Source organism: Musca autumnalis, unplaced genomic scaffold (genome assembly GCF_047663935.1).
Source record: "Musca autumnalis isolate F117 unplaced genomic scaffold, ASM4766393v1 scaffold_5, whole genome shotgun sequence".
In the NCBI taxonomy this organism is placed as follows: domain Eukaryota; kingdom Metazoa; phylum Arthropoda; class Insecta; order Diptera; family Muscidae; genus Musca; species Musca autumnalis.
In genome coordinates, this window is record NW_027412088.1 from 23,195,979 (window position 1) to 23,340,157 (window position 144,179).

Sequence of the window (144,179 nt, forward strand, 5' to 3'; positions counted from 1 at the left end):
TAAAAAAATAAAACTAGGTATATATTAATATTAAATAATAAATTTTTAATGTTTTTATTTTATTTTGAATGTCCCCAAAATTTTTTAATAAATACCAAAAATTTCCCGAGGTTGTAAAGTTTTGCTGTGAACATTTATGCGACATTCAGCAATTTTTATAAACAAAAAATTATTAAATTTTTATATAAATTTAATTAAATTATTTTATGAAAGGAAATATTTTTAAAAATTTAAATAAATTTATTGAGCTTATTTATTTTAAAAATTCATTTATTTTTTGAATTTTTTTTAATTTTTTAGAAAAATTTTGATTTTGTAGAAATGTTTAACTTCCATAAAAAATAAATGTTTTTATTAATATTAAATATTTAATATATTTTTTAATTTTTGATTTGAAATAAAACTATTTATTGATATTAAATAATACTTTTCTAATGTTTTTTTATTTTATAAATATTAACTAACAATTTCAATATTTTTTTTTTCTTTTTTCCAGCAAAACCACTCCACCCAAGAAAAACTTCTAATTTACAAACAAATGTTTTGAAACAAAACTACCTCAATATATACAAGATAATAATAACAGAGTTTTACAACAAACAAAAAATATAAATTTATAAAAAAAGCTAACTAATATTTTATAAAAAAAAAGAAAAACATCTGCGCCCCACAATTGTCCAACAGCAGCAGCCAGTCGTAGCAAAGAAAATTCAAACCTTGTAAAACAGCAACCTCACCTATGATTTGATTTGATTATTGTTGTTATGACGATGATGATGATTTGTTGGCTTGCTGCAAAAACAGCTGAACTCGACGACAACAACAACAACTAAAACAACAACAGCAACATCAGAGCAACATTGGCCCACAGAAAACCAGCTGATAAAGAAACCAAAACAAACCCACACAAACACACACCGAGACCCACTCGTGTCGACAGCGGCGGCGGTACACACCTCTCTGCTCTACCTAACAAACATATGATTTGAATTTCATGTGCTGAAATTGAAATACAAAATAACAACAACACCAACAACAAATCAAGTCACACAAATAATTGTTACAACATTTTGTGAGAAAAAGAAGAAGCAGAAGAAAAAAATTGCAGCAGAACGTGAGGTTTTTTTGCTATTAACAACTGACTGCCTCTTAAGTTTATATAAAACAAATAACAAAAAATACAGCAACAACAAATTCTGAGCAGCAACAAGTTTTGCCATGCCAATAGTTTCCTATTTGAAAAAAAAACTACATTTTTAACAAATCAAGTAAAACAACGACGACTGTAACACAGCAAATTTGAAATATAATTATGTGTGAATAAAGTATAGAGCAAAAAAGCAAGAAAAAAATAGTAGCAACATTTAGATTCACCTTGAAATCGCTTTTAATTTTTTTCTGTTTCGTATTCTGCTGTGTTCATTTCAAACCCCAGCAGCAGACGCAACGACCAAACAACAATCTGCCAGTCAGCCAGCCAACTAGCAAATGTGCGAGCTTAGAAAAATAATTATAAAATATAATAGCAACAACAACAACAACAGCAAAGGCATCAAAGCCAAGCCAGCAACCATTATTATAAACACCAACAAAGTAACAAGCCAGCAATTAAAGCCCAGAAATCCAGCTGTGGTAGGTAGGTAAGACCACAGAACGCCAACAATCAGTTACAAAATCCATCCAATTTTAACTGCTAAATCAACAACAACAAAAACAACAAGCTGAGATACTAGCCCTGTCTTAAAGGATATTGGTTATTTTAAACAAACTGTCCTTGGAACCAGGCCAAGAAAGGATCAGCCATTATTCCTTGCTTCCTTCTTTTGATATAAATATTAAAATAAGTAACCATAGAGAAAAACTGTAGATTTTTTTAATGTTAACAACAACAACAAGCAAACCAACTACCTCAGGAACAAAACAACAACAACAACTATAGATAGTTTTTTATAACATTAAAAAATTTTAAACTGCAACGAAAAAATATAGAAAAACAAAACCACCAACAAAAAAGAAACCAGGAAAACAACACAAATCTACATTTAAAACTAAATAACAACAACAACTTATATACCTAATAACAAAAACAACAACAACAACAACAGCATATAATACAACTCCTCTGGGTCTGACTCAACTTTGAGAAAGAAGCAAAAAAAAACCAATTGGAAAACGAAACGTATGAAAAACAACAACAACAGCAACAGAAATTATTACTCATTCACTACAACCCCAACAAAAACAAAAAATTGGAGGTAGCAGCAGCAACAGCACCACATTAACAAATGTTCAACATCAACACCACCGTCAATAGTTTTGTTTTGTAAAGGTTTCAAACCTCAACAGTAAAGACCAAACACTGCCCAAGGAGACTCATTTTGGCTACAGCAAAAACAAGCAAGAAAAACCATAACCAAGCAGAGAAGAATCAAGGGACTCAAGCAAAAAAAAAACGGAGACCCCCTGATAGCAAACAGAGCTAAGCCAAACATTCAACCAGCCAGACCTCAATTTTGTTTTTAGCTAAATCAGCAAAAAATAAATAAAATATTTACAACAACAAAAACCTTATCAAGTTACAACAACAACATCAATCTGCAATTAAAGATAAGGCAAAAAAAAATTAATTTTTATTTTTGCAAAAAATTTGAATTTCACTCAAACTTTGAAATTTCACTCAATACAAAAATCTTTAAAAATTGTGTTAAAATTAAAGAAAACTAAGTTTTGTGATAAAAATATTTTTTTGCGGAAAATTTAATGAAGTTTTGAATTTCGCTCAAACTTCGAGTTTTCACTCAATACAAAAATCTATGAAAATTGTGTTAAAATTAAAGAAAACTAAGTTTTGTGATAAAAATTTAAAGAAAAATCAACAAAAAACCCAAAACGCTCAATTTGCAAGAAACCACTCAATATAAAAATTGAGGAAATTTTACAAAAATCACATGAAAACAGTGGCTAATTGAAAGATTTTGCGGTGAAAAACATAAAAACCCAGATTTTTATAAACAAAATCAAGAATTTCCAAAATCACTCAAGTGTGTTGGGAAAAAAACTCAAGTAAAAAAATTTAATAAAAAAAGTGACAAAAACTAAAATCAAAATAAAAAACATAAAAACCCTGATTTTGATAAACAAAATCAAGAATTTTCAAAATCACTCAAGTGTGCTGGGAAAAAACTCAAGTGAAAATTGCCCGAAAATTTAATAAAAAAGTGACAAAAACTAAAATCAAAATAAATTCAATTAAAAATCACTCAAAGCAAAAATTCTAAAAACCAAAACAAAAATTGAAGTTAAAAGTGAAACTTTAAGAATTCTAACTCTACAGCCCACAAAAATCAATAAAATTGATTTCACTCAAAAAAATCGAAAAAAGTAAAAAATCACTCAATTCTTTCTAACCCCTAAAAAAGTGTAAATCTTATCAAAATTTAAAAAAAAGTGTGGAAAATACCTGTAAATGCAATTTCACTCATACACTGGAAAAAGAACTCAAAGTAATATTGTTGAAAATTGAATGAAAAATTAACCAATCTGCAAGAAATTGACAAAAAAATTTAAATAATTTACAAAAAAGTGCTAAAAATAACAAGAAATTTAATTTCACTCAAAGTTTCAAAACCACTCAATTGGAAATTAATGGAAACTTGGATTTCTTAGGACTTTTTTGGTGGAAATTAAAAGGCAATTTACCCAAACCTCAAGAAATTCCCAAGAATTTGTAACAATTTACAAAAAAAGTGCTAAAATTAACAACAAATTCAATTTCACTCAATTAAAAGAAAAACCACTCAATTTAATTTGCAGTGAAATTAAAAGAAAACGTTGCTAAAAATTTGAAATTTTGGCTAAACATCAACAAATTAAAGAAAAACGAGTAAAATAACGCAATATCTCCAAGTCACTCAAGTAAAATTGCAAAAACACTCAATTGTAAATTACAGGAAACTTAAGTTTCTTTGGACTTTTTGGCCGCAAAACCAATAAGAACGTGAAAAGTGAATCGAAATTGTTGTAAATACTAAAACACTCAATTTTGAAAAAAAAAAACACTCAAATAAAAAATTGGAAAATTTTGTGGAAATTTTTACTAAAATCACAAAAACGCCGAAAAAACAATAATAACGTGAAAAAGTGAACCCTAACCCCCGGGAAAGGTAAAACACTCAATTGGACAAAAATCACTCAATTGAAAAAAAATTGCGGAAATTTCTAAGGAAATCATAAAAACGTTACAAAACGTCAAAAAATTATTGGAAATTGGCGAAAACTTAAAAACACTCAAATTTGAGAAAAATCACTCAAATTTAAAAAATTAAGGAAATTTTCTAAAATCGTCAAAAACAACAAAAAACGCCAAGAAACTGCTGGAAAAAAATCAAAAGCCAACAAATTTGACAACTTACAACAATTGAGAAAATTTCAAAAAATCTCAAAAATATTAAAAACAAAAACAAAACATTTTCTTCAAGCAAATTGAATGCCAAAATCACTACCATTTCTGTACAGTATTAGAAAATAAAATTTGCACTTACAAACTGAAATTGAAAATCTAACTGCAACTTCAAGGATCTCCAAACATTCTCACTTCTACTCAACCAAAGTGATTAACAACAAAAAGTATTTTCTTTAAATTTCTTAAAAAAACACAAACATTTATGAGTGAAAATTTTACAACAACATCACAAAAAAGTATTTAAAATTGGCAAAACAACAACATCACCAAACCAACTTCTATTGAAGCCTTAAATTTGCAAATGGTGCATCCTGAAAACCAACGAAACCATTTGCTATTGAAACCCCATAAAGGCCAACAACAACAAAGATGAATGTTGCAACAAAAATACAAATACAACAACAGCAACCCAACAACTTTAAGACTACAACTACAACAACTTTGAAAAGTTAAATAAACTGCAACAACAAAAGACTACAAAACAAACAAAAAAAGAAATCAACGAAACTTCCATTTGTGATCTCCAAAGAAATCTATTTTTTATAAAAAAACAAACCGAAAGGAACCCTCCTTCCTTCCTTTATCAACCAAGTTTTTTTGGATCAAGAAACCTCACCCCCTTCTACTGAAAACCAACAAAAATGATTTGTGAATCAAATCCATTGAATGATTTTCAAGACGAAGAAGATTCCATACTACAGCAACAACAACAGCAGCAGCAACAGCTACATCCGCTGCACAGCCTAACCTATGCCAGTTCCCCACATGAAATTACCCTAAATCCAATAGATTTGGAACAGGTCTCAATTGAGGATCTCATTGAGGAGGATATGAATGACTTCATTGAGGAAGTCGAAGAGAAACAACAAGAACAGCAACAGCGCGAACAAGAACAAGATAAATTTAGTCGCAACTTTTATAAATTCCAAGAGGATGATGGTGATGTTCTACTGAGAGATGATGATGATTTTCTGGTAGAAACAACAAAAGAAGTGATCACAGAAGACGAACACCAGCACTACGCTGAAACTGTCTTAGCCGAAGTAGAAGAAGAAGAGGAAGACGAAGACGGAGAGGTATTTTTAAGTCACAGAATAGGACAGCAGGCTGTCAATAAGGAAACAGTAACAGAAACAACGGTAGCATTGAAACAGCAACAACCACAACAAAAACGCAAAGGCAAAGTTACGGCAACGTTGACAGCAACGTCAACGCCAAATATTACTCATGCAAAAGTTGGAGCAACAAAGGCAAGGCAACAACAACAACAACAGCAATCATTAACAGCTGCTAACATATGTAAAAAATCCAACAACAACAATAACAACAATATATTTTTGATTAACAACAACATTCACAACAGCAACAGTAACAGCAGTATCATAAGCTCCCACAGCACGAGCAGTAGTATTGTCAGCTTAAGCAACACCCACAACAACAACATAAGGACCTCAAATAGCAGCAACAACAACAACAATCAGAAAAATCAACAACTAAATTTTTCCTTGAATAGCAGCAGTGCTTCAGCTAGTCCTTTAAGCAGCAACAGCAGTTGTGCCGGCGGTGATGATAGTGGCAGTGTTAGCAATAAAATAAACATTAATTTTGAAAATAATTTAAATATTTTAAATTATAAAACGGGACAAAATTCGGAAGAATATTTAAATATCACATCACCAACAGCAATGAACAGTAATAACAATAACAACAACAATAACAACAGCTTTAAAATGGAACATCAAACAAATATGCAGCATTTACAACAGCAACCAACACAACAGCAACAGCTGCAGGGCCATGTTATCTTTGGCTCACAAAGGGTTAACATGAACTCAAGTACCCCATATTCGGATGCAACTCAAGTAAGTACCCACAAAAGAAAAAAAAACAACACCCACATTCAATAATATTTAATAAGCATAAAGCTTGGGGGGATATTACAAAAAAATATATATACATAAAAAAAGAATTATATACATACATATATAAATAAATATATACATACATATATAGTTGTTTATATTCAGTATTCAATTCAACTCAACTCGAAAAAAATTAATAAACATTTGTGCATTTTTTTTTGATCACACAAACACATTTATATAATTATACATACATACATATATTTACATACGAAGCCAACCATCAAGCCACTTCTATATGTTTGTACGTGTGTATTTGTGTGTGTATGCTGGAATACATGTCAAGCATATGTATATCCCCATAGATATTTATTAGATACTTTTATTTATTTTGCTCCTCCACTCCCTTAAAAAAATTTCGTTGCCTTCGTCGTCATATGCATTTATTGTCGTCGTCGCCACTTTCCTCCGAAACAAAAAATCCACCACATGATTCGTCGTCGCCACCAAACAGCCATCCATCCACTCAACTCTATTCCAATCATTTGGCTGCCTAAGCTATTTCAACCATTTAAGCAGAATTGAAGTTTTATATTTTTAAAAAAAGTTTTCGAACTTTAAGAATTTGGCACAGTGGGTGGTGGCAAGCAATAATTTTGTAAATGAACTAAAATAACAATAAAGGTGGATTTTTTAAAGATTTTCAGCCACCTTCAAAGGCCACAAGTAAAGTTGATTTTTTAAAGATTTGTAGGAGGACAACAAAGGCCACAAGAAACATGAATTTTTTAAAATTTGTAGGAGGACAACACAAGCCACAATAAATGTGGGTTTTAAAAGATTTTTAGGAAGACAACAAAGGCCACAAGAAACGTGGATTTTTTAAAGATTTTTAGGTGGGCAACAAAGGCCACAAGAAACGTGCATTTTTTAAAGATTTTAGAAGGACAACATAAGCCACAAGAAATGTGGATTTTTGAAAGACTTTTAGGAGGCCATTAAATGCCACAATAAACGTGGATTTAAAAAAAAATTAAAAGCACAACAAAAGCCACAAGAAACGTAAGGTTTAAAGATTTTTAGCAGGACAACAAAGGCCAAAAGAAACGTGTTCTTTTAAAGATTTTTAGGAAGAAGCAAAGGCCCCATGAAACGTGGATTTTTTTTAAGATTTTTAGGAAGAAGCAAAGGCCACAAGAAACGTGCATTTTTTAAAGATTTTAGAAGGACAACAAAGGTCACAAGGAGTGTGGATTTTTAAAGATTTTTAGCCACCCTCAAAGGCCACAAGAAACGGTAATTTTTTAAAGATTTTTAGCCACCCCAAAGGCCACAAGAAACGAGAATTTTTAAAAGATTTTTAGGAGGAGAAAGAAGAGAAGTTTTTAAAAAAATTTTAGGAGAAATGTGGATTTTTTTAAAGATTTTTAGCCACCCTCAAAGGCCACAAGAAACGTGGATTTTTTTAAAGATTTTTAGCCACCCTCAAAGGCCACAAGGAACGTGGATTTTTTAAAGATTTTTAGCCACCCTCAAAGGCCACAAGAAACGTGGATTTTTAAAAGATTTTTAGCCACCCTCAAAGGCCACAAGAAACGTGGATTTTTTAAAGATTTTTAGCCACCATCAAAGGCCACAAGAAACGTGGATTTTTTAAAGATTTTTAGCCACCATCAAAGGCCACAAGAAACGTGGATTTTTAAAAGATTTTTAGCCACCCTCAAAGGCCACAAGAAACGTAGATTTGTTAAAGATTTTTAGCCACCATCAAAGGCCAAAAGAAAAGTGGATTTTTAAAAGATTTTTAGCCACCCTCAAAGGCCACAAGAAACGTAGATTTGTTAAAGATTTTTAGCCACCATCAAAGGCCAAAAGAAAAGTGGATTTTTAAAAGATTTTTAGCCACCCTCAAAGGCCAAAAGAAACGTGGATTTTTAGCCACCCTCAAAGGCCACAAGAAACGTGGATTTTTAAAAGATTTTTAGCCACCCTCAAAGGCCACAAGAAACGTGGATTATTTAAAGACTTTTAGCCACCCTCAAAGGCCACAAGAAACGGTAATGTTTTAAAGATTTTTAGCCATCCCAAAGACCACAAGAAACGTGATTTTTTAAAAAAAAATTTAGCCACACTCAAAGGCCACAGGAAACGTGAATTTTTTAAATATTTTTAGAAGGACAACAAAGGCCACAATAAATGAAGATTTTTTAAAGATTTTTAGAAGGACAACAAAGGCCACAAGAAACGTGGATTTTTAGGACGACAACAAAGGCCAAGGGAAACGTTAATTTTTTCAAGATTTTTAGGAGGACAACAAAGGCCACAAGAAAAGTGGATTTTTTAAATATTTTTAGGGGGAAAATAAATGCCAAAAACGTGTATTTTTATAGATTTTTAGAAAAACAACAAAGGCCATAAAAACGTGGATTTTTTTAAAGATTCTTAGGAAGAAGAAAAGGATTCATGAAATTTGTATTTTTTTATGAGAAGATCAACTGATCTTCTATGAGAAGATCAACTGATCTTCTATGAGAAGATCAACCGATCTTCAATGAGAAGGTCAACTGATCTTCTACGAGAAGATCAACCGATTTTCTATGAGAAGATCAACCGATCTTCTATGAGCAGATCAACTTATCTTCTACGAGAAGATCAACCGATTTTCTATGAGAAGATCAACCGATTTTCTAGGAGAAGATCAACTGATCTTCTAGGAGAGGATCAACTGATCTTCCATGAGAAGATCGACCGATCTTCTATGAGAACACCAATAGAGCTTTAATGAGCTTTAATTCACTTCTATGAGAAGATCAACTGATCTTCTAGGAGAAGATCAACTGATATTCTATAAAGAGATCAACTGATATTCTAAGAAAAAATCAAATTATATTATATAAGAAGACCAACTGATCTTCTCTGAGAAAATCACCTGATCTTCTATGAGAAGATCAACCGATCTTCTATGAGAAGATCAACCGATCTTCTATGAGAAGATCAACTGATCTTCTGAGAGAAGGTCAACTGATCTTCTACGGGAAGATCAACTGATATTCTATGAAGAGATCAACCGATCTTCAATGAGAGGATCAACCGATCTTCAACGAGAAGATCAACCGATCTTCAATGAAGAGATCAACTGATCTTCTGTGAGAAAATCAACTGATCTTCTGTGAGAAGGTCAACTGATCTTCTACGGGAAGATCAACTGATCTTCTATGAGAAGATCAACTGAACTTCCATGAGAATATCAACTGATCTTCTACAAGAAGGTCAACTGATCTTCTACGGGAAGATCAACTGATCTTCTATGAGAAGATCAACTGATATTCTATGAAGAAATCAACCGATCTTCTATGAGAAGACCAATAGAGCTCTAATTCACTTCTATGAGAAGATCAACTGATCTTCTATGAGAAGATCAACAGATCTTCTAGGAGAAGATCAACCGATCTTCAATGAGAAGATCAACCGATCTTCAATGAGAGGATCGACCGATCTTCAACGAGAAGATCAACCGATCTTCAATGAAGAGATCAACTGATCTTCTGTGAGAAAATCAACTGATCTTTTATGAGAAGATCAACTGATCTTCTATGAGAAGATCAACTGATCTTCTATGAGAAGTTAACCCGATCTTCTAGGAGAAGATCAACCGATCTTCTATGAGAAGGTCAAACGATCTTCTATGAGATCAACCAATTTTTTATGAGAAGATCAACTGATCTTCTATGAGAAAATCAACTGATCTTCTATGAAAAGATCAACAGATCTTCAGTGAGAATATCAATAGATCTTCTATGAGAAGATCAAACGATCTTCTATGAGATCATTCAATCTTCTATGAGAAGATCATTCAATCTTCTATGAGAAGATCATTCAATCTTCTATGAGAAGATCAACTGATCTTCTAGGAGAAGTTCAACTGATCTTCTAGGAGAAGATCTTCTACGAGATGGTTCTATTAGAAGATCAAATGATCTTCTAGGAGAAGATCATTCAATCTTCTATGAGAAGATCAACTGATCTTCTAGAAGAAGTTCAACTGATCTTCTAGGAGAAGATCTTCTACGAGATGGTTCTATTAGAAGATCAAATGATCTTCTAGGAGAAGATCAACTGATCTTCTGCGAGAGGATCAACCGATATTCAATGAGAAGATCAACCGATCTTCTATGGGAATATCAACTGATCTTCTCACATCTGATCTTCTGTGAGAAAATTACCTGATCTTCTATGAGAATATCAACTGATCTTCTGTAAGAAAATCAACTGATCTTCTACGAGAAGATCAACTGATCTTTTATGAGAATATCAACCGATCTTCTATGAGAAGATCAACCGATCTTCTATGAGAAGATCAACCGATCTTCAATGAGAAGATTAAAATATCTATGAGAAAATCAACTGATCTTCTATGAGAGGATCATCTGAACTTCTATGAGAATATCATCTGAACTTCTATGAGAATATCATCTGAACTTCTATGAGAAGATCAACTGATTTTCTATGAGAAGATCAACTGATCTTCTATGAGAAGATCAACTGAACTTCCATGAGAATATCAACTGATCTTCAATGAGAAGATCGACTGATTTTATATGAGAAGATTGGCTGATCTTCTATGAAAATATCAACTGATGCTCATTGAGAAGTTCGATTTATCTTCTATGCGAAGTTCGTGTGCTCTTCTATGAGAAAATCAAGTGATCTTCTACGAAAAGATCAAGAAAGAAGAGCAGATATTCTATAAGAAGATGAACCGATTTTTTAATTAGAAGATCAGCCTGATCTTCTTCGGAAAAATTGTCTGTTCTTCTATGAGAAGATTTTCGATTAGAAGACCAACTGATCTTCTAAGAGAAGATGAATTGATCTTTTTGAGAGATCAACTGATATTCTACACGAAATTTACCTGATCTTTCATGAGAAGATTAACTGACCTTCTACGAGAAGATCAACTGATCTTCTACGAGAAAATTAACTGATATTCTATGAAGAGATCAACTGATATTCTAAGAAAAAATTATATTATATTAGAAGACAACTGATCTTCAAAGATCAACCGATTTTCTATGAGAAGATTAAAGGATCTTCTATGAAAAGATCAACTGATCTTCTGCGAGAAGGTCAACTGATATTCTAAAAAAAATAACATTATTTTATATGAGAAGACCAACTGATCTTCTGTGAGAAGACCAATAGAGCTTTAATGAGATTTAATTCACTTCTATGAGAAGATCAACTGATCTTATTGGATCAAATGATCTTATTTTAGAAGATCAACTGATATTCCATTCGAAGATCGACTTATCTTTTATGAAAATATCAACTGATCCTCATTGAAAAGTTCGACAGATATGCTATGAGAAGATAGATTGATATCCCAAGAGAAGTTCAACTTATCTTCTATGAGAAGATAAACTGATCTTCTATGGGAAGATCAACTAATCTTCTGTGAGAAGATCAACTGATCTTTTATGAGAAGATCAACTGATCTTCTATAAGGAGATCAACTAATTTTCTATAAGAAGATCAACCGACCTTCTATGAGAAGGTCGACTGATCTTCTATGAGAAGATTTTCTATTAGAATATCAACTGATCTTCTATGTTCTTCTTATACTGGACAAAAAGGTCGTCTTAGAAAAGAGCAAAATGTCTTCTTAGAGAGACCAAAAATTGTTCTAATTCTTCTTATTCTAACTTCTAACAAAACTGTTTTCTAAGGGAAGACCATAAAGTTTTGTTATAGAAAGCCATAAGAAGTTCTTATTAAAGAAGATTAGAAGACCAACTAATAGAAGATTAAAAGTGTTCGAGTAAATTAGCAAAAGGTCTTCTTATAGAAGACCAAAAGGCCATAAAAAGGTCTTCTGAAAGAAGAGCAAAAGGTATTTTTATAGAAGAACAAATGGCTTCTTATAGAAGATGAAAAAGTCTTCCTTTAAAAGGCCAAACGATTTTCTATGGAGGGGTGTAGGAAGGTCTTCCCAAAGAAGACCAAAAGTCTTCCCATAGAAGACCAAAGGTCTTCCCATAGAATATCAAGAGGTTTTTTTATAGAATACCAAAATTCCTTCTTATAGGAGATCAAAAGCTTTTCTTTTTAGAAGACCAATTGATCTTCCCACAGATGACCAAAATTGTGTCCTATAGAAGATTAAAAGCTAGTCTTAGAGGAGAACAAAAGATCTTCTTAGAGAAGACAAAAGTTTTTTTTACAGAAGACCCAAAGATATTCTAAGAGAAGTACGAAAGCTCTTTTTTATTGAAGACCAAAAGGTGTTGTTATAGAATACCAAAAGTTCTCCCTTTTGAAGACCAAATATTCTCATTTTTAACCTTTCCAAACACTGTGTCACATTAAACTTTATCTACAATTTCCTTCTAAAAAAACTCCAAAGCAAATTAAGCAGCAGCAACGACGACGAAAAAAAAATTATGGGGAACACCAATAACAACAACAACTAACCAAACTATACATTATAAAATTAAAGAAAACAAAACGACGAAATAGTCGAAGAAGAAGGAGAAGAGGCAGCAGAAACAACCATAACAAGGAGAATACTAAAAATCGTCTGATTATAGACGGACAGACATTTTGTGTCTGTGAACTTTTTTTTTTTGTGTAGCTTCTTCCTTTGAACGTAGTTTACGCTGCTTTTTTACTCTGTTGCTTCTTCAACGTAAGGCAAAGGCAATGGGGACAACACTTTGATGGGTTTGTAACTATTGTAACAATGCATTATAATGTACATTGTGTCTGTCCTTTTGTCCGTCTGCCTGGCTGCAACGATACGTCGCCACCTTCCATGACAGTTTTTACTCACGGTTTTCCCTTACATACGCATTTTTATCCGGACATTGTGTCCGCAACTATATGCACACATATACACAGACAGAGCTATTAACCATGAATCATAAACACAAGTTTCTGGTGTTAGCCATGGACATTGAAGATTTGTTTACTGTTGTTGTTAGTGTTTTATTTTTTATGAGTCCCATAAAGAAAAGAAGTGTGAAATAGTCATCATCCTCTAAATGAAGTGGAAGAAGAGGCAGTCAGCACTAGTCTCAATTGTGTGCTGTTAATCCAGTCAAATACAGTGGATGGACACGTTTGGAGTATTGGTTTGGATATTAATGTCAATGATATTTATAATGGTCTACGACAAGGTTGAGGGGTGGTTGGATGGTTGGTCGGTTAGTTGTTGGGTATGCGGAATTACTTGTAACTCGCAGCACTTCCCATGTGGCTGGCTGGCTATTCATTTGTTAATCTTTCGTGGGTAATAATGTGCTTTAAAACGAACAAAAAAGTACGGAGTTATAATAACACCCGACTCAAGCCCAATTAGCCACGTTTTGTTGCTAGTCAGCCAACAGCAAACTTTTCATTTAGTTTGGGTTTTCAGGTGACTCATGGCACATCTATGCACTTTAACAGCAGAACCCGACAGAACTAAAACAAAATATTACATACCAAAAAAAAAACCACACACACAGCAAAAATGTGTGGTGCACAGCAGTGCAGCGAGGATAAATGGGGAGGTCTTTTTGTTATAAATTGTTGTTGTTGCTGTTGTTGCTTATGGCGACCATCAGAATGAAAAAAATGCAACAACCTCGTCGCATTTATTGCCTGTAGTTTTTGTTGTTTTTAGTTTTTGCCAGCCACTATAGGAAATCCAAACATCCACAATTTGCTCACCCCATCAACAGCCAACCCGCCAACCAGCCAGCCACATCTTGTAAGTGAATCAATGATGACCTTCACAACATGACCTTCCTTTGCTATAGTTTTTTGTCGTTTACAAATGCGCTAGAAGGAAGAAACAAAATAGAATTGAAGTTTGAAAATTATGAAAAAAAACGTTTGAATTTTGATTTGCCACATCGGATTGAATCGTATCGTATCGCATCACCGTATCATGCATGTCATTGAAATGATTCATTCAAATTGGTGTAACGACCGTTTGTGTGCGATTTGTATTAGTTTCGTGTTACAGCAACCAGACATATCGAATCGGTAATAATTGCTGAAGATCATTATGGGGGTATTTTTCCATCAAAAATGAAAACGTAACACAGAAATAAAAGGCATATATTGGACCTGAGGTTACATTGTAAGGTCACATACCATCACAATGAAATAAAAAATTAAAAATTAAGTTTTAAAATTCACAAATGAAGTTTGGAATCTCTTGACTAGTTGATACGTATAATCTTAGCAGTGTGTTGCCTGCGGTATGGTATATTCAGTCTGCATAATGTTGTTTCAAGGGTCCACATTACAGTGTAAATTTTTCACGCTTTGGTAAAATTTTTGTAATTTCGACACCTTTATTGTTGGCTACAAATGTTCTCCTTTGCTTCGATACCGCTCACTCCTGGTCATACGCAGAGGCCTCTCATATTTTACGGTTACTTGCATAGACTTGGAAATACTTTCCCACTGCCCTGTTATGGAGGACCAGAAAGTCCACATTTGGAAGGCTAGAAGGTCTTATTATTGAAAACTACACCATTTTCAAAAGTAATTCGAATCATTTTAATAGTAATTCGCGAATTACATTTTAAATCACAACATTCCAATTGTGGTTCGAAAATTCTATTTGTAATTCGAAACATTTCAATTTTAATTCGAAAATTCTATTTGTAATTCGAAACATTTTAATTGTAATTCCAGAATTCCACGCGTAATTCGAAGCATTTCAATTGTTATTTGAAAATTCCAATTGTAATTCGAATTATTCCATTTGTATTTCGAACTATTCCACTTGACATGCGAATTATTCCTTTTGTAATTCGAACTATTCCACTTGAAAGACGAATTTTTCCATTTATAATTCAAATTATTCCATATGAAATTCGAAATAAAAAAATACAATTTTTTAGTTGCATTGAGTTTGTATTTGGTTTTTACAATTACAAATAAAATGTCTCAAATTACCCATGAAATCAATAATTCGAATTTCAAATGAAATAATTCGAATTACAAAAGAAATGATTCGAATTACAAATGAAATAATTCGAATTACAATTAAAATGCTTCGAATTACACATGGAATTTTTGAAATGCTTCGAATTACAAATGGAATTTTTGAATTACAAATAAAATGTTACAAATTGAATCTAAAATAATTCGAATTACTTCTGAAAATGGTGTACAAGTTGAAGCAGAAAGATTTCGTATAAACGACTCTAAGATCCTCCTACAGAAGACGAGAAGAAAAAGACCATAATCTCTTCCTTTAGTAGAGCAAAAGTTCTTCTCTTGGAAGAGCATCAACTCTTCTTATAGAAGTGCAGAAAGTCTTCCCTTAGCAGAGCAGACGACCAAGATTGTCTCATAGAAGAACATGTGGAGAACTTTTCTTATGGAAGACCTGAAAGTCTTCTCACAGAAGCAGAAGCTCTTCTCTTAGAAAAACTCTTCTCATATAGAGCAGATGCTCTTCTCATAGAAGAAAAGCAGAATGTCTTCTCATGAAAAATCCTAATGCTTTCTCATGGAAGACCTGAAAGTCTTCTCACAGAAGCAGAAGCTCTTCTCTTAGAAAAACTCTTCTCATATAGAGCAGATGCTCTTCTTGTAGAAGAAAAGCAGAAGGTCTTCTCATGAAAAATCCTAATGCTTTCTCATGGAAGACCTGAAAGTCTTCCCACAGAAGCAGAAGCTCTTCTCTTAGAAAAACTCTTCTCATATAGAGCAGATGCTCTTCTCATAGGAGAAAAGCAGAAGGTCTTCTCATGAAAAATCCTAATGCCTTCTCATGGAAGACCTGAAAGTCTTCTCACAGAAGCAGAAGCTTTTCTCTTAGACAAACTCTTCTCATATAGAGCAGATGCTCTTCTCATAGAAGAAAAGCAGAAGGTCTTCTCATGAAAAATCCTAATGCCTTCTCATGGAAGACCTGAAAGTCTTCTCACAGAAGCAGAAGCTCTTCTCTTAGAAAAACTCTTCTCATATAGAGCAGATGCTCTTCTCATAGAAGAAAAGCAGAAGGTCTTCTCATGAAAAATCCTAATGCCTTCTCATGGAAGACCTGAAAGTCTTCTCACAGCAGCAGAAGCTCTTCTCTTAGAAAAACTCTTCTCATATAGAGCAGATGTTCTTCTCATAGAAGAAAAGCAGAAGGTCTTCTCATGAAAAATCCTAATGAATTCTCATGGAAGACCAGAAGCTCTTCTCTTAGAAAAACTCATATCATATAGAGCAGATGCTCTTCTCATAGAAGAAAAGCAGAAGATCTTCTCATGAAAGATCCTAATGCTTTCTCATGGAAGACTTGAAAGTCTTCTCACAGAAGCAGAAGCTCTTCTTATAGAAAAACTCTTCTCATATAGAGCAGATGCTCTTCTCATAGAAGAAAAGCAGAAGCTCTTATCATAGAAGAGAAAGAATCTTCTCATAGAAGAAGAAAAGCTTCTTTTGAGGAACAGTGGAAGCTCTTCTTATAGAAGAAGAGAAAGTCTTCTCATATCAAAGTAAATGGTCTTAGCTTAGCAGAGTAGAAGTTCTTCTCATAGAAGAGCAGGCGCTCTTCTAATAGAAGAGCTTAAGCTCTTGTCATGGAATAACATAAGCTCTTCTCATGGAAAAGTAAAAGCTCTTCTCATGGAATAGTAAAAGCTCTTCTCATGGAATAGTAAAAGCTCTTCAAATGAAAGAGTAAAAGTTCCTCTCAAAGAAAAGCCGAAGCTCTTCTCATGGAAAAGCTGAAGCTCTTCCCATTAAAATGCAGCACCTCTTCCCATAAAAGGGCAGGATCAATAGGTCTTATAGGAGAGCAGAATATCTTCTCATAGAAGAGCATAAGTTTCTCTCTAATAAGGACAGGTGATCCGTCCGTGGAAGAGCTGGTGGTGTTTTCGTAGAAAGCAAAAGCTCTTCTAATTAAAGAATAAATGCTCTCTTCTCATAAAAGAACACATGCTTTTCTCTTAGAAGATCAGAGGCTCTGTTTTTATATAAGCGTACAAGCTCTCTCACAGAGGAGCTTAACGTTTTCTCATAGAAAACCTGAAGGTATCTTTTCATAGAAGAGCAAAAGCTCTTACCATAGAAGTGCAAAAGCTCTTACCATAGAAGAACAAAAGCTCTTCTTATTGTTTTTAATTTCGCCTATTGTCCTCTTACCATTATTCCCCACCATGGCGGTGTATATCAAATGATTTCCATACTCTTTGTGAAATTAACATTTCTTCACACTCTCTGCTGAGGCTAATTTCGAAATCAAAATCCATATATGTAGGCATTTATTTAAAAAAACGAAGAAATTAAATGAAATAAAATAATAAAAATATTGAAACAACGTAATTGTAAAAGTTTTGTTTTCAGTCAATCTGGCTTGGCTGGCTGGTTGTCTGTCTGTCCATGTCTTTGGTGGTCTTATCAAACCAGGAAGTGATTTGCAAATGCGATTTCCATTACATTGTTGGGGAATAGCTAGATAGGCAGACAGCCAGCCGTGCAGAGGGACAGATGTGTGGCTGGCTGGAGAGGTGGTGTTACGTGTGTTGTATTGATAGATGCAACTGAATTGATGATTTGTTAATCACCAGCACCCTATTACGACCCGTTAATTAAATAAAAATGGGGACAAAAATTGTTAAAGTTTGCAAATTTATTTAAAAAAAAAAATAAATAAACAAATGCCTTCATTATTTTTTAAATGTCAATAGAAAATTTATGATGACACACGCATTTTGACGACAATCAGCCTACAGACGAATGATGGAAGATAAGCCAACTCAAAATCAATTATTTGAAAATTAAAAACAAATATGAGACACAATTTCCAATATTCCGCAAAGATGTTATAATTCTTTTACACTTATTATGTAATCTGAATTTTAATATTTTTAAATCCTTTTAAAATAAAATGTTGTTCCATTTCATTTACTTTGTTGCTAATTTATTGTTTAAACAAATTTGTCAAAGACATTTGGCATTTCACTCAATGTGTCCAAAATTTATTGCTTATTTAAACCAAAATTAAAGTAACGGTCATTTCGAAACAAAAAACAACCATGTATATACATATATGTACATATATATTTCACACCAATTAGTATGCATTAGATGTGACATGGGAAATATCAAAAAAATGACATTTAAAAAAAATAAAATTAAAATTAGAAAAAATCGTTTAACGTTTTTTTTGTATTTTTAAATTTTTTTTAACAAGGAACTGGATAAACAACTTACGTCTATTTTCTTTCAAAATGAATTTTGTATAATTAATTTATAATAATTATCTATTATTTAACACTTCTTGGTGCTTGGCCAGATGAATGACCATAGATTAGCATTTATTTAAAAAAAAGAAAGAAGAATTTAATTATTAACAAAATTTAAATGTTAAAAAAAACTACAACAACAGATGTTAGTTGGCTATCACTACTTTTATTTATTTAATTAGACAACCTAAATACATACATTGTTATATGTATGTAAATGTGTTCATCCCCGACTATCTTTGTATAATTACTTTTGCATGATGACGCTGATGATTAAATGTTTAATTTGTGACCATTCAAACAGACCGTGTGTGTGAAAATATGATTGTGATTTTTTTTTTGGTTTATTTGCGGTTTTTTTGTCGGTTATTTGGTGACTGGCAGTCTGTTCTGTCACCATGATCATCAACGCCGCCGCCATTAACCCAACAAATATTCCCCCAAATTATTATTCATATTCAGAGAGCAGCAGCTCAGTGGTGGTCGCCTGGCTGAATGCCCCCAAAAAAGCAGCAGCGCAACAACAACAAATAACACGATAAGCCATTAACATCATCATATTTATTAACAGAAACCTTATGTTTTTTGCTGGTTGTGAAATTTTACGTTTGGATTTCTAAGAATGAAATTGCGTTGTTGATAAATCCGTCGAAATTTTTGTCATTTCCCTTTTTAGAAGAAATAGCATTACTTATTTCGGTTTATGGAAAAATTTTAATAGGTTTCCTATGAAATAAAAATTATAATAAACATAAGAAATTTCCAAAAACTAGGAGAGACTTATTATCAATTGATTAAAGGAAAAACCTGTAAGGAAAGGATCATAGTCGGGCGGGGCCGACTACATGATACACTACATCACTGTGAATATATAAAATATAGGATATATGTATATGTATATAAATTTAAACTGAGTTCTATATATAATATAGTACACTTATTACTAGACAAAATGCTGTCACACATTCCAAAGTTCATCAGAATTGGCAGATATTGGGTGTTTGGTTTTGGTGAAATCGGGCGAAAATATATATATCCAAATTTGATATATATAATATGATATAATTTGGCACATTTATTTTTAGACCGAATTTAGTCACACAAATCAAATTTCATCAAATTCGGTCGAATATAGGGTGTTTGGTGCAGCCAATACCTCAAATCGGACGAAAATATATATGGGAGCTATATCCAAATCTGAACCGATTTCGTTGTAATTTGGCATATTTATTTTTAGACCGAATTCAGTCACACAAACCAAATTTCATCAAATTCGGACGTATATAGGGTGTTTGGTGCAGCAAATACCTCAAATCGGCCGAAAATATATATGGGAGCTATATCCAAATCTAAACCGATTTCGTTGTAATTTGGCTTATTTATTTTTAGACCGAATTCAGTCACACAAACCAAATTTCATCAAATTCGGTCGTATATAGGGTGTTTGGTGCAGCAAATACGTCAAATCGGCCGAAAATATATATGGGAGCTATATCCAAATCCGAACCGATTTCGTTGTAATTTGGCATATTTATTTTTAGACCGAATTCAGTCACACAATCCAAATTTCATCAAATTCGGTGGTATATAGCCTGTTTGGTGCTGCAAATACCTCAAATCGGCCGAAAATATATATAGGAGCTATATCCAAATCTGAACCGATTTCGTTGTAATTTGGCATATTTATTTTTAAACTGAATTCAGTCACACAATCCAAATTCCATCAAATTCGGTCGTATATAGCGTATTTGGTGCAGCAAATACGTCAAATCGGCCGAAAATATATATGGGAGCTATATCCAAATCTGAACCGATTTCGTTGTAATTTGGCATATTTATTTTCAGACCGAATTCAGTCACACAATCCAAATTTCATCAAATTCGGTCGTACATAGGGTGTTTGGTGCAGCAAATACGTGAAATCGGCCGAAAATATATATGGGAGCTATATCCAAATCTGAACCGATTTCAATGTAATTTGGCACATTTATTTTTAGATCGAATTCCGTCACGCATTTCAAATTTCATTAAAATCGGGCAGATAAGGCGTGGTTGGTGCTGCAAATACGTCAAATCGGCCGAAAATATATATGGGAGCTATATCCAAATCTGAAGCGATTTCGATATTATTTGGCACATTTATTTCTAGACCAAATTCAGTCACACAAACCAAATTTCATCAAATTCGGTCGTATATAGGGTGTTTGGTGCAGTAAATACGTCAAATCGGCCTAAAATATATATGGGAGCTATATCCAAATCTGAACCGATTTCGATATAATTTGGCACATTTATTTTTAGACCAAATTCAGTCACACAAACCAAATTTCATCAAATTCGGTGGTATATAGTGTATTTGGTGCTGCAAATACCTCAAATCGGCCGAAAATATATATGGGAGCTATATCCAAATCTAAACCGATTTCGATATAATTTTGCACATTTATTTATAGGCCTAATTCCATCATAAATTCCAAATTTCATAAAAATTGGACGGATATAGCGTGTTTGGTGCATCAAATACCTCAAATCGGACGAAAATATATATGGGAGCTATATCCAAATCTGAACCGATTTTCACCAAAAGCAACAGCGTTCTTCCGACGGCTAAAAAAATTATCTTGCCTAATTTTCAGCCAAATCGGACAACAAATGCGACCTGTACGTTACGAACGGACGTACGGACGGACATGCATAAATCGACTCAGAAAGTGATTCTATGCATATCCCTAGAAGGAACTATGGGTCTATATCTTTTCCTTATGCATGTTACATACAAATGCACTAACACATAATACCCTTTACCACAGTGTGGTGTAGGGTATAATGAGTCGCTTTGAAATGGGAGTTTTAGACCCCACATACCACAAAAAAATTTTATTAAAAATTGACGCTTAGTTGGAATTTAGATTCTTAATTCTTAAAAATCGGCTCTAAGATTCCTCAAAAAATATTCTTAAAAATCCACGCTAGATGGCCATAAGATTCCCCAAAAAATATTCTTAAAAATCCGGTCTAAGTTGGCTTTAAGAGTCCTCAAAAAGTATTCTTCAAATTTCACGCTTTGTTGGCTTTAAAATTCCCCAAAAAATATTCTTAAAAATCCACGCTAGATGGCCTTAAGATTCCTCAAAAAATATTCTTAAAAATCCACGCTTTGTTGGCTTTAAAATTCCCCGAAAAATATTCTTAAAAATCCACGCTTTGTTAGCTGTAAAATTCCCCAAAAAATATTCTTAAAAATCCGCTCTAAGTTGGCTTTAAGAGTCCTCAAAAAATATTCTTAAAAATCCACGCTAGATGGCCTTAAGATTCTTCAAAAATATTCTTAAAAATCCACGCTAAGTTAGCCTTAAGATTCCTGAAAAACCACGCTTAGTTGGCCTTAAGATTCCTCAAAAAATATTCTTAAAAATCCACGCTTTGTTGACCTTAAGATTCCTCAAAAATTATTCTTAAAAATCCACTCTTAGTTGGCCTTAAGATTCGTCAAAAGTATTCTTAAAAATTCACTCTTAGTTGGCCTTAAGATTCGCAAAAGTATTCTTAAAAATCCACGCAGTTGGCCATAAGATTCCCCAAAAAATATTCTTAAAAATCCACGCTAGATGGCCATAAGATTCCCCAAAAAATATTCTTAAAAAATCCACGCTTAGTTGGCTTTAAGATTCCTCAAAAAATATTCTTAAAAATCCACGCAGTTGGCCTTAAGATTCCCCAAAAAATATTCTTAAAAATCCGTTCTATGTTGGCTTTAAGAGTCCTCAAAAAATATTCTTAAAAATCCACGCTAGATGGCCTTAAGATTCCCCAAAAAATATTCTTAAAAATCCGATCTAAGTTGGCTTTAAGAGTCCACAAAAATATTCTTAAAAATCCGCTCTAAGTTGGCTTTAAGAGTCCTCAAAAAATATTCTTAAAAATCCACGCAGTTGGCCATAAGATTCCCCAAAAAATATTCTTAAAAATCCACGCTAGATGGCCATAAGATTCCCCAAAAAATATTCTTAAAAATCCACGCTAGATGGCCATAAGATTCCCCAAAAAATATTCTTAAAAAATCCACGCTTAGTTGGCCTTAAGATTCCTCAAAAAATGTTCTTAAAAATCCACGCAGTTGGTCTTAAGATTCCTCAAAAAATATTCCTAAAAATCCATGCTTAGTTTGCCTTAAGATTCCTTAAAAAATATTTTTAATTGGCCTTAAGATTCCTCACGTCATGCTTAAGTGTTCTCACATGCTCCTTCTGAATTTTTGGTCGGGTTATTCGATGCAAAAGCTTAAGTTTTTCTCAGGTATGGTATTTCAAAAATCAGAGCATTAATATTATATTTAGATGCTTTGAATTTATTGAAGCAAAGATGAAAATTTTTTTAGTCACTTTGTTCCATGTGATTTATAAGAGACGTATTTTGTCACCTACAGTAATGATATATACTTTTAAAAATATATACATATATGTTCATAGGCCTAAGCTTAAAATCGACTAAAGACGCTCGTTGGGCGCCACAAAAAATTGGAAATATTCCTATATAAAATCTCTGGAAAATCTAAGTTGCCATTTATATTAGTCTTTATAGAGTTTAACACAATTTCCAACAGAATTGCTGTGGAACCTGATTGGGAGCCAAAAATCAATAACTTTGGAAATATTCCAACCAAAAAGTTGTAATTGCTCTAACATGGCACTCTCACTGATTTCCAATAAAACATAAATCGATTTATAGCATATTTTATTTATATAAATCAAAACCTACGTTGGGCGCCACATAGTCACAACAGAAATATCCTGTTATATGATTTCGTAAAGTGTTATTCTTTATATTTTATAATATTAACAATTCACACTGGGATCTCTATAGATTGCCATTGGATGCCATTGCGGAACATTCGAAATTTTCTTATAAAAATATTCCTATTTTTCTAAAAAAAAATCATTACCTTTTTTGCGTATATTTCTCTCGAAATAGGATTTTAGTGATCATATTGCACTTCTTTCTGTTTTTTTTTTTTTTTTTTTTTTTGTTTTCCCAATTAGTATTAGAGCTGCCAATCAAAACATTCAAAATTTTAATTACTTCAAGTTTAATTTCAAACAATTCAAAATTTTGTTATAAAATTGTACCCCCCGCAAAAAATTTTTTCTCCATCCGTCATTAAAAGCTAAACAATTTTCCAAGTTTGATGAACCCTATGTAAACTGATATACTGTCACAGTTTAAATTAGTTTTACCTAAAAACCAATTAAAACTAATTTGCAACTCATTTAATATTCCTCGGAAAAAAGTGTTAATTAAAATGCAGATATTTGATAGGTATGTTTTGTTGCTTTTTTGCCAACTTCCAAAGATTCCATTGACCTTTTACATTTCAGCATCTAATAAGACACCCACACGCACGAAGACATTCATATATTTCGTGTACCTAAGGTTAAAGGTTATTGCCTAAAGAAAACATTTTATTGTACAACTGGAGAAATGGAATATTGCCACTGTCAGCCGCCACCGGGCAAGCAGGCACATGGCAGCAATGACAAGGCATTGAACTGCAAAAGTTCGGTGTTTTTTTTTTTTTTTTTTGGTTGCCGAAATACTACGTAATTGAAAAATGTCACTGGCCTCCTTAAATCGCACAAAAAAAGCCGACGCATGCACACAAGAAATTACTTGGCTGGATCTCTCTGGCCGCTCTCATATTCGATAATAAAATTAAAGTGGTTGAAATTTTATTTTGTATTTCATATTAATATTTATTACAAGATGTGGGTGTGTGTGTGCGTTTGTACATATTTTTTTGGATACAGAGTGGAGCATTATAGAGATTTTTCAATGGAAAAATGTATAGAGGCTTTCCTGATTTCTAGAAGGATAGATATCTTCAGAAACCTACAAATGACTGACTTCAAAGAAAAAGATCTATATAAGATATTTAAGTCCGTAGGCCTACCAGGGAGCCTATTCAGCAACACTTTTCAAAACTTCACTCATTGTTAATTTTTTATCAATTTTATTTGTTTGTTTTATTGTTGTTACAAAAACTACCGAATAAAAGTTACACTAAAATTTTCATGGGAAAGTATTTGCAATTATATTTTTATAATAAATTATAAATTATAATAATAACAAAAGACAACAATGAAAATATTAATAATTATTATTTTTAATTTTTTTATTAATATTTATTATTAATTTTATTGCATTCTTTATAAGTTTCTAATTTTAATTATGATTATTAAAATTTATTATTTTTATTGTTATAATTTGTATTAAAATTATTACTTTTATTATTTTTATTGTAACCATATTATTTCACCGTGAAAAATTACCTATATGATCATAGGTAATTTTTCATTTACTCAAGAGTGTCCTAAGGCAAAAAAAATCGATTTTGCAGAAAATGTGCTTAGAATTTGCAAACGTATTTTTAAATCTCTCTAGATGAGTCATAACTCGGTTAATTCTTAAGATATGGACATGAAATTTTGACACAAAATGAATTTAATTTTTAGCTCGATATGACCTATCTGGAATATTCTATTAAGATAAATATGTGTTTTGATATTCCCCAGCATATACACCACCCACTATTCTTTATCCATTTTAATTCTCGAAAACAAGTCATCACCACTTTCTATTTCTTCTAGAGTCAATACCCTTTTGAAAATATTTTTAAACATTTTGCATCGCATTCCGACCTAGGTCAATGTATCGTTACAACCTTTATATTGCACAGAATATTCCCGCTGCCAGTTATCTTTTCATTTCCCACATAAGTAACCCAGTTCAATAATCCATCACAGCGAAAAACAGACTAATAACCTCTCAGCCAGTAGTCATGCCGAAAAACGAAAAAAATAAATAATAACTAAAAACATTCATTACCGAACACTTGTCGTGATGATATAGCAAAAAAATGCCCAAAAACAGCTGTTTTTCGTAATATTTAAAAATACACATTTTTTCAAAATAAAACAAAAACAAATTACATTTTCAAAACCTTTAAATCCTTATATTCTATAACAAAAAAAAAAATAAATAAACCTCTCAAAAAGCCAATGACAACAATGGCAAATTACAAAACAACAAAAGCAACAACAACAACAAAATGTCAACAGCTATTAATGAGGTAATTGAAAAAAAGAGGCATCAAACCCAACAACAGCAACAACAAAAAATTCGTAACAATAACGACAACCTTTACAGTGTCAATAGCATCGCCTCGCTGATAGCTAGCTATGAATGAGAATGTTTCACCGCTTTGTAGCGTATGTGTGGGTGTAGAGGTGGTGTTTTGGCCTGACGTAAAAACAAAAAGCCTACCCTACTATTACAGCCTGCCGCAAAGATTTTTTGCCCTCACTCATTGGGTTTGGGAAATATTAAAACAATGTACGTTATTTAGTACGATGAAATGAAGAAGGCATTCCTGCGACAATGAAAGGACAAATTAATTCGTTTTTTATTAATTTCTAAAAAATGGTTTAGATTTTTTGTCTATCTACATAACTTTTTCGTAAAAACCCCACGTTGGGCGCCATATTGTGGCACCAAAGTATATTATCTTAATGTAAAATATTTCAGAGATATATAAATATTGTTTTTTTTTTAAGTCACCTCAAAAAATATGGTAAATTATGGTCATCCCACAGCAAAGCCCCACGTTGGGCGCCACATTGTGGCACCAAAGTATATTACCTTAATGTAAAATATCTCAGAAAAATAGAAATATTTATTTTTATACAGTCAACTCAAAAAAGATTGTTAATTATGCTCATCTCACAGAAAAGCCCCACGTTGGGCGCCATATTGTGGCACCAAAGTATATTATCTTAATTTAAAATAACACAGGGAAATAGAAATATTAATTTTTATACAGTCAACTCAAAGAAAGATGGTCAATTATGTTTATGCCACCGCAAAGCCCCACGTCGGGCGCCACATTGTGGCACCAAAGTACATTATCTTAATGTAAAATATTTCAGAGAAATATAAATATTGATTTTTTTTAAAGTCAACTCACAGAAAGATGGTCAATTATGTTCATCCCACAGCAAAGCCCCACGTTGGGCGCCACATTGTGGCACCAAAGTGTATTACTTAATTTATATATCTCAGAGAAATATAAATATTAATTTTTATACAGTCAACTCAAAATAGGACGGTCAATTCTTTTCATCCCACCGCACAGCCCCACATTGGGCGCCATATTGTGGCACCAAAGTATAGTATCTTAATGTAAAATATCTCAGAGAAATAAAAATATTGATTTTTATACAGTCAACTCAAAAAAATTGGTTAATTATGTTCATCCCACAGCATAGCCCCACGTTGGGCGCCACATTGTGACACCAAAGTATATTATCTTAATGTAAAATATTTCAGAGAAATATAAATATTGATTTTTTTAAAGTTAACTCAAAAAAATTGGTTAATTATGTTCATCCCACAGCATAGCCCCACGTTGGGCGCCACATTGTGACACCAAAGTATATTATCTTAATGTAAAATATCTCAGAGAAATTAAATATTGGTTTTTATGCGGTCAACTCAAAAAAGATTGTCAATTATGCTCATCTCACAGAAAAGCCCCACGTTGGGCGCCACATTGTGGCACCAAAGTATATTATCATAACGTGAAATATTTCAGAGAAATAGAAATATTGATTTTTATGCAGTCAACTCAAAAAAAGATTGTCAATTATGTTCCACTCACCGCAAAGCCCCTATACTTTGGTGCCACAATATGGCGCCCAACGTAAATGTAAAATATTTCAAAGAAATATAAAAAATATTGATATTTTAAAGTCAACTCAACAAAATATGGTGAAATATGTTCATCCCACAGAAAAGCCCCACGTTGGGCGCCATATACACACAATAAAAATAACGTTGAGTAAGAATTCATAATCCATAGAATGAACAAATGTTCAATTACCTTAAGATATGAGTTTACTTCAATTGCCTTATACATTACGCTTCCGAAACGACTTGATATTCCACGCCACGCTGTTGATATTCCCATTTTAAGTTAATCGTTAATCATTGATTCATGTGTCAAGCTTAGGTTCGTTGGAGGGTCCAAACGATTACCATTTCTAAATAAAAACCAGTAAGGAAAGGATCAAAGTCGGGCGGGGCCGACCATATGATACCCCACACCACTGTGAATATGTAAAATATAAATCGGAGCTATATCCAAATCTGAACCGATTTCGATATAATTTGGCACATTTATTTCCAGACCGAATTCAGTCACACATTCCAAATATCATTGAAATCGGACTTATATAGCGTGTTTGGAGCAGCAAATACGCGAAATCAGCCGAAATTATATATGGGAGCTATATCCAAATCTGAACCGATTGCGATATAATTTGGGACATTAATATCTAGACCGAATTCAGTCACACATTCCAAATTTCATCGAAATCGGACATATATAGCGTGTGTGGTACAGAAAATACGTGAAATCGGGCGAAAATATATATGGGAGCTATATCCAAATCTAAACCGATTTTCACCAAATGCAATAGCGTTCTTCCTATGGCTAAAAAAATTGTAGTCCCCTATTTTCAGCTGCATCGGACAAAAAATGCGACCTGTACGTTGCGAACAAAAATACATGGACAGACAGACAGACGGACGGACATGCATAAATCGACTCAGAAAGTGATAATATGTATATCCCCAAAAGGAACTATGGGTCTATTTCGTTTCCTTTTGTATGTTACCACAGTTTGGTGTAGGGTATAAATATGAAATTCTCAGCATACTCAACTGAATGAAAGTGTGGGATTGCGTGAACGTCACTCTGAAACGAATGTTTTACAAAACTAATTGCCCGGTTTATGGTAATTTTAATTTAAAAATAAAAAAAATCCATATATGTAGGGATCTCTCTTTTTTGGGGTAGAAAACCTCTGCGATAACTAGCGAAATCATTGTCAATGCCCTGGCGAAAAAAATAAAGGTCAAAATCCCCCAAAAGGTTAATATGTATTAACCCCCTAAGAGAAGACTGAACTGCAAACAATGTTTTTTTTTCATTTTTTGTATTCACGCCCCTCCCTCACAAAAACAAACAAACGTAACAGCAACAAAAAATAAGAGCGGCGACAGCGACCCCGTACAATGCCATTTTGCACAGCCAGACTTTAAAATTACTGTGGATTGCTTGTTGTACGCGAATGAATGAATGAAACATGAATGAATGAGTGAATGACTGACTGAACCCATCTTAACTTTTTTTGGATTTCTTGAATTTTTGTTTGTTTAGTTGTTGCTGTTGTTTTCATTGGACCGGAAGGACAGACAAAAAACTATAACAAACTACAAATGTCATTTAGCTTTTTCGCGTTATGTATTTGGAGTAGACAGAGTAGAGGGACGCCGCTATTGGGGAGGTAGCCAAGCTGGCAGACAAACGAAAGTAGTAAATGTTTTGTATGTAGACAAATAAATATTTTTGTTAACACATACATACATATGTATGTATGTATAAATGTATATGAATACTATGTAGTATCCTATCCTATACAGACACTTTTACTATATACACACACACAAAAATAACAAGTAAATACTTGCAGCTCCAAAGTTGTTGAAATTTTTGCCATAACAGACACTGTGGAAAAGTGTAATAGGAACGCAAGTTTAAACATCTTTTAATTTTTTCTCGAAGAATAGGACACCAGGAAAATAAGTATTTCACTAAGGGACTACGAAATTTCCTCATCAATAACAAGAAATTAATACACCTTTTTAGTGCCATTAAATCAGAAACGCATTTGACTTATTCTAAGTATTTCACTTAAGGTCTATGAAATATCCCCTTAATAATCTGCAAAAATCATATACCTAACCCTGACCCATCCTAATAATATTTTTATTGCTTTCTGTGCTTTTTTGTATTCTTCCATTGTTCAACGCATACGCAAGTGACAGTTGATTACAAAAAAAAAAAATAGACTATTGTGGTTTCATGAAAAAATAAGTTTTATTTATTTTCCGCTGTGGTTTTAATTGTTTCTTCAGATTAACGGATACAACCAAGAATAATGGAAATTTAAGTTCATTGAGGATGAATGGTTCCTCAGGGGGTAAAAAAATCTGGACCTAGGTCAATGAGGGGATGTTGAGCACATATAAAATGTTGTTTACAACAAATGTCTTATTTATTTTTTACAAGAACTGTCACATTTCCCCTTATTTGTCCCCTATGCAAATACTCAACAGTGTATTTTAATGTGGTATATGTAGCATTTCTCTTTAGATATCCTGCTAGTATGTATCCCAAAGAACGTGAAGTGAACACAAAAAATAATAACACAGACATTTACAATAATAACAACACCAACTACAACTTCAGTACGAAGAAAAAACTGCAACGCAATATGCCAGGGATGTTGGGTTAACAAAATGGGAAGTACAAGTAGGGAGAGAAAGAATGGTAATATAAACAAAATTATTGTTGTTCTTTATGCACGCACGAATTTCTGTCATTTCAGTTTTTATTTTATTATTTTTTTTTTTTTTTTTTGGCGAACTTTCTTAGAAATTTAATCACAATATTACCAAGAAAATGAGTTAAAGGTCTTCCATAGGAAATTACCTTCTCCTGTTCTAACCCCGGAAAAATGTCATTGCACCTCACAGGGATTTTTGATAAAAAGAACACTACCCAAAAGGTCTCAATTGACATAAAAACTTCACAAAATATTCTAAAGAAAGGATACTTCCTGATCTTCTATAGCAAGAAAACCTTAAACTGGTCTACCAAAGGCAAACGAAATCCCAACGGTCTTCCATATACAAGAGGTCTCATAGAGGTCTTCAATAAACAGAAGATGATCAAAAGTCTTTTTGGAGATAAGACCTGCCCGAGGGCTACTATATAAATATGGCCTTCTTCTTTTCTTCTATGGACAAAAACCCCATAAAAGTCTTCCATAGGTCTTCTAGTGCAAAAATACCCCGAAGTTTTCTATAGAAAGAAAACTTCCTTCTGGTTTTCCATGGACAGAAGATCACTCAGAGTTCTTCTTTATACAAAGCACCTCACAAAGATCAACCATAGAAAGAAAACCACCCAAAAGGTCGTCTAGGAGACCTTCCAGCAGATCTTTATGGGCAAAAGTCCGCACAGAGTTCTTCTTCTATGTTCAGAAAACCTCCCAGAAGTCTTCTATAGAAAAAAGGCCTCACAACAGCCTTCCATAGACAGATCTTCCGAAGACATTTGGATCGAACGAAAGAAGACCTCATCGAAGGCTTTTATCAAAAATGCCATCTAAAGGTCTTCTAAAGGTCTATTAAAGCCAGCAAACCATTCAAATATGTCATATGATCCGGCTTTAGAAGACCTTTAATAGCTCTTCAGTGTAAAGAACACCTTTAGAAAATGCGCTTTTTATAGAACAACTTTAGAAATCCGTCTATATATAAAATATCTTAAGCAGGTTCTCTTTGTATATAAGACCTGTAGATAGTCTACTTTCTATAGTAGACCTTAAGAAGAAGGTCCTCTTTGTATATAAGACCTTTAGATAGCCTTCTTTCTATAGTACCCCTTTAGAAAGTCTATAGGAGACCTTTGGATGCTCTTTAGAAGGCATTTAGAAGGTATTCGGTCTTTAGAAGTCCCATAGAAGGTCTATAGAAGGCCTTTAAATGGCCAGCTATCTTTAGAAGAGCATCAGAAGGTTGTTGGAAGACTTTAGAAGGGGCGTTTAGAAGACCTTCATAAAGACTGTAGATGACCTTCAGAAGATCCTTAGAACCTTTGGAAGGTCTTCTTTAGACGACCTTTAGAAAGTTGTTGGAAGACTTTAGAAGGGGTTTAGAAGACCTGAATAATGACTTTAGAAGACTTTAAAAAGATCTTTAGAAACTTTAGAAGGTCTTCCAAAATCCTTCTGAAGGTCTTTTCAAGACCTTCTACAGTCTTCCAAAGGCTTGTAAAGGTCTTCTACAGACAACAGACCATCCAAAAGATTTTCTGTAGACCTTCGATGTGACTTCTGAAGAAAGAATAGCTTCTAAAAGCCTTTTAATGGCATTCAAAAAATTTCCACACTCAGAAGATCTTTAGAAGATATTTAGAAAGTATATATAAGACCTGTTGCCTATAGAAAAACTCTTATCTATAGAAAACTTAGAAGGTCTACAGGAGACCTTTGAAATGTCTGCTGTCCACAGAAGACCTTTGGAAGGTCTTTTGTCCATAGAAGACCTTGCGAAGCTCTTTTGTCCATAGAAGGTTTTTGTCCATAGAAGGCCTCTAAAATATCATTTGTACATAGAAGACCTGGGTGCCACCGTGGTACAATGGTATGCACACCCGCCTTGCACGCTGGAGGTCGTGGGTTCGATTCCCTGGCCAGTCAACGTCAAATTTTCAACGGTGGCAAAATACCCCTCAGTAATGTTGGCGACATTTCCTGAGTATTTCAGCCATGTAAAACTTCTCTACAAGTGGTGTCGGACTCGGCGATAAACAGAAGGTCCCATATCATTGAGCTCAATATGAATCGGGGTGCACTCATTGATATGAGAGAGGTTTCCCTTGTCCCGTATGGGATGTTTGTGGAACAATTAAAACATAGAAGACCTTTAGAATGTCCTCCGTCCATAGAGACCTTTAGGAGGTCTTCTTTCGATAGAAGACCTTTAGAAGGTCTTCTGTCCATAGATGACCTTTAGAAGATCCTCTGTCCATAGAAGAATTGTATAAGATCTTCCGTCCATAGAAGACCTTTAGGAGGTCCTCTGCCCACAGAAGGTCTTCCGAAGGTCATTTTTCCCTACAAGACCTTTAGATGTTCTTCTGTCTGTAGTAAACCTTTATAAGGTTTTCTCTCCATAGAGGACCTTTTGACGGTTTTCTGGCCATAAAATTCCCTCTTAAATGTCGTCCTTTTTAAAGAAAGGACTTCGGTTTATAGATAATCTTTAGATGTTCCTTCATTTTCAGATACATATATAGCATCCTGTCTATGGAGGACCTTTAAAAGGTCTATAGAAGTACTTTAGACTGTCTAACGAAGACCTTTGGTAGGTCTATCGAAAATAATTGGAAGGTCTATTGTCTATAGAAAATCCTCAAAAGGTCTATTGTAGACCTTTCAAAGGTATGCTGTCTATAGAAGACTTTTAGGACTTCTGTGAAAGACCTGAGGACCTGTCGAAGTCTTTTGGATGGTAGGCTGTCTAAAGCAAAGATTTATAAGTTTTAAGAAATACTTTGGAAGGTATGTTGTCAACAGAAGACCTTTAGAATGTCTATTGAAGTCCTTTGAAAGGTCGGCTGTTTACAGAGGAATTTTAGGAAGACTATAGTAGACCTAAGGAAAGTCGGCTACCTATAGAGGACTTTCAGGAGGTCTATAGAAGACCTTTGCGAGGTCTTTTAGGAAGGAGGACTTTTAGGAAGCCTATAGAAGACCTAAGGAAGGTCGGATGCCTTCATAGGACTTTTAGGAGATCTATAGAAGACCTTTGGCAGATCCTTTTGAATACTTTTCGAAGACTTTTGGAAGTCGTCTCTCTATAGAAGGTCTATCGAAGATCGTTGGTAGGCCTGGAGTCTTTAAGAGATTTTTAGAAGGCCTATCGAAGACCTTTGAAATGTCAGCTGTTAACAGAGGACTTTTACGAGGTCTATAGAAGACCTAAGGAACGTTAGCTTTCTATGAAGGAGGTCCATAGAAGACTGTTGGGAGGTCCGATGTCTAGAGAATGCCGTGGAATACTTTTCGAAGACCTGTGGATGATACGTTGTCTATAGAAGACCTTTAGAAGGCCTTTCAGCTGTTTACAGTGGACTTTTAGGTAGACTATATAAGATCTAATGAAGGTTGGCTGCCTATGTTGGACTTTTAGGAGGTCTATAGAAGACCTTTGGGAGTTCCGATGTCTATAGAATACCTTTTGAATACCGTTCGAAAGCCTGTGGATGGTCGGCTGTCTAGAAGGTACTTCAGCTGCTTTAGAAGGTATATCGAAGAACGTTGCTGGGCCTGCAGTCTTTAGAAGATTTTTAGAAAGTCTATCGAAGACCTTTGTATGGTCAGCGGTTTACAGAGGACTTTTAGGAAGTCTTTAGATGACCTAAGGAAGGTCGAATGCCTATATAGGACTTTTAGGAGGTCCATAGAATAACTTTGAGAGGTCCGAAGTCTATAGAATACCTTTGGAATACTTTTCGAAGACCTTTGGAAGGTCGGCTGTCTATAGCAAAGATTTATGTGTTTAAAAAACTTTGGAAGGTCCGATGTCTATAAAAGGCCTTTGGAAGGTCTATCGAAGACCTTTGAAAGGTCGGCTGTTTACAGAGGACTTTTAGGAAGTCTATAGAAGACCTAAGGAAGGTCGGATGCCTATAGAGGACTTTTAGGAGGTTCATAGAAGATCTTTGGGAGTTCCGATGTCTATAGAATACATTTTAAGTACCTTTCGAAAACCTGTGGATGGTCGACTGTCTAGAAGGTGCTTTAGAAGGTCTATCGAAGAACGTTGGTAGGCCTGCAGTCTTAAAGAGATTTTTAGAAGGTCTATCGAAGACCTTTGTAAGGTCAGCGGTTTACAGAGGCCTTTTAGGAAGTCTATAGAAGACCTAAGGAAGGTCGAATCCCTATAGAGGACTTTTAGGAGGTCCATAGAAGACCTTTGGGAGTTCCGATGTCTATAGAATACCTTTGGAAAGCCTGTGAATGGTCGGCTGTCTAGAAGGTGCTTTAGCAGCTTTAGAATATCTATCGAAGAACGTTTGTAGGCCTGCAGTCTTTAGAAGACTTTTAAAAGGTCTATCGAAGAACGTTAGTAAGCCTGCAGTCTTTAGGTGATTTGAAAAGATCTATCGGATACCTTTGAAAGGCCGTTTATAGAAGACCTTTAGACGGTGTATCGGAGGCCGTTGGTAGGACTGCTTTCTTTAGGAGACCTTTAGAAAACTTTTGGAAAGTCTTTAGAAGACCTTTAGATCACCTTTAGAAGACCTTTATAAGGTCTTCAGTCTATAAAAGACCTTAAGAGTTCTCCTGTCTAAAAAGGTCCTCAGTTTATAGAAGACCTTGAGAACTTCAACCATCTATATGAGACCTTTAAAGGTCCCCTGTCTACGGAAAACCTATAGAAGGTCTTGATCTAAAGAAGACTTTTGTCTAAATAAAATCTTCAAATTGTATTCTACCTACAGAAGATCACAGCCCTGACCTATCCCCTTGGAAATCCAAAAAAAAAAATTATTTTTTTATTGGGACGATAAACCCTCAAAACGTAAATGTTTGATGTGTTTACGAGTTTGTGTGCGTGTGTTTATTTAGATAGTTTGTATCCCAACATACCAACTACAGCTGACTACGACAAGAATAAGAAGAAGAAACAAACGAAAACAAATGAAGTGTACCTAAAATTACCTTCTGCTTCTACTGTTGCGAATGCTTCTTCTTCTTCATCATCATGTTCGTAATGTTTAATAGTATGACGAAGAACGTAACAGAACGTACATACGGATACAACGCTCATATGTTTTTTTGTTATTTTATTTTGTTGTGTGCACCGCGCGCACAGATGCCGTTCACAGTAATAAGTTAACGACCCTTTGCAAGGCCGTAGAAGTGTTTTTTTCGTAATTTTATTTCGCTGTTATTATTACTGTTGTTGTTGTTGTCGTGTTGTTTATTTCTTTCCTTCTTTGGCATAGCCGTTCATTGGGGGGTTCGTGTGTGTGTCTGTGTTTGTGGTTTTATTTTGGAATCTCTCTGCTTCTTCTTCTTCTTTTTCTACTTTGATAAATTTAATCATGCGCCACTTCACCACCACTATACTACACCTCAAGTGTTTAAGTATTGGTAATTGGTTCTGTGGATAAAGGTGATGGGGATCTCTTGGATCCTGAGGAGTTTCTTATTTTACGTCTTAAAGTTGTTTTTTGTTTATTTTGTTGTTGTTTTGTGTGTGTGTATTGGTGTGTAGCTTATCTGATATTTTGTAGTGCATAATGTAGTGAGCATGACTATGACGCTGGACTGCCTGCGTATGACCGACCTGCCTGACTAAACTTGCATTTTGTAACAGCTTAAAGGATGATGTTGCCCAACAATGTCAGATGTTGTTGGGGCTGTTTGGGGCCTGGTGATGAGTTTTAAGACAGCGTTGATTGAATGCCATGCCTGACTCGCTGTTTTGTTTGCATGGATGGCTAGCCGGTTGACTGGCTGGCTGGCGGGATGAGTGTGTTTGTCGTTTTAGTTTGCTGATCTGTTGTTGCTGTCGTCGTCGTTTTTTTGTCAGTTTAGTTCAATGCCTGTATGGATGGATGGCTGAGTGATTTTGGCTGGTTGGCAGGGTAAATGACTTGGTGTGTCAGTGAACTCTGAACCTTGATTACCGTTACCTGCTACAACAAACACTTACTTGTACGTTCATGTCCATAATACTGTCTCGTTACTACGTCTGGGACCATACATACGCACACACACAGAGACGTGTGAGCACACCCAGAAATTCTATCTATAATTCCGTATTCATATCATGTCTTTGGTGTAGTTTTTTTCTTTTCTTTTCTGCATCTGTTTTGTTTTTTCGTTTTTATTCTGCCACCTTTTTTGGCTATAAGAATACAAAAAGGAAGCATTTTCAATACGAAATCCGTATACAGCTATTATTATTATTATTGTTGTTGTAATTTCTATTCTCGTATAACTTTAACAACACATAAATCTTTTCAGGTCCTTTTAAGGGGTTTGGTGTTAAGGTCGCTCTATTATTGTTGCCTACCTCCAAAGCCCGAGATGTTAAAAGGTAGAGAGATTAGGGATTAGACACACTTCATTGCCGGCTAGACAATGGCCTGGCCTTTCACTGTCTCTTTATGGTTTAGATTGAATGGAGGAAAATGATTGAATTGTTTTTTTTTTTTTGTTTTGTAATTGGTTCCTGGCCTGGGGGTTTTCAATGTCAGGTTGTGTGCGCGCGGTGAATCTTACGACAAGCACGTACAATTTTAATATGATTAATATTTTATTACCACTGCAGCAATAGCAACAACAACAAAAGGTTAACCAACCAACAACAACAACCTTAACAATGACAATGGTTAGGTAAAGATACATCAGCAGGTAATCGACAGCATAGAATGTCGGTTCCAGACACACACATAACCAAGCAATTTGATATGATTGACAGTGGTTTTAATGGTTTTCGAAACACTGCTGATTTCCTGGCAAGGTTTTTTTTCTGAATTGTAGTTTTGGGTTGGGCATCCATCTAAGTCTCATATATCACGGCAAGTAATTAGACAGCTGAAAAGGTATTGAGTTTAGGAAAATACGGCAGGTAGTTGCTAAACACAATTCAAAAACAATATTGAATTTTGTTTTATATCTTAATGTAGATCAAATTGAATAGATGAAATTGAAAAAAAGTTTTTTTCTTGAAAAAATCAAGGAAATTAATTACAAGACAAACTACACCACCTGCATGAATTTACAATAATTCTCAAGGAGAATTTGAAGTGAGCAGATTTTTTTTTTGTTTAAGAGGATAACTGAAGGAATGGTATTACTGTCTTCATCATTCATCGCCAATTCCTATCAATGGTAAAACCTCTAAATCAGAATTTGAGTTTGGTACACGAAAGCCATCATTCTAAAGCGAGATGTTGTAGTTTTATCTATAAGAGATATTTAATAGACCTTATTCTATGGAAGAAGGTCATCTGCCTATATGGCCCTTTTAAAAATATATTTGTTGAAAAAAAGCCTTTAAAAATCATCGATTTTTGAAAAAAATTAAATCTTCGATTTTTGAAAAAAAAAAAAATAAAAAAACGATTTAAAAAACTTTTAAAAAATTGAAGACCTAAAATCTCCTGTAAAGACCTGTAAATAGAATAATTTTCAAATATCGGTTTTCCTTAAAAGACCATTAAAAGGTCACCCTGCTCTTAGGACGGCTATTAAAAATCTATAATCCATGGCTTCAAATGTTTTTATTTACATATTTTTTTTTAATTTTCTAGGCGTAAAATTCCTTTTTTTATTTCCAATTAGCCTCATTTCTCATTTCTGTTTAAGTTTCTGAAATTAATTACAAGTGATTTTTTTTTTAACAACACCATCCGTTGTAAATTTTCTTCTCCACCGCAATGCTGATATGGAAACGCCACTCTCCTATAAATCAATGTCATCACACCCTGCTGTTGTAGGCGTCTGTCTATATTCTCAGTTACAACAAACTTTATTCATCCTATTTATCCGCCATGATCATCATCCATGCAACTGATTGATCAAGACATCAGATCATCGAACTAATGTTTCACAGCCCAAGCGGATTTTTGTCTCCGTTGTCCTTCTTTAGTGGAACACACAATCATTAATTGCTATAAAAATGGCTATAACAACAATTACAACAACAACAACCTCTAAATCATCACCACATATCTCACATCCTTTTGAGACATTTATCTTGCGTTGTCAGTTGCTGTAAAGCTTTGTTTGTTTTGTTGTTTTATTTCCTGGGGGAGAAGTTTTTTAATTTTTTTTTGTAACAACTACTAAAGGGAATTTCCTTTACAACGCACAATGAATGTATGTATGTACTTGTCATGGCGAAAGAAGGCAAAAAGAACAAGAAAAAACTGTGGATGTTTCTTTTAAATGATATTTTGTTTATTTTAACAGCCTGTTCATGTATGTCGATAAGAAAATGAATGTGCAAGAAAAACTACCAAATTTGAGTGTGTTTTTCAAATTTGTTTTTCGTTTTGAAGTAAAAGCAAAGGAAATAATATTTCAAAAACTAAAGTTTGGGTGTGTTTCATGCGCACACATTTTCGTTTCGAAATACATAAACTGGGGGTAAATATTTATAGCAAAATATGGATGGTGGAAACATATTTTAAAATAGGCCGTTCCGAAGTCTTCGGTCTATAGAACACCTTACAAAGGTCTGCTATCAATAGAAGACCAAAAATGGCCTTACAAAGTACTTCTGTTCACAAAAGACTTTTGTCCATTGAAGACCTTACAAAGGTCCTCATTATATTTAATACCTTATAAGGGTCTTCTATCTATGGAAGTCTTTTCCAATGTCTTCATTCTTCAGAGGACCTTTCACAAGTTTGCTGTCTACAGAAAACATAACAAAGGCCTTCTGTCTACCGAAGATTTTACCAAGGTTTTCAGTATATGGAAGATCTTATAAAGATCGTCTGTCTATGGAAGACATTATAAAGGACACCTTACAAGCAGATCGAAAGTCTTTTCTCTAAAGACGACATTACAAAAATTTACTGTCTACAGAAGACCTTATAAAGATAGAGGACATTAAAAAATGGTTCATGTCTATAGAAGACTTTACAAAGTCCTTCTGTCTATAGAAGACCTTACAAAGTTCTTCTGTCTATAGACGACCTTACAAAGGTCTTCTGTCTATAGACGACCTTACAAAGGTCTTCTGTCTATAGAAAACCTTATAAACGTCTTCTGTCTACAGTACAACGTACAAAGGTCTTCTATCTACAGAAGACTGTACACAGAACTTCTGCCCATAGAATACCCTTAAAATTACTTCAGCGTATAGAAGATCTTTCTATAGAAAACATTACAAAGGCCTTCTATCTATGGAAGACCTTATAAAGGCATTCTGTCTATGGAAGACTTTATTAAGTTCATCTGTCTATAGACGTTCTTAAAAAGGTGTTCTGTTCTGTCTAAAGAAGGCCATACAAAGGTTTTTTTGTCTATAGGATACCTCATCTAACTCCAGTGGATCTGTGGTTACATTCCATCGAAGCAGCCACTTTCCTGGAACTGGAGATAGACCCAGAGCCAGATTGAATAGAAGAACGAACATACAAACATAATAAGAAAGACCTTTGTAGGGTGCCCTGTTTATAGAAGACCTGTGTAGGGTTTTCTACCTAAACGAGCTTTGTAGCTCTACAAGGATCTCCTGTCCAGAAGAGCTTTGGAAGGCCTTTGGTATAGAAGACCCTTGTAGAATTTTCTGTCTGTAGTAGACCTTCTGTCTATAGAAGACTTATGTAGCTTCTTCTGTTTAAAGAAGTCCTTTGACGGGTCTTCTGACTAAAAGACATTAGAAAAGTCTTCTGTCTAGAAAACCTTTGTAGGATCTTCTGTATATCAAAGACCTTTGGAAGGTCTAATGTCTATAGCAGACCTTTTTAGGATCGTCTGCTTATAGAAGAGCTTCAGAAGGTCAAAAAAGACCGATAAGATTTTGAAAAAAAAATCTTTAAATAATCATCGATTTTTAGTTTTTTTTTCAATCGTCCAAAAAAATATTTAAAAAATTTAAAAAAAACAGGATTAAAAAATCTTAAAAAATCAAGGACTATTGAAAAAATGTTTAAAAACCAACGATTTGTAAAAGATTTTTTTAATTGTCGAGTTTTGAAAAAAAAACCTTAAAAACTCCACGATTTTTTTACAAAAAGATGTAAAAAATTACGATTTCTGAAAAAAAAAAAATTAAAAAAATCCAGGATTTTTGAAAGAAAAAATCTAAAAAAAATCCAGGATTATTAAAAAAATATTTAAAAATCAAAGATTTTTGAAAATATTTTTTTTAATTTTTGAAAACATTTTTTTACATTGTCCCGTTTTGAAAAAAAACCTTAAAAAATCTAGGAAAATCACGATTTTTGAAAAATAATTTAGTCATCCATTTTTGAAAAAAAAAAAAATAAAAAATCAACGATTTTTGAAAAATAAAAAAGTCAAAGATTTTTGTGAAAAAAATTAAGAAATCCAGGGTATTTAAAAAATTGCTTAAAAAATTCAACGATTTCACAAAAAAAAATGTTCTTGCGGGGTTTTCTGTCTATTCAAGACCTCTGTAGGGCCTTCTGTTTGTGGAAGTTCCTCGTAGGATCTTCTGTCTACCGAAGACTTTCGAATGATCTTTAAAAAATTATCGATTTTTCAAAAAAAAAAAAATTAGAAATTCAAGATTTAAAAAAAAAATCTTTAAAAAAACCCAGGATTTTTGAAAAAAAATCTTTTAAAAATTTTTTTAAAAAGTTTCGAAAAAAAAAATCTTTAAAAAATCCAATTTTTGGAAAATAATTATTTAAAAAACAGCAAATATTTATTTACAACTTCTTTTGAAAAAAAAAAAAAAAACAAAAAATCTTTAAAAAATTGACGATATTTTAAAAAACAACAATAATTCTTAAAAAAAAATACGAAAAACCTTTAAACAAAATGTAAGATTTAAAAAAAATATTTATAAAATAACCACGATTTTTGGAAAAAAAAGTTATTTAAAAATCCAGTATTTCTGGAAAAAAATCTGTAAAAAATTCACTTTTTTGAAAAAATAGATATTTAAAAAACGCCACTTAAAAATATCTTAAAAAAATATCTATTTTTGAAAACATTTTTTTAAAATCGTCGATTTTTAAAAATAAATATTAAAAAACGACTTAAAAAATCTTAAAAAAAGGCAGGATTTAAAAAAAATCTTAAAAAATACAGGATTATTGAAAAAATATGTTTAAAAAATCCAGGATTTTTGAAAAAAACAAATTTTTAACAATCCACGATTTAAAAAAAAACTTAAAAAATCCACGATATTTTCTAAGATCACGATTTTGAAAAAAAGTTAATCATCGATTTTTGAAAAAAAAAGAAAATCATTTTATTTTTGGAAAAAAAAAATTCATAAAAAAACAACGATTTAAAAAAATCTTAAAAAATTCAATTCAAGATTTTTTTAACAAAGATCTTAAAAAAATCACGATTTTTGAAAAAAAAATAAATTAACGATTTCTGAAAACAAAAATAAAAAATCAAGGTAGGGAAGGTAGGGTCTTCTGTCTATCGTAGACTTTTGAACGATATTCTGTCTGTTTCTCTAAAAAATCTAAATTTTTTTAAAAATCCAAGATATTTGAAAACAATATTTAAAAAATCCACGATCAATAAAAAATCTTAAAAATCCATGGTTTTTGAAAAAAAATCTTAAAAATTCAAGATTTTTGAAAAAAAAAATCTTAAAAAATCCACGATTTAAAAAAACAAAAAATTTAAAAAATCGACGATGTTTGGAAAAGAAATATTTTAAAAATCCACGATTTATGAAAAAGAATTCTTTAAAAAATCCACGATTTATGAAAAAGAATTCTTTAAAAAATCCACGATTTATGAAAAAGAATTCTTTAAAAAAATCCACGATTTTTGAAAACAATTCTTTAAAAAATATGATTTTTGAAAAACAGAATCTTTAAATAATCCACATTAAAAAAATCCTTCAAAAATCATTAATTTTTAATTTTTTTTTAAATCCGATGATTTAAAAAAATTTTAAAAGTCCACCATTTTTGAATAAAAAAAAATTTTAAAAAATCCATAATTTTTAAAAATAAAAAATTCTTTAAAAAACACAATTTTTGAAAAAATTAAAAATCATCAATTTTGAAAAAATAGAAAGTCATTTTATTTTTTGGAAAAAAAAATTCTTGAAATCAGCGATTTAAAAAAAATTCTTAAAAAATCAATTCACGATTTTTTTAAAAAAAGATCTTAAAAAATCCCGATTTTTGAAAAAAACTGAAATCAACGATTTTTGAAAAAAGAAAATCAACGATTTTTGGAAAAAAATTCTTATAAAATCAACGATTTTTGAAAAAGAAAACGTTTAAAAAATTCAACGATTTTTGGAAAAAAACATGTTCTTGAGGGGTTTTCTGTCTGAAGAAGATCTTTGTAGGGTTTTCTGTCTATAGAAGACAGGGAAGGTAGGGTCTTCTGTCTATCGTAGACTTTTGAATGATATTCTGTCTATTTCTCTAAAAAATCTAAATTTTTTAAAAAATCCAAGATATTTGAAAAAAATATTTAAAAACTCTACGATCATTAAAAAATCTTAAAAAATCCATGATTTTTGAAAAAAATTCTTAAAAATCCACGATTTTTGACAAAAAAAAATCTTAAAAAATCCACGATTTAAAAAACAAAAAATGTAAAAAATCCACGATGTTTGGAAAAAAATATTTTAAAAATCCACGATTTGTGAAAAAGAATTCTTTAAAAAAATCCACGATTTTTGAAAACAATTCTTTAAAAAATATGATTTTTGAAAATCAGAATCTTTAAATAATCCACATTTAAAGAAAATCCTTCAAAAATCATTGATTTTTAATTTTTTTTTTAAATCCGATGATTTAAAAAAAATTTCAAAGTCCACCATTTTTTAATAGAAAAATTTTTAAAAAATCCATAATTTTAAAAAATAAAAAATTCTTTAAAAAACACAATTTTTGAAAAAATTAAAAATCATCGATTTTCGAAAAAAATTGAAAATCATTTTATATTTGGAAAAAAAATTCTTGAAATCAACAATTAAAAAAAAAAATCTTAAAAAAATCAATTTACGATTTTTTTAAAAAAAGATCTTAAAAAATCACGATTTTTGAAAAAACTTAAATCAACGATTTTTGAAAAAAGAAAATCAACGATTTTTGGAAAAAAAATTCTTATAAAATCAACGATTTTTGAAAAAAAAAAACGTTTAAAAAATTCAACGATTTTTGGAAAAAACATGTTCTTGAGGGGTTTTCTGTCTGAAGAAGATCTTTGTAGGGTTTTCTGTCTATAGAAGACAGGGAAGGTAGGGTCTTCTGTCTATCGTAGACTTTTGAATGATATTCTGTCTATTTCTCTAAAAAATCTAATTTTTTTAAAAAATCTAAGATATTTGAAAAAAATATTTAAAAACTCTACGATCATTAAAAAATTTTAAAAAATCCATGATTTTTGAAAAAAATTCTTAAAAATCCACGATTTTTGACAAAAAAAAAAAAAAATCTTAAAAAATCCACGATTTAAAAAACAAAAAATTTAAAAAATCCACGATGTTTGGAAAAAAATATTTTAAAAATCCACGATTTGTGAAAAAGAATTCTTTAAAAAAATCCACGATTTTTGAAAACAATTCTTTAAAAAACATGATTTTTGAAAATCAGAATCTTTAAATAATCCACATTTAAAGAAAATCCTTCAAAAATCATTGATTTTTAATTTTTTTTAAATCCGATGATTTAAAAAAAATTTCAAAGTCCATCATAAAAAATTCTTTAAAAAACACAATTTTTGAAAAAATTAAAAATCATCGATTTTCGAAAAAAATTGAAAATCATTTTATATTTGGGAAAAAAATTCTTGAAATCAGCAATTTAAAAAAAATCTTAAAAAAATCAATTTACGATTTTTTTAAAAAAAGATCTTAAAAAATCGCGATTTTTGAAAAAACTTAAATCAACGATTTAAAAAAATAGAAAATCAAGGATTTTTGGAAAAAAAAATCTAAAAAAAATTAACGATTTTTGAAAGAAAAAACTTTTAAAAAAATTAACGATTTTTGAAAAAAATGATCTTGAGAGGTTTCCTGCCTGTATAAGATTTTTTAAGGGTCTTCAGTCTATAGAAGACCTCTGTAGGGCCTTCGGTTTTTGGAAAGTTCTTTGTAGGGTCTTCTGTCTATCGAAGACTCTTGTCTACTTCTCTAACAAATCTAAATTATTTAACAAATCCACGATTTTTGAAAAAAAAAAATCTCTAAATAATCCACGGTTTTTGAAAAAGAAAAATCTTTAAAAATCCACAATTTTTGAGAAAAAAAATTTTAAAAAATTCACGATTTTTGAAAAATTCAAAAAAAATCACGATTTTCGAAAAAAAAAATCTTTTGATTGTTTTTAAGTCTGGAGTGTTACCCCCAATGGCTTAAACTTCATCATTACTCTCTATTACAGAGTAATGATGAAGTTTAAGCCATTGGGGGTAACACTCCAGTCTTAAAAACAATCAAAAGAGATTGAAACTTCAACCAAAAACAAAACAAGCAAAAAAATCTTTAAAAAATCCACGATTATTGAAAAAATATCTTTAAAAATCCACGATTTTTGAAGAAAAACTCAAAAAAATCACCGATTTTTGTTTTTTTTTAAATTATCGATTTAAAAGAAATCTTAAAAAAATCCAAGATTTTGAAAAAAAAAGAATATACTATTAAAAAAACTTAAACAAACCACGATTTTTGAAAAAAAAATCTTAAAAAATCACGATTATTGAAAAAATATTTTTAAAAATCCACGATTTTTGAAAAAAAAAAATCAAAAACATCTCCGATTTTTGATTTTTTTAAATCATCGATTTAAAAGAAATCTTAAAAAAATCCAAGATTTTTGAAAAAAATCTACGATTAAAAAAACTTAAAAAAATCAACGATTTAAAAAAGTCTTAAAAATCCATCCGTTTTGAAATAAAAAATTTCAAAAATCCACGACTTTTGTAGGATCCTTGTAGGGGTTTCTGTCTATAGAAGATCTTTGTAGGATTTTCTGTCTATAGAAGACTTTTGAACGATTTTCTGTCTATAGAGGACCCTAGGAAGAGCTTTCGTCAAAAGAAGTTTTATGGTCTTGCGTTTGAGGATATATAAAAGAAATGGAAATGAATGGATCTTTTTTATTTTTGTAAATTTGTTAATTCTTCTTGTGATGTGCTGCTGCTGGTCTATATGGTGGGAAGAAAGGAAGGCAAAAAAAGGAAAAGAAGACAATAATGATTGGTTCGGTAAAGTGAGACAATCCCCCGTTTTATTTCATTTGACGTTGGGGCTGATGTTTTGACGGACTGACTGACTGTCTGACCGACTAGCTGGTTATTTGGCTAGTAGCTACCATATAAAATTGCTACCTCCCTCTGGCCTTCCTGCATTCCCCTTCCCTTCACTCCCTTTGTGATTGGACGATGATTATTTCATACTACAACTGCATGCTGCACTGCTACTACATCAATACCTTTTTTTTGTATCTTTCTATCTGTAGTAGGTACATATGTTCGTTCCTATAACGAATGTGAATATAGATTTTTTGTTCCGCTGCTGCTCTTGCTGCCTCGGCTTGTGCTGAGTTGTTGGCGTTGGTGATGGTTTGTGTTCTTGTTGTTGTTATTGTTGTTTTTGCTATTTTTTTATACTTTAAGGTATTTAAACTTTTTCAAGGCTATTTGATAATTTCATTTCTTATGAATATTGTTGCTGTTGTTGTTGCTGTTATATAGCTGATGTTGTTGTTTTTGACTGTTGACGTTTTTTTTGCATTATTTTGTATTTATTTTTTGCGATTTGTTTTGGTTTTTTTTGTTTTTATTTTTGTTTACTTTTTTATTTATATTTTGTTTCTAGTTGTTGTTTGCGCTGTGTATTTATCTTGAAGATCACACACAGAACGCAAACACTCGCACACACACACACGTAGGGTCCGTGCTATCTCTGACTGTTTGTTGCCATACTAGATAATAAGTGAGAGTGTTATGGCCATTTAGTACTTGTTACTAAGTTCCCCGCGGTTAATTTGTTACTGTTAAAGGGGGAGGGCCAAAAGCCTAAAGCTCATTGATCTCTGGATTGTTTTCAAACTATACTCTTTCTCTCTCATACTATAGCCCCACACAAGCTTGCTAGTGTTTGTTGGTGTGTGGTACTACAACAGTGCCTATTTTATTGTTATTATTATTAATTATTCCAACAACAGCAGCAACAACAACAAGTATAATAAAAAATAATCATATTATTAGGTTATTGACACTTTTTCGTTTATATTTCGCAATTTGTATTAATTCATCTTTTTTATTAATAATTTGTTGTTGTTTATTATTTGCAAAGTAACGCAACGCACCCCAGTCATGTTTTATTTAGCTGCCTTCAAAATATTCTGACTGTTTGTTGTTCGGCATAGAGGGAGGGGTGCACTTTTCTGTGTGCATTCCCTTACTCCGTTTCGTGTTTGCATATAACTTACCTACCTCCACTGTCGCCACCTCTTCTTGTTGCGGTTTCATTTGATTGCTGTGACGTCACTTCCTAAAGTCAATTACATGTTTCAGTGCTTCTCTTCTGGTTTTGTTTTTAAAACATCAATCATTCGCATTATCATCATCATTAACAAAAAATAAAAACCTCAAAAAGAAAATGTACAACAACGCACACAGCCAACAATAACAACAACCACAACAACATTTTTGCCTAACAAATTAAATTAAAGCCACATCATGTATGAAGGTTATGTTGAAGGAAGGGTTGAGGGTAAAAATGTGGCCAAAGGCAATTTTGCGGTATAAGAGAGAGAGAGAGAGGGAGGGGGAATGCTATAGCTTTTGTTGTAATGACTAACTCTGATAGGGAGGTCTTAGGGCGTAAATTAAACCATCTGTAGCTTCCGTTTCGGCCATAGTTGTGATAATTTTAACATATTTGCACTCTTTGACGCCCTGTTTGCCGGTTCATAGACACAGTGGGGGATTTGTGAGAAAAATGCGAATAGAATAAATAAAAAAATAATTATATAAAACTACTTAGCAAATTTCTTCAGCCTATAGATGATTTTTAAAGGTTTTCATTTTTACACGATTTTGGAAAAAATCTTCTGTCATCAGTCTTTGAAACACCGCTTATGGGTATTTCTATTTTTCTTTTAAACTTAAATCAACCTTTCGAAGGTGTTCTGTTCATAGACGTCTTTTGGAGGGCCTTCAGTCTATAGAATAGGGGTTTTCTCACTATTCTTAAAAATCCACGATTTACTAAATTTTATTTTTAAATTCACGATGTTTGAAAAGAAAAATTACTATAAATTCAAGACTTAAAAAATTAAAAAATCCACAATTTTTAATTTTTTTAAATCCACAATTAAAAAAAAATCTTTTAGCAAATCCACAATTTTTGGAAAAAGTAAAAGGAAGTGAATCTGAAAAATTCAGTTTCAAGATTTAAAAAACAATTTAAAAAAATGTTATCCAAAAATTATGGACTTTTTAAAGATATTTTTCCAATAATCGTGGATATGAATGAATTTTTTCCCAAAATCGAAGATTTTTTAAAGAAATTTTTTCCAAAAATTGACAGACTGAAGAAAACAGAATATGTTTTAAAAATCGTTTAAAAAACAAACATATCTTTAAAAATTTGTGGAAAAACAAATCTTTATTTTGGCAAAAACAAATCTACAACAAATGTTTGGAAAAAAATCTTTAAAAATCTAAGATTTTTTGAAAAAAGAATTTTAAAAATTTAAGATTTTTGGGAAACAAAAAAAAAACAAAATTTAAAAAATTTACGATTTTACAAAAAATATTTACAAATCTACTATATTTTTTTTTTTTTAAAAAAATTCAAAAAATTTGCGATTTTTATAAAAAATTCTTTAAAAAGCCCACGGTTTTTGGAAAATTTTTCTTTAAAAAATCTTTAAAAAATTCACAATTTTTGGAAATTTTTTCTTTAAAAAATCTTTAAAAAATCCACGATTTTTGGAAATTTTTTCTTTAAAAAATCCACGATTTTTGGAAAATTTTTCTTTTAAAAATCTTTAAAAAATCCACGATTTTTGGAAATTTTTTCTTTAAATAATAAATAATTTTTCTTTTAAAAATCATTAAAAAATCCATTATTTTTGGAAAATATTTCTTTAAAAAATTTATGATTTTTGGAAAATTCTTCTTTAAAAATCCACGATTTTTGGAAAATATTTCTTTAAAAAATCCACGATTTTTGGAAATTTTTTCTTTAAAAAATCCAAGATTTTTGGAAAATTTTTCTTTAAAAAATCCACGATTTTTGGAAAATTTTTCTTTAAAAAATCCACGATTTTTGGAAAATATTTCTTTAAAAAATCCACAATTTTTGAAAATTTTTCTTTAAAAAATCCACGATTTTTGGAAAATTTTTCTTTAAAAAATCCACGATTTTTGGAAAATATTTCTTTAAAAAATCCACAATTTTTGAAAATTTTTCTTTAAAAAATCCACGATTTTTGGAAAATATTTCTTTAAAAAATCCACAATTTTTGAAAATTTTTCTTTAAAAAATCTTTAAAAAATCCACGATTTTGAAAAATTTTTTTTAAAAAACCTTTAAAAAATCCACGATTTTTGGAAAATTTTTCTTTAAAAAATCCACGATTTTGATTTTTTTGTTTAAATCTTTAAAAAATCAATGATTTTTTGAAAATTGTTCTTTAGAAAATCTTGAAAAAATCCACGATTTTTGGAAAATATTTCTGTAAAAAATTTACGATTAAAAAAACTTTAAAAATCCACGAATTTTTGGAAAAAAAATCGACGATGAAAACAACTTTAAAAATCCACGATTTAAAAAAAAATCTTTAAAAAATCATCGATTTTTGAGAAAAATTTCTTAACAAATCCCCGATTCTTTGAGAAGAAAACCTTTAAAAAATCCAGGGTTTTTGGAAAATATTTCATTAAAAAATCCACCATTAAAAATTTAAAAATCCACAAATATAAGAACACAAAAATCTTTAAAAAGCCACGATTTTTGAAAAAAAAAATCTTTAAAGAACCATCGATTTTTGGGGAAAAATAGTTAAAAAATCATCAATTTTTGAAAAAAAAAATCTTTAAATAGTCCACGATTTTTGAAGAAAGATTCTTTAAATAGTCCACGATTTTTGAAGAAAAATTATTTAAAAAATCCACGATTTTTGCAAAGGAAAATCTTTAAAGGTCCGCGATTTTTGGATTTTTGAAAAAAATCTTGAAAATATCCACGATTTTTGAAGACGAATATCTTTAAGAAATCATAGATTTTTGGAAAATTTTTCTTTTAGAAAAAAAATCGTTAAAAATCCATGATGTTTGAAAAAAAATCTTTAAATATCATCGATTTAAAAAATTTTTAAAAAATCAAAGATTTTTGAAAAAAGAAATCTTTAAAATTTCCACGATTTTTGAAGAAAAATTTTTGAAATAAAATCCACGATTTTAGAAAAGGCAAATCTTTAAAAAACCCACGATTTTTGGAAAAGAAAATCTTAAAGAAGTCCACGATTTTTGGAAAATATTTCTTTAGAAAAGCCACGATTTAAATAAACTTTAAAAATCCACGATTTTTGGAAAATAAAATTTCTTTAAAAATCCACGATTTTTGGAAAATAAAATTTCTTTAAAAATCTACGATTTTTTGGAAAATAAAATTTCCTTAAAAATCCACGATTTTTTGGAAAATAAAATTTGTTTTAAAATCCACGATTTTTGAAAAAAAAATCTTTAAAAAGTCATCGATTTTCTTTAAAAAATCATCGATTTATGAATTATTTTTTAAAAAATTCACGATTTAAAAAAATATTTAAGAAAATCCTCCATTTTTGGAAAATTTTTTTAACAAATCCATCCTTTAGTGAAAAGAAAATTTTAAGAAACCTACGATTTTTGAAAAGTATTTTGGTTAAAAAATCCATGATTTAAAAAAAAAAATATTAAAAAAAATTTAAAAAATCATCGATTTTTGAAAAAAAAAATCCTTTAAAAAATCATCGATTTAAAAAAAATCCTTTAAAAAATCTACGATTTTTGAAGAAAAATTCTTTAAAAAATCCACGATTTTTGAAGAAAAATTTTTTAAAGAGTCCACGTATTTTGAAGAAAAATTCTTTAAAAATCCAAAATTTTTCGAAAAAATTTCTTTAACATACCAAAGATTTTTGATTTTTTTTTAACTCCATGATTTTTGGAAACATTTTTTTTTAAATCCACCACTTTGAAAAAAAAATTAAAAAATGTTTTTTCTTTAAATAATACACGAATTTGTTAAAAAATTCTTTAAATAATCCACGATTTTTGATAAAAAATTCTTTAAATAATCTCCGATTTTTGATAAAAAATTTCTTTAAATAATTCACGATTAAAAAAAAATATTAAAAAAGTCTATAGAAGACATAAAACGGCTGTAGAGGATTTTCTGTCTAAAGAAGACTTTTGAAAGATCTTCTGACAATAGAAGACCATAGAAAGATTTTCTGTCTATAGAATACGTATGTTCTGCCTATAGAAGACTTTTCTTCTTTCTATAGAACATCGTTCGTCTCTTTATTGAAGCCTTTTAAAGGTCTTCTGTCTATAGAAGATATTAAGAAAGTGTTCTACCTATATAAAAAATGGTTTTGTTTGATCTTCTTTTTACAGAAGATCTTCGGAAGATCTTCTGTGTAGAGAAATTTAAAATTATATAGAAATCCAAAAAAAAAAAACTTTAAAAAATCCACCATATTTGGGAAAACATTCTTTGAAAAGTCCGCGATTTTTGAAAAAATGTGTTTAAAAAATCCATGATTTCTAAAAAAAATTCTTTAAAGAATCCATGGAAAACAATTTCTTCAAAAAAATCCACTATTTTTGGAAAAAAAATCTTTAAAAAATTCACGATTTTTTAAACAAAATATTAAAATTTCCCTGATTTAAAAAAAAAATCGTTAAAAATCTACGATTTTTGGAAAAAAAATCCTTAAAAATCCCCGATGTCTAAAAATTTTAAAATTTTTCAAAAATCCGCGATTTTTGAAAAAAATCCACGATTCTTGAAAAAATATTTTTTAAAAAATCCACGATTTTTGAAAAAAAAAATCTTCCAAAAATTCAAGATTTTTCAAAAAACATCTTTAAAAAATCCACCGCTTAAAAAATATATAAAAATTTAAAATATTAAACAAATATATATAATCCACGATTTAAAAAAATTCCTTACAAAATCCACGATTTTCTTTAAAATCGGATAAACCACAAAAAATTCTTAAAGAAATCCACATTTTTTTGATAAAAAAAATCCACGATTTTCGTGAAAAAAATCTTTAAAAAATTCCACGATTTTTGAATAAAAATCTTAAAAAAATCCAAGAATAAAATCCATGAAAAAAAATCTTAAAAAAAATCTTTATGAAATCCACGATTTTTGGTAAAATTTTTTTTAAAAAATCCATGATTTTTGTGGAAAATTCTTTAAAAATTCCACACTTTTTGGGAAATTTCCTTAAAAATTCTACAAAAAAAGAAACTTTTCTAAACAATTCACGATGTTTTGAAAAAAAGTTGAGGATATCTCCGATTTTAGGAAAAACAATCTGTAAAAAAACAAGATTTTTGAAAAGTTTTGAAAAAATCTTCTTTTGCAAAAAAAAACTTTAAAAAATCCTCGATTATTGATAAAAATTTCTTTAAATAGCCCACGATTTTTGAAAAAAATCCGTGGTGAAATTGTATACACACCCGCCTTGCACGCTGAAGGTCGTGGGTTCGAGTCCTGAGTATTTCAGCAATGTAAAACTTTTTTACAAGTGGTGTCTTAAGACACGGCGTTCGGACTTGGCTATAAATAGTAGGTCCCATATCTTTGAACTAATATGAATCGGAGTGCACTCATTGATATGAGATATGTCTCCCTTGGCCCATCTGGGATGTTTGTGGAACAGTTATTATATATTATTTTCTACTTTTGGTTTCTTGGTTCGTTTTGGGAAGGGTTTCTGCCCATAAAATACCTTTGGGAAACCTTCTATATACTTTTGAACAATCTTCAGTCTATAGAAGACACTTATAATGTGTTCTGCATACGTATTTCCTTTTTTTTTTTTTTTTTGAGGCAATTATACTTGTCGGTAAAGCCATCTGATTCGTTTTTACTTGTTTAAAAAAGGAATTGATGCGCCACCCCAAGAAACCATTAATCATCGTTGACTGCGATAACTGTACCAAATATCCCCAACTTAAGTTAAAACTCTTGTTAAATACAAACGAATATGTCATTATAAATTATTGAAAGTTGCTTTTATTTATTCCTGCAACCAAAAAAAGGCAAAAAGAAGAATGACACAACCGCAAATTCAAAAGCAATGATATTGTTTTACGGTTAAAAAAGACTTAACGGTTTTTTAATTTTGTGTGATTTCTTTTAAAACACAACGAAGAAAAAAAACAAATACCGGAGAAGACAGTTTTAATATGCCCCGGTTAAAGGCACATAAATTTTACGGCATTGGAAAAGTGGTGATGGAGTGGTAGTGGTGCCAAGAGAATGTGTCATGTGAGCCAAAGGCTGTGGTGGCGGCGGCATACTTTGTATTGTTTTTTTTTATTAAAATTTGTTTAATTAAAAAAACACAGCAATTTACAATTTTTTAAACAATATAACTTACATATCTTATATTTGTAATAAGCCGCATGCATGCGTTTCATGCTTTGCGTTTTTTTTTTTTTTTTTGTTTTTCAATATTTAATATTATTAACAAGTTATTCTGGTATTGCCACCATTCCACGCTCACCCAACCCTTACCACTGTTTGAGGCCAAAACAAAATGTGGTAAAAATGCCAACTACAACAACAATTAAATATTGTGGTATTATTTTTAGCATTCCGCCTCTCTGTGACGTGCTATATATACGCGTGTCGGGCCTTTTGGTAGAAAATTACCTCCTGCAAAAATTACCATAATTTAAAATTAAATTTTAATTTACAACAGGACGGACGGCCACCGCATTATTGAACATATGAAACAGGCCATGCCTTCGTTAGTGAATTACCAAATGTGATGTAAATTACAGGCTGGAAAAAACACAGTGGGATTTTTTTAATGTTTGTAGAAATTTGGAGAAAGTCGACGTTGCTCAGATTTTTATTTTTAGTGTTTATTATTTTTTTTACGTTTTAAATACTAGGAAAATATAGGGGAAATTTTGGAATTTTTTTGGAAAAAAATAACTTTTACTTAATTTAATTGAAAAGTACCCTAAAAATATTTTAAAAAATCCACCATATTTTTAAAATATATTTAGGTGCCTTAAAATATTTTTAAAAATCCGCGAGCTTTGTAAGTGCCTTAGAAATATTTTTAAAAATCCGCAAGCATTTTAGGTGCCTTAGAAATATTTTAAAAATCCACAAGCCTTTTTTAGTTGCCGTAAAAATATTTTTAAAAATCCGCGAGCATTGTAGGTGCCTTAGAAACATTTTAAAAATCCACAAGCCTTTTTTAGTTGCCGTAAAAATATTTTGAAAAATCCACGAGCCTTTGTAGGTGCCTTAGAAATATTTTTAAAAATCCACGTGCCTTTGTAGTTGCCTTAGAAATATTTTTAAAAATCCACGAACCTTTGTATGTGCCTTAGATATACATATTTTTAAAAATCCACGAGCCTTTGTGGGTACCCTAAAAATATTTTTAAAAATCCACGAGAAGTTGTAGGTGCTGTAAAAATATTTTTAAAAAACCACGAGAAGTTGTAGTTGCGGTAAAAATATTTTTAAAAATCCACTATAAGTTGTAGGTGTGGTAAAAATATATTTAAAAATCCACGATAAGTTGTAGGTGCTGTAAAAATATTTTTAAAAATCCACGAAAAGTTGTAGGTGCTGTAAAAATATTTTTAAAAATCCACGAGGCTTTGTAGGTGCCTTAGAAATACGTTTAAAAATCCACGAACCTTTGTATTTGCCTTAGATATATTTTTAAAAATCCACGAGCCTTTGTAGGTGCCTTAGAAATATTTTTAAAAATCCACGTGCCTTTGTAGGTGCCTGAGAAATATTTGTCAAAATCCACGAACCTTTGTATTTGCCTTAGATATATTTTTAAAAATCCACGGGCCTTTGTGGGTACCCTAAAAATATTTTTAAAAATCCACCATCCTTTGTAGGTACCCTAAAATATTTTTAAAAATCCACGAGAAGTTGTAGGCGCTTTAAAAATATTTTTAAAAATCCACGAGCCTTTGTAGGTACCCTGAAAATATTTTTTTATAAATCCGCGAGCCTTTGTAGGTATCCTAAAATATTTTTAAAAATCCCCGAGCCTTTGTAGGTGCCTTAGAAATATTTTTAAAAATCCACGTGCCTTTGTTGGTGCCCTAGGAACATTTTTAAAAATCCACGAGCCTTTGTAGGCACCCTAAATTTAAAAAAAATACATGAATTCTTTCCTACCCCTCCCCCTCTTTATGTCCCCAAACTTAATCAATATTTGTTATTAAATAATATTTCATCATTTTTAATGGGTTTTTTTGTGTGATTTTTTTCATGTTTTTTTGTCTTGAAACTTTGAAATATTGGTATGCAGTACCAGGCTGTGACTTTGTATTTTTTTTTTGTTGTTTTTATTTTATTTTTCTGAGCTCCTCCTCCTCATCACTCAAAGGATTATAATAACAAAATACAAGAGAGTGTTCAATAATATTTTTGTTTAATTCCAAGAAATTTCGATTCAGACGAGACAAATTACAAGACAGCTTCTTCTTGCTGTTCTTCGTCTTCTTGTGTGACTTGGTTTTGACAGCTACAATGCTTGTCATTCCACTTTGAAGTGGGGTATGACTGACTCATTAAAGCAAGAATTTTTTTTTTAATTGGGGATGGTTTTAAATCTTGAAGCGAAAAAAAATTAAAAAAAAAAGATTCCACACACATATTTTGTTAGGTTATTTTGTCTTTAGCCCAGTTTTTTTTTTTTGATCATGTTATTTTTTTTTTGTTTTCTTTCGCTTAAAATTCCCTTGTAATCCTTAAGAATTATTTATCATTTTACATGATGTGGTGAAAATTTACAGCTTAGTGGTGAAATTGGGTGAGGTAAGAAAACAATAAATAAATTTTACTTTGATGGAATATCCCTTAAATCATTTTGCAGTTATATCTGGACATTGTTTTGCGGTTGGATTGTCACTTAAATAAAATGTGTATCAGTTGGTCGTTTCATCTTTAACATTTAATAAGTAATTGCCCTTAAATTATTTCACATCTAATTTGGGATTATGATTAAATTTTACCGCTTGAGTTCTGGTCTCTGGACATGTGTTTGAGTTTGGAGTTTTATAAATAACTTTACATTTACTTATTATGCAAATTTTGTGGTGTATGGCCTCATTTTTTTCAAAGATGTAAAATTCTGCAGTCCAACAATAAAAAACGCCAACAACAAAAATAACAAAACATTTTTAACATATCCGGCTATAGAAATTCTAATTCTTAACTTTAATTTAAAATTAAGATGAGTCGCCAATTTACGTCAATTGTGGTTAAGTTCAAAAAATAGTATGCATTTAAATAACCTAAGATAACTGTGGCTTAATGGTAAAAGAAAAAAACCAGATGCTTGATCGTTTCTGCTTTAAATATTTAGAAGATATATTATTTTTGTTAGATAAAAAAAATTATTATATATTAATGGATTTTTTCCTCATATCGACACCTCCAAATAATAGTATGCTAAGTCTAAAAAGTGAGTTTTGCAGGAGAAGCTCTCAAAGTGTGGAAATTTTTTTGAACTTCAGTACTATGCTAAGTCAATATTTGTTTATAACTTCTGTTCGGATTGACCGATCATTACCAAAATTAGACAGAATTTAAGTTAAAGGACGTTCGACACCTCCAAATAATAGTTTGCTAATTCTGAAAAGCGAGTTTTTGCAGGACAAGCTCTAAAAGTTTGGAAATTTCTTTGACCTTCAGTGCTATGCTAAGTAAATATTTGTTAATAACTTCTGTTCGGATTGTCCGATCATTACCAAAATTTGACAGAATTTAAGTTAAAGGACGTTAAATATAAAAATGTAAAGAACTTGAAAACATGCTAAGTCGACTTAGCATACTATTATTTGGAGGCGTCGATATGAGGACTCAAAAATTTATAAAGATATTCTAATGGATAGATCTTGGTTTTAGGCCTATATGGCGTATACATAAGGACAGTCATTATACGCCATAGCCATTTGTATGGAATTGGGATTGTTTACTTCTCTTTTCTCACAGTATTTCCCACAACTTTAGCGAAGATTGTAAAAGAAAATTTAAATAAGAATTTTCTTCAATATATCACCTTTTTATGGTATATATAAATAAATAAAGAAATAAATAGATAAATAAATAAATAAATAAATAAATAAATAAATAAATAAATAAATAAATAAATAAATAAATAAATAAATAAATAAATAAATAAATAAATAAATAAATAAATAAATAAATAAATAAATAAATAAATAAATAAATAAATAAATAAATAAATAAATAAATAAATAAATAAATAAATAAATAAATAAATAAATAAATAAATAAATAAATAAATAAATAAATAAATAAATAAATAAATAAATAAATAAATAAATAAATAAATAAATAAATAAATAAATAAATAAATAAATAAATAAATAAATAAATAAATAAAAAAATAAATAAATAAATAAATAATTAAATAAATAAATAAATAAATAAATAAAAAAATATATAAATAAATAACTAAATAAATAAGTAAATAAATAAATATTTTAGGAAAACTACAGACTTCTGACAAACTGACCATTTTCGTTTATACAGATTTCCGATGGTCTATAAATTCTTCTCTCATCTTATTTATAAACACACACACGTAGTTCAAGTCTCTAATAAACTCCCCTCTAGTCTTCTATAACGGCTCAGTTCGGGTCTTTCATATAGGCTTCATAGTCCATAAAGACCTAGAAATATACCAGAAATCTCCTATGGTTTGTCTACATAGAGTTTCCTATACTAGACTATAAGGTCCTCCTTCCTGCTCATTCTATATAGGTTCCCATCTAGACAAAAAAGCGCTAATTTTGTTCACTGAAAAGGAATGAACGACTCAATTATGGTCTGTTGGTATTATCCTTTTGTAGTTCATAAAAACTGCCTTCTAGTCGCCTATGTAAAATCGCTTGAAAATAGTTGTGTTTGCTACAACCTCTGTAGAACATTATAACCGTGTAAAAAACTTTAACCTGATTTGAATTACTACGAAGTCCTATATAACGTTTTATGGGTTTGCTTTAAGACTCATTAACTTAGCATCTTTCGCTTATATTTGACATATAACAGGCTGGCGAATGCATTATGACAACAGACATGCGCACTAACGTAATTTAAATTACTTTAGGTCTACATTTGCCGAGCATTTGTCAATTGTATTAAAATAACATATTACAGAAAAACATATGTATATCTAACAGGCTTCTCAGATTGGCCCAAATCCGTTTTTAATGTAGTTTTTAGTCTATTATTACGCCATATGAAAGTTTAAACTAATGTTTATGAACGCTCAATGGGTAGGAAGCTCTAAATCACGTTCTCCCTATCGAATTTTTCTAATATTTGACATATAATATGGTGTCGTATACATTACGACAACATTAATACGCACTGCTGTACCAATAGTGGGATTATGTTCACATTTGTTTATATGACATTTGATTTGACATAATTTATTTGGCTTATGACCGGTTTTTAAAATTGGTCCAACTTTGCCACTTTTCATTGGCAAAAATTTTGTAATTATGTTGCGTATTTGTGCTGTCATAACTTATCCGCACCCATGCAGCAAAAAACACATTGACATCTTCGACTTCAAAACTAGTGCCATAAAATCAATTATTTCTGGCAAATGATTTTATATAATTCTTCCTAACCAATAGCCTCGTATGTTACAGCTTGATTTGAATTATTCTGAAGGCATAACATAGATATTATATACTGGTTCTCAGCGATTTGGATATTTTAAGACTTATTTGTCAACACATTTTCGCTTTATTTATTATCATTAGAGGGGTGGCGAATACATAACGACCACAAGCATACGCCCTAATGTACCTTAAGCATATTTAAGTATTTCAGCTCGATTTGTATTATTCTGAAGGTTCAAGACGGATACTCTGGGGAATGGATTTTTTTAAGATTTATTTTCCAAACCATTTTCTATTACGTATGTGGCGTATAGGTAACGACGTAGCTTATACGCCCGTGGTTGCCAGCAAATACCACTTCCTTCGTAATTAGTTAAATGCATAAATCAGTAAATTTTGCAGGCTGTCAGTGCGTTTTGTAAACATTACTCTCTGTGATGGAAAGTAATGATGAACTTAAGCCAATGAGGGAATACTCCAGACTTAAGCAATAATATGATTGAATCTTCAACTATAACAAAACAAAATTCATAAAATTAGTTCGATTTATTCAATTAACTAATTAAAAAAATGCATAAACTTTTTTAAAAAAATCGTTTCTTTTCTGCTTCGGATCGGATCTTGCATATTTTTTAAAAAATTCAAGTGGGAAAATTCTGATATTCTTACTCGATTTCGAATATATATTATATGCAAATATGACAAAAATATGTATAATGTGACCCAAAAATATCAACATGTTTCTACTTAATATTTTTAAAAATATGCAAAATCCGATGTCTACTGATGACTATATTTTCCTACCATCAGAAAAAAATAATTCAATTTACTTAAAATATCTGAGCAAAAAACATTAATTATTACATCTTTTATAAACTTTTTAGTGACCAGTTAATCATGTGTGAAAAAAAAAAAATATTAAGCAACCAATTTCATGCCCCTAAGCCTTTTTTGACGAACTTATTTCAAAAAAGTTTATATTCTATGCCGTACTTAGATAGATAAAAAATATATTCACTGTGCTCTTGAAGCAACTTTAAATGGACGGTGCTTACACCTGGGATGTTTTTAGATGAGAAAAATAAAAAAAAAAACAAAAAAAAATCGCCGGGGTGCTTTTTAAACAAATCGCGTTTCAAGTCGGCATTTTAAAGAGTTTTATAGGTTTTTCACGATTTTGCTTTTAAACCACAAGTTGTATCGAAATAGGACAAAAGAAAATGTTGTAGCTATGAAAATTCTCTACAAGATTGACCTCCATGGTATATTCGTACGTTCTACCGTTTCTGAGATATAGAAGTTCCAATTGGGACAATGCATTGACTGTATCAACTTGCGGTTTTCAAGCAAAATCCTGAAGACCTGAGAAAAATATCTGAATGATTGATCTGAACTTCTATATCTGAAAAACGATAAAACCTATGAAAATATTATCCAGGTCAATCATGTACAGAATTTTTACTGCTACAACGTTTTCTTTAGTCCTATTTCGATAGGACTTGCGGTTTGCAAGCAAAATCGTGAAAACCCAGAAAACCTCTAAAAATGTCAACTTGAATCGCGATTTATTTAAAAAGCGATCCGGCGATTTTTTTTTTGTTTTTTTTTTTTTTTGATTTTTCTCTTTTATGAAGATTGTAGTTTCAGAATCCGCACAAGCATCCCAGATGTAAGCACATTCCATTTAAAGTTGCTTCAAGAGCACCGTGGTTCCCAACATATGTAGGTCTACATTAGGCCGGGCCGATTTGAAAACTGTAATAGGCCCTTCGCGTTTCTTATTCCTGGGATTGAACTGAGCAAAAAAGTCCACTAGACCATAGGTCTACAGCCAAAATCGAGCCTCCCGATTTTGACTTAAATTTTTTATCCACGTTTTTTGGACATTTTGGTATATGACAGCCAAACCACTGAGATCTCAATGGTTTGGATGTTATCTCAATGGTTTGGATGTTATATGCCAAAATGTCTAAAAACGTGTATAAAAAACTTAAAGTCAAAATCGGGAGGCTCGATTTTCACCGTAGACCTATGCTCTAGTGGACTTTTTTGCTCAGTTCAGTCCCAGGAATCAGAAACGCGAAGGGCCCATTAAGGTTTTTTTTTTCCTTCCATACAAATCGCCCCGGCCTAGTCTACATATTTGGTATAAGCTGTACGATACGACCTGATTAACGTCCTCCACGTGAAATGTGATGTCACATCCCTAACAAATTTAATATCTTTCTAAATGTATTGCGATTTTTATTAGGCAAATATAGAATTACATGTGTTTGGTCTCTAAAGCGTATACATAACAACCACACTTATACGCTCTATGAAACTACATCATTACAAATGTGAGTTATTGGTCATCAAATAGACTGCAAACAGTTCGTCGCATGATTTGAAATAATTTCTAAGTTAATTTATATTTTATTTATTTGTTTATTATTTATTTATTTTTTCATTAAAAAATAATTAATATTTTCTTGGTATTACCATATTTTATTTTTAATAAATTCACAACACCTGCTTGTAGGTGGTCTTGTAGAAATATGTTTAACAGGAGCTTTTGCAAAAAAACACGAATGTCTAATACTGACTGAACGACCCACGTGAAATTTCGTGTCACATAGCAACCAAATTGAATGCAAGAAGTGTTTTTATTAGGAAGATATAAACCGTGCGTATGCATTACAACAATACTTATACGCTATGTGAACCCAAACCATTTCAATTTTTGCAAAAAAAAAACACGAATGTGTTTTGGTCTAATACTGCCTAAACGACCTGATTAATGCCCTATGAGAAATTTAGGACTTCCACGTGAAATTTCATGTCACATCTATACCACATTTAAGGTCTTATTCTTGCATTAGTGTTTTTATTAGGAAGATAAAATCTTAAATCTGTTTGGTCTACCGTGCGTATGCATTACAACAATACTTATACGCAATATGAACCCAAACCATTTCAAGTGTGATTTATTCCCTTAGCAATAATTTCTTTGGAAATAACGTTCATCTCATAGACTTTAAAAAGTCCTTAGCATGATTTAAAATAATTTCTGAGTTAATTTATATTTTATTTAAATATTTACTTTTTTATTATTTCTTTCATAAAAAATCATTACTAATTTCATGGAATTACCATATCTTATTTTTCATAAATTCACATTACTTCCTGGTAGGTGGTCTTGTAGAAACACGATTAACAAGAATTTTTGCAAAAAAAAAAACACACGACTGTCTAATGGCGTTCTATTTAAGAGAAAATTGCGTTTTTATTATTCTGCTGAAATTTACAAAAAAATCGATTATTTTTCTGCTCCTATATTGCTTTCATCACGTGTTTATTTATTTATTTAAATTGCTAAACTCTTTAAGTGAAAAATAATATTTGATTGCATTAATGCAAAAGTCAATGGCCTTACATGAGGCCTTCATGCCACACCAAAGGACATCGACCTGCAGGTGTGAACGTCACAGCGAAAAAGAGCTATACAAAAATAGCTTCATAAAGGCGGAAAAAGGAAATGTATATGACAGTTAAAAATATTATCAGCAGATCAGTGATTTATTATTTTTAATGCAACGAATGCACAAATGCGAATGCGGCAAGTTTAAAGTCCTTAGCCTGAGGTTGTGCGATTTATTGATTTTTATCTATTAATTGTTGTGTGGGGGGAATGAGGCATATGATTCACACAAAGGCTTTGAGTTTGAAGTGTATTTCATCATCATCATATTTCTGACAAATTTCAAGACTTTTGATAATTTTCGTTTTTTTTTTATTGGAATAAATCTTCATCAACTCATGTCATTGCCGGTGACAGCTCACAATTGTACCTCCTCAGAGTAAACTGGGAGGTAGATCTTGTTTTCAATATTCTTTAGAAAAACAAATTATTTCACAGTTTTCTTCTTTTTTTATATTATACTCGTTTGTGGAAAATATATTTTCCTGGTTGAAGGTGATAAATTTCCATGGCATTACAAATTGACTAAAATGTCAGCGTACATAAAATTTCACATTCCTCTCTCTTTAGATGGAATGCATTTGCACCAACACTTATGTAGGCCTCGTTGCAACAGCCAACATTTCCTTACAGGTGCCATTTGTTTTATGGACCAGAGAACCTCAGCCGCCAATACGAACAACAAAAACATCTACACATGTCAACCACCCACTAAAAGTAATGACCATGTCTCGTTTTCTCAGAATGTAAAATATACACTGTGGCGCAAAAGTATAATGTCTTGACTGCACAGAAGAAAAAAAAACATTTTATTAATTGACAGATTTCTTATTACGTTTTTTGCTGCTGCTGTCGTTGTTGTTAAGCTGTCGCCACTGATGCTGTCAAGTTTTGTTGTCGTCGTATTGTGAACGAAACCAAGTGGGGTGGGGTATTAGTAGAACACATTGCCGCACGACAACGACAATGGCCTTTTAATTTGTAATAGAGGAAATACTTACACTTTACATACAAACACATGTTTTATTATAATACATTTTGATCGTGCCGGAGGGAGGGGTATGGATATCCAACGTTTGTATGTCTGTGTCCAAGCATGCACTGCAAATCGTGATGGGGTGAACAATCTTCCATCTATTCCCCTCTAGCCACAGGCTCTTACTGACAGTGCACTAGGTCTGGAGATGTTTTACGCTTACACATTATACTACAAGTCACAATACATTTGGTTATTGCGTATTTTCCTGTTGTGTCTTTAGGCACGCTTCATTAATTCCGTTAGTAGCTTGGATTAAGTGAAGCATGAGCTTCACATTAGGCAGTTATTTTGGAGAGAAAAAAAGGACACACCCATTTTGTTAGTGTGTGATAAGAGGAAGAATTAATTTTGTATAATTATTTTTTATTATCAAATTATTATATATTATATTTAATTTTTTCCTAAAAAAATAATAAATATTGTTGTTATGGGAAGCGTATACATTCCGACAGCAATCATACGCATTAAAGCATTATAATTTCCAGACCAATTATTTTCTATAATTCTTCCTGATGAAGAATCTGGTATGGGCGCCTTATAATGTCACAACTTGATTTGAATTATTATGGATGTTTGAAGAGCTATTTCCCAACCCATTTTCGCTAATTTTTTATTGCCATTATAAGGGTCACGTATACATTATTTCTCTGTTCCAGAAACTGCAAGAAGCTACTATTTTTTAATATGATAAACATTTTTCCTTTATGTAATCGAAAAAGTAGTAAATTTTATATAATTATTTATTATTATCAAATTATTATATATTATATTTAATTTTTTCCTAAAAAAAATAATAAATTTTGTTGTTATGGGCAGCGTATACATTCCGACAGCAATCATACGCATTAAAGCACCACAATTTCCAGACCAATGATTTTCTATAATTCTTCCTCATGAAGAATCTGGAATGGGCGCCTTATAATGTCACAGCTTGATTTGAATTATTATTAATGTTTATGGATGTTTGAAGAGCTATTTCCCAGCCCATTTTCGCTCATTTATATTGCCATTATAAGGATCACGTATACATTATTGCTATGTTCCAGAACCTGCAAGAAGCTACTATTTTTCACTACGATAAAATTTTTTCCTTTAGGTTATCAAAAAAAAAAAAAAAAAAAAAAACAAAAATAGTAAAAAGTAGTATATTCCTGCAGTTCTAGAACAGACCATATGACAACAGTCATAGGCACTTATGCACTTCAAGTGAATTTAATATTATAAATATTTTTAAGTTTTTTTTTAATTCTCCGTGAATAGTTTTTAAACTATATGACTTTGTCAGAGACATTATCGTACATTTTCATCACATATAGGCAACAGAAACAAGCTATGTTGGTACAGCTTCATATATATTTTATAGCTGTATTTTATAGGCACCATAGAATGCCACAGATTGGTTTAAGTTATACCTGGAGGTTTAAGGTATGAGTTCTCAGTGGATTGGAAGTTTTAAGACTTACATATTTTCCAAGCCATTTTCGCTCATTTATACTGTCATTAAAATGGTGACGTATACATTATGGCGGCAATTATACGCACCAATGTGATTCAAGTGGTATGTACTCTTTACACATATGTCACTTCTTTTAATTTTTGAGATATATATTGGATTCTCGGTGAATTGAATATTTTAAGATATTTTTATCAAGTCATATCCGCTCATTAAATTGTAGCCTCTACGTTAAGACAAAAGCCATACGCACGATTGGAATTCAAAATATCCTTACCCTGATTTTCTGAAGGTTTGTGACAGATTTATGTTCTCATCTCGGATTGAATATTTTAGGAATTATTATCCAAGAAATTTTCGTCCATTTATATTGCCATTATAAGGTAGCGTATGCACTATGACAACAGTTATACGCACTGATATTCATACCTTAAATGATTTTAAGATTATATTTTTCACAATTTCTTCACGAATTTCGTTTCGAAAATTCTGCAACCTGTGGTCTTAAATCTGTAAACAGAAGAGAAGAAAATATTTAAATATCTATATATATAAAATAGAAATTTGTTTGTACGTTTGTTTGTTTGTGCCTTATAGACTCAAAAACCGCTAAACAGATCTTCCTGAAAGTTTTAGGGTACATTGTTACATGGTCTGGAATGAAAATAGGCTATATAATTTTTTGAAATTTCGCGTTGATCTGGAGATATAGCATCAAAACCGGAGGTACCTCAAAAAATTTAGATTTTGTATGCTGATGTCTAACGAACGGTTACAGATACAGTCTCCAAATTTGGGATAAGTAACGGAATTCGGTCTAGAAATAAATTTGCCAAACTATATTTAAATCGGTTTAGATTTGGATATAGCTCCCATATATATTTTCGGCCGATTTCCAGATTTTTATGCACCAAACACTTCCAATTTCCATGAAATTTGGAATGTGTGACAGAATTTGGTCGAGAACTAAGTATGCCAAATTATATTGAAATCGGTTCAGATTTAGATATAGCTCCCATATCAATTTTTGACCGATTTCATGCACCATACACAGCACTAAACGGATAGAGTATTAAAAAGCGTAGCATTAAAAGTTAATATAATTATAGTTATACCTTTATATTTTATCTTAGTCGGGGTAGCGAAGCGCACCGGGTTCAGCTAGTAATAAATATTGTTTTACGAAAGGCGTATACATTGTGACAACAATCATACGCACCGAAGTACCAACAATTAATAAATACTGTAAGTGCTTACTATTATTCATACAAATGGTTGTTTATAATGAAATGTGGTTGAAAATACATTATTTTGAATCAGTTTCTTTAATTAGACCACTCCCCAATGTAGCAAAAATGATCAAAATATTATTCACTTGAAGAACTCTGAAAATATACCAAGGGCCATTATAATGTTTACCTTCTGCTATTTGTTAGATTTTAAAATGCAAAAAAATTGTCGGTGTTTTTTAAAAAAATAATATTCCAATTTAGTGATCACCTCGAAAAATCTATCAAATAAAGAGTAAGAACGGCGACAAATTTCATGTGGAACGTTTAATATCCCAAATGAAGACTAAATACCAAATTTTAGCCATTTCGGAGTAATATTGAGGCCACAACATCCAAAATACCGAAAATCGGGAGGTACCGTTCTATGGGGGCTATATGAAGGCGTGAACTTATACCGACAAAATTCTAGGGGAAAGTTTTATACTCCCAGCCAAGACTAAATACCAACTTTCAGCCATTTATGGGGCATATTGAGGCGTCAACCTTGAAAATTCCGAAAATCGGGAGGTGCCGTTGTATGGGGGCTATATGAAGGCATGGACCAATACCGACAAATTTCTAAGGGAAAGTTTTATATTTTATAAATACCCCCAACGAAGACTAAGTACCAAACTTTAGCCATTTCGGAGGAATATTGAGACCACAACCTTCAAAATACTATATGAAGGCATGGACCAATACCGACAAATTTATGGGGCAAAGTTTTATAACCCCGACGAAGACTAAGTACCAAATTTCAGCCATTTCGGTGTAATAATGAGGTTTAAACCTCCAAAATAACGAAAATCGGGTGGTACCGTTCTATGGGGGATATATGAAAACGTGGACCGATATAGCCCATTTGCAATACCAAACATCCTAGGAGTAATAGACACATCCACAGCAAATTACAAAGCTCTATCTTAAAAATTGCGAGCTGTAACTTGATTTCAACAGACGGGCGGACGGACAAATGGACATGGTAATATCGACTTAGAAATTTATCCTGATCAAGTATATATGTATATGCTTTATAGGGTCTCCGATGAATATTTCGATGTGTTACAAATGGAATGACCAATTTAATTATACCCTCCATATTATGGAGGAGGTTAAAAAGAAAGTAAACTGGCCAATTCAAATGACCAAATATTGGAGGCGTATGCATAACGACGACAATCATACGCATAACAGTACTCCACTTAAGGGTTTACCCCTACTTGTCACTTTCAAAAAATGGGGGAAAAAATTTATTAGCTTATTTTGAAGTAAAGGTATTATGGAGTATACCACAAAAAATTGAAGTAGATCGGAGCAAAATTGGCCGAGATATGACCGTTCAAATTGAAGAATCCGTTGAGTTTTGTGAGTTTTTAAAACGAGTTTTTCTCGAAACCTTTTTTTTTTTTGTAAAAGCGTTTTGCGGTGCCAACCAACGATAGCTCGAAAACGATTCGACCGATCTTCATATGGTTTGGTGAGCTTATTAAATACATAAAAAGATTGTCTTTAAGTGAGACAGATTTTTTTTAAAAAAAATGTTGGTCTATTTTTGGGCAAAAAATTGTCAATTTCTTTCTCTAAAATCGAAATTTTTATTTTGACAGCTCACAATTCTGTTTAAAAATGGATTTTTTAAAATTCTGTTTCGCTTAAAGACAAGATTATTAGGTTCTTAAAACGTCCACAAAAAGAAAATCGGCCCATCCGTTTTCGAGCTATCGTTGCACCGCAAAACGATTTTACAAAAAAAGGGTTTGGCAGGTAGCCATTTACCACAAAACTAAGCAATATTTTTCAACAACAAAAATTCCAGAAGTAGTTTAAGATGTGTTCTTTCAGGAAGGAAAAACATGAACATAAAAATATTTGTAGTTTCTTTGAAAAAAATTCATGAAAAAAAAATTTTTTTTGGTCTGCACAACTTGGGGTAACCCCTTAAGTACTCTAGTAATTCAGCCATGTATTAACTGAGTTTTGGAACTTTGAAAATCCTCTACAATACTTTCTTTAGTTTCAGTTCGACAGGACTTGCCGTTTCCAAACAAAATCCTGAAAACCTAAAATAAACCAAAAAATTTGGAACATTAAGGTAATCGCTGCAGGGATTTTTTAAAAAAATCGCGCTTAAAGTTCCCAATTTTTGGTTTATTTTAGATTTTCAGGATTTTGCTTGGAAATTGAAATTGGACTAAAGAAAATGTTGTAGCAGTGAAAATCCTCTACAATATTTTCTTTAGTCCCACTTCGACAAGTCTTGCCGTTTCCAAACAAAATCCTGAAAACCTAAAATAAACTAAAAATTGGGAACTTTAAGTTAATTAAAAAAAAAACGCTCTTAAAGTTCCAAATTTTTGGTTTATTTTAGATTTTTAGGATTTTGCTTGGAAACGGCAGGTCCTATTGAAATGGGACTAAAGAAAATGTTGTAGCAGTGAAAATCCTCTACAATATTTTCTTTAGTCCCGGCTCGACAGGACTTGCCTTTTCCAAACAAAATCCTGAAAACCTAAAATAAACCATAAATTGGGATCTTTAAGCGCGATTTTTTTTAAATCCCTCCAGCGAATTGTTTTTTTTTAGATTTTTCTTATCTATGATTGCTGTTTCAGAATCCGCAAAAAAAATTCTCGGGTGTAAGCGGTTTTCAAATAATTTAATTTCATTTGAAGTTAGTTAAGAGCACCGTACATGACCTTGTTTTACAAGAACACGACACAGTCAGGGAGGGCAATGTCCCAATTTGAACTTCTATATCTCTAAAATGGTAATACCTACAAAAATACCATTAAGCTGAATCTTGTAGAAAATTTTCACTGCTACAACATTTTCTTTAGACCCATTACGATAGGACTTGTGGTTTTCAAGTGAAACCGTGAAAACATTAAAGAAACCCTCAAAAATGAGAACTTTGAACGCGATTTTTTTTAAAAAATCTCTCCGGGGATTTTTTTTTTTTTTTTTGTTTTTTGATTTTTCTCGTCTGTGAACATTGTAGTTTCAGAATCCGCAACAACTTCCCATGGGGTAAGCAACTTTCTTTTTTTTATTTATTTATTATATATTTTTAGGACGAAGGTCATTATTAATGAAAGTTTTTTAATTAATTATTTGAATTAATCGAATTTGGATTGTATTGAATTTGTATTGAAAAATGAATTCTAGCGAAGTACCACACACTCAACCACTATGCTACGATCGTTTCACTGGTGGTTTAGGCCAGCTCATCAGGGATATTTTGAATGTAAATGGCTAGAAGACAAAGGCTGATTTTGATAACTTCTATTTATATAACCATTTTTACAAATTTGTAAATATGAAGTATTTTTTGAAGTCTTTATCTACATCAAGTCACCCTAGTGTCTTGTCTAGGAATCATTTTCTTTCATTTAATATTAGTTAAGGCGCACCGTGTCCTTTCAATGTTAGTCTTGTCGGGTCCAAATTTTCAATTTAAACCGATTTTAAATTTGTTTTTAGTCTGGTTTTCTACGTGCCAAATATAATACATTTCTTTCATTACATTTCACCCTCTCTCTCTCTCTTCATTAATATCAATTAATATATCACACAAATATTTTTACCTTATCACAAAATAAAAAAATCAACAATACTCTAAACATTTATCTCTCCCCTTATAAAAAAATATACTTTAATGCCAACAAAAAAAAAACAAACCCTTGCCCCTTGGTCCCTCTGCCTGGCCAGCCTAGTATTTTTAGTGCATCTATTTTGAACTTGAGTTCAAGGCCTTTGCTGGCTGGTGTTGTCTGGCGGCTGCAACTTGAAATCAAGGCCTTTTAGCTGGTGTCGGTCGGTTTGTTGTATTGTTTTTATTATTGTTGTTGTTGTTTTTGTTGCCTTTGCTGTAGATCGTTTGCAATTATCTCGCGCCTGATTATTTACAAAATTCATTTATAAATATTTAACAGGAAAATAATAAAGTGCGGTGTTGTTGTTGTTGTTGTGGTTGCTGGTGTTCCTGTTGCATGTGTGTGCGTTTTTTGCATTTCTATAAACAACATCATATACATATATGTACATATGTAAATATATTATTCATTTATTTATACTAGATATTTAAATGAATTAAATTTGTGTTTGGGTTTCTATATGGATATTTGCCATACTTGCCCAATCATCGTCCTCATCAATGGCGACCGCAGCCCGGCCCAGCAATCACCAATCATTACCATATCACAAAAATTGATAAAGTGCAAGCGGCACTCTTCAATATTCACTTTACTTGTCGCTGAGTTTTATTTGTATTTATCTAAGTTTAATGACTGATTAAGAGAGAGGGCGATAAAATGAAATTTCAAAAGTAGAAGCCTAAAGTGTTTGCCAATAAATTAAAGGCTCCCAAAATATGCACAAAATCAATGACCTAACATGGCCATCAATCACCTGGAAATAATTCAACACCAACACCGCCTTTACCGCCGTAATTTTGTAAATGTAAATTTCATCATAAGTTAATGACATTTTATTAATAATATTTATATATTTGTTGTTGTTGTAAATATACATTTTGTAAAAATGCATAACAACCAACTGTTTACCTAACATTCGAAGTTTAAAGACCCCTGGAGAATTCAATGAAATGCATTTTTCGTCAATGGTGGTGGTGGTGGTGGTGTGGTGTGCGCTTCAGTTTTAACATCTGGAAAACACAGATTGTAAATGACAGCAAAGGGGCTGGGGAAGGAAGGAGGCCAGCAGAAGTGTACATATTGAGTAACTTACCTCCAAATTATCTTTTACAATAAAACAAAAAAGTCATGTAAAGACTTTTATTGCTAACAACCTCCCCAAAAAAATGAGGCCAGCCTTATTTTATTTCATCGTTTTTTTTTTTTTTTGTTTTTTTGTGTAATTTCCATTGCGTCAATTGATAACCTAGATAATGCGAATTACATTAAGTATATCAGTTACCAGATGTTCGCAGTAAAAAAAAAGAAGACGGAAAAAAATTAAAACCAATTTAAATCAGTTTAATGAGATGCAGGCAGGCCGCAGCCCCTAAATTGCTGAATGTTAAAGAAAAAGCAATAAAAACAAATGTTATCATTTTTAAAATGCAATTTTTTATTATTATTATGGAGGTTATATTTTTGTAAAAGAAAAAAAGGGAAGGGAAATTCAAAAGTAGAGCAACTTCTGTATTTTGAGGTGTAATTGGGCGCGAAAAAAAAACATCTAATGACAACAAAGTCTCGATATTGGGCCAAACTGTTCCCATTAAATAAATAAATAAATAAATAAATAAATAAATAATTAAATAAATAAAAAAATTAAATAAATAAATATATAAATAAATAAATATATAAATAAATTAATTAATTAATAAATTAATAAATATTATTAAGACTATGTCCTAATGGGCCATAAGATCATTTTGTTCATCGATTTTTTTTTCTTCACTTTAAAATAAGGACAATCTTAAATGTTACGCATAGGTAGTGACAAGTATTATTCACGGTGATGTACCTTATAATTATTTCAACAAAATCATTCGTATGGGATGATGGAGAATATTAAGAATTTTAAATTCAAATTTCTAATCTTATAAAATCGCAGACAAAATAAACATATTTTCATTTTTTTGCTAAGTTATCAAGTCATTTTAAGGGTAGCGAATACATTGTGACAACAATCATACGCACAGATGTTCTTTAGGTTAGATGTTCTTTATTTGGAACATTTCTTTCTTTAACAAAAAGTAAAGGATTTCGTAAGATTTTGATCCACTATGGAATTATGTAAAATTACCGGTCCAAAATTAAAACACATAATTTCATCCCAAAATATATACATTTGTAATCATGTAATTTTCTCAAAGAAATAGTACACCTAGATATATGGTTTATTCTGAAACTCATAGTGAAATTTTGTGTAGAATTTTTCATCTTTTGACACTTTTCACCTAGAAGCAAGTTGTATATTACTTTCATGTATCAACTCGAAAAAAGAAGGAAAAAATTTTCATCAAAAAAAATTGGGAAATATTTTCATGTTTTTTTCAGCAAAATAAGTATCTATCAATTTTTATGATATATAATGTAAATAGGCATTTCATTTCTTTGATGACCCATAGTGAAATTTGACGAAGAATATTTTTGTCTTGACTACGTCCTAATGGGCTATAAGATTATTTTGTTTATCGATTTTTTGTTTACTTTAAAATAAGGACAATGTAAAATGTTATGTATAGGTAGTGACAAGTATTATTCACAGTGATGTACCTTATAATTATTTCAACAAAATCATTCGTAAGAATTTCAAATTCAAAATTCTAATCTCATCGCAGACAAAATAAACATATTTTCATTTTTTTGCAAAGTTATCAAGTCATTTTAAGGGTAGCGAATACATTGTGACAACAATCATACGCACAGATGTTCCTTAAGTTATTTTTATTTTATACTACCAGAGACTCATAATGAAATTGCATTTGAAACATTTCTTTCTTTAACAGTATTCGAAAAAAGTAAAGGATTTTGCTAGATTTTGATCCGCTATGGAATTATGTAAAATTACCGGTCCAAAATTAAAACACATAATTTCATCCCAAAATATATACATTTGTAATCTAATTTTTTATGGAAATAGTACACCTAGATATATGGTTTATTCTGAAACTTATAGTGAAATTTTGTGTAGAATTTTTCATCTTTTGACACTTTTCACCTAAAAGCAAGTTTCATATTACTTTCATGTATCAACTCGGAAAAAGAAGGAAAAAAATTTTTCATAAAAAAAAAATTGGGAAATATTTTCATGTTTTTTCAGCAAAATTGGTTCTTCTATTTTTCTGATATATAATATAAATAGACATTTCATTTCTTTGGCGACCCATAGTGAAATTTGACGAAGAATATTTTTGTCTTTGACGTCTTCTCTCTAAAAGTATGTTTTGTGGGACAATTTTGAATAAACTCAGTATAGAATTATGTAAAATTAACAGTCCAAAATTAAAACACATAATTTCATCCCAAAATATATACATTTGTAATCTAATTTTCTCAAAGAAATAGTATACCTAGACATATGGTTTACTCTGAAACTCATAGTGAAATTTTGTGTAGAGTTTTTCATATTTTGACACTTTTCATCTAGAAGCAAGTTTCATATTACATTCATGTACCAACTCGAAAAAGGAAAAAATTGTCATAAAAAAAATTGGGAAGTATTTTCATTTTTCAGCAAAATTGTTACTTCTATTTTTATGATATATAATATAAATAGACATTTCATTTCTTTGGTGACTCATTGTGAAATTTGACGAAGAATATTTCTTTCTTTAACAATATTCCCAAAAAGTAAAGAATTTTGCTAGATTTTGATCCACTATGGGATTGTGTAAAATGAACAGTCCAAAATTAAAACACATAATTTCATCCCAAAATATATACATTTGTAATTAAATTTTCTTAAGGAAATATTATACCTAAATATATGGTTTATTCTGAAACTCATAGTGAAATTTTGTGTAGAATTTTTCATCCTCTGACACTTTTTACCTAGAAGCAAGTTTCTTATTACTTTCATGTATCAACTCGAAAAAAGAAAGAAAAAAACTTTCATCAAAAAAACATGGGAAATATTTTCATGTTGTTGCAGCTAAATTGATACATTTATTTTTATGATATATAATATAAATAGACATTTCATTTCTAAGGTGACCCATAGTGAAATTTGATGAAGAATATTTTTGTCCTTGACGTCATCTCTCTAAAAGTATGTTTTGTGGTACAATTTTGAAGAAACAATTTTGAATTATGTAAAATTAACAGTCCAAAATTAAAACACATAATTTCATCCCAAAATATATACATTTGTAATCTAATTTTCTTAAGGAAATATTATACCTAGATATATGGTTTATTCCGAAACTCATAGTGAAATTTTGTGTAGAATTTTTCATCTTTTGACACTTTTCACCTAGAAGCAAGTTTCATATTACTTTCATGTATCAACTCGAAAAAAGAAGAAAAAAAGTCATCAAAAAAATTGGGAAATATTTTCATGTTTTTTCAGCAAAATTGTTACTTCTATTATTATGATATATAAATAGGCATTTCATTTCTTTGGTGACCCATAGTGAATTTTGACAAAGAATATTTTTGTCCTTGACGTCTTCTCTCTAAACTTATGTTTTGTGGGACAATTTTGAATAAACTCAGATGAAGTCCAACTTTAACCGTAAAATGAGTTTTTCATTTTTAGAGATTTCTGGCGATTAGATAAGATTTACAGATTTGGTGTACTCTGAGACCTATAGTAAAATTTTATGACAAACAATTTTGTAGAATATTTGAATTTGATATGATCACATTTTAAAGGAGTTTTTCGAAGATTTTTGAAAAAAGGACCAAAAAGACCCCTTTGATGAACCGCATGAGGGTTAAAATTTAAAGAAAAAATATTGAACACATCCTCCTCTATAAAGTTGCCAAAGACACTTTTCACCTTGAATCAAGTTTCATATTACTTTCATGTATCAACTCGAAAAAAGAAGGAAAAAAATGTCATCAAAAAAATTGGGAAATATTTTCATTTTTTTCAGCAAATTTGTTACTTCAATTTTTATGATATATAATGTAAATAGTCATTTAATTTGAAATTGTGACTTATTGAAATTGTGAAATTTGACAAAGAATATTTTTGTCTTTGACGTCATCTCTCTAAAAGTATGTGCTGTGGTACAATTTTAAAGAAACTCATATGAAGTCCAACTTTAAACCTAAAATGTGTTTTTTCATTTTTAGAGATTTCTGGCGATTAGATAAGATTTAGAGATTTGGTGTATTCTGACCCCTATAGTAATTTTTTATGAGGAATAATTTTGTAGAATATTTGGATTTGATATGATCACATTTTAAAGGAGTTTTTCGAAGATTTTTGAAAAAAGGACCAAAAAGACCCCTTTGATGAACCGCATGAGGGTTAAAATTCTTAACAAAAATATTGCCCACATCCTTCTCTGTAAAGTTGCTAAAGACACTATATACCTAAAATGCAGGGATTCCATGATATCTTAACTCAAATGCAAATGGGCGGAACTTACCCGGCCTACTTTGGTTACTTTCCGATGTAAACTGTAAAAAACCCGATCGGGAGGTACCGACAAATTTCATATGGAAAGTTGTACACCTCTAATGAGGACTATATACCAAATTTCTGCAATTTCGGAGGAATATTGAGGCCACAACCTTCAAAATAACGGAAATCGTGTGGTAGCGTTCTTTGGGGGCTATATGTAAGCGGCCATCCCTGTACATTCCCTGACAATTTCAGGAAAATCAGTTCAGTAGTTTTTGTAGAAAAGATTAAATTTGAAAATTAAAAGAAGTGGGCGTGGTTAAATTTACTTTAAATAAAATCCTAAGTCGGGTTATGGCGAACATTTCCCAAAAAAATTATCTAAATCGGTCCAGTCGTTCTCAACTGATTCCATTACCAACGAACGACATTTGGTCCATACTTTGCACCTCGTGAAATTTCTACCAGACTTAGGTGAGGTTCCAATATGGACTCAATCGGCCCACTCCTTCGGGTACCTCCCACACAAAATTTCGGAAAAGTTCAGTTTAGGACCTGCTCTCGAATCGCTGTGATTTTTGTTGTAATAACTTGTATACACTGTTCGCCATACGACGGTACAACTTTTATCAAGGGCAAGTCCATACTTCCTGAGTAAATAGCCTGAAAGGTGCAAAAAAAACCCTATGACACCGTGTGTAATTGGAGCGCAAGATAAATCTCGAACGGATCTGCCAATTCGGACCAAAATGTGGCCTTCGTAATATTTTGTCCAGACATAGTTTAAGTTCGAAGATGGGTTATATTGGTTCACTCCTTCCGGTACCTCCCCCACAAAAGTTCGAAAATGTTCGGAAAATTTGTGCGCACGATAACTCTTGAACGGAGTGACCGATGTTATCCATACTCTGCACATCCTATTATATCTACCAGACATAGATCAAGTTCAAATATGGACTATATTTGTCTATTCCTTCTGGTACCTCCCACACAAAATTTGGGATAAGTTTACTCTAAGACCTACTCTCGAATCGCTTTGATGTTTATATCCTCAGCATTTATGCTAACGAGTGTATATACACTTTCATACGGGCAAAATGTGCCTCATCGAAATAATGGTTTTAGACTCCAACAGGGACGTACGCAGGGGGGGGGCACTGGGGGCCCGGGCCCCCCCCGAAATGGTTTGGTCGACTACAATTTTTTGAGCTACTTTAACAAATTATTACGATTTTTTCTCTAAAATAATTTTTGTTTTTAAAATTTCAAATGAAAACTGATATTGTTCTGAAGGTTCTGTACTGAAAATGTACTTTGTCATCAAGTTCTCTAAGAAATATTCAATTTTTTTTTGTTTGAATACTCTTTTTAGAGAAACTTTCAGTAAAACTGAATTCCTTCTTTATGCCATGCCAGTGTTTTGGAATTCTGTAATGAATGTAAAACTTGTTGCTAAACAGTGAGATAAAATAATGGAGAAAAATGTATTGTTGTGCATTATGAAGTGATAATATATGCTACAAATAACGTGCCCATCTGAATTTTTTCCTATCAGTAACAAATTTGTAGATGAAAACAACCGTAAACGAAATTAATGCTCAAACTTTCGTTATATGGTATTGTATTAAAATCTGCTGTTATTTGTATTGTATATTACAGTGCTCTTGAACCAACTTTAAATGAAAGAAGCTTAGATGAGAAAATAAAAAAAAATAATTTTTAGGGTTTTTAGGTTTTGCTGGGAAACCACAAGCCCTATCAAAATGGAACCAAAGAAAATTTTGTAGCAGTGAAAATTCTCTACAATATTGTTTATAAATGATATTTTCGTAGTTTTTACCAATTCTGAGATATAGAAGTTCAAATTTGGACAATTCACTGACTGTATCGTCTCCTTATAAAACAATGTCAGGACTACAATTTCCTATCTTATACTTATATATCTCAAAAATGGTACAACCGAGTAAAAAAATTACGAATCCCAATCTTGTAAAGAATTTTCACCGCTATACGATTTTCTGAAGTCCCATTTCGACAAGATTTACTGTTTTGAAGCAAATCGTGAAAACTTAACAAAAAAAAAAAAAAAAAATAAAAATGTGACCTGAACTTCTATATCTCAAAAATGGTAAAACCTAGGAACAAATGAAACAAATTTTCAAAGTTACAACATTTTCTTTAGCCTCATTTCGATAGGACTTGTGGTTTCTAAGCAAAATTGCGAAAACCTAAAATAAACCTAAAAATGTGAACTTATTTAAAATTCCATCTTTTTTTTGGATTTTTCTAATCTATGAACATTGCTGTTTCAGAATCCACAAAAACTTCCCAGTTGTAAGCTCCATTCATTTAACGTTGGTTCAAGAGCACCGTGATATTGAACCCTCAGTCATTAGGCTAACGATAAAAATGTACCTTATCGAAATAATGTTCTTAGACTAATCATATGTTTTGACGAAACACGCGTCAAACAATTTGGAGTCGTGCCCATTATAACTCTCGGATAGATCAACAGATTTGGTCCAAATTTTGAATCTCGCAATATTTTGTCCAAACTTCCTTTGGACACCAGATTTCAAAATGTTTCCCTAAAATCTTGAGCAAAGTCCAATCCGATTTTTTCGAGACCTAGAGTAGGTTCGAATATGGATTACATCGATTCACTCCTTCAGATACCTTCAACACAAAATTTCAATTATCCGATTTGACCGAAACATCCTTAAATTACGTACATATCAAATTCTGAATCTTCTTGGCTATACAATTTATAGAAAAAAATTGGCTATGTAGCCCGTATTCGATCTGTATATATATAAAAGTCTCAACTCATACAGGCTGAGGATATATCACTGTAGGCAAACCCGACTGTTACTTTTTACTTGTTTTCCAGAAAACACAAATTATGAATTTTCATAAGTTTGTATCCGCTGTGCCGACAGAAGTGATTGGTCGTTGGAAAGTTTGTAAGGTCATCGAGTCCATTAACATCTAGTCGTACAATTAAGATAGAAATAAGGGGCAACAACAACCATTGATGTATCAGATGGATTTTTTTCGTCTTAAACTATTTTTTTCAGGATTTAGCTAAAATGTTGCTGAGCTTTTTTTTAGAGATATTTTTCGACCATGTGTTAGCGCAGTCTCAAACAGTACTGCGAGTTGGATTCGGAGTCTATGAGTCATAGATTGCATCGTCCGGATCCTGATATTTTTTTTTCTTTTTTTAATGTAATTTTTATTGGCTTTCACGGACTCTATCACTTCTTGTAAAATAGTAAAGTTTTGGTGTTTATATGCACTTAAGGAATATTTTTTTCTTACAATAACACAAAACTTTTTTAATGGCACTGAAGTTAGTGTGTGATAAAGAAGAAACGGCGTTATGTTCGGATCGAACTGTTTATATGCTCCAAACAATGTATATATCTATTCGACATATTCGCGAATGCAATCCCTGCGTTCGAACGTGGATTTATTTTCACCACTTTTTGCATGGATGTTCTCCCAACAAAATGATTTCCAAAATCCATATTACTGACGATATTTTTTAAAACGATATTTTTAAAACTTTATGCTAATAGCCTCGAATATAGAAAATGTTTCGAAAGCTATTCGCTGCGGGATTTAGAACCCAAAATGCCAAATAAGACGTAATGTGGTTGAAAATTCTGGGATACACCAAAACGTACATCTATATGGGTAATATTAATTTGAAAGATTTTTTAGTTATTGCTTCAGTTCTGTTGGAGAATTTGGTTAAAAACTTTTGTAAGGAGACTATGCCGAACGTGGTCTGATATGGTTCATCCAAGGACTGATATATTATAATCAGTTCCAAATTTCAATCTTGTATCTAAAATATTGCGATCTCTCTCTTTTGAATGTATATACTTTGTGGCAATATTGAATATACATAAAATTAATTAAAACCCCTTTAAAATAGCTTTACGTAACGATACACAACATTTTTAATTTTCATGATTTTTGGTCAAGTTGGGCCCCCCCCGAAATGAAATCCTGCGTACGTCCCTGGACTCCAAGTATGTTTGGACGAAATCCGTTTCAGACAATTTGGAGTTGATTTAGCCATGTCCGTCAGTCTGTCTGGCTGGTGCGCACGATAACTCTCGAATGGATCAACCGATTCGGTCCAAAATTTGGCTTTCGTAATATTTTGCCCAAACTTAGTTTAAGTTCGCAGATGGGCTATATCGGTCCACTACTTCCGGTACCTCCCCCGCAAAAGTTCGAAAATGTTCGGAAAATTTGTGCGCACGATAACTCTTGAAGGAAGTAACTGATTTGATCCATAATTTTCACATCGTGAAATTTCTACCAGACTTAGGTGAGCTTCCAATATGGACTCAATCGCTCCACACCTTCGGGTACCTCCCACACAAAATTTCGGATAAGTTCAGATTAGGACCTCCTCTCGAATCGCTTCGATTTTTGTTGCAGCAGCTTGTATTCACTGTCCGCCATATGATGGTACAAGTTTCATCAGGGGCAAGTTCATACTTCCTGAGAAAATGGTCGGAAAGGTGCAAAAAGCCCCTATGACACCTTGTGTAGTGGTTGGAGCGCAAGATAACTCTCGAACGGATCTGTTGATTGGGTCCAAAATTTGGCCTTCGTAATATTTTATCAGAACATAGTTTAAATTCGAAGATGGGCTATATCGGCCCACTCCTGTAGGTACCTCCCCCACAAAAGTTCAAAAATGTTCGGAAAATTGTACGCACGATAACTCCTGAATGGAGTGACCGATGTAATCCGTACTCTGCACATCCTATTATATCTACCAGACATAGATCAAGTTCAAATATGGACTATATTTGTCTACTCCTTCAGGTACCTCCCATTTCGGATAAGTTCACTTTAAGACCTGCTCTCGAATCGCTTTGATTTTTTTTTTTTTGAAGAGATTTGCATTCGATATCTCCATTACGACGGAAAAAGTTATATTAGGGGCGAAAGGTGTTAAAAACCCTATGCCACGATAACTCTCGAACGGTTCAACCGAGTTGGTCCAACATTTGGTCTTTCGTCACATTTTAGTTTCATGGGGCAATACCGGAGCACAACTTCCGGTACTTCTCCCCCAATAAAATGTCACTAAAATGCTAGGACGATATCGCTTGAATTGGTCAACCAATTTGGTCCAAACTTTGGTTCTCCTAATATTTTGTCAAAATTTAGTTTAACTTCTAAAATTGCCCATATCGGTCCTCCCTAAGGGTACCTCCCCCAAAACAGTTCAACATTGGTGTCTATGTGCAGTTAATTCCTAATCCACATTTTTGTCGGCAAGTTCAAATGTTGAAAAAGGGTCACCGAATTCTGAAGAAACCCTAAATACATTCGATCTGCCCCTAGATGAATGTTTCACTTCACATTGGCTGAGGGTATATCTCTGTCGGCAAAGAGAAAAGTCGTGGGACACAGAAAACGATTATTGAGACAATTTGACAAAAAATAAAGAAATTCAACAACATCAACGACGATCTCAGCTGCCACAATCGTCATTCATGTCATTCACTGCAAGATGGTAACATTATTCATACTGCAGGTGGTCAGTATTTCTTCATTTTAGCCGAACCACTGCGATACGGTGTCACTGTAAAACTTAACACCGGCTGCAATTGAACTCCGTTATGGAAATATCGTCGATAACAACAATCGCACCCTCCTTTATTTCACTCCTGATAATTTTCCGCCTTCATAAGCGATTACCCAACATTTCACTTCAGAGGAACGAAAGTCTGACTATCGATAGCTTTCCAGTGTTGTCTTATTCTATCGTAATTTTTACAAATTATTACTCTATTGTGACATAAAATATTAGTCATAAATCCATGTTAAGACTTTCTATTCTATTACAAACTAAAAGTCTATGGCTCTGTTCCAGAACCTGCAAGAATCTATTATTTTAAAAAATTCTGTTAAATTTATAAAGGAACAACAGTTTAAAAATTTGCATAATAATAGACTCCTGCGGGTTCTGGAACAGATCATTTATTTTAATTTGAAAAATTTACATCAATTACATGCAACCCCTTTGTAATTCTCATTCACTTCATGTAATTGTAACTTGAAGCCTAAAAGTATACCTTGATTTTTTGGGTTGATATCTTAACCATTTTCAGGTCTATATTTTTATATTAAACCACCAAGATTCATAGTTAAAATTTCTAAAATTTCGCCATATTACGTTTCATATTTCAGTTTACCCCTCTCCTCCCCCTCCAAAACATTATCATCATTTGACAATGAAGTGTTCATTGTCAGGTCAATGAACCCGTTATTTTTTTAACTTTCATTAGTAATCTTATCATAAGCTTTCTTGGGGTTTTTGTTGCAATTTGTTATTATTATTTTTCATCATTAATTATAATACATTGTAGGCTGCACACAAATATACAAACACACATACACATGTATACAAAACACCTACCGCACTTGAGGGGTTCGTTTTCAGGTGCTATTTTAAATACCTGTGTGCCCTGCCTGTGCAATGCAATGCTCACACATGATTTCAAAATCTATACCTATTTCGCACAACAAGTTCATGGAAATTGCAGAGTGTAGCAAAAAAAACTTTTTTGGAGGCGATAAAAGCCTAACACAAACAGCAATAACAACAAAATGAGATAACATTCTAAATATACTTAAAGAACACGTCAAAAGAAATTTAGGAAAGCAAAAAAAAAATATTTGTTCTTGAACTTGAGTACAATGACCTCGACACAAATAAAATTTGTGCTAGAAAAAATAATCTAACGCACACACACGGGAATGTGGGCCAGTGTTAATTTGTGGGGTTGGGTGGGGTGAGTGAGGAAGAACATGATTTTATTGAATGTTTGAAAATTGATTTTTGTTTTTTATTTTTTGTTTATTTGCTAAATAATCGACCTGTTTAAAATCTGATTTCTGTTTATTGACGTTTTTCTTATGCCTCCCCTTCTTTTTCTCACTTTCATTGCAGACTAAAAAACATTCTCCCGGTCACATTAAGCGGCCCATGAATGCATTTATGGTATGGAGCCAAATGGAACGACGCAAAATCTGTGAAAAGACCCCGGATATGCATAATGCTGAAATTTCCAAGGAGCTGGGTCGCCGCTGGCAACTATTGGGCAAAGAAGAGAAACAGCCCTACATTATGGAGGCTGAAAAATTGCGCAAACTTCACATGATTGAGTATCCCAACTACAAATACAGGCCACAAAAGAAATTGGCCCGGGCCAATTCATCTTCCAGCAAACAGGGCCAAGATGGTAATTCGGCCCACAATGAAAGTTCAGAATTGAATTCATCCTCCTCCTCAACTGGTTCTCAAAAGAGTCAACAAAGCAATACCTCTACGGCCAAGCCTGGTCGCAAAGGCAAACGTTCAGCTTCCAACAGTAATAACAGCAACAACACTACTAATCAATTAAATTATCACAACAACACCGCCAATGGTGGTACACCACCCTATAAAAAGCAACGCCATAATAGCTGTAAATCCTTGGCCAGCAACACCACCATGGACTATGAAGATGATGATGATTTCTTCAATACAACCGGCGGCAGTGGTGGTGGTGGTGATGCTTGTCTTGGCAATACCTCCTCCCATCATTTGGATATTAGTACTAGTTATTTAAATGCCACAGGGGGAAGTGATTTCTCCCACACCTCAAACCCCAACTACTATGGTCCAGACACAGATACCGGCATGCTACATGTTACCGGGGAACAGTCACCACCACCACCACCAAATCGTCAAAGATTACCCACCTTACAGCCAAATCTAATATCTGGTACGTTCCAATTTAAGACCGATGATGATTGTGATGAAACCGCCATCAAAATAGAGGATGTAATGAATTCCCTGGCGGGTAATGGTTATTATCCAGATTCCATATGTGATTTAGATGATAGTGATTCTTCAGATTTGCACAGCACCTATACGAATATTGTCAACAATGATGCCAATTTACATCCTGCCAGTCAGCAACAGCAAAACCCCCACCACCACCACCAACTGCAACAGCAGCAAAATGGTTCCATGCAGCAGTATTCTGATATGAAAGACGTGATGACCTCCTATTATGAATTGCCAACTGCCGCCACCCAGCACTCAACGCACGCATCTGTGAACTGTGATTTATTAAGGCTGGACAATGAGAGTCCTCACAATCTTGAGGCCCAGCAACAGACTAGTTATACCATATTGGCCCCCAGCAGCAGTGGCGGCTGTGATCCAAATTCCCAAAATCAGCAAAATACGCAACTGCATCACATGCAACAGCATCAACAACAACAACAGCAAGTGTTTATGAACATTGAAATACACAATGGCAGCAACAACATCAACAGGCTTTGCATTAAAGATGAAAACAACACATTCCATCTCGATGATCATCCCCACAATGTTGCCGGTGTTGCGGCTGGTGGTGGCGGCTCTGCCCCCACAGTTGTCATACCCTGCAACTCGGATGAATGCTGTGACATGTTAAATGCCACACCCCACTCACCCCACTCTCTCAGTCTCTGTGGCCACTCACCCATGGTTGGTGGTGGTGGCGCCGGCGCCGGCAGCAGTATTGTTGCCACTGCAGTTGAGGCCAGTATTTGTTCATTTAATCCGGACCACTGTGATACGGTATCTCTGGAAAACTTAACACCGGCTACAAGTGATCTCAATTATTTAAATATTGTCGATACCAACAATCGCACCCTCTTCGATTTCACACGTGATGATTTCCCACCATCACAAGCGATAAACAGCCATTTAGAATTTACACAACCCAACACTCAACAATCGTGGACACTGTAAATGCGTGCGTTTGCCTGGGTATTTGGGATACATCATCCTCCGTTCAACTACTCATTCTCAGTCTCAGCCTCAACTCATCCTTATATAGAGAACAGAAAAAACTAAGCAACAAAATGTAAGAGATAAATAAGTCTAAAATAAGGTCAGAGTTTGGAGCTCGAAAACAAATACAACAATTACTTTAAGGGAATGGTCAAGTGTTGTAAATTTCTTTTTCGCATGATAAACGGATACGCGTGAAAGAGAAAATTACAGTGCATTTTAGTGGCCTCCCAAGTTATAACTCCCAGCTCTGTAATTAGAGAGTAAGTCCCCCTCCCCCACACTGTTTAACAAGTTGTGAGCAAGAATTTTTTTGTGATAATTGGTTTGAGAAGTTATAAGAAGATCCGCAGATAATTGAGAATTAATGGTAAGAGAGCTTTAAGTAGATATCATAACATTTGTAATCGGGTTTTGAATCTCCTTTTCGATATTTTTTTAGCGCCAAATACGAGCTAAAGGAGAATACTTTTGCATTTCTGTCTGGCAGTGGGAAAATATAATGTCGTCGTATTTTGTCCAAACTTAGAAAAAGTTCGAGGGTGGGGAACATCGAACCACTTCTTGTGGTATCTCGAAGGCAGTAACATTGTTATATTTCTACCAGACCTAGATAAAGTTCAAATATTAACCATATTCGTTCACTCCTTCGGATACCTAGACCACATCATTTCAAAAATAAAAAAAAAATATATATTTTTCTCCCACAACGTTATAAAAATTTTTGCAGTTTGTTGTCCTCGGGTCCCTACGATGGTACTTCTTTTTTCATACTTCCTGAGATAATGATCTTAAAACGTTTCAATACAGTTTCCTGAGATATGGGCCCTCTCGGCAATGGCCGAAAGTTCTTAAAACCCCAACCCTGTAGGTTTCTTTCTTTCCTATTCCTCTTGATAATTGTCCGAATTTTCCAAAAACCCACTCATGTTTTTTTTTGTGATAAATGAAAGGTTTACACACTTTCATACGGGCAAAATGTGTCTCATCGAAATAATGGTTTTAGACCCCAAGTATATTTGGACGAAATGTGTTTCAGACAATTTGGAGTCGATTTAGCAATGTCCGTCTGTCTGTCTGTATGTGTGTCTGGCTGGCTGGCTGGTGCGCACGATAACTCTCGAACGGATGATGAACGGTTTGGCTTTGGCAATATTTTGTCCAAACTTAGCTTAAGTTCGAAGATGGGTTATATCGGTCCACTCCTTCCGGTACCTCCCCCACAAAAGTTCGAAAATGTTCGGAAAATTTGTGCGCACGATAACTCTTAAAGGGAGTAACCGGTTTGGTCCATACTTTGCACATTGTGAAATTTCTACCAAACTTAGATAAGGTTTCAATATGGACTCAATCGGTTCACGCCTTCGGGTACCTCCCACACAAAATTTCGGAAAAGTTCAGTTTAGGACCAGCACTCCAATCGCTTTGATTTTTGTTGTAGAAACTTGTATTCACTTCCACCCATACGACGGTACAAGTTTCATCAGGGGCAAGTCCATACTTCCTGAGAAAATAGCCTGAAAGGTGCAAAAAATCCCTACTCACGGAGTCAGTAGTGGTTGGAGCGCAAGATAACTCTTGAACGGATCTGCCGATTCAGTCCAAAATGTGACCATCGTAATATTTTGTTCAACCTTAGTTTAAGTTCGAAGATAAGCCATATAGGTCCACTCCTTCAGGTACCTCCCCCACAAAAGTTCAAAAATGTTCGGAAAATTTGTGCGCACGATAACTCCTGAAGGGAGTAACCGATTTGTTCCACACTTTGCACATCCTTATATATCTACCAGATATAGATCAGGTTTGAATATGGACTATAGTTGCCCATTCCTTCGGGTACCTCCCACACAAAATTTCAGATAAGTTCACTTTAAGACCTGCTCTCGAATCACTTTGATTTTTTGTTGAAGCAACTTGCATTCGCAGCCTCAATTACGACAGTAAAAGTTTTTTCAGGGGCAAATCCATACAAATCCATAAAAAACAGCCCGAAAGTTGTAAAATGCCCCACACAAATGTTCAACATTTTTGTGTTGTTAAGGGTCTGTTCGGGGATCCTTCCTGTTTATAGCGATATTATGTTTTTCGTAAGCTAGTATGTTAAAAAAGCCCTATATATCGATATTGCTGCAAATTTTTGCGCTTTAATCCTATCCATAGTTTTGTCGGTTCCTACGTCCAAAATTTGGAAAACCCCCTTAAATACATACGTTTGTTTTTTTTATACTGCGTTGATTGGCTCTGCCGATTTAATTATTACTTTCTGATAACTACCCCCACAAACACCTAAAATTGTACGCTGGAAACAGCCAAAACATTTTTTGTGGCGACGACGAACATGTTTTTTTTTACTTTTAAAATTATGGATCTATTCAGCGTAGATTTTGGTGCACCAATCCTGTTATTTTTTATTTTTATTTAATTTTTATTAAATACTTATTCTCATATTGCTCCTGTAAACAATCTTTGATTAACAAATAAGGACACATTATTACTCAGCCACAAATTCTCTCCTTTACTCTGTACATTTCGCCCATTTTTACTTAATAGGAAAGATTTTTTTATTTATTTTAGCAATTTCTATTTTTTCTACAAGTCTTACTTTATCTTGTGTCAAATTTTCATGTCGATATCTCTAGAACTCAATGAGTTATAGGCCATTTAGTTTGATACAAACCAATTGTTTCATAGACTAGAAATGTTAACAGCCTCTGTTATTGACACAACAAAACAATCTCTACTTCCCTTTATATTACAGTTGTTGTTGTTTAAATAAAACGAAGGAGGCCCTCACTAATGTCTTAATGGGGGGACGTCGTTAATTCATCGATGGTTTTGTTGGAAGTCGCTCGCATTCGTATTTACTAAACAACGACTGTTATGCACACAACATAAGACGGCAGTGATTTGTTTACATTGTAATGAACATCGATAGCCATCATAGAGAAGGCGTAGAGATATTTGTAATTTTTTTCTGTCTCTGATAGGGAGCACTAATGTTGTCCCTCAACATATGGATATGTGGCATGTTTTATTTTGTTTTATGAGAAAATGATTTACAACAAAATTCTCATTATTTACGAAAAAGAAAAAAAAACGACAATTATTCGTTTAGTAGAGAATGGTACTCACAAAGGTTAGTTATTGTAACCACATAACTCTCGTGTTTTGCTCCCTACATTAGTCGTTCGTCGTTTGTTTACATATGACGAAGATGGCTCCCCCTTAACATGGAATCGTTTTTTATTCATTGTTGTTTGGTTTGTTTTGTATGTTGTATTTTTTCTAATATGAATACATGTGATTTGTTTACAAGGCTGTGCATGCATTGTGTGTATGTAGGTGCCGTGTTGTGCCTTGATAAAATAATTTTGACTTTGAATGGCCCTACAATCCTTAAAAATGGACCAATTTTCGCCAAATTTTTTGCATTAAGTTTCTTGTTGAGTCTAGAAAAAATGAAAATTATTAAATATTGTCCAACACTTGCAGGAATATTTTTTTATTAATTTAATAGTGTGGAAAAAAACCAAATGCCTTCACTTAGGGACTTCCGTTGTTCGTTGACAACAATAACATTCGTGTTATTTTTCCTACATCGGTCGTCGTTTTTGCATTAAATTCCTTGTTGAGTCTAGATAAAATGGAAATTATTAAATATTGTCCAACACTTGCAGGAATATTTTTTATTAATTTAATAGTGTGAAAAAAACGAAATGCCTTCACTTAGGGACGTTCGTTGTTCGTTGACAACAATAACATTCGTGTTATTTTTCCTACATCAGTCGTCGTTTGTTATGACAAAGAGGCTCCCCTTTTAATAGATAAAAATGGACATGTTTTATTCATCTCTGGTTTGTTTTGTATGTCGTATCCCTCTAATAATAATTTGTTTACATTGTAAACTTTACAAGGCTGTGTGTACTTTGATGCACTATTGTGCCTTCATAAAAGAATGTTTGCCCAATTTAACATTGAATCGCTGTAAAATCCTTAAAAGTGGATCAAATTTCACCACAATTTTTTGTATTAAGATCCTTGTTGAGTCGAGAAAAATAGAAAAATATTAAAAACTGCCCAACACATACAAAAATATTTTCTTTTAATTTAATAATCGTTTTTGTGACAAATTTAACACTCGTGTTAATTTTAGTTATGACGAAGAGATTCCCAATAATAGTTAAACATTGACATGTTGAGTTGATTTTTGGTTCGTTTTGATTGTGGGTGGTATTCCTGTAATAAGAATACATGTGATTTGTTTACAAGGATTTGTGTGTATGTTGGTGCAGTGATCTACCACCATACAATGGCTGTAAAATCCGTAAAAATGGATCAATTTTAAAAAATTTTTTACACTAAATTAAAAAAAATTAAAATTATTAAAATATGAATATAAGCACAGGAACAATTTTTATTAATTTTATAAAAAAAATGAACCAATAATCATCAACATTTTTTAATAAAATTCCCAAAAAAGTTTAGCATTGAAAATACGTAAATTTTCTAATAATTTTCAAATTTTTTTCTTTACAATAATCGTTTTTTAGTCATGACGAAGAAGCTCTCATTGATCGTTGGTGTGTCACGCGCATTGATAAAATAAAATAAAATAAAATAAAATAAAATAAAATAAAATAAAATAAAATAAAATAAAATAAAATAAAATAAAATAAAATAAAATAAAATAAAATAAAATAAAATAAAATAAAATAAATTAAATTAAAATATAATAAATTATAATAAAATAAAATAAATTAAACAAAATTAAATAAAATAAAATAAAATAAAATAAAATAAAATAAAATAAAATAAAATAAAATAAAATAAAATAAAATAAAATAAAATAAAATAAAATAAAATAAAATAAAATAAAATAAAATAAACTAAAATAAAATAAAATAAAATAAAATAGAATAAAATAAAATAAAATACAAGAAAACAAAAGAAAATAAAATAAAACAAAATAAAACAAAGTTAAATAAAATAAAATAAAATAAAATAAAATAAAATAAAATAAAATAAAATAAAATAAAATAAAATAAAATAAAATAAAATAAAATAAAATAAAATAAAATAAAATAAACTAAACTAAAATAAAATAAAATAAAATATAATATAATAAAATTAAATTAAATAAAATAAAATTAAATAAAATAAAATAAAATAAAATAAAATAGAATAAAATAAAATAAAATAAAATAAAATAAAATAAAATAAAATAAAATAAAATAAAATAAAATAAAATAAAATAAAATGAAATAAAATAAATTAAAATAAAATAAAATAAAATAAAATAAAATAAAATAAAATAAAATAAAATAAAACAAAACAAAACAAAACAAAACAAAACAAAACAAAACAAAACAAAATAAAATAAAATAAAGTAAAATAAAATAAAATAAAGTAAAATAAAATAAAATAAAATAAAATAAAATAAAATAAAATAAAATAAAATAAAATAAAATAAAATAAAATAAAATAAAATAAAATAAAATAAAATAAAATAAAATAAAATAAAATAAAATAAAATAAAATAAAATAAAATAAAATAAAATAAAATAAAATAAAATAAAATAAAATAAAATAAAATAAAATAAAATAAAATAAAATAAAATAAAATAAAATAAAATAAAATAAAATAAAATAAAATAAAATGAAATAAAATAAAATAAAATAAATAAATTAAAATAAAATAAAGTAAAATAAATTAAAATAAAATAAAATAAATTAAAATAAAATAAAATAAAATAAAATAAAATAAAATAAAATAAAATAAAATAAAATAAAATAAAATAAAATAAAATAAAATAAAATAAAATAAAATAAAATAAAATAAAATAACATAAAATAAAATAAAATTAAATAAAGTAAAATAAAAATAAAATAAAATAAAATAAAATAAAATAAAATAAAATAAAATAAAATAAAATAAAATAAAATAAAATAAAACAAAACAAAACAAAATAAAATAAAATAAAATTAAATAAAATAAAGTAAAAGAAAATAAAATAAAATAAAATAAAGTAAAGTAAAATGAAATAAAATAAAATAAAATAAAATAAAATAAAATGAAATAAAATGAAATAAAATGAAATAAAATAAAATAAAATAAATAAATTAAAATAAAATAAATTAAAATAAAAAAATAAAATAAAGTAAAATAAATTAAAATAAAATAAAATAAAATAAAATAAAATAAAATAAAATAAAATAAAATAAAATAAAATAAAACAAAACAAAATAAAATATATTAAAATAAAATAAAATTAAACAAAATAAAATAAAATATAATAAAATAAAACAAAATAAAATAAAATAAAAATAGAAATGGGTAAATTTCTCTTTTTTTTCGTTAAATTCCTTATTGAGTCGAGAATAAGATAATATGAATACAACCTTGCGCATAGCTTATGTTCGTATGGTCAAGGTTGAATTCATATTAACTTTTTTTTTCTCGACTCAATAAGGAATTTAACGAAAAAAAAATTATAATAAATTGGGTGAATTTTCTATAAATTTATTTTTGAATATCTATAATTTTTTAATGCGAAAATTAATCAAAAGTCGGTAAAATTTTCGATTAAATTCCCTATTAAGCCTAAAAAATAAATACACAGAAAAAAATGTTAGGCATTTGATAAAAAAAATTCAAAGATTCAATAAAAAATTTATCGATTTTCCGGCGATAAAAAAATTGTCATATTGACAAAATTCATTAAAATTATTTGATCACAAAGTAAAAATACAACTGATAAAATATTTCACATATTGACAAAAATATTTATCAAAATATTCCACATTGTGCTTAAAAAAAAATATGTTCTTGATGAAAAAAATTTTATAAAAAATCGATAAATATTTTAGTCAATATGTGAAATATTTTGTCAGTTGTATTTTTACTTTGTGATCAAATAATTTTATCGAATTTCGTCAATATGACAATTTTTTTTTATCGCCGGATTTTTTTTTCTGTGTAACATTAAATTTTGCACATACGCCCCAAAATCCGCCAAAATCCGAAAACGCCCCAAAATCCGAAAAAATCAACGAATCGTCAGAAAATAAGTTAAAATGTATCAAAATCCATTCCCCCAAAAATTATGTATTTTAAGGGGTTCTCAGAATTTTGTGACCCTTTATGGATATTTGAACTTGCCGACAAATTTTGCCGCTTTGGATTAAAAGTTCAAAGTGTTGCGGAGGAGGTACACGGGCCGATATAGCCAATTTTGAAAATGAATTTTATTTTGGGAATCATTTCTTTTCGATAGATATCGCGCCCACCAATCATTTCAGAGTGTCGCCGTATAATTTAGAGCTAAATCATGAAAATCATAATATCACTGTAACCAAGACCACAAAGAGTAGCTTCGGTAAAAATTTTAAGAAGATCCGCGAATTGACGTTAAACTGCACTTAAGCAAAAATTTTGAGCTTTTATGACTCAGTTTTCGAACTTAAACTAAGTTTGAAAATATTAAAAGTTCGGACCAAATCGGTCGAACCTAACCGTACCATTTTACTGAATATTTTTGTACTTTTGTGGGCGAGTTACTGGAAGAAGTGGACCGATAAACACCATATCCGAACTTTATCTAAAATGCGCAGAAAAAAATCAAAATTATTTGAGAGGAGGTCTTAAACTGCTCTAAAAAGAAAGATCCATTCCTCCCCTTTTTAAAAAGTACTGTACAAACTACCAAGTAAAAACGTACCATTTTACCGAATATTTTTGTACTTTCGTGGGCGAGCTACTGAAAGGAGCGGTCCGATAAACACCATATCCGAACTTTATCTAAAATTCGCAGAAAAATTTGTCCGCCCCACCCACTACACATGGTGGCCGTATGGAGTTATTTACATCTTTCAGGTCAATTAATGAGGAAGTATGGACTTGCCCGTAGAAAAAATTTGTACCTTCGTAATAGAGGTTTCGAGCGCAACCTGTTGCAAAAAAATCAAAAATATTCGAGAGGAGGTCATAAACTGCTCTAAATTGAATGACCCCTTCCTTCCTTCCCTTTCCAAAATTACTGTACAAACGACCAAGTAAAAACTTTAAACAAGAGACTGTGATAAAGAAAAGTAAAGAAAACAACGTCCTTTTTTTGGTGGGTACTTAACCAATTAAGCCAAGTCAAGCATTTGGAATGGGAAAAATTGTCGACTGTGTTATTTTGAAGAGATTAGAAGATTTTTCCCAAATGCAAGATTTGGTAATGGGGGCTGGCTCCCAGAAACTGAGGAGTGGCTGGCAGCAGATGCAGCCATTTTTTTAATGTGTAAATAGTCGTTTTTAATTTCATGTTTTTTTACGTTACGGTTAAGTACCAAAAACCAAAAAAAAGGCAACGTGTTTTTTACTTTTTGCGATATTTGTTTATAATGAGAAACTATTTTTTGTTGGTGTAAACTTGTAGGAAATGAAAGCAATGTTTTTTTAATTTTGTAAATGTAGTATAGGGTAAATGTGAAACTTGGAATTTTTTATCCAAAGTGTTGTGATTTTTTTTTAAAATAAACTGAAGATGATGATGAAGGAGAAGAAGAAACAAAGTGATTTTGATACTTGGTTAGGAAAGTTTTATTCGGAGAGTTTGTACAGTACTTTTAAAAGGGGGCGGAAAGAAAATCTTTCAAATTTATTAAGCTTCTCTGCCACTCAAAAAAAAAATAAAATTAAATCAGGAACTTGTTAAACAGTGTAATACAAAAATATTTAATATTTTTTTATTTAATTATTATACACATAAATATACACAGTAATCTGTTGATAAAAAAACAACAACAAACAAACATGTTTTCATGCATATTCATATAAATCCATATATGTACATATACTACATATGTATGTATGAATGATATGTTATATATGTAAGCAAAAGTATGCAACTCAATAGCAAAAAAGCAAAGAAAAAAAACACAAAACGAAAGCCAAGCAATTGATTGTATTCTTCTTCTTCTTGTTTTCTGCTTATAATCTGAGTGTATTTCATTACTTTAAGTAAAAAAAATAAAATACAACAACAACAAATCATAATAAAATTTTCTATATACACAATACACATAAAATCATATACTATACATATATACAAAAAAATATTCTTATATATACATACAAATTCTCTATATATATACATAAATCTAGTTTTATAGTGATATACATATACCTTATAAATATACATGCATACATATATATTTTAATAAAAACCAACAAACAACAAAGATTAAACAGAAACAAACAAAAAACTAATTAATTAATATATGTTTTAATATTAACTATTAATTGTAATAATAATAAAAAAATAGCAATTTAAGCTTTATAAAGAAAAGAAAGAGAAGAGACAGAGAATTAAACAAAAAATGTAACTATTCTAGTACCAATGTAAAGGAGATTGAAGAGCGTTGATGCAAAAGAAAAATGGAAACTATTTTATATGTCTCCCCAACCTGCTCCATCCCCCAATTTCCCCCTATTTGATAATCCCCCCAAGTTTTTATATTAGCTTACATATACATACTCCTTATATATTTATATATGTAAATGTTAAAAAGAATCAAATCAAACAACATAAACAATTTTAGTAGTGTTTCTTTTTTTCTATCGTCTAGTTTTATAAGTTTTAATGATAACCAACCAATCCATTCATTATGTACTCCCACCATTCATCACCATCCCCATCATAATGTCCCCCCACCACCCCTTCCACAAAAAATGCAAAATTTGAAACAATCCTTGCACACACTTCCATCTCTTAAAAAGAATAAAAACAAACAAACAACATTTTTAAAAATGCTACATAAAAATTTATATACATATTTAAAAACAAAATAAACATTGCGAAATGAAATTCTTAAAAAACAACATAAAAATCGTTTTTTTTTATTAATTGTTTTGGTTCGGTTTTTATTAATGACGCACTATTGCGGTTTTGGCCAATGCACGATAATGATACACTTTTTGGGCATGGGGCCGTCGCACAGTGGATTCGCATGGTATAAATAGGTTGGTAAGTATTTTGGACAGAAAAAAGGGAAATAACAAGTAAGCAAGAATTAGACGACTTAGGCGACAGATCTTGAAACATTTCACTTAAGCGAAAATCTAAAAAAGACCTCCTTGGAACTGGATACGTTTGGAAGAACTTTTACGATGTGAAAAGTTTTTAAAAAATATTTTTTCAATAATCGTGGATTTTTTAAAAAATATTTTTTCAATAATCGTGGATTTTTTAAAAAATATTTTTTCAATAATCGTGGATTTTTTAAAAATATTTTTTTCATTAAACGTGGATTTTTTAAAAATATTTTTTCATTAAACGTGTATTTTTTTAAAATATTTTTTCATTAAACGTGGATTTTTTTACAAATATTTTTTCATTGAACGTGGATTTTTTAAAAATATTTTTTCATTAAACGTGGATTTTTTAAAAATATTTTTTCATTAAACGTGGATTTTTTAAAAATATTTTTTCATTAATCGTGGATTTTTTAAAAATATTTTTTCATTAAACGTGGATTTTTTAAAAATATTTTTTCATTAAACGTGGATTTTTTAAAAATATTTTTTCATTAAACGTGGATTTTTTAAAAATATTTTTTCATTAAACGTGGATTTTTTAAAAATATTTTTTCATTAAACGTGGATTTTTTAAAAATATTTTTTCATTAAACGTGGATTTTTTAAAAAATATTTTTTCAATAATCGTGGATTTTTTAAAAAATATTTTTTCAATAATTGTGGATTTTTTAAAAAATATTTTTTCAATAATCGTGGATTTTTTAAAAAATATTTGTTCAATAATCGTGGTTTCTTTAAAAAAATATTTTTTCAATAATCGTGGATTTTTTAAAAAATATTTTTTCAATAATCGTGGATTTTTTAAAAAATATTTTTTCAATAATCGTGGATTTTTAAAAAAATATTTTTTCAATAATCGTGGATTTTTTAAAAAATATTTTTTCAATAATCGTGGATTTTTTAAAAAATATTTTTTCAATAATCGTGGATTTTTTAAAAAATATTTTTTCAATCATCGTGGATTTTTTAAAAAATATTTTTTCAATAATCGTGGATTTTTTAAAAAATATTTTTTCAATAATCGTGGATTTTTTAAAAAATATTTTTTCAATAATCGTGGATTTTTTAAAAAATATTTTTTCAATAATCGTGGATTTTTTAAAAAATATTTTTTCAATAATCGTGGATTTTTTAAAAAATATTTTTTCAATAATCGTGGATTTTTTAAAAAATATTTTTTCAATAATCGTGGATTTTTTAAAAAATATTTTTTCAATAATCGTGGATTTTTTAAAAAATATTTTTTCAATAATCGTGGATTTTTTAAAAAATATTTTTTCAATAATCGTGGATTTTTTAAAAAATATTTTTTCAATAATCGTGGATTTTTTAAAAAATATTTTTTCAATAATCGTGGATTTTTTAAAAAATATTTTTTCAATAATCGTGGATTTTTTAAAAAATATTTTTTCAATAATCGTGGATTTTTTAAAAAATATTTTTTCAATAATCGTGTATTTTTTAAAAAAATATTTTTTCAATAATCGTGTATTTTTTAAAAAATATTTTTTCAATAATCGTGGATTTTTTAAAAAATATTTTTTCAATAATCGTGGATTTTTTAAAAAATATTTTTTCAATTATCGTGGATTTTTAAAAAAATATTTTTTCAATAATCGTGGATTTTTTAAAAAATATTTTTTCAATAATCGTGGATTTTTTAAAAAATATTTTTTCAATAATCGTGGATTTTTTAAAAAAATATTTTTCAATAATCGTGGATTTTTTAACAAATATTTTTTCAATAATCGTGGATTTTTTAACAAATATTTTTTCAATAATCGTGGATTTTTTAAATAATATTTTTTCAATAATCGTGGATTTTTTAACAAATATTTTTCAATAATCGTGGATTTTTTAAATAATATTTTTTCAATAATCGTGGATTTTTTAAATAATATTTTTTCAATAATCGTGGATTTTTTAACAAATATTTTTCAATAATCGTGGATTTTTTAAATAATATTTTTTCAATAATCGTGGATTTTTTAAATAATATTTTTTCAATAATCGTGGATTTTTTAACAAATATTTTTCAATAATCGTGGATTTTTTAAATAATATTTTTTCAATAACCCTGGATTTTTTTAAAAAAATATTTTGTCATTAATCGTGGATTTTTTAAAAAATATTTTTTTAATAATCGTGGATTTTTTAGAAAATATTTTTTCAATAATCGTGGATTTTTTAAAAAATATTTTTTCAATAATGGTGGATTTTTTAAAAAATACTTTTTCAATAATGGTGGATTTTTTAAAAAATACTTTTTCAATAATCGTGGATTTTTTAAAAAATATTTTTTCAATAATCGTGGATTTTTTAAAAAATATTTTTTCAGTAATCGTGGATTTTTCAAAAAATATTTTTTCATCTTTAAAAAAATATTTTTTCATTAATTGTGGATTTTTTAAAAAATATTGTTTCGATAATCGAGGATATTTTAAAAAATATTGTTCAATAATCGAGGATATTTTAAAAAATATTTTTTTCAATAATCTTGCATTTTTTAAAAAATATTTTTTCAATAATCGTGGAATTTTTAAAAATATTTCTTCAATAATCGTTCATTTTAAAAAAAAAAAAATTTCAATAATCGTGTTTTTTTTTAAATACTTTTACAATAATAGTAGATTTTTTAAATAATATTTTTACAATAATCGTGGATTTTTTAAATAATATTTTTACAATAATCGTAGATTTTTTTAAATAATATTTTTTCAATAATCGTGGATTTTATAAAAAATATTTCTTCAATAATCGTGGATTTTTTAAAAAATAATTTTTCAATAACCGGGGATTTTTTAAAAAATATTTTTTCAATAATCGGGGATTTTTTAAAAAATATTTTTTCAATAATCGTGGATTTTTTAAAAAATATTTTTTCAATAATCGTGGATATGTTAAAAAGTATGTTTTCAATAATCGTGGATTTTTTAAAAAATATTATTTCAATAATCGGGGATTTTTTAACAAATATTTTTTCAATAATCGAGGATATGTTTAAAAGTATGTTTTCAATAATCGTGGATTTTTTAAAAAATATTATTTCAATAATCGTGGATTTTTTAAAAAATATTATTTCAATAATCGAGGATATGTTAAAAAGTATTTTTTCAATAATCGTGGATTTTTTAAAAAATATTTTTCCAATAATCGTGGATTTTATTTTAACACGTTCGCGGACGCAAACAAATTCAGAGACGTGAAAAAGGTGACACCCAATTATTTTCGAAATTAGTTTTTTGTTTTTATTTATTAATAATTGATTATTATTATTATTTTTTATTTATTATAGAATGTGTCTTGTTGAAAAAAATCGTATTATGTATATTAATCACCAAAATATAAGATTGTATACAAGTAAATGAACAAAAATTGGCTGACAATGTGAATGCTATAGCATTCACGTCGTTTTGCATCGGAATGCTATAGCATTCACGCCCGCGAACGTGCTAAATATTTTTTCAATAATCGTGGATTTTATTTTAAATATTTTTTCAATAGTCGTGGATTTTATTTTAAATATTTTTTCAATAATCGTGGATTTTGTTTTAAATATTTTTCAATAATCGTGGATTTTTTATTTTTTTTTTCAATAGTCGTGGATTTTTTAAATTGTTTTATAATAATCGTGGATTTTTTAAATTTTTTTATAATAATCGTGGATTTTTTAAAAAGCCGTGCATTTTTTAACAAATATTTTTTTCGATAATCGTACATATTTTAATAAATATTTTTTTCAATGATCGTGGATTTTTTGACAAATATTTTTCGATAATCGTGGATTTTTTAACAAATATTTTTTTCAATAATTGTGGATTTTTAAAAAATATGTTTTTCAATAATTGTGGATTTTTAAAAAATATGTTTTTCAATAATTGGGGATTTTTTGAAAAATATTTTTTAATTTTGTTTTCAATAATCGTGGATATTTTAAAAAATATTTTTTCAATAATCGTGGATTTTTAAAAAATATTTTTTCAATAATCGTGGATTTTTTAAAAAATATTTTTTCAATAATCGTGGATTTTTTAAAAAATATTTTTTAAAAAATATTGTGTTTTTAAAAATATATTTTTTCAATAATCGTGGATTTTTCTAAAAAATATTTTTTCAACAATCGGGAATATTTTAAAAATATATTTGTTCAATAATCGTGGCATTTTTAAAAAAATATATATTTTTTTCAATTATCATGGATTATTTAAAAAATTATTTTTCAATAATCGTGGATTTTTTAAAAAATATTTTTTCAATAATCGTGGATTTTTTAAAAAATATTTTTTCAATAATCGTGGATTTTTTAAATAATATTTTTTCAATAATCGTGGATTTTTTAAAAAATATTTTTTCTATAATTGTGGATTTTTTAAAAAATATTTTTTCAATAATCGTGGATTTTTTAAAAAATATTTTTTCTATAATTGTGGATTTTTTAAAAAATATTTTTTCAATAATCGTGGATTTTTTAAATAATATTTTTTCAATAATCGTGGATTTTTTAAAAAATATTTTTTCAATAATCGTGGATTTTTTAAATAATATTTTTTCAATAATCGTGGATTTTTTAAAAAATATTTTTTCAATAATCGTGGATTTTTTTAAAAATATATTTTTTCAATATTTTTTTATCTTTAAAAAATATTTTTTCAATAATCGTGGATTTTTAAAAAATATTTTTTCAATAATCGTGGATTTTTTAAAAAATATTTTTTCAATAATCGTGGATTTTTTAAAAAATATTTTTTAAAAAATATTGTGTTTTTAAAAATATATTTTTTCAATAATCGTGGATTTTTCTAAAAAATATTTTTTCAACAATCGGGAATATTTTAAAAATATATTTGTTCAATAATCGTGGCATTTTTAAAAAAATATATATTTTTTTCAATTATCATGGATTATTTAAAAAATTATTTTTCAATAATCGTGGATTTTTTAAAAAATATTTTTTCAATAATCGTGGATTTTTTAAAAAATATTTTTTCAATAATCGTGGATTTTTTAAATAATATTTTTTCAATAATCGTGGATTTTTTAAAAAATATTTTTTCTATAATTGTGGATTTTTTAAAAAATATTTTTTCAATAATCGTGGATTTTTTAAATAATATTTTTTCAATAATCGTGGATTTTTTAAAAAATATTTTTTCAATAATCGTGGATTTTTTAAATAATATTTTTTCAATAATCGTGGATTTTTTAAAAAATATTTTTTCAATAATCGTGGATTTTTTAAAAAAATATTTTTTCTATAATTGTGGATTTTTTAAAAAATATTTTTTCAATAATCGTGGATTTTTTAAATAATATTTTTTCAATAATCGTGGATTTTTAAAAAATATTTTTTCAATAATCGTGGATTTTTTTAAAAATATATTTTTTCAATATTTTTTTATTTTTTAAAAAATATTTTTTTAATAATTTTGAATTTTTTAAAAAATATGTTTTTTCAATATTTGTTTATTTTTTTAAAAAATATTTTTTCAATAATTTTGAATTTTTTAAAAAATATTTTTTCAATAATTTTGAATTTTTAAAAAAAAAATATTTTTTCAATATTTGTGAATTTTTTAAAAAATATTTTTCAACAATCGTGGATGTGATTGTTTTAAGTGGATTTTTTAAAAAACATTCTTTCAATAATCGTGGATTTTTAAAAAAATATTTTTTTCCGCACATATCAGCCGAGAACTGAACCAGAACAGAACGTATGGAATGTATGGGGTATCAGTCAGGTGTGGTACTGCCGAGATAGAGTTGCTGAACGTATACATCCCGCCGAGAAATAGCTGTGTCTCAGATTACTAGCCTGACATTAGCCCGCTTTTGGAAGGTCATAATCGTCTGGCCCTGGCGGACTTTAATGCACATCATGAAATGTGGCATTCGGTCATCGGAAACGACCTGAGGGGTACAGCGCTGGCGGACAAGATTGATAGCTCTATGTTTTGCACGGTCAATGAGGACGCACCCACCATAATTAGAGGAGAGTGCCACAGTTCGCCAGACATAATCATCGTGTCACCTGGTCTAACAAATGACGTCACCTGGCAACCCGTCATTTCCCTTGGATCAGACCATCTCCCCATAATTGTCTCCATTAGCACACCACCCGATTTCATCATCTCTGAACGCCGCACGTTCGTCAATCATAGGAAAGCTGATTGGCCGAGTTTCAGAGAGTTCACCAATCACCGCTGCAGAGGACTGCCCAATCCTTCTGATGTTCGGGTAGCGGAAAGGACGTTCCGAAACATCATCACTGCTGCAGTCGCTCGCCATATCCCTGCTGGTCGAATATCCGAAGTAAGACCAAACTTCCCAGCAGAGGCGACGGGATTAGCAAATGAGCGTGTTGAGCTTCGTCGAGCCAACCCCAATGACCGCAGAGTCAGGGAGCTGACACTGGAAGTTAAAAGGCTGGTCGGCGAACATAATCGGAACAAGTGGTTAAATCATCTGAAGAGTTGCAACATTGGAGCCGGTATAAGTAAATTGTGGGCAACGGTTAAGTCACTCTCGAACCCTGGAAGGCTGAAAGTATAGTTTGGCGACCTGAAGAGGTGCGCAAGTTATTTCAATCGACAGTTTGTCGAGAACCCCGAGAGTAATAGGGCGAAGAGGAGAGTATTACGTCGCATCAGATCTCTTCCTGCCGAGGATAAACCACCACAGTTTACAATGGATGACGTTGCGAATGCCATCAGGAACGCTAAATCATCCAAAGCGTTGGGCCCTGATGGAATCTTCATGGTAATGCTGAAGCAGATGGATGCGGGAGTGAAGTATCTCACTAATGTTCTCAACTTGTCGCTAGCCACCCTCATTTTGTTCACCATTGCTCAGCCTATCAGGTAGGATTGGATAGAATTTAGTTTGATACGATTTTTCAAGACCACCCCATTCATCGCAGCAGAAGAATTAATTAAATCTGGACAATGCAGCCGCCTAAATTTGCATTGGAAAATACATACATAGGAACGAACATATTTCCGTTGCTATGATAACGAATTGAGTATTTGATCTGGTAGAAATATTGCACATCGAAAAATTTCTTCCAAGCGTATATCAAATTCCATGAGGGGTATCTCCCCCACAAAAGTTCAACATATTGGCTTAGTGCAGTTTAAGGACTGTTCACGTATTCTTTAGAAATTTTCATCGAAGGTAACAAACAAAGAGCTCTAAAAAATCCTACGGTGTTCAACTAAAATGGCTGTTTGGCACGACAACTATCGAAAGGAATAACTTCCAAAATAAAATCCTCCATTCCTTCCTAGTACGCAAAAATACATCTTCTGAACTTTTTGTTTTTTTACATTTGAAACCACTGTCCGGCAACGGCAATCTCGCTCATAATTTCTGTTCTGTTCCCATGCAACGACGAATAATCATTCATGATAAATGTATGCGGAAGTAAGCGTGTTGTAAAATGTGTCTCTATAGCTGAGAGAAGACTTTCAATATAACGAACACATACACACACATATATGTACAACAATTCTTTTTACGCCCACACTTAAAGATAGGCCGTGAGAGATATGAAGTGAACTTAGTTGTCGTGTAGTTAGTTAGTGTGTGTGTGTGTTGTCGCGTTTGTTTGTAAACTAAATAGAAAAATTGTTTACAAATCCAAGAAATGCACACGTGTACACATACAAAAACAAATGCAATTATTACACATTTAACACACACACACACACTGAGTGTTTTAAGGTAAACGGCAACCCTGTTAATCGCATAAACATTTGGTTTGGTTTTCTGTTCTTTTTTTTTTTTTTTTTTGCAAATTCATTGGCTATTGTTAATGGTCAGTAATTGAAAAATGAAAAATAAAAAAATGAAAGTGTGGTCATATTATAAACTATAGAATTTTATTTGGATGGCATATCTATAAACAAAATTATACTTTAGATCATATAAAGGAATATCGTAATGAAAGTGCAAAGAGATTGATTCGTAAAACTAGAATTTCAATATTACATAGGTGTCAGTGCTGCAAATTAATAAGTCAGGGTTTAGGAAATCAGTGAATAGAAATATTTAATAATATATTCTACCTATAGAAGAAGAAAGGTCCTATAGAAGCACCCTAAAAGAAAGGGCGTATAGAAGCGTCCTTTCTTTCGGAAATGGTCTATAGAAACACCCTATATTTGAGAAAGGGTCACTAGAAGCACCCTTTCCTTCAAAAAGGGTCACTAGAAGCACCCTTTCCTTCAATGGAAGCACCCTTTCTTTTAGAAAGGGTCAATGGAAGCACCCTTTCTTTTAGAAAGGGTCACTGGAAACACCCTTTATTTTAGAAAGGGTCACTGGAAACACCCTTTATTTTAGAAAGGGTCAATGGAAGCACCCTTTCTTTTAGAAAGGGTCAATGGAAGCACCCTTTCTTTTAGAAAGGGTCAATGGAAGCACCCTTTCTTTAAGAAAGGGTCAATGGAAGCACAATTTCTTTTAGAAAGGGTCAATGGAATCACCCTTTTTTTAGAAAGGGTCAATGGAAGCAATAGAAGGACCCTTTCTTTTAGAAAGGGTCAATGGAAGCACCCTTTCTTTTAGAAAGGGTCAATGGAAGCACCCTTTCTTTTAGAAAGGGTCAATGGAAGCACCCTTTCTTTTAGAAAGGGTCAATGGAAGCACCCTTTCTTTTAGAAAGGGTCAATGGAAGCACCCTTTCTTTTAGAAAGGGTCAATGGAAGCACCCTTTCTTTTAGAAAGGGTCAATGGAAGCACCCTTTCTCTCGGAAAGGGTCAATAGAAGCACCCTTTCTTTCCGAAAGGGTCAATAGAAGCACCCTTTCTTTCGGAAAGAGTCAATAGAAGCACCCTTTCTTTCGGAAAGAGTCAATAGAAGCACCCTTTCTTTCGGAAATGGTCAATAGAAGCACCCTTTCTTTCGGAAATGGTCAATAGAAGCACCCTTTCTTTCGGAAAGGGTCAATAGAAGCACCCTTTCTTTCGGAAATGGTCAATAGAAGCACCCTTTCTTTCGGAAAGGGTCAATAGAAGCACCCTTTCTTTCGGAAATGGTCAATAGAAGCACCCTTTCTTTCGGAAAGGGTCAATAGAAGCACCCTTTCTTTCGGAAAGGGTCAATAGAAGCACCCTTTCTTTCGGAAAGGGTCAATAGAAGCACCCTTTCTTTCGGAAAGGGTCAATAGAAGCACCCTTTCTTTCGGAAAGGGTCAATAGAAGCACCCTTTCTTTCGGAAAGGGTCAATAGAAGCACCCTTTCTTTCGGAAAGGGTCAATAGAAACACCCTTTCTTTCGGAAAGGGTCAATAGAAGCACCCTTTCTTTCGGAAAGGGTCAATAGAAGCACCCTTTCTTTCGGAAAGGGTCAATAGAAGCACCCCTTTCTTTCGGAAAGGGTCAATAGAAGCACCCTTTCTTTCGGAACGGGTCAATAGAAGCACCCTTTCTTTCGGAAAGGGTCAATAGAAGCACCCTTTCTTTCGGAAAGGGACAATAGAAGCACCCTTTCTTTTGGAAAGGGTCAATAGAAGCACCCTTTCTTTCGGAAAGGGTAAATAGAAGCACCCTTTCTTTCGGAAAGGGTCATTAGAAGCACCGTTTCTTTCGGAAAGGGTCAATAGAAGCACCCTTTATTTCGGAAAGGTTCAATAGAAGCTCCCTTTCTTTCGGAAAGAGTCAATAGAAGCACCCTTTCTTTGAGAAAGGGTCAATAGAAGCACCCTTTCTTTTAGAAAGGGTCAATAGAAGCACCCTTTCTTTTAGAAAGGTCAATAGAAGCACCCTTTCTTTTAGAAAGGATCAATAGAAGCACCCTTTCTTTCGGAAAGGGTCAATAGAAGCACCCTTTCATTCAGAAAGAGTCACTAGAAGCAACCTTTATTTGAGAAGGGGTTTATAGAAGCACCCTTTATTTGAGAAGGGGTTTATAGAAGCACCCTTTATTTGAGAAGGGGTTTATAGAAGCACCCTTTGTTTGAGAAAGGGTTTATAGAAGCACCCTTTATTTGAGATAGGGTTTATAGAAGCACCCTTTATTTGAGAATGGGTCAACAGAAGCACCCTTTCTTTTGCAAAGGGTCAATAGAAGCACCCTATCTTTTGGAAAGGGTCACTAGAGGTATCCTTTCTTTTAGAAAGGGTCAAAGGGGAAAGGTGTTGTTGGCTAGCATCTATTGTAGATTTAGCTTGCCTCTGGAGCCTTGTCTTGGGTATATGGATGCGGTACTACTCCTTGAGAGTAGTTGTCCGCTAATCCTCGGTTTAGACGCTAATGCAACCTTCTCTTTGTGGTTCTCGAAGATGGCCGGTCACACATCTGGCCAGCAGAACCGCACAAGAAGAGAGTTACTAAGTGAATGGGCCTGGTGGTCTTAAATGAGCCCTCGGTTACCTTTGATGGTCCATCCGGTGTAAGCGACATTGACGTGACGGTTGCAAATGTGACAGCAATGACGGCTTACCAGTTTAGTTGGCAGATTAGTGAAGACTGGGGTACTAGTGACGATAAGCTCATTGAGATTATGGTCACGCCACGGGGAAGGACGCGGGCGACTGAGCGTTTCGGGGTTGGATGGGAGGAGACGTGAACTGGGACCATTATGCGAACTGTGTCAGGGAAGCAGCTATGCCATTAGCGGAATTCAGGGCACTGACGTTAGATGACCAGGTCAGCAGGTTGAATGAGGAGCGTCAATGACGTACTCCTTGGCAGACGCCGTCAGATGAATCCAAGTAAGGTCAAATGGTGGACCCGTGAGCTGGGTCTGATGCGGAGGGGAGTTGCGAGCCTGAGGAAGCGTTTCCAAAGGGCAAGACGAACCAATGCGGAAGATCTGGCTCAGCGTAAAGCTGAGTTCCTTGCTGCTCTTAGGACGTACAAGGACGAGCTATCTTGGAGTCAAGAAGACCATTGGAGGAGATTCATACAGGACAACAGGGATGATCCCTGGGGAAAGGTATACCGTGTGTGCCGACATGGTGGGTCTAAGCGTCAGGTTGACCTAAAGGCCTAGCGTCTTGGCTCCACGTCGACAGCCTTGGGGTGGGCGGGAAACGTAGGGATTTTGCTGGGGTCTTTCTTCCCAAGATCGGAGACTCATTCACCTCCCCCGCTTGTGTGGGAGCTGGGTGAGCCTCCGGACTTGGAGCGTAATGAAATTGCGGACAGTATTTGCCGAATTAGGAGTAGAAAATCGCCAGGTATTGGCGGTATGACCGTAAGGATGTATAAAGTCATCTGGAAGGTCATGCCTAAGTATATTGAGTCCATTCTTGGTGGTTGCATTAACCAGGGGTACATCCCGCGTGCGTGGAAGGAAGCTCGCTTCGTGGTGCTCCTTAAGTCGCCTGATCGGGTGAGGAGTAATCCTCGCTCGTATCGGGGCATAGGCTTTTCCCAGTGCTGGAGAGGATTATGGTGGCAAGGCTTGGGGAGTGCCGCGGCGTTAGTCCTTCACCGCATCAGTTTGACTTTGTCACGGGTAGAGGTACGGTGGACGCGTGGATGCATGTGCAGAACAGTCTGAGCGGGTCAAGTGCCAAATATGTCTTAGGCATATTGGTAGACTTTAAGAGCGCATTTGACTTCCTTACGTGGGATAGCGTGCTCGCAAAGCTGTCTGAGATTGGGTGTCGGGAGTTTGTTCTCTGGTCGAGTTATTTCAGTGGACGAAGGGCTTGTGTCGTGGGAGCCAATGAGACGATCTGGGCAGATGTGGAGCGATGCTGCCCGCAGAGGTCTATCTGTGGTCCATTTATTTGGAACCTCATGATGGATTCTCTGCTGCGGGAGATCTGTGCGTAGGCTGATGACCTCCTTATCATGATCGAAGGTGAAACTCGTGTCGAAGTGGAACATCGTGCTGAGGAGGACATGGGCATCGTGGGGGTCTGGAGTGACCGAGTGGGTGTTGAGGTGTTTAAGGAGAAGACTGAGCTAATGCTATTGAAAGGCAGATTAGCGCACAGTCGATCTCGCCACGTTCGATTTGGCGACCACGGCATACGATATTTCAAGCAAGTTAGGTACCTTGGAATAACGATGGCCGAGAGAATGAACTTCCTGCCGCACTTTGATCGTTTGAAGGACAAGTTCATTGCTGTTGCTGGTATGGTCAGAAGGGTCTTGTGGACCGACTAGGGTTTGAGCAGACGTTCCGTGCGCACCATATATAGTGGACTTTTTGTTGCCTGTGCAACATATGGTGCGCCTGTATGGTTTGCCGCAGCAGAATCTGTTGTTGGGCGTAGGAAGCTCTTGTCGTGTCAACGAGTGGTTATGTTAGCATGTCTGCCAATGTGTCGCACTGTGTCTACGGACGCAATGCAGGTGCTACTTGGCGCCCTGCCCTTTGACCTGGAAGCGAGATGTATGACTGTTCTGTAGAAGCTGAAGTGTGGCTTGAAACTGTCTGAGGATGGTTGGCTCGGGCCTTCTGATTTGGTGGATGGGGATGTTAGGCGGCGCAATGCAATTCTTCGGGAGCGTGCTGTTGTTAGGTGGCGGACTAGGTGGACGGACAGTGAGAAAGGGAAGGTTACGTACGAATTTATTCGTGACGCTACGTTCGTACTGGACCGCCCAGACTTCAGCTTTAGCATGAGTCTGGTATTCTTACTGACGGGGCATGGCTCTCTAAATGCATTTTTATATGCTAGAGGCCTGTCCGGGACAGGCTTTATGTGGGTGTGGGATGACTGAAGACTGGCGGCATATACTAACGGAATGCCGGTACTATGATAACAGTTGGCACTGTGAGGTAGACCGTAAGGTAGGTACTCACATAAAGCACCACGAGGTATACAGTCGATACAGTCCTTTTTATTATCTTTTATCCCATGATCACTAGCAAAGTTTGTGCTACCTTATCAGCAGAAACCTCCGTATCATTTTTGTAATGTTTTTCTTTTAATAATCCCAATTAATAATCTGCATCAACTCGATTTAAGTCAACATAAATATTCATAGATAATTTAAAATGCTACCAACCTACTTTAGAAAAGCATACAAATGTGTGAGGATATATTCGTATGTATGTAAAAATCATTATCTAGAATGCAAATATCAATACAAACTGAACGATTTACGATTATTTAGTAGCTTGGGTAAGGAGGAGGAGATATCTGTGTGGATTGTTATGAAGAAAACACAAAATATGGGTCATTGAGATGTGCGGCGAGAGTGTGTGTTTGAGTGTGTGTGCTGTTGGTATTGTTTTTAAATCATTAAATAATGATTTGAGCTTCGATGTAGACATCAGAGATTGACTTTTAGTAAGAGAATGAGAGGGCTCTCAGTTCGCCACGATCAAGCAGTGTAAACTAACTGATAAGCCAAATAAAACTGAGATTGACAGGGTGTTACATATTTTGTGATTACTGAATCATAAAAGACTGTTAGGTTTGAATTTGGGAATTTAAAAGTTATTTAATATAGGGTGATTCAAAAAAAAAGAAATTAAATTAACTGTAAACTCGCTATGATACGATTTGTTGGTACACTACTCTTCTGCCTAATACCTTTTAATAAAGTTGTTGTTTTTCTTTATTAACAAAAAATGTTTAGGAGAAATAACCTTCCTTCCTCATAACGAACACAATAGAAACCACAAACTAATACAGAACCTGGATATTCTGGATTTGGATAGCAGTAAGCATCTGTGGATGTTATTTGAAGAAAAGGGCTTATACTGATAATTCTCTTCTGCAATATTTTATGTACCCATGACAGTTTAAATACTAAATTTCAGTCATATCGGTGGTATATTGAGGCCACAACTTTCAAAATACCGTAAATCGGGAGGTACTGTCCTATAGGGCCATTTGAGGACGTCGACCCTGCCGACACATTTCAAGTGGAATGTTTAATACCCCTATCAAAAACTTAATACCAAATATCAGCTATTTCGGTGGGGAACGAAGACTAACTATAAAATAACAGTAATTTCGATGGGATGGGTGACGTAGGGGATGGAAGATACCAAGCAACGGTCCTGACCGGTTTTAACATGGCAAAGCCCAGGATTTATCTTGGTCCCTCTTTCATCTCAAGTGGACACTGACCTCCCCGTGGTGTCACCTGGGGAACTGCCTTTAACACCCGTTAAAGGTAGTGAGCTAACATGTGCCGCGCGTTCTCCCATAAGAACGTTAAAAACTTGGGTTTGGGCGTCGGTTAGTAACCCTCCCCTAGAAAAAACAGCCTACTATGAAAAAACGAAAGAAAAGAAAAACAACCCCCTCTAAAGTTGACGAACCCCGCAAACGTTTTAAGGACCATGATCTGGGAATCTGCACCTGGAATGTTCGCACTCTTTATAGAGAAGGTGCAGTCTTCGCATTGGCAGACGTACTTGAAAAGTACAAGACCGATATTACTGCCATACAGGAAATACGATGGATTGGGAAAGGCGTCACAACAACACCTAAAGGTGACGCACTGTATTATAGCTGCCATGACGTAAAGCATGAGTTTGGTTGCGGATTCGTAGTTAGTCGGAGACTAAAACATCTGGTATCCAGCTTCACCCCAGTGAATGAAAGACTTGCTGCAATTCGAATAAAAGCTAAATTCTTCAACATCAGCTTTATTTGCGCTCATGCACCCACTGAAGAAAAGGACGAACAGACCAAACATATATTTTACAAGCGCTTAGAAGAAACTTATAACCGTTGCCCTGCCCATGACATTAAAATTATTTTAGGCGATTTTAATGCCAAAATTGGAAAGGAGAATATCTTTGGCCCAACAGTCGGGAAATTCAGTCTCCACAGTGAAACATCTGACAATGGTATGAAACTGATAGACTTTGCAACTGCAAAAAACATGGTAGTTAGCAGTACCAGATTTAATCATCTCGATATTCACAAGGGCACCTGACTGTCTCCAGATCAGAAAACAAGAAATCAAATTGATCACGTTATGATAGATGGAAGACATTCATCGAGCGTGTTGGATGTACGATCTTTCCGAGGCGCAAACATTGATTCGGACCACTACCTTGTTGCAGCAATGGTACGTACCCGTCTAAACGTTGTAAATAAAGCACGAACAGGCACAACGCGGAAGTTGGACATCGATAGGCTGCAAACACAACAGATAGCCACAGCATATTCCACTCAACTAGCCCAATTGCTTAACGTGAGCACTCCTAGTCCCGATAACATATCAGCGCAATGGCAAAGCATTGCCCACTCCATGCAAACAACCGCAAAATCCACACTTGGATACCAGAGGCCTCCGCCAAGGAATCCATGGTATGATCAGGAGTGTCGTGCTGCCACCGAAGAGAAAAATGCGGCATATAGGGCTACTTTACAATCCGTAGCAACGCGTGGCGCACGAGAGAGATACAGGGAGAAAAGGAGAGAGGAGAAACGTCTTTCCCGCAGGAAAAAGAGAGAGATGGAAAAGCGGGAGGGTGAAAAAATCGAGATGTACAGGAGCCAGAATGATGTCCGAAAATTCTACCAAAGAGTCAAGCATCAAACTGATGGCTTTGGTACAGGCACATCCAGGTAAGGACCAGAAAGGTAATTTGGTAACTGATACAGATAGTGTACTCAGGATATGGAAAGAACATTTTTCAAAAATGTTGGTATCCAATAACAGCGAAGACGACGAAGATACCACAGTCCCAATCCCAGAAGATGGTGTAGAATGTATACCGCCCAGCCAAGATGAGGTAAAGACAGCAATAAATCGGCTGAAGAATAATAAGGCAGCAGGAGCCGATGGCTTACCAGCCGAGTTGTTCAAAACCGGAGGCTAGTTAGCAACATCTGGCAGGAAGAACGAGTACCCGACGATTGGAACCTGAGTATCCTGTGCCCCGTCCACAAGAAGGGAGATAAGACTGTATGCTCTAACTATAGGGGCATAAGTCTACTCCATATTGCCTACAAGATCGTGTCAGGGATATTGTGCGAACGACTAAAGCCTATGGTCAATGAGATAATTTTACCATACCAATGCGGCTTTAGACCTGGCAAGTCCACCATTGACCAGATATTTACCCTGCGACAAATCCTGGAGAAGACCCAAGAGATGCAGATCGACACCTACCACCTTTTTGTCGATTATAAAGCAGCCTTCGACAGCCCGCTGCGTTCAAATGTATTCCAAGCCATGTCTGAATTTGGTATCCCCGCAAAACTCATCCGTCTTTGCAAAATGACTTTAACTGACACGAGGTCCTCAGTTAAAATAGGAAAGAACCTCTCCGAAGAGTTTTGTTCCCAAAGAGGTTTCAGACAAGGAGACAGCCTTTCGTGTGATCTCTTTAACATCCTGCTGGAAAAGGTTATACGGGAGGCAAACGTCAAAAGAAGTGGCACAATCTACACCAATAGCCACATGTTACTTGCTTATGCTGATGATATAGACATCATAGGCCGATCAGTAAAAGAAGTAACTGATACCTTTATGAAGGTCGAAGGAGAATCTGCTAAAGTGGGTCTGGCGGTAAACGGTGAGAAGATCAAGTTGATGGTGTCGACGCGCAATGCGTCCATTGAGCTCAGACCGACTGTGGAAGTTGGTTCCTATAATATTGAGGTAGTAAAAGACTTCGTCTACCTCGGCACCTCCGTAAACACAACAAACGACATCAGTTGTGGAATAAAAAGAAGAATTATATTGGCCAACAGATGCTACTTTGGTTTAAGTAAGCAGTTCAAAAACAAAGCCACATCTCGTCAAACAAAAATAATGCTCTACAAAACACTGATACTACCTGTGCTGATACTGCTGTGCTGCTTTGGAGCCATAGCCTGGGTACTTGCGCAAGCATACATGGCAGTGCTTGGTGTGTTTGAGAGAAAAATTCTTCGAAAGATCTACGGACCAATTTGCGTTGACGGTGAATATCGACGTCGCATGAACCACGAGCTGTATCTGCTGTACAACGACATCAATATTGTTAAACGTATCGAGATGCAGCGATTGCGTTGGCTAGGCCATATCATAAGAATGAGCGATGATGACCCCTGCCAAAAAGGTGTATAAACACGGACCGCTTGGCGGTGCACGCAGAATTGGCCGGCCAAGGAATAGATGGCGCAAACAAGTGGATGATGAGATGAAAAGGCGCGGTATTCCAGAAAGCGAAGCAACAAATAGAGAGAATTGGAGATCTTTTCTTAGTTCGGTCTATAGAACAAATGTTCTGTAATGGGCCAGCTAAGTAAGTAAGTAATTTCGATGGGATATTGAGCAGTAACCTTCAAAATACCGAAAATCGGGAGTTACCGTTCTATGGGGCTATATGAAGACATGGACCTATACCGACAAATGAGGCTAAAACCTTCAATATAACGAAAATTTGGATAAACAGTTCTATGGGTGGTACTTCAAAACGTGGATGTATACCGACAAATTTCTGAGGGAAATTTTTGTTGACCACTGAGAACCCCATAACCAAATTACAGCCAATTTAGGTCGAAAATGTAGATACAAACTTTAAAATGCTTGAAATCGGGTGGTACCACTTATAGGGGCTACACCAAAACCTGGACATATATCCACAATTGTTGGTGGGGAAGTTTCTGTACCATTGGGAACTCCAAATGCCACATTACAGCCAATTCGGTCTAAGAATGAAGATACAATCCTTAAAAGATTTCAAATCGGGTGGTACCGCTATATGGGGGCTGTACCAAGACTTGGTCCTATGTCCTCGATTTTTGGTGGGGAAGTTTCTGTACCATTGGGAACTCCAAATGCCACATTACAGCCAATTCTTAAAAGATTTGAAATTGGGTGGTACCGCTATATGGGGGGCTATACCAAAACCTGGGGGTGGTACCTGAACCGAGTACCACCTTCGATATTCTATTCGAAGAAATATTACATAACCCAAAGTGAGGACGAACGCAGTATTCGGTTCCAGGATTTTTACACCTTCCGGCTGTTTTCTCAATAAGTATGGACTTGTCTCTGAAAAAAAGCTTTTACCGTCGTAATTGAGGCAGCGACTGCAAGTTGCTTCAATAAAATTCAAAGTGATTCGAGAGCAGGTCTTAAAGTGAATTTATCCAAAATTTTGTGTGGAAGCTACCCGAAGGAGTGGACAAATATAGTCCACATTCGAACCTGATCTATATCTAGTAGATATATTAGGAAGTGTAAAGTATTGGGTGCCACCGTGGTGCAATGGTATACACACGCGCCTTGCACGCAGAAGGTCGTGGGTTCGATTCCCCGGCTAGGCAACATCAGATTTTCAACGGTGGCAAAATACCCCTCAGTAATGTTGGCGACATTTCCTGAGTATTTCAGCCATGTAAAACTTCTCTACAAGTGGTGTCTTAGGACACGCCGTTCGGACTCGGCGATAAACTGTAGGTCCCATATCATTGAGCTAATATGATTCGGGTTGCACTCATTGATATTAAAGAAGACTCCCCTGTCCCGCCTGGGATGTTTGTGTAACAATTATATAACGTATGGACCAAATCGGTCACTACCTTCAAGAGATATCGTGCGCAATAATTTTCCGAAATTTTTTGAACTTTTGTGGGGGAGGTACCTGAAGGAGTGGACAGATATGGCATATCTTCAAATTCAAGCTAAGTTTGCAAAAAATATTACGAAATATTTTGGACCGAATCGGCAAATCCGCTCGAAAGCTATCTTGCGCTTCAACCACTACACACGGTGTCCTAGGGTTTCTTTGCCCCTTTCAGGCTATTTTCTCAGGAAGTATGAACTTGCCTCTGATGAAACTTATACCATCATATGGAGGGCAGTGAATACAAGTTGCTACAACAAAAATCAAAGCGATTCGAGAGCAGGTCCTAAACTGAACTTTTCCGAAATTTTGTGTGGGAGGTACCCGAAGGAGGGGGCCGATTGAATCCATATTGGAACCTCATATAAGTCTGGTAGAAATTTCACGATGTGCAAAGTATGGACCAAATCGGTTACTCCCTTCAAGAGTTATCGTGTGCACAAATTTTCCGAACATTTTGGAACTTTTGTGGGGGAGATACCGGAAGGAGTGGACCGATATAGCTCACCTTCGAACTTAAACTAAGTTTGGGCAAAATATTACGAAAGCCAAATTTTGGACTGAATCGGTTGATCCGTTCGAGAGTTATAGTGCGCATCAGCCAGACAGACAGACGGACGGACAATGCTCAATCGACTCCAAATTGTCTAAAACACATTTCGTCCAAACATACTTGGGGTCTAAAACAATTATTTCGATGAGGCACATTTTGCCCGTATGAAAGTGTATATACCCTCGTTAGCATAAATGCTGAGGGTATAAAAACATATTCATAATTCGTTTTCTAACTTCCCTAAAAATAAATTCTTTGTAAATGACTTATTCTGGTATTTTTAATATCATTCATATCACTTGGTGTTGAGTTTATCTAATGTTGTGAGTATTTGTGAGTCTCGATATTTTTTTTTTCTAAATACAGGGGAAAGTCTCTAGCTTACGATGAAAAAATTCCAGCTGCCCCCCTCCGCAACCCCCTTGTTCCCCTTATACCACACCTGCAAAATCGTCAAAATTCCGAAAATTGGGAGGTACGTTTATATGGGAGCTATACCTAAACTTGGACCTATGATAAACATTTTTTGAAAGGAGGTATTAAATGTACTGAGAACTCATAATGCAAAATTACAGCAAAATCGGTTGAAAAATTTAGCAAAAATAGTTAATAACGAAAATCGGGCGGTAACCTTATATGGCGGCTATACCTAAAGGTAGACCTATATTGAACATTTTTTGCGAGGAGGTGTTTCAGGACTCAAAATGCAAAATTTCAACCAAATCGGTTGGAAAATTTGTCTAAATTCTTCAAAATACCACAAATCGGGCGTTACATTTATGTGGGGGCCATATCTAAATGTGGACCAACATCCACTACAATTTTTTTCTATCTTTCTGTCTCATTGTAAACCTATGCTTTAAATTTGGAGGCGGTTAGAACTATTTTTGGCACTCCTTTCCATACAAGTGGGACCACTGTGCAATGGTCCAATACAGGTCACTCAGGAAGTAGGTGTTTTAAGAATAAATTTCTTGTTAATGTCTAGATCAAAATTTGTCACCACAGCGAATTAGATTTTTCGCGTTGCTTCAGATATTTATATTTTCTGGCTTTCCGCGAACATTTTTAGAACGACATAACATAACATTTATTTTGGTTAATTGCCTATAATAAACAACCAAAATAAAATGAGCGATTTTGCGACACATTCAAAAATATTTATGTACATATATATGTATTTACGCCAACTAACAAATCTGTTTAATTTTATAATTTCAAATCAATACACAATAATATATTTTGACATCAAAATTGGTACTCTGGTAGGGCTACTGCTTGTCCTTGTATATGACAATGTTCCAACCAGTAAACAAAATAAAAATTAAAATCAAAATCGTGTATGGTGGTCAAAGAAATGATTACTCACCATGATTTAAGATTTAAAATATCTTTATCTCAACAAATAAAGCATACTTTTAGGATTAAAAGAAAATTATTATGTTAGCAGTATTTAATTTTAATTTTGTAGTAATAATTATACATTTTTATACCTATCTAATTTACAAAATAATTTCGAAAATTAAATAAGAAAGGTTTGTCCTCGCTCTTCCTGTATATAATAGTTTTGAAGTGAATAAATCGTGGCGTATAATTGATTGCATAGATACGATAGTTTGTTACTCATTCGTACTCAGTACTACACTACGAGTATTTTTTCAAAATTACAAGAAAAATCGGGTAATAAATTAATAAAAACTGAATTTCAATTAGGGGAAAAACGTTAAATGTTACCAAAAACTATTAAAAACAAGTAAAATAAGCTTTGCCAATAGAGAGATGATAAGAAATAAAGCAAACCTAATATTAAATATTTTATTTATAATTATTTTGGTTTTATATATACAGTATAGTCTCGATAATCCGGACACTCATTAATCCGGACACAAGATTTTTTTACATTTAGACTCAGTAATCCGGACATCACATATTTGTCTTACCTCGATAATCCGGACATTAATATTTTTCCTATCGTGAGCATTAAATTCTTATTAATTTCATTGACGTTTTCGTTCTTGACAATGGCAATTGGTGTATAATAAGAAAATTTTACGGGCTGCCCAAAATACATAAGCAAGGCAATCCTCTCAGACCCATTTGTTCCACTATAAATTCTCCTGGAATCGGTCTTTGCAAATACGTCGTCAACATCTTAAAACAAATTACCATGGATTCAATCTACAATATTAAGGATGCCAAAGCTTTTAAAGAAAAGATCCAAAACATTCATGTTAATTCGGACGAAATTCTGATATCATTCGATGTGGTATCGCTCTTCCCCAGCATTCCAGTGAATTTAGCTCTGAACACTATAGAAGAAAAGTGGGAAGTTATCAAATCATTCACATCAATACCCAAATAGCTTTTCATGGATATATTGACGCTTTGTATAAAGGATACAAGATATTTTATATTTGACAATAAATCCTACAAACAAAACAAAGGTATGCCGATGGGTTCGCCTGCATCCCCAGTGCTGGCAGACATTGTAATGGAAAAACTGTTAGACTCCACAATAGAGAAAATGCACAACAAACCGAAAATCCTTACCAAATATGTTGATGATATTTTTGCAGTAATCAAGAGAGATGACATCAGTGAAACACTAGCCATCCTCAATTCTTACAATTCACAAATAAAGTTCACGATGGAAATTGAAAATGACAACCAACTACCCTACTTAGATTCAATAGTCATTAAACAGGGTTGCAAACTAAAATTGGACTGGTACCAAAAACCCACGGCATCTGGTAGACTCATCAACTATACATCAAAACACCCGAGAAAAACTATTATAAATACTGCTACGAACTTCTTTAAAAGGGTCCTAGACATAAGTGATAAAGAGTTCCACAGCAAAAATATTGACAGAATCAAAGAGATATTGAGCAAAAATAGCTTTCCTAATGAAACGATCAATAATCTTATAAAACGTGCAATAAGAATTGACAACAATAAAACGCGAGATACAAACCAAAGGATATACAAACCCATGACATATATACGGGGTTTCTCCGAACGTATAAAATACTCTAAAATCTACGACGACACCACCCATGAACTGTCTTTTAAATCTCACAATACACTAAACAATTTATTCAGTAAACTAAAAAACAAAGTAGCTGACGAAGATAAGTTTAATGTAGTATATCGCATTAAATGTAAGGGCGACAAGTCCAACATATGCCAGAAGACATACGTTGGCACTACCAAAACTAAGTTAAAGACCAGAATATCTTCGCATAAATCAGACCAAAAAGCACGGAACAAACCATTGGAACAAAAAACAGCGCTAGCAGCGCACTGCACCCTTACAGGACACGTCCCTGATTTCGATGACATCAAAACTCTAGCTCAAGAGAACAACTATCACAAACGCTTCCTCTTGAGATGTTGCACATAATCAACACACCCACAAACAAACGACTAAACTATAAAAAAGATACTGACAATTGTGCTCAAAGTTACAGGCACCTAGTAAATAAATACAAATATGCAAAACTTTAGTTAAAGTAAGTGTTTTGGACAGAAAACATCCTTTACATCCTTTAAGTAAGTTTTATATACCAAATCAGTAAAACAGTTTGTAATGTCTAATTATTGTAGTTCCCTGAAGATGATTTGAGAATCCAATCGAAATATCGGAAATAAATAAAACTTGAAAAATCAAACATCAAGTCTTTTTATTGAAAAGCCTACAGCCGAACAATACAACAACACAAAAAAAAATTTAAGTTTTTCAAAGTTTTCAGTCCAAATGTCGACTTACTAGATATCCGCTATCCGAATCTGTCAAATAATGTTCCTATCATTCAACCATTGATGACTGGCTATGATAAGCAACAGTATTTCCTGAAAAATCGATGTTGAGTGGTGGTCCTTTTTTCTAAAGGAATTAGTTCATTAGCCCTCCTATTAGTAAAAAGTCCCTTGGGGGCATGCAATGTATTTCAAGGATACTTCACCCAGAAATGTTTAAATCATTTAAATTGCTGGGATTAAAAGGTTAGTTTTCATTGTGATTTATAGCTAAAAGAGTAGAGTCCTTTTTAGGAATTTCAATAAATTTAAAACAAATTAGTATGACGCTTTTATTTTCTTTCTTTGACATTCAAAATCACCGGTGACTGAGAATTGTTGTATTGCATTCTCGTAATTATGTAACCAATAGATTTAAATTACATTTTGTCTTATTCGTAAGCTATAACATTTATATAAAACAATGTTTCTTTTTGGTTCCGTCGACGAGATTGTTGTTGTTGTAGCAGCATGTAACCTACGTAGAAGAAAGGTTTGATGCTGTGTTGGCAGCCGCTGGCCGAAACACTACGGTTTCGAGTCAATCCGGTACGAAAGAACCCGCTGCCGTGAGATGAAGGTGATGTTCATAGAAATCGCAAAATATTCCCCATAATGAGATGAGTGAATTTGAATTCTGAAGTTCTACTGCGAGTATATGTATGTATGTACAAGGGCTATGAAGTTTATATCATTAAAAAAACTATGATAAATATACACCAGTTGTAGAGAAGTTTTAGATGACAAAATTAATCAGCAAATGCCACCTAAATTACGCAGGAGGAATATAAGACGTACATTTGGTAGCCAGGGAAGCTGCTTAATATGAATTTGTTTACCTTATATGTCATGTTATTATCTACATAGTAAAAGTCCATTATCTATTTAAACGTACAAAATTATATTTGTTTGTTATTTCTCGGTAGTCCGGACAATTCGATAATCCGGATAATTTCAATTCAATGAATCAAAAATCGCACTAAAATTTTCCTCAGTATTTTTTTTCTTTTTTTTTTTTTTGCATTATTGATTGATCTCTTATGATCTAAGAGTTACATTGAAAAAAAACCGAAGTCCCACAGGCATATTAGAATGTTATTTTAGCAGATGGACGAAGGCTAAGCTTGGAAACTAGCATTTATGCCACAAATCATCGAAAATTGTATATTCGAATTATTTATTTATTTTAATGTTAATTATTTAATTCCAAACTTTCCGACTTGGCTGACAACCCTATTTTTCAATACTTGATTACAAATACTATGACAGTTTTTTTTTTATACCCTCAGCATTTATGCTAACGAGTGTATCTACTCCTTCATACGGGCAAAATGTGCCTCATCGAAATAATGGTTTTAGACCCCAAGTATGTTTGGACGCAATGTGTTTCAAACAATTTGGAGTCGATTGAGCAATGTCCGTCCGTCTGTCTGGCTGGCTGGTGCGCACGATAACTATCGAACGGATGAACCGATTCGATTCAAATTTTGGTTTTCGTAATATTTTGTCCAGACTTATTTTAAGTTCGAAGATGGGCTATATCAGTCCACTCCTTCTGGTACCTCCCCCACTTCTACCAGACTTAAATAAGGTTCCTATATGGACTCAATCGGTTCACTCCACACAAAATTTCGGAAAAGTTGAGTTTAGGACCTACACTCGAATCCCCTATACGACGGTACATGTTTCATCAGGGGCAAGTCCATACTTCCTGAGAAAATCCGTCCACTCCTTCTGGTACCTCCCTCGCAAAAGTTCTAAGCTTTTCTCTAAAATAGTGTGCACGGTAACTCTCGATGGTAGTAACCGAGTTGCTCCATACTGTGCACATCGTAATATTTCTACTAGACATAGATTAGATTCGAATATGGACTATATATGTCAACTCTTTCGGGTACCTCCCACACACAATTTCCGAAAAGTGCAGTTTAAGAATCTCTATGATTTCTGTTGTAGCAATTTGTATTCGTTGTCCCCATTACGACGCAACAAGTTTTTTCAGGGGCAAGTCTATAGTTCCTGAGAAAATGACCCGGAAGCTGTAAAACCCCTACGACATCAATAACTGGAGCGGACGGTAAGTTTCGAACGGAACAGCCGATTCGGTCCAAAGTTTGGCCTTCGTAATATTTTGTCCAAACGTGGTTTAAGTTCGAAGGTGAGCCATATCGGTCCACTCCTTCGGGTACCTACCCACAAAAGTTAAAAAAATATCATTATATCTCTAAAATGGGCATACCGATTTGGTCCAAGGGGGATCCAAAGATCTTTTAATATTTTATCCAAATGTAGTTTAACTTCCAAAATGATCCATATCGATCTTCTCTTTAGGGTACCTTCACGCAGGCTGAGGGTATATCTCTGTCGGCAAAGCCGACTCATACTTTTTTACTTGTTAAGATAGAGCTTTGTAATTCGGTATAGAAGTTTCTATTACTCCTAGGATGTTTGGTATTGCAAATTGGCTATATCGGTCCACGCCTTCATATAGCCCCCATTGTACGCTACCACCCGATTTTCGGTATTTTGAAGGTTTTGGCCTCATTATCACGCCGAAATGGCTGAAATTTGGTACTTAGTCTTCGTTGAGGGTATAAAACTTTCCCCCCCGAATTTTGTCGGCATCGGTTCACGCCTTCATATATCCCCTATAGAACGGTACCTCCCGATTTTCGGTATTTTGAAGGTTGTGGCCTCAATATTCCTCCGAATTGGCTGAAATTTGGTATTTAGTCTTTGTTGGGGGTATAAAACTTCCCTCCTTTAAATTTGTCGGTATAGGATCACGCCTTTATATAGTCCCCACTGAATGGTACCTTCCGATTTTCGGTGTTGTGAAGGTTGTGGCCTCAAAATTCTTCCGAAATGGCTGAAATTTGGTATTTAGTCTTCGTTGGGGTGCTCAAACTTCCCCTTTAAATTGTTAGGTATAGGTCCACGCCTTCATATGGGCCCATGGAAAGGTACCTCCACGGTATTTTTAAGGTTGTGACTTTAATATTCCACAAAAATGGCTGCAATTTGGTATTAAGTCTTTGTTGGTGATATAAAACTGTTAGCCAGAAATTTGCCTGTACAGGACCAAGGCTTCATATTGCCCCCATTTCTGACCAAATTTCGTCGGTTAGGTCGACGTTTCAATACAGCCCCCTTAGAACGGAAGATTGTGACGTTAATATCCCAACGAAATGACTGAAATTCGTTATTTAGTCTTCCAAGGGGTTATAAAATATTCCAGAAGAGTATTATCAGTATATATCCACGTCTTCCTATATCCCCATAGCAGCGTCCTTCTTGATTTTCGGTATTTTTTAAGTTTTAGCTACATTCTCTTACCGAAATATAGGAAATTTTGTATTTAGTCTTCTTTGAGTCTAAAAACTGTCCGCCAGAAAATTTTCGGTATAAATTGACGTTTGAAATAGCCCCCATAGTACGGTGCCTCACATTGATTTACCGAAATTGCTGAAATTTATTATTAAGTATTCTTTATACACGAAATAAACAAATTATTCCATTTTACTTCAATACAACTCGTGGTGGAGGGTATAACAAGTTTGGCCCGGTCGAACCTTACGCCGTTCTTACTTGTTTTAATTATGTTTTATTTCATTTTTGTTGTTGTAAATATTTACTCAGTTATTCACTATCAAAAACAAGTAAAAAAGTGTCAGTCGGCTTTGCCGACAGATATATACCCTCAGCCAATGTGAAGTGAAACTTTCACCTACGGACAGATTGAATGTATTTAAGGTCTCTTCTGAATTTTGTGGCCCTTTTTGGACATTTGAACTTGCCGACAATAATGTGGATTAGGAATTAACTGCACTAAGACACAAATGTTAAACTTTTGTGGAAGAGGTACCCTTAGGGAGGACCGATATGGGCCATTTTAAACGTTAAATTAAATTTTGACAAAATATTAGGAGATCCAAAGTTTGGACCAAATTGGTTGCCCCATTCAAGTGATATCGTCGTAGCATTTTTGTGACATTTTTAAAATTTTGGGGAGAAGTACCGGAAGTTGTGGACCGTTTTGCCCCATGAAACTAAGTTTGGATATATGACGAAGACAAAATGTTGGACCAAATCGGTTGAACAGTTCCAAAGTTATCGTGCTCTCCGACCGCCACATATGGTGACATAGAGGTTTTTTGCACCTTACGTGCTGTTTTCCCAAGAAATATGGACTTGCCCCTGAAAAAACTTTTACCGTCGTAATGGAGGTAGCGAATGCAAATAGCTTCAACACAAATCAAAGTGATTCGAGAGCAGGTCTTAAAGTGAACTTATCCGAAATTTTGTGTGAGTGGTACTAGAAGGAGTAGACAAATATAGTCCATATTAGACCTAGATCTGCTAGATATATTTGGATGTGCAAAGTAAGGATTACATCGGTCACTCCCTTCCAGAGCTATCGTGCGCACAATTTTTCCGAATATTTTTGAACTTTTGTGAGGGAGATACCTGAAGGAGTGGACCGATACGGCTTATCTTCGAATTTAAACTATGTTTGAACAAAATATTAGGAAGGCAAAACATACGACCGAATCGGCAGATCGGTTCGAGAGTTATCTTGCGCTCCAACCACTACACACAGTGTCATAGGGGCCTTTTGGAACTTTCAGGCTATTTTCTCAGGAAGTATGGACTTGCCCCTTCTGAAACTTGTAGCGTCGTATAGGGGGCAGTGAATAAAAGTTGCTACAAAAAAAATCAAAGCGATTCGAGAGCAGGTCCTGATCTGAACTTATTCGGCATTTTGTGTGGGAGGTTCCCGATGGAGTAGACCGACTGAGTCCATATTGGAACCTAATCTAAGTTTGGCAGACATTTAACGATGTACAAGGTATGGACCAAATTGGTTATTCCCTTCAAGAGTTGTCGTGGGCACAAATTTTTCGAACATTTTCGAACTTTTGTGGGGGGGGGGAGGGAGGGTACGGGAAGGAGTGGACCGATATGACCCATCTTCGAACTTAAACTAAGTTTTGACAAAATATTGCGAAAACCAAATTTTGGTGGATAAGTTTCTATACCATTGGGGACTCCAAATGCCAAGTTACAGCCAATTCGGCCCAAAAATTAAGGCAAAATCCTGTAACGACCCACCCTACCTGGTCCTATTTCCGGAGGAAGTGGCTACCTTCTCGCCCCAGCCGTGCTCAGTCATGGGGGGGTTGTTTTCCTCGGATAATAGCATTCGGGTCGGCTTACATAAAGTAAAATTCAAATAAGGTAGCTCTTTTTAGGGGAGTATTTCCCTTGAAATAAATAAAGTTGGGGAAGAGTAAGAAAAGGAGTAAGAGGAGTGACGTAAGAAAAGACGTGGCCTAAGATATCAGTCAGCCACTAGCGGTTCCACCTCCCACCCAACCATTCTAAAGAAGTTCATAACTCTTTAGACCCAGTTATAGAAATTCCCTTATGAATTCCCTTTCATCTTTCGTGCGAAAAAAGGCGAATTAGTTTAGTTAAAATCCATAATCAATTATATTTTTAACAATAAAATAACAAAATGTAAGTTGCAATGGTGTTAACAAGTATTTTTGATGGCGAAAATAATATGATTAGCAAATGAAATGTTGATTCAAAACAAATGGTATAGATTTAATATGGAGTTAATATATATAGAGTTAAAACTAAATTGATTGTACAGTTAATATTAAGTGTAAAACTTATATTAATTGTGTGACAAAAAAGAATATGAGTATGGGTATTAGTGATTATTCTGACCGGTGGTCATAAAAAAAATAAATAATGTATGTTATAAAGTGTCTTGCAGGGTGACCGAGCAAATACAATGAGAATATACATATATTGATTTATATTGTCGACTTACCAATAAAGATCACCGTTGTCATCAGGCCTGAGGATAATGGTTCTTTGGTCGAAATTGCTGGATGGAAAAGTTAATTAATATTCAAATTGCATCGCCCGTTTAGATGAAATTCAAGTAATTGGGATAAAACAAATGCAAAACTGTGTGTTGATTCTTAACGTGTAATAAAAACTGCATTCTCCATACAAAGATTTAATTCATGGGTTCCAAAATTATGCCTCGAAGGGCAGAGGATGATATGACCAGTACAGAAAGGATGTTATGATCTGATATCCAAATTAAATTAAATTGTTGTTATAGAGCTTTTGGTTTGGTTTAGTCCTGAAACAGGATGTTCTTGAAATGTTCGATATTCAGGATATTAGGAATATTAATATTTCTACAATTGTAGGGTAGCCAACATTGAAAAATCGCAAAATCACACAAAATTCCAAATCTTTAACTTATTTTCAAGGATTCGTCTTGCTTTCACTGATAAATTGCAAAATTCGTATATAATTTCTTGAAAAATCTTCTCCAAATTTTGAGTGACTGAAGAATTCGTTCTATGAGCGTTTTAAATGAGTTGTTCCAATTTCCATTTACAAATTAATAAGCAGGAGTCCCATTCAAAGGATATTAAAATTGCCAATCCTTAGAACACAATTTGAATATACAAGGATTTCCTTCTCAAGGGATTTTCACAATTTCCTTTAGAGGAATATAATATTTTTTTTTTTCTTTAATATTTATTTTATGTGTTCTTGTCAGGGCAAAAGCCAAAAATCGAATGTTCGACAATATTTTCCTTTTTGAAAAAGTCTCTTTTCAATTTGTTAATTTCCTAACAGCCCACTCGATTCAAAACATGTAAAATGTACAAAGTGGAATATCAGGTAGAAGAATTTAAGGAAAGGCAAAGTAAGCAATGACGACTAGCGCAAACGAAACTCATAATCCTTAAAACTCTCGAAATCGGGCCGTACCGCTATATGGGGGCTATACCAAAACCTGGACCTATGTCCACAATTTTTGGTGGGGAAGTTTCAGGATCATTGGGAACCCCAAATGCCAAATTACAGTCAATTCGGCTTAAAAATGAAGATAAAATCGTCATAATACTTGAAAGAGGGTTATACCAAAACCTGGACCTATGTTCACAATTTTTGGTGGGGAAATGTCTGTATCATTGGAAATGCCAAATGACTGCTAATTCTGGCAAAAACGAAGATAATGGGGCTGTAGGAAAAAATGGGCCTTTATTCATGTACTGTCATCAAAATCTAAAAAGTGTGCGAAGCTTCAGATCGATTGGTCAACTCCGTTAAAAATGAGTTACTAGATATTAACTAAATCGAGTGGTACCGCTATATAGGGGCTATAGGTAAAAAATGGACCTATATTAAATTTGGTTTCATATTCATGTATTGTCATCCAAATTTGAAAAGTGTGCAAAGTTTCAGTTCGATTGGTCAACTGCAACCGTGTGGAAAATGAGTTACCATATTTGAAAAAGAGAAGTCTCCCTTGTCCCTTCAGGGATGTTGTGGGAACATATGTATTTATGTATTTGAAAAGCAAGTTAAATAAAACACTGGAAAATGGTAAAAATGGACCAATATTGGTTTCTTTACATATTTCAACATATTTTAAACAAAAAATGTCGTCTAAAACTATTAATAATCCAAATTAATAAAGTTTATTATTAAAAAAATGTCATAAACGCTGATTTGTTGATGTTCCAAAAAACAAAGAGAAATTGACAACAATGCTCATGACTTATTTAATGTTGGTTCAAGAGCACCTTGTATGCTCACTTGCTCACAATAAGGTCAGACTGCAGAGAGGCCAATTTTCCAAAAAACCTGGCCAAAACTCTAAAAATGAATGGATTTAGACATAACCTTAGGTTCTTATGTTTTTCGGGTCGCTGATTTCATTTTTCGTATTTTATAACCCTTAGATGGTCATTAAAGGCGTCTTTTTGGTCCCTTCTCATATAAAATGAGATCGTATCAGATCAAAATATTCTATAATTTTTTTGGCCATCAATTTCTACTATAGGTCTTAGAATACACCAAAACTCTATATCTTACCTAAACTCCAGAAATATGCAAAATTATAAACACATTTTAGGGTTAAGGTCGTACTTCATGTGGGGTTTGGCAAAATTGTCATACAAAGCATCATTATAGAAGAACGGCGTCAAAGACAAAAATGTTCTCAGCTAAATTTCACTATAAGTCACCAAAGAAATGAAATCTCTATTTGCATTACATACCAAGGAAATATAGGTATCAATTTTACCAAAAAACCAAGAAACTAAAATAGGGGTACAAGCTTCCACCACCATTTTAGTTTCAAACTTTTATCATTTCTACAGTTTTGGAAATATTTGAGTTAAAATCACTTGGAATCCTTGCACTTTAGGTGTATAATGTCTTTGGCAACTTTACTGACAAGAATGCGAGGAAAATTTTTCTTAAAAAATTAAATTATATCAAAACTCTAAATTATACCCAAACGCCAGAAAGTGACCCTATACCATATTCTGACCACCATAAAATAGTCTTAATTAAAATGGTATAATTAGGGTCCTTTCACAATTTTAGGTGGAACAACTTTTCAACAATATATATACTCCTACTGCCTCCCACTTTTGCTTAAATTATACTGTGAACACAAATGTTCGGGCAGAGATAATTCCTTTTGGAGATGAAAGCCCTTGGTGTGTGTATATTAAAAACCCCGAAGGACAGATGCACCGTGAGTCGAACTTCCGCGTTATGGCGTGATAAAGTTTTTGCAAGAGACCCTGTAAGCCATCATAAATTAGCATTATATCTTTGTTTGTTGTTTTTGTAGAGCACTTAAGCAACAGTGAACAAAGATATACGCCAATTCCTGATGGCCCACAGGGTCTCTAACAAAAATTTCATCACGCCATAACGCGGAAGTTAGACTCACGGCGGATCTGTCCTTCGGGGTTCATAATATACTCACCAAGGCCTTTCTTCCCCAAGAGGAATTTTGTGAAGAAATTTCGATACCACTGAAAATTCCCGAAAATCGGGAGGTACAGTTATATAGGGGGATATACTAAAACATGGACCTATATTGACGATTATTTTTGAATAGACAAAACTGTAGCTAAAATTCTCAAAATACCGCTAAAATTCTCAAACTACCGAAAATCAGGAGATACCGTTGTATGGGGGCTATACCAAAACATGGACCTATGTTGACGATGTTTCGTTGGAGATGTTTTATGACCACTGAGAACTTCAAATGTCAAATTACAGCTATTTCGGTTAAAAACTGTAGCTAAAATTCTCAAAATACCGAAAATCGGGCGGTACCGTTATATAGGGGCTATACCAAAACATGGACCTATGTTGACGATGTTTGGTGGAGATATTTCATGACCACTGAGAACCTCAAATGGCAAATTACAGCTAGTTCGGTTGAAAATTTGTGGCTAAAATTCTCAAACTACCGAAAATCGGGGGGTACCGATATATGGGGGCTATACCAAACCATGGACCTATGTTGGCGATGTTTCGTGGAGATGTTTTATGACCACTGAGAACCTCAAATGGCAAATTACAGCTAGTTCGGTTAAAAATTGTAGCTAAAATTCTCAAAATACCAAAAATCGGGAGGTACCGATAAATGGTGGCAATACCAAAACATGGAGCTATGTTGACGATGTTTCGTGGAGATATTTCATGACCACTGAGAACTTCAAATGTCAAATTGCAGATAGTTCGGTTAAAAATTGTGGCTAAAATTCTCAAAATACCGAAAATCGGGAGGTACCGTTATATGGGGACTATACCAAAACATGGACCTATTCCCATATCCTTTGGGGTATAAGTTTGTTGATCACTAGGAACCCTAAGTGCCAAATTATAGCTAATTCGGTCTGCAAATGTGGCGAAGAACGTCAAAATACCTCAAATCCGGAGGTACCGTTATATGGGGGCTATACCAAAGAGTGGACCGATATAGCCCATCTTCGAACTTGACCTGCCTATGGAAAAAAATTTCAGCACTCTATCTCATTTATTGCGGACGCTAGAGTGATTACAACAGACGGACAGACGAACAGACAGAGGGACATGGCTAGATCGTCTTAGAATTTTATCCTGATAAGAATATATATACTTTATAGGGTCCCAAATGATTAGTTCGATGTGTTACAAACGGAATGACAAACTTTATATACCCTCTGTAAAAAAAATCTGTAAAATCTGTACATACCTGCAAGAAAAAATATCACATAAAAACGAAAAGTGCAAATATGTGCAGGATGTTTCGATGGAAATTGGTAAAAAACTCTTCCCTTTTTATGAAATGATAAGTTAAACAGCCCAACTCGATCTTACTCATAACTATTTGCATCGCTTTTTGTGAAAATTGATCTTAAAAAAATCAACGAACATTATTAAATTATTAAAAAAAGCCCACTTCATTCGCGACACTGAACGTTTTAAATACGTTTCACATACCTTTCGTTACAATTACAAAAAAAAATTAAAACCGTTGTTTATTTTGGATATTATAAGATTTTAATAAACAACTTAAATATTGAGAATTTTTTTATACCCACTAACTAAACAATAAAAGTATATATTTTTGCAAAACTACACGCAGTAGACTCCTATAAACAATATTTGACACTATTTAGTGTAAATTGATACAACTGTTTTTTTTTTATTTTTGGCCAGGTTTTTCGGAAAATTGGCCTCTGGGCACTGGCGAGCACTGATATAAAATCATTATTTCGATAAGGCACATTTTAATCATTAGCCTAAAGGCTGAGGGTATAAAACTAGTACGACTTCTATGTACAATTCCGATACATCCCACTGTGACCAGCACCTTTTCATTGCACATCCTGTATGCAAATAATATCCCCTTGTATTTCACTTTTAATCAAAAATAAATTACAACCACTTTTCACGTATTTCATATATTTTATTATTATTATTTTACTTTTACAAAATATGCAACTATTACATTAAATGATTTACAATTTAAACTTAAAAATAGCAAAAATAATATAATAATATTCGTATATTTTGTTGTTTTTCTTTTGTATTTTAACATTAAAAATTTGTGACTCATCTTCACGGCTGACCTTAGACGACATTATGTTAAGAGAAGTAAAGAGAACCGGAGACACAAGCCATGCAATTTTCCCAATGGAAAAGTCATTGGCTTGCGAAATAGTTTAACGGATATTTTTAGGATTGTCCGTTTGTAAGTCTCAAAAGTCTCTTGTTAAGCCTATTTCGTTTATTGTGATGTATTATATGAACTTTGTGGCCACAATGCAGCTTTAAGGTAGTGTTGTTTTCTTCTTTGTTTTACAACGGACAGATCACAGAAAAATAATGTTTTAGTTTATAATTTTTTGTTTTTTCGAAGATTTTTTAAAGACATTTGAATAACAAATAAATGAGTACAAACAAACAAGTAAGTACGAGTACAAGAAGAGTAAATAAGAGAGGGAAGCAAAACTTCCTTAGACATTAAAAAAAAACAAGAAAAAACTATATAAAATTATAGTACATCATTCAAAATACATATATAACTTATTAAATATTTATATATATAAAATTTGTATATTTACGACATATGCCACCCACACGAAAATAAAAGAGAAATCATTAAAAGTTAAGTGTTTGACATATTTCTTTGTTTCTAAAATAAAAATAAAATATTTTGTTTTGTTTTCTTCTTCTTACTAACCCTACAACCCTAAAAAATAGTTGATAGATTTGTGAAACAAGTATTTGTGTTTTCGTTTTGTTCTGATTTTTTACAAAAATAAGGTATTAAGTACAAGACCTAACTATATATAAAAGAGAGAGAGAGAGAGAGAGAGAGAGTGGGAAGGAAGGAGGGATGTGGGAAATAATTGTTTTTCTGGGGGAATTTGGGGGAAGGGGGCTTCTTGAAATGAAATTTTTGTTTTATTTTATCCTAACCTAATATTTTTGTTTATTTTCTTTTGTCTTCTTCTTTTGGGCATCCACCTGAGCTGTGGCCAAATAATTCGAACCCTCCAAATGCAAGGTGCTTTGCCGATGTGATTTGCGTATCAAACAAAACACGGAGATCAGTAACAGGAGAGCACCAACGGCAAAGAAGACAATTGTTAGGATCACCTGGATCTTGGGTGGTATGGTGGTGGCGAATTTCATCAGATCGGTAATTTCATCGGGTAAATAGTCAATACCCTCTTCGAACCACAGAATGGGGAAGACAATGTCGGGGAAATTGGCAACTTGTTTAATGTCCACCACTTGGCTAACGGCCAAATTGATTTGTACACGAGCCCGAGCTCTCAATGTGGTGCCCATGTCCTAGAAAACGTAGACAAGAGATATTAGAAATGAGTTTGAAATTGTGTTTTCGGGGTTTAGTTAAACTTACAGGTTGCACATCAAGGAACAGCTGATGCTTCTCTCTTTCGGGTGGGGAAATACCTTCAACAGCTGTGCGCAAACTATCATCGGCCAAATAGAAGTGGGGGAAACTCAACATAATGGGAGAGTCTGGAAAAAAATTTAAAAAATGGGGTTATTAAAAAACAGGAACAGAATAAATTCGGTTGGGAGCAAAAAATTTTAAACGAAACTCCAATATTTACCATATTGACACAATGAAACATTGAACAATCCATTGGGTGAACACGATGGCTGGCCGGCGGGACAGAAGCACATATTATCGGGATTTGAGTTGACATCGGCAAATACATTTGTGGGTGGTGAAAAACGATAACCCTTAACATCGCCCTTGGTTACAACTTCCTTTTCGAATACCAATGGCATGAGGCGGCACAAATCTTTGTCGTAAATGTGCAGGACACGATCTTCGGTAATGTGGGGTGGGAAAATGGAGCCATCAGTACCATTCAATACATTACATTCATCGGTGAGCCAATGTTGTAGATGGGAGCGGCCATTGTACTTATCGATAATGCCAAATTTGGTGATATCATCAACGCCGGAGAAGATGGTGACACGATCCTGGAAATGAAGTAAATTATGATTTAAGATTAAGAGAATTAAGAGAAAATAAGAGGAAATAAACCCAATAACATAGATTTTTTGCTAGAAATAAGTAGTTATTTTTTGGTCACTAAGAAGAAGCCATAGATTAACTACTTAATTCAGTGGCCAAAAAATAACTACCTATTTATAGCGGCAGGCCCTGGTTAATGCTGTAGTAAAGAGATTTGTAATAAACTTTATTTTATTTTAATTATTAATTGTTTCACTTTATTTTATTTTATTGTGTTCTATTTTATTTTTATTTGTTTTATTTTGTTTTGTTTATTTTAATATATATTATTTTATTTGATTTTATTTTGTTTTAGTTTATTTTACTTTATTTTATCTTATTTTATTTGATTTCATATATTTTTTAATTTACTTTATTTTATTTTACTTTATTTGAATTTATTTAATTTTACATTATTTTACCTTATTTTATTTGAATATATTTTATATATTTTTTTTTAATTTTTTATATTATTTTATTTTACTTTATTTTATTTCATCTTATTTTATTTTTATTTTATTTTATATTATTTTACTTTATTTTATTGTAATTTATTTTATATTATTTTATTATATTTTATTTTACTTATTTATTTTTATTTTAGTTTTCTTTATTTTATTTTATTTTATTTTTTTATTTATTTTATTTGTTTTATTTATTTTGTTTATTTTATTTATACTAATTATTTTATTTATTTTATTTATTTTATTTGTTTTATTTATTTTATTTATTTTATTTTATTATATTGTAGTATGGATACGAGTGTTCTTTTCAATTTCAAATACAAAACTAAATTTTATTTTATGAAAATATTTTTGTTTAAATTTTTCACATAGAAATAATTCTTAGCCTACTTAATATTTTTTTTTATTTTTTAATAGCACAGTTAATGCTTGTAGTAAGTGCCACCACAATACTCCTCCCTCAGTGACAACGGTAGGTATTTATTCGTAGAGTTCTTCCAGATCGTAGTACTCGAGTTTGAATGTCAGGTGGAACAGCAAGTGGTGGTGATTCGTCCGCTGGAATGTCGTCATTTAAAATTGATGCTGGTTTTAAGCGACCAACCGATATAATTTTTTGCTTCCCATTTACGTCGATCAAAAAAGTTTTCTCCCCTATGGATATAACAGGGAATGGTCCGGTGTAGGGAGGTTGCAATGCAGTTCGTACAGCATCATTTCTGATGAAAACAAATTTTGCTTGTTTTAATGCTTCCGGTTCATAAACTTTAGAATTGCCATGACGGTGCACCTTCGTTGCTTTTATTTTATTCATATCAGCTTTGAATTGCGTAACCCAATCTGAAGTTATTTTCGTGGTTTTTGATTCCGTAAAAAATTCACCAGGCAACGTTATCTCCATTCCATAGACTGAAGCTGCAGGCGAAACATTCAAATCGTGGTTAATAGATGCACGTAATTCCAACATTACTATCGGTAAAACCTCTGACCAACGCTCTTTTGCGTGACACATTATATACGATTTAAGTGTTCGATGCCAACGTTCAATTTCACCATTGGATTGCGGGTGGTAAGGCGTAGTATGAGTCACACGAACTCCAATCAATTTTGAAAATTCTCGAAACAGTGCTGACTCGAACTGCCGTCCTTGATCTGTCACTACTTGAGAAGGCACTCCAAACCTAGATATCCATCCACTAAAAAATGCTTTTGCAACAGCTTCAGCTGTTATGTCGTGTAATGGAATAGCCTCGGCCCATCTCGTAAATCTATCAATACATGTTAGACAGTATCTATACCCTTCCGACGGTGGAAGAGGTCTAATTATATCAATGCTTACTACCTTAAATCGCTCGTCTGGAGTGATTGACCAACAGCGCTTTTTATATGGCGTCCAACCTTTACTTGCTGGCACTTTAAACATGACTTAGCCCAATTTGAAAGTTCTTTTCGCATATTTGGTCATACAAACCTATCCGATATCACATTGATTGAGGATTTTGAGCAGGGATGTGATATGTTGTGTATCATGTCGAATACTTGTTTTCGGAAAGGAGGTGTGATGTACGGTCTTGCTTTAGATGTTGATACATCACAAACGATTTCTTTCTTCGATGTAGGAATTTCAAATTTTTTCAGGTCTAAATTTGATGGTACTGCTCGTGTAACCAAACATTTGAGTTCTTCGTCTTTCGCTTGATCTTCCGCTAGATCTGAATAATTCAAGAAGGTTGGAAACGATATTGCGTTTAACCGGGATAGAGCATCTGACGTGATATTATCTTTTCCATGTACATGGCGAATATCTACAGTATGCTGTCCGATAAAATCGGAGTGACGTAGTTGACGATGACGTTGATTAAAAGCAAATGTAAGCGGTTTATGATCATATATATGCAAAATTGACGTCCTTCGACAAAATGTTGGAAATACTTAACTCCTGAGTATGCCGCCAAAAGTTCGCGATCATAAGCACTATAACGTGTTTGCGTCTCAGATAATTTCTTGGAGTAGAATCCGAGAGGTTTCTATTCACCATCTATTAGTTGTTGGAGAACAGCTCCCATACCAGTATCAGACGCGTCTACCCATAAAGATGTTTCGGCGGATTCAACAGGATATACCAAAAGCGCAGCGTTTGCAAGCTGGTTCTTGCATTCTTCAAATGATTTGCGTAATTCCGGTGTCCAAATTATTGGCGTTTTATCTTTTTTCTTTTGGCCACTTTTTACTGCATTTAACGTTGCTGGAGCTTGAGCGGCTTTCGGAATAAAACGTCGATAAAAATTGATCATTCCCAGGAATCGACTTAATTCGTTAACTGTTTGTGGCAATTTATACTGGAGAATTGCAGATACTCGTTCTGGACTTGGAATAAGACCATCTGGAGTCACACATTATCCCAAAAATTCAAGAGAATTGTTGCCAAATTCGCTTTTTTCACTCATGATTGTTACGCCATATTCTTGTAACCGGGGGAATATTTGCCGGAGATGATTTTTGTATTCTTCTTCATTTTCAGACGCCACAAGTATATCATCAATATAAGCGAAACAGAAGTCAAGTCCTCGTAAAACCTCATTAATAAAGCGTAGGAATGTTTGCGCAGCGTTCGTGAGACCAAATGGAATACGCGTAAATTCAAACAATCCAAAGGGCGTAATTATCGCAGTCTTTGGGACGTCTTCCTGAGCTACAGGAATCTGAAAGTACGCTTTGACCAAATCAATTTTGGAAAATACTTTCTTACCAGCTAGCATATATCCGAAGTACTGGATATTCGCTACCGGGTAACGATCAGGAACAGTTATTTTATTAAGAGAACGATAATCTCCACATGGGCGCCACATGCCGTCTCCTTTGGGAACCAAATGTAATGGACTCGCCCAAGGACTTGGTGATGGTCTGCATATTCCCAACTGCATCAAGTAATCGAATTCATCTTTAGCGATCTTAAGCTTTTCAGGAGATAATCTCCGTGCCTTAACGGAAACTACTGGTCCTTTCGTATCAATATGATGTCTTATATGATGTTTAACCGGGGGTAACTTGATACTAGGTGTCGTGACATCAACAAATTCAGAAACAATAGAATTATACTTTCCTGGAACATCCGAAATTACCTTCAGCGTTAAATTCTGATCCCTGGAACAATAACCGGGCACTTTAAGGTTCGTCGTTGAATCAAAAAGCTGATTATTTTTAACATCCACAAGAAGTCCAAAATGTTTAAAAAAGTATGACCCAATTATTGGCTGTGCGACATCAGCAACAATAAAAGACCAGAGAAATTTTCGTCGAAGACCAATGTTGCAATTTACAACTTTTGTTCCATACGTTCGTATCTTCGTATTATTTGCTGCAATTTTTATCTTTATCGTGGACAATTTTTATCTTCACTCGCCGGTGGTATAACTGAAATATCGGCTCCAGTATATATAAGGTACCTGTACTTCGATTTTGTATCTTGAATGAACAGGCGACTTATCTGTAGGCCACTCTCATCCGTCACCGTAGATGAGGTGCCTAATTGTTTTCCGAAGGTTTGAAGGAGCAGGGTGACCGACATTTTGTAGCCTTCTTGCCAAACTTGAAATGGTACCAGCATATGGAAGATCTTGTCCGGGAATTGCTTCTTGAGCGGACATAATTCGTTTTGTTTCTACTATTCCCTTTTACTGTCAAACTATCGACCTTTTTTAAAAGTTCAGATACTTGCCTTTCAAGAAATTGCAATCGATCATTGTCGCTTGTTGCAACCGCGTTGACAACACCAGCAGCATCCGATTGGTCATGGATTTTATCTGCCATCATTGCTAATTTATTAATTCTATCTTCGCTCACCGACAATATAGTTTTTGTTGTTTGAGGTAGGCGTTGAATCCACAATGTCTTCAAAAGCTCTTCAGACACTTTTCCGCTTGCCAATTCTCGCATTTCCCTCAACAATCCGGAGGGCTTTTTGTCTCCAATACATACGTTTTGCAATAATTGTCGTAGCCTCTTTTCTTCCGATTCCATAAATTCGTTCAGCAATGTCTTCTTGAGCGTCTCATATTTGTCCTTCGCTGGGGGATTCTCCAAAACATGGCTCACGTGACTTAGGATGTTGCTTTCCATGGACCCAACTAGCGTGTGGAATTTGGTTTCGCCGCAAGATATTCCTGCCGTTACAAATTGGGATTCCAATTGGATAAACCATAGCTTTGGATTTTATCGCCAAAATGGAGGAACGCGTACATCAACTCGGGATATTTCCATTGAATTCTTTTCGGTTGACATATTTGAAAAAATTTAAATTTCTTCCGTTCGGGGTCACCAATGTAGTATGGATACGAGTGTTCTTTTCAATTTCAAATACAAAACTAAATTTTTTTTTATGAAAATATTTTTGTTTACATTTTTCACATAGAAATAATTCTTAGCCTACTTAATATTTTTTTATTTTTTAATAGCACAGTTAATGCTTGTAGTAAGTGCCACCACAATATTATATTTTATTTTATTATATTTTATTTTACTTTTTTTATTTAATTTTATTTTATTTATATATTTATTTATATATTTATTTATGTTTTTTTTTATTGTTTAACTTACCGCTGAGGTACCATTTTTGCCATACATCAGACCAAATTCTTCATAGGGCAACTTTTGTTCCTTGGGCACCACATCTTTGGCTAATTTCAATAGAGGATCTTCATAACCCCACAGAAGTTGGCCCACAGAAACCTGGACAAAAGGTTTGATTTTCAAAATATCCATAATACTGGCCATGGCTAAACGCAAAAATCTGCAATAAATAATTTTGATTAATTTATGAAGTTATTTTTATTTGGAAATATTCGCATTTTACCTGGCAGCATGTTTACTCTGTGAGGTGGCACTCAACATGGGAATATTGGGTACAATGACAACGTCATCATCTGAACCCACCGACAATTCTTCACGGAAGACATAGATTTTCTTTAGGCTATAGGTTAGGGTGCCATTGTCGTTTTGTACTATATTGACTTTTTCCCAGGATTCACTGAAATAAAAAAATATTTTTTTAATTCAAAATTTCTCCAAAATTCCTAAACTTACGTGTAAACATAGGGACCCACTTCATCCACAATGGGTTTGGAACCATTGCTCAGGAATTCATTGGCATTTGTGACATTGTAGACGTAAACGGAAATTTTTGGTTCTACTGGAGGCTTTGCCCACCAACCATATGTTTGGCCACCCGGCCTCAATGCCACCTGATAATTTATGACCGTATTAATTAAGGCATAAAACTGACAGGCCACCAGGATGCCCAAGATCAGCAATATGACGGAGACAGCAATTGTGCACCCTAGATGATGAGAAAAAAAAAACGAACAAACAACAAAGAAAGAAAGGGAAATTAATCATCACGCATTTACATTCACAATAATAAAAGCAACAACATTTTAATTAGCAATAATATTTTAAATTAAATAAGGAAATAAAACAACTGTCTAGAAAAACGAATAGCAGCATCCTTTGTGTGTGATGTATTGGGAATAAGCATATTCTCCCCCCCTACGTTCTTCACATAGTCGCAATGAGTCTGTTGCACATAGGACTGTAATAAGTCATTTTACAGCCATAGTTTTTTTCTTTTTGTTTATGCTGCTCCTCCCTTCCTTATTCTCCTCCATGAACACTACAATTATTTGCACATGCAAGTGTGCGTGGTTTTTGCATTTAATTTGCCCAGACTCAGATAATAATTAATAATTCTATGACGAGTAATTAAATGATTTGTGTGGCGTTTTGTTGTTTTTCTTTAACTGCCGCCAGTCCTTATTATTATTTTCCCGTTTTATTTAATGTTTTACTTTGCATTTGTTGGCGGCGTCTAGTTACGAGGCCAACTGTACAATTATTGTTAATCATTTTCCAGTGGCTTAATGTAAATCACACATCAATCAGTCTGTCAGTTGGATTACTTAACGATGTTATGTTATAATTATTAACAATTAATGACATTTAATTCGTTCTATTTCAATCAAAGTCAATAAATATTGTAAAAATAGTTCAATACCAAGGTGGAAGAATAGATATTTAATTTGAAACTAGTTCGAGAAGGTTTCAGTGCAAGTACATTCCAAATGGAATGGAAAACTACCGAGGTGAATATTTAACTTTATTAAAAGTAAGAAAAAATGGGTCAACTTTGCTAAATTACATCCGTCGATGACTGCACAAAAAAATAATAACAATGATCGTGGACTTCAATACAATACATAATCCTTCATTTGTACAAATATTACTAGAAACCTACTTGGGCGGGGTTTTTGGAACTTTGTACTAATTTCGAGGGATGTATGGATTATAACATTATGGCGAAGTAAAAATGTCACTGAAGTAAAAACAGGTAAAAACTAGCGCACAAAAATGCAGCTATGTATTTTTGTGCGTTAGGTGAAGCCTAATTCTTGGGAGATGTCGGGGACTGTAGTCGATATATTAGCTGTTGTAGTCTTCACAAACACAACCCGCTATTAAAATTTTAATACGACCCGTAAGTGGCCCTAAAATGCATTTAAGTTCAAAAGTGTTGCATTTTGTGGAAGATGATTTTTGACACTCGCAATTTTCGCAATTTAATATTGAAAATTAAATTTTTATCAATGATTGTACTCTTCAATTTTCTTGGAATTATTTTTTGTATTAAACTACGATCAATTACAAAAACTTTAAGTCCTATTTGATAGTGGGATTCGAATGATTACTTTGGTAGATTATTTTAAACATTAAATACAAGCCCACTTTGCAAAAATTTGTACTATTTTTATTAGATAGCTGATAAAATATAAAAAAACAAAATTCTATTTGGACCAATATTAAAGAAGTTATGAGTATTTGTTAGTTTTTACAGAATTCGACTTTTTCAAGACGCGATATCTCTGGAAACTCTAGTCAAAAAATTTGAATATACTAAAATCAAAACCTTTTTTTTTGAAAAATTGTCCGATTTTACTCAGAAATCCCCATATACACTTTCATACGGGAAAAATTTGCCTTTCCAAATAATGGTGTCGAGGAAATTCGTTTCCATTTAGTTGATTTAGGTATATCCGTCCGTCTGGCTGGTGCGCACGGTGACTCTCGAACGGATCAACCGACTTTGTTCAAAATGTTGAACTCGTAATGTTTTGTACAAACTTAGTTTAAGTTCAAAGATAGGCAATGTTGGTCCACTCCTTTCGTTACCTCCCCAACAAAAGTTCGAAGGGAGTAACCGATTGGCTCCATGCTTTGCATGTCATAATATTTCAATATGGACTATATCGACCCACTACACTGAGTATCTAACACACAAATGTTGGTACAGGTGCATTTTAGCGACCCTTGTTGGATTGATATGATTTTTATTTTTGCAACAGGTTGTGCTCGCGGTCACTGTTACGACGGTAATTTTATTCAGCGGAAGTCCATATTTGCTGAAATAATGTTCCCATAGCTCTAAACAGTCCTGCTGGGGCACCAACACAAATGACTGATGAGTATGAAAACTTGCTATCCGATTTTGCCGAAACTTTGCACATCGTAAAATTGCTCCCAAACGTCCAAGTTCCTAATAAGGTCTATTGGAAAACCTCTTCGAGTACTTCCCTCACAAAAGTTCAATCTTCTCGTTTATGTGCAGTTTATGAACTGTTCGATAATCACTTGCACATTTTTACTAAATGTACTTAATTTATAATTAAGAGAAGGTATATAATTTTGGATCGAATGAATCTCTTTGGGAAAAAACGTTGACGCTGTTCAGCGTTCTGAAAATGCATTATTTCTGCCACGGTATCCACAACAAAGTCAGCTAAATCGTAGACTTTATGAGTTGGAGGAACACCATGGTCACTGCGATCCAGAAACAGAGCCCATCATCACCGAGTAGGACTGTCAGTCTATTCAGTACCGACTTGTCTAGCTTGAGATTGATTCTGGAGACCCATACATAGAATGTATGGCGATAACAGTAAAGTATGGGGCTGCCGAAGTAGAGTTGCTCAAGGTGTACATACCACCGATGAATAGTTGTGACCTGCTCAGAAGGTCTGAGGTTCAATCCCTGACCAGAACATCAACATTTTAGGCGGTGGCAAAACGCTTCAGCATAATGTTGCCGACATTACCTGAGTATTTCAGCCATAAAAAACTGCTCTTCAAGTGGTGTCTTAAGACACGCCGTTGGGACAGGGCGATAAATCGTAGGTCCCATATCATTGAGCCAATATGAATCGCATTAATGTGAGAGAAGTCTCGCTTGTCCCTTCCGGGATGTTGTGAGAACATATGTATGTATGTACGTTTTGGAGTGCAATAATCGTTTGGCACTAGGGGACTTCAATGGCCATTCGAATGGTATTCCGTACTAGCCAATGACCAGAGGGGTATTGCCGTTTGCCGAGCAAATTGATAGCTCTACATTTTGCCTGATGAACGAAGGATAAGAGGTCACCAGACTTCACAATAGTGGCAACGGGTATGATAAATGACAGGTTCTGGCACTCCGTTATTTTTCATGGCTCAGACAATCTTCCGATGATCGTTTCCGATAACAGGCCTTCATAACATCTGGTCTCAGTACTTTTCTGAAAAATGAAAAAGCTGACTGACAAGGGTTTAGTGAATTTACCAATCACCGCTTCAGTGAGGTGCCCATTCCCTCAGATCCTTGGGGAGCTAAGATGATTTTCATCACTGCTGCAGCCCCTCGATACATGACTACTGGTCGAATACTTGAAAATAGACCAAATTTCCCAATAGAGACGACGGAAGTAGCAAATAAGCATTATGAGCTTCGTCGTACGAACCCTGAGGACCCAAGCGTTAGTAAACTTTTGTCGAAGTTAATAGGCTTGTAGGCGAGCATTAGCGGAGGCTAGATCAACTGAAGTAATGCAACACTACTTTCTACGGCGTGGCAGTAAATGATCCGAAGAGGTGCGCCTATTTATTTTCATCGACAATCCGTAGAGCACTCCGAGAGTTATAGGGCTAAAATGAGCGTGAGTGCTACGCCGTATAAGAGTCCATTTAGTGGAGAAGGAACCTTCACAATTTAAGATGAGCGACATTACAGACGTCATCCGGGCTCACACGGAATCTCAATAGTATTGCTTAAGTAACTGGATGAACCCAGGGTTGAGTATTTAAATAGTTTTCTCAATCTAGCATTAGCCACCCATATTGCACAAGAAGTCTGGGAAGTTGACAATGTGGCCCACTACTAAAGCCATGCTAGAATGCCAAGAGCGGCGAATTGTAAAGAACAATTTCCCTCCTGTAACAAGTAGCGAGGATTATAGAGGCACAACTCCTCCCCATGATGACAATTTGTTGACCAGTTGCCCAACATGAGCATGGATTCTGGAAAATGTACAGTACCGCAACAGCATTACACGCCGTAAAGACATATCTGTCGATGACTAAACCAGAACAGGCTATGCAACCAAACAGTTATGGTGGCTCTTGATCTATAGAAACCCTTCGATATCATCAACCATCCCAAGTTGTTCGAGGACATAGAGACGGTTTCCTTCCAACCATGTCTACTATATGTGTGGACGACAGTCGTTTCGGAGTTTCCCAAGGCGAGGTCATTTCTCCGGAACCGTTTAACCACTACCTTTTTGAAATTCTACACCATCCAGATGGACGATCACTATCGTAACGTATGCTGATGAGTGTACGATCGGGTCCTGTCGGCGATGACTTAGTGAAGTTCTGAGGAATATGAAAATATTCGCCGCTATATACACTGCCACATTCTTGAAATGAGGCTCCCAAGAAACATATTGGCCGATGGTGTAGTGATTTTGACCACTAACTATCCCAAGATATTTTATGTATGCAAGAAACGATTTTCCTAGCCAAAATGTCAATATTTTGTCGTCACCGAGTGTCAATTTCCATTTGGGATTCGATAGTAAACATATTGAAGCTAAGAATCCAAAGAAATAGGTCAAAATATTGGAAGGTGTGGGCATGGTGTGCTCCTAAAGACCCCAAGTATGTTTGGACGAAATCCGTTTCAGACAATTTTGAGTTGATTTAGCCACGTCCGTCCGTCGCTCTGTTTGGCTGGCTGGAGCGCACTATAACTCTCGAACGGATGAACCAAATAGCTCCAAAATTTGGATTTCGTAATATTTTGTCCAAACTTAGATGGGTTATATCGGTCCACTCCTTCCGGTACCTCCTTCCCCAACTTTTGAAAGGAGTAACCGATTTGATCCATACTTTTGCACATTGTGAAATTTCTACCAGTCTTAAATGAGGTTTCAATATGGACTCAATCGCTCCACTCCTTTGGGTATCTCCCACACAAAATTTCGAAGAAGTTCAGTTTAGGACCAGCGCTTGAATCGCTTTGATTTTTTTGTAACAACTTGTAATCATTGTCCCCATACGAGGGTACAAGTTTTATCAGGGGTAAGTCCATACTTCCTGGGAAACCCCTTCCTGCAAGAAACCCCTTTGACACCGTGTGTAGTTGTTGAAGCGTAAGATAACTCTGGAACGGATCTGCCGATTCGGTTCGAAATGTGGCCTTCGTAATATTTTGTGCAAACTTAGTTTAAGTTCGAAGATAAGCCATATCCTCCTTTAGGTACCTTCTCCACAAAAGTTCAAAAATGTTCGGAAAAATTGTGCACACCATAACTCTTGATGGGAGTGACCGATTTGATCCATACTTTACACAACCTAATATAACTACCAGATATATATCAGGTTTGAATATAGACTATATTTGTCCACTCCTTCGGGTATCTCCCACAAACATATTTCGGATAAATTCACTTTATGACCTGCTCTCGAATCACTTTGATTTTTGTTGAAGCAACCTGCTTTCGCTGCCTCAATTACGACGGTAAAAGTTTTTTTCAGGGGCAAGTCCATAGTTCTTGGGAAAACAGCCCGAAAGTTGTAAAAAAATCCCTATTGCACCATATGTAATGGCTGGAGAGCAAGATACCTCCCGATTTTCAGTGTTTTGGGAATTTTATTTACATTTCTTGACCGAACTACACTACTAAAATATCTCCACCAAAAACAGTCAACATGGGCCCATTTTTTGGAATAGCCCCCATATAATAGTACCTCCCGATTTTCGGTATTTTAAAGGTTTTAGCTACAATTTTTTACTGAACTAGCTGTAACTTGACATTTGAGGTTCCTAGTGATCACAAAATATCTCCACCAAAAACAGTCAACATAGGTCCACGTTTTGGTATAGCCCCCATATAACGGTACCTCCCGATTTTCGGTATTTTGAGGATTTTAGCTACAATTCTTAACCGAAGTAGCTGTAATTTGCCAGTTGAAGTTCCTAGTGATCACAAAACATCTCCACTAAAAATTGTCAGCATAGGCCCATGTGTTGGTATAGCCCCCATTTAGCGGTACCTCCCGATTTTCGGTATTTTGAGGATTTTACCAACAATTTTTGACCGAACAACCTGTAATTGAACATTAGAGGTTCCCAGTGATCACAAAACATCTCCACCAAAAACAGTCAACATGGGTCCATTGTTTGGAATAGCCCCCATATAACGGTACCTCCCGATTTTCGGTATTTTGAAGGTTTTAGCTAAAATTTTTAACTGAACTACCTGTAATTTTATATTTGAGGTTCCCACAGGTCACAAAATATCTCCTCCAAAAACTGTAAACATAGGTCCACGTTTTGGTATAGCCCCCATACAACGGTACCTCCCGATTTTCGGTATTTTGAGGATTGTAACTACATTTTGCGACCGAACTACCTGTAATTTAAGGTTTGAGGTTCTTAGGGGTCACAACACTACACCACCATAAACTGTCAACATAGGTCCATGTTTTGGTGTAGCCCCCATATAACGGTATCTCCAGATTTTCGGTATTTTGAGGATTTTACCAACAATTTTTGACCGAACAACCTGTAATTGAACATTAGAGGTTCCCAGTGGTCACAAAACATCTCCACCGAAAACCGTCAACGTATTTCCATGTTTTGGTATAGCCCCCACATAACGGTACCTCCCGATTTTCGGTACTTTGAGGATTTTAGCTGCAATTATTAACCGAACTACCTGTAATTTTATATTTGAGGTTCCCACAGGTCACAAAATATCTCCTCCAAAAACTGTAAACATAGGTCCCCTTTTTGGAACAGCCCCCATATAACGTACCTCCCGATTTTCGGTAATTTGAGGATTGTAGGTATATTTTGCGACCGAACTACCTGTTATATGAGGTTTGAGGTTCCCAGTGGTCACAAAACATCTCCTCCAAAAACTGTCAATACAGGTCCATGTTTTAGTATAGCCCCCATATAACGGTACCTCTAAATTTTCTGTATTTTGAAGTTTTTAGCTAAAATTTTTGACAGAACTATTTGTAAGTCTATATTTGAGGTTCCCAGTGGTTACAAAACATCTCCACCGAATACCGTCAACATAGGTCCATGTTTTGGTAAAGCCCCCCTATATAAATTGGAAACATAGGCCCACATTTTTGTATAGCCCCCATAAAACGGTGCCTCCCCATTTTTCGGTATTTTTGACCGAACTATCTGTCATTCGAAACTGTTTTAGACCAAAGTATCTGCAATTCGACATTTGAGGTTCCCAGTGGTCACAAACTGGGTGACGTAGGGGATGGAAGACACCAAGCAACGGTCCTGACCGGCTTTAACATGGCAAAGCCCAGGATTTATCTTGGTCCCTCTTTCATCTCAAGTGGACACTGACCTCCCCGTGGTGTCACCTGGGGAACTGCCTTTAACACCCGTTAAAGGTAGTGAGTTAAAATGTGCCGCGCGTTCTCCCATAAGAACGTTAAAAACTTGGGTTTGGGCGTCGGGTTGGTAACCCTCCCCTAGAAAAAACAACATACTATGAAAAAACGAAAGAAAAGAAAAACAACCCCCTCTAAAGTTGACGAACCCCGCAAACGTTTTAAGGACCATGATCTGCGAATCTGCACCTGGAATGTTCGCACTCTTTATAGAGAAGGTGCAGTCTTCGCATTGGCAGACGTACTGGAAAAGCACAAGGCCGATATTACTGCCATACAGGAAATACGATGGAACGGGAAAGGCGTCACAACAACACCTAAAGGTGACGCACTGTATTATAGCTGCCATGACGTAAAGCATGAGTTTGGTTGCGGATTTGTAGTTAGTCGGAGGCTAAAACATCTGGTATCCAGCTTCACTCCAGTGAATGAAAGACTTGCTGCAATTCGAATAAAAGCTAAATTCTTCAATATCAGCTTTATTTGCGATCATGCTCCCACTGAAGAAAAGGACGAACAGACCAAAGATATATTTTACCAGCGCTTAGAAGAAACATATGACAGTTGCCCTGCCCATGACATTAAAATTGTTCTAGGCGATTTTAATGCCAAAATTGGAAAGGAGAATATCTTTGGCCCAACAGTCGGGAAATTCAGCCTCCACAGTGAAACATCTGACAATGGTATGAGGCTGATAGACTTTGCAGCTGCAAAAAATATGGTAGTTAGCAGTACCAGATTTAATCATCTCGATATTCATAAGGGCACCTGGCTGTCTCCAGATCAGAAAACAGGCAATCAAATTGATTATGTTGTGTTAGATGGAAGACATTCATCGATGTACGATCGAGCGTGTTGGATGTACGATCGTTGCCTACAAGATCGTGTTAGGGATATTTTGCGAACGACTAAAGCCTATGGTCAACGAGATAATTGGACCATACCAATGCGGCTTTAGACCTGGCAAGTCCACCATTGACCAGATATTTACCCTGCGCAAATCCTGGAGAAGACCCAAGAGATGCAGATCGACACCTACCACCTTTTTGTCGATTATAAAGCAGCCTTCGACAGCCCGCTGCGTTCAAAGGTATTCCAAGCCATGTTTGAATTTGGTATCCCCGCAAAGCTCATCCGTCTTTGCAAAATGACTTTAACTGACACGAGGTCCTCAGTTAAAATAGGAAAGAACCTCTCCGAAGAGTTTGGTACCAAAAGAGGTTTCAGACAAGGAGACAGCCTTTCGTGTGATCTCTTTAACATCCTGCTGGAAAAGGTTATACGAGAGGCAAACGTCAAAAGAAGTGGCACAATCTACACCAATAGTCACATGTTACTTGCTTATGCTGGTAACTGATATCTTTATGAAGGTCGAAGGAGAATCTGCTAAAGTGGGTCTGGCGGTAAACGGTGAGAAGACCAAGTTGATGGTGTCGACGCGCAATGCGTCCACTGAGCTCGGACCGACTGTGGAAGTTGGTTCCTATAATATTGAGGTAGTTAAAGACTTCGTCTACCTCGGCACCTCCGTAAACACAACAAACGACATCAGTTGTGAAATAAAAAGAAGAATTGTATTGGCCAACAGATGCTACTTTGGTTTAAGTAAGCAGTTCAAAAACAAAGCCACATCTCGTCAAACAAAAATAACGCTCTACAAAACACTGATACTACCCGTGCTGATGTATGGCTCCGAAGCCTGGGTACTTGCGCAAGCAGACATGGCAGTGCTTGGTGTGTTTGAGAGAAAAATTCTTCGAAAGATCTACGGACCAATCTGCGTTGACGGTGAATATCGACGTCGCATGAACCACGAGCTGTATCTGCTGTACAACGGCATCAATATTGTTAAACGTATCGAGATGCAGCGATTGCGTTGGCTAGGCCATATCATAAGAATGAGCGATGATGACCCCGCTAAAAAGGTGTTAAACACGGACCGCTTGGCGGTGCAAGAAGAATTGGCAGGCCAAGGAATAGATGGCGCAAACAAGTGGATGATGAGATGAAAAGGCGCGGTATTCCAGAAAGCGGAGCAACAAATAGAGAGAATTGGAGATTTTTTCTTAGTTCGGCCTATAGAACAAATGTTCTGTAATGGGCCAGCTAAGTAAG

The 144,179-nt window shown here is 33.2% G+C and overlaps 2 protein-coding genes across 6 annotated transcripts in view; one reads left to right on the forward strand and one right to left on the reverse strand.

Moving 5' to 3' along the window:
* Window positions 1–2,805: 2,805 nt before the first annotated feature.
* Sox14 (Sox box protein 14) lies at window positions 2,806–87,051 on the forward strand. Its single transcript, XM_073990766.1, has 2 exons — window positions 2,806–6,324; window positions 81,110–87,051. The coding sequence occupies exons 1-2, from the start codon at window positions 5,104–5,106 to the stop codon at window positions 82,943–82,945; spliced, it is 3,057 nt and encodes a 1,018-aa protein (XP_073846867.1). The 5' UTR covers window positions 2,806–5,103; the 3' UTR covers window positions 82,946–87,051.
* Window positions 87,052–126,693: 39,642 nt separating this feature from the next.
* The window catches only part of emp (epithelial membrane protein), an 83,926-nt gene continuing 66,440 nt past the window's right edge, over window positions 126,694–144,179 (reverse strand). For all 5 annotated transcript variants that reach the window (XM_073957046.1, XM_073957047.1, XM_073957043.1 and 2 more), the window contains 6 exons: window positions 134,355–134,607; window positions 134,125–134,298; window positions 133,869–134,061; window positions 128,396–128,774; window positions 128,179–128,300; window positions 126,694–128,108 (listed from right to left, as the gene is read on the reverse strand). In XM_073957046.1, the coding sequence (XP_073813147.1) occupies window positions 127,731–128,108; window positions 128,179–128,300; window positions 128,396–128,774; window positions 133,869–134,061; window positions 134,125–134,298; window positions 134,355–134,607 (1,499 nt within the window). In that variant the 3' untranslated portion in view covers window positions 126,694–127,730. The remainder of the gene's footprint in view (window positions 128,109–128,178; window positions 128,301–128,395; window positions 128,775–133,868; window positions 134,062–134,124; window positions 134,299–134,354; window positions 134,608–144,179) is intronic.

Coding starts and splice junctions, on each gene's coding strand:
- Sox14 (XM_073990766.1), top strand. CDS start 5,104: ATGATTTGTGAATCAAATCCATTGAATGATTTTCAAGACGAAGAAGAT. Junction 6,325..81,109: donor CATATTCGGATGCAACTCAA/GTAAGTACCCAC, acceptor CTTTCATTGCAG/ACTAAAAAACATTCTCCCGG.